This window comes from Aegilops tauschii, chromosome 3, assembly GCF_002575655.3.
Source record: "Aegilops tauschii subsp. strangulata cultivar AL8/78 chromosome 3, Aet v6.0, whole genome shotgun sequence".
Classification (NCBI taxonomy): domain Eukaryota; kingdom Viridiplantae; phylum Streptophyta; class Magnoliopsida; order Poales; family Poaceae; genus Aegilops; species Aegilops tauschii.
The window spans coordinates 489,039,584-489,183,762 of NC_053037.3; the positions used below are offsets into that span (position 1 = coordinate 489,039,584).

At 46.5% G+C, this 144,179-nt stretch overlaps 1 pseudogene; it reads right to left on the reverse strand.

Moving 5' to 3' along the window:
- Nucleotides 1-23,007: 23,007 nt before the first annotated feature.
- On the reverse strand, nucleotides 23,008-118,574 carry LOC109775902 (bZIP transcription factor ABI5 homolog; annotated as a pseudogene).
- Nucleotides 118,575-144,179: the final 25,605 nt, after the last annotated feature.

The following is a 144,179-nucleotide window of genomic DNA, read 5'->3' on the forward strand; positions in this document are numbered from 1 at the left end:
TGAGATGTTCCAGGAGTTGAAGTTAATATTTCAAGAAAATGCCCAGATTGAGAGATATGAAGTCTCCAATAAGTTCTACAGCTGCAAAATGGAGGAGAATAGTTCTGTCAGTGAACATATACTCAGAATATCTGGGTACCACAATCACTTGACTCTGTTGGGAGTTAATCTTCCGGTTGATAGTGTCATTGCAGAGTTCTTCAATAACCGCCACCAAGCTACAAAAGCTTCGTGATGAACTATAATATGCAAGGGATGGATAAGACAATTTCCGAGTTCTTCACAATGCTAAAGGCTGCGGAGGTAGAAATCAAGAAGGAGCATCAAGTGTTGATGGTCAACAAGACCACTAGTTTCAATAAGAAGGGCAAAGGGAAGAAGGGGAACTTCAAGAAGAACGGCAAGCAAGTTGCTGCTCAAGTGAAGAAGCCCAAGTCTGGACCTAAGCCTGAGACTGAGTGCTTCTACTGCAAAGGGACTGGTCACTGGAAGCGGAACTGCCCCAAGTATTTGGCGGATAAGAAGGATGGCAAAGTGAAAGGTATATTTGATATACATGTTATTGATGTGTACCTTACTAATGCTCGTAGTAGTGCCTGGGTATTTGATACTGGTTCTATTGCGCATATTTGCAACTCGAAACAGGGGCTACGGATTAAGCGAAGATTGGCTAAGGACGAGGTGACGATGCGCGTTGGAAATGGTTCCAAAGTCGATGTGATCGCCGTCGGCACGCTACCTCTACATCTACCTTCGGGATTAGTTTTAGACCTGAATAATTGTTATTTGGTGCCAGCGTTAAGCATGAACATTATATCTGGATCTTGTTTGATGTGAGACGGTTATTCATTTAAATCGGAGAATAATGGTTATTCTATTTATATGAGTAATATCTTTTATGGTCATGCACCCTTGATGAGTGGTCTATTTTTGTTGAATCTCGATATTAGTGATACACATATTCATAGTATTGAAGCCAAAAGATATAAGTTTAATAATGATAGTGCAACTTATTTGTGGCACTGCCGTTTAGGTCACATTGGTGTAAAGCATATGAAGAAACTCCATGTTGATGGGCTTTTGGAATCACTTGATGCTTGCGAGCATGCCTCATGGGCAAGATGACTAAGACTCCGTTCTCCGGAACAATGGAGCGAGCAACACACTTATTGGAAATAATACATACTGATATATGCGCATCGATGAGTGTTGATGCTCGCGGCGGGTATCGTTACTTTCTGACCTTCACAGATGATTTGAGCAGATATATGGGTATATCTACTTGATGAAACATGAGTCTGAAACATTTGAAAAGTTCAAAGAATTTCAGGGTGAAGTGGAAAATCATCGTAACAAGAAAATAAAGTTTCTATGATCTGATCGTGGAGGTGAATATTTGAGTTACAAGTTTGGTCTTCATTGGAAACTATGCGGAATAGTTTTACAACTCACGCCACCCGGAACACCACAGCGTAATGGTGTGTCCGAACGTCGTAATCGTACTTTATTAGATATGGTGCGATCTATGATGTCTCTTACTGATTTACCGCTATCGTTTTGGGGTTATGCTTTAGATACGGCTGCATTCACGTTAAATAGGGCACCATCTAAATTCGTTGAGACGACACCATATGAACTGTGGTTTGGCAATAAACCCAAGTTGTCGTTTCTTAAAGTTTGGGGTTGTGATGCTTATGTGAAAAAGCTTCAACCTGATAAGCTCGAACCCAAATCGGAGAAATGTGTCTTCATAGGATACCCAAAAGAGACTGTTGGGTACACCTTCTATCACAGATCCGATGGCAAGATATTCGTAGCTAAGAATGGATCCTTTCTAGAGAAGGAGTTTCTCTCGAAAGAAGTGAGTGGGAGGAAAGTAGAACTTGATGAGGTAATTGTACCTACTCCCTTATTGGAAAGCAGTTCATCACAGATATCAGTTCCAGTGATTCCTACACCAATTAGTGAGGAAGCAAATGATGATGATCATGAAACTTCTGATCAAGTTACTACCGAACCTCATAGGTCAACCAGAGTAAGATCCGCACCAGAGTGGTACGGTAATCCTGTTCTGGAAGTCATGTTACTTGATCATGACGAACCTACGAACTATGAGGAAGCGATGATGAGCCCAGACTCCGTGAAATGGCTTGAGGCCATGAAATCTGAGATGGGATCCATGTATGAGAACAAAGTATGGACTTTGGTTGACTTGCCCGATGATCGGCAAGCCATAGAGAATAAATGGATCTTCAAGAAGGACACTGACGCTGACGGTAATGTTACTGTCTACAAAGCTCGACTTGTTGCAAAAGGTTTTTGACAAGTTCAAGGAGTTGACTACGATGAGACCTTCTCGCTCGTAGCGATGCTTAAGTCCGTCCGAATCATGTTAGCAATTTCCGCATTTTATGATTATGAAATTTGGCAAATGGATGTCAAAACTGCATTCCTTAATGGATATCTCAAAGAAGAGTTGTACATGATGCAACCAGAAGGTTTTGTCGATCCAAAAGGTGCTAACAAAGTGCAAGCTCCAGCGATCCATTTATGGACTGGTGCAAGCCTCTCGGAGTTGGAATATACGCTTTGATAGTGTGACCAAAGCATTTGGTTTTATACAGACTTTTGGAGAAGCCTGTATTTACAAGAAAGTGAGTGGGAGCTCTGTAGCATTTCTGCTATTATTTGTGGATGACATATTGTTGATCGGAAATGATACGGAATTTCTGAATAGCATAAAAGGATACTTGAATAAGAATTTTTCAATGAAAGACCTCGGTGAAGCTGCTTATATATTGGGCATAGAGATCTATAGAGATAGATCAAGACGCTTAATTCACAAAGCACATACCTTGATAAAGTTTTGAAGAAGTTCAAAATGGATCAAGCAAAGAAAGGGTTCTTGCCTGTATTACAAGGTGTGAAGTTGAGTCAGACTCAATGCCCGACCACTGCAGAAGATAGAGAGAAAATGAAAGTCATTCCCTATGCGTCATCCATAGGTTCTATCATGTATGCAATGCTGTGTACCAGACCTGATGTGTGCCTTGCTATTAGTTTAGCAGGGAGGTACCAAAGTAATCCAGGAGTGGATCACTGGACAATGGTCAAGAACATCCTGAAATACCAGAAAAGGACTAAGGATATGTTTCTTGTTTATGGAGGTGACAAAGAGCTCGTCGTAAATGGTTACGTCGATGCAAGCTTTGACACTGATCCGGATGACTCTAAGTCACAAACCGGATACGTATTTATATTGAATGGTGGAGCTGTCAGTTGGTGCAGTTCTAAGCAGAGCGTCGTGGCGGGATCTACGTGTGAAGCGGAGTACATAGCTGCTTCGGAAGCAGCAAATGAAGGAGTCTGGATGAAGGAGTTCATATCTGATCTAGGTGTCATACCTAGTGCATCAAGTCCAATGAAAATCTTTTGTGACAATACTGGTGCAATTGCCTAGGCAAAGGAATCTAGATTTCACAAGAGAACCAAGCACATCAAGAGACGCTTCAATTCCATCCGCGATCAAGTCAAGGAGGGAGACATAGAGATTTGCAAGATACATACGAATCTGAATGCTGCAGACCCGTTGACTAAGCCTCTGTCACGAGCAAAACATGATCAGCTCCAAGACTCCATGGGTGTTAGAATCATTACTATGTAATCCAGATTATTGACTCTAGTGCAAGTGGGAGACTGAAGGAAATATGCCCTAGAGGCAATAAAAAGGTTGTTCTTTATATTTCCTTATATCATGATAAATGTTTATTATTCATGCTAGAATTGTATTAACCAGAAACTTAGTACAGGTGTGAATACATAGACAAACAGAGTGTCCCTGGTATGCCTCTACTAGACTAGCTCGTTAATTAAAGATGGTTAAGTTTCCTAGCCATGGACATGTGTTGTCATTTGATGAATGGGATCACATCATTAGAGAATGATGTGATGGACAAGACCCATCCGTTACCTTATCACTATGATCGTTTAGTTTATTGCTTGCTTTCTTTGTAACTTATACATGTTCCTATGACTATGAGATTATGCAACTCCCGAATACCGGAGGAACACTTAGTGTGCTATCAAACGTCACAATGTAACTGGGTGATTATAAAGATGCTCTACACGTGTCTCCGATGGTGTTTGTTGAGTTGGCATAGATCAAGATTAGGATTTGTCACTCCTATTGTCGGAGAGGTATCTCTGGGCCCTCTCGGTAATGCACATCACTATAAGCCTTGCAAGCAATGTGACTAATGAGTTAGTTGCAGGATGATGCATTACGGAATGAGTAGGGAGACTTGCCGGTAATGAGATTGAACTAGGTATGGTGATACCGACGATCGAATCTCGAGCAAGTAACATACTGATGACAAAGGGAACAACATATGTTGTTATGTGGTTTGACCGATAAAGATCTTCATAGAATATGTAGGAGCCAATATGAGCATCCAGGTTCCGCTATTGGTTATTGACCAGAGATGTGTCTCAGTCATGTCTACATAGTTCTCGAACCCGTAGGGTCCGCACGCTTAACGTTCGATGACGATTCGTATTATGAGTTTATGTGTTTTGATGTACCGAAGGTTGTTCGGAGTCCCGGATGAGATCATGGACATGACGAGGAGTCTCGAAATGGTCGAGACATAAAGATTAATATATTGGAAGGTTATATTCGGACACCGGAATGGTTCCGAAGTGTATCGGGTATTTTTCCGGAGTACCGGGAGGTTACCCGACCCCCCCCCTCGGGGGGGGGGGGGGGGGATTAATGGGCCACAATGGGCCTTAGTGGAGAAGAGAGAGGGCTGGCCAGAGGTGGCGCCCTCCCTTGCCCAGTTCGAATTGGACAAGGGAAAGGGGGCGCCCCCCTCCTTCCTTCTCTTCTCTCCTCTTTCACTTCTTCTCCTTCTTGGAGTAGGAAAGGGGGAAACCTACTCCTACTAGGAGTAGGATTCCTCCCCCCTTGGCGCGCCCCTTCTGGCTGGCCGGCCTCCTCCTCCCCTCCTTTATATACGGGGGAGGGGGCACCCCATAGACACACGAGTTGATCATTAGCCATGTGCGGTGCCCCCCTCCACAGTTTTCCACCTCGGTCATATTGTCGTAGTGCTTAGGCGAAGCCCTGCGTCGGTAACTTCATCATCACTGTCACCACGCCATCGTGCTGACGAAACTCTCCCTCGGCCTCAGCTGGATATAGAGTTCGAGGGACGTCACCGAGCTGAACGTGTGCAGATCGCGGAGGTGTTGTGCGTTCGGTACTTGATCGGTTGGATCGCGAAGACACTCGACTACATCAGCCGCGTTACTAAACGCTTACGCTTTCGGTCTACGAGGGTACGTGGACACACTCTTCCCGCTTGTTGCTATGCTTCTCCCTAGATAGATCTTGCGTGATCGTAGGAATTTTTTTGAAATACTGCGTTCCCCAACACAGACAACATAGAGAAGTACAAGATGGAGAAGAAGGCCAGAAAGCGAGCTGTCAATGAAGAAATGGGTCGGGCGTATGAGAACCTATACTAGAGATTAGGCTCGAAAGAAGGCGCAAGGGATATCCCATGGATGAGGTCACAAGGGATATACAAGGAGATATCCCATGGTGTATGCTCTTTGCGGATAATGTGGTGCTAGTTGATGATAGTTGGACGTGGGTCAATAGAAAGTTAGAGTTATGGAGACAAATCTTGGAATCGGAAGGTTTTAGGCTTAGTAAAAATAAAATCGAGTACATCAGGTGGGGTTTCAGTACTACTAGACGCGAGGAGGAGGTTAGCTTTGATGGGCATGTGGTGCCTCAAAAGGACATCTTTCAATATTTGGGGTCAATGGTGCAGAAGGACGGAGGTATCAATGAAGATGTGAACTATCGAATCAAAGCCGGATGGATGAAGTGGCGCCAAGTTTGTGACATTATCTATGACAAGAGAGTGCCACAAAAGCTAAAAGACAAGTTCTATAGGACGATGGTTCGACCCGCAATGTTGTATTGCGCTGGGTGTTGGCCGACTAATAGGCGACGTGTTCAACAATTAGGTGTGGTGGAGAAGGGCATGTTGAGATGGATGTGTGGCCACACGAGGAAGGATCGAGTCCAGAATGAGGATATATGAGATAAAGTTAGGGTAAAACCAATTGAAGAGAAGCTTGTCCAACATCGTCTAAGATGGTTTGGATATATTCAGCGCAGGCCTTCAGAAACTCGAGTGCATAGCAGACGACTAAAGCGTGCAGATAATGTTAAAAGAGGTCGGGGTAGACCGAATCTGGCATGGGAGGAATCCGTAAAGAGAGATCTGAAGGATTGGAATATCACCAACGAACTAGCCATGGACAGGAATGCATGGAAGCTTGCTATCCATGTGCCAGAACCATGAATTGATCACGAGATCTTATGAGTTTCACCTCTACTCTACCTCAACTTGTTTAGGACTAAAGTCTTTGCTTTTGAATGAAATGTTGGCATTTCATTGATTAAGTAATAAAGTCATACGAGGTCTTCCTGATACAATACGGAGCAGAGTGTGAAACATAAAGGGAAACGCTTTCTCTCATACGTCTGATGGGTTCTTTCCATCAGACTATTGCATCATTCGTTTGCCTTTCATCTAACGGTTGCATGTGTTATCCATCTCCAATTAATCCCATAAATCATGCGTTTGTCATTTATTGCTAGCCGAGACCATATATACACCGTACAATCAAAGTGAAACCGAGTACTCCATCTATTTGGCCGGAAACAGGCGCTCCTCTCTCTCTCTCTCTCTCTGGTCGGTTGCTTCGACTCCATCTCCTCATCGTTGTTGGCTGCATCGTCCTGCTTGGTCGTCTCGTCAGCCATTTCGTTGATCAACGGCCGGCAAGGAACGCGATGGAAAGCCGGCACCGTCTTCTTCCTCCACCAACCAACAGCTCCTGCAGCATCTCCAGCAGTTCACCCTCCCTTCCCTCCAACTTGACCTTCTCCCATTGACGACTACCTCCACGATGATGCTGAGTATTAAAGCAATATTGACACAGATAAGAAGCAAATAACATGCACATGTGCACATGTATTGGTCTACCGTTGAAGCAGGAGATGAAAGAAACATATTCTTTTTATTTTAGTTTTTGATGAATGCCGAAGCACAAAATGATGAATGACGAAGCTTCACTAAATTATGCACGAAGCAAAAAAATGGGATGTACCTGCATGCAAAAAACAAGGAAGCATATACATCACTTATCAAAGCATGATTCTTATATGGAGAACACAAATATAGGAAGAAAAGAAGCATGCGTGACTAGGAGTCAATTTGAAACATGGAAACTTATGTGATTATAGGAAGAAAAGAAGCATGCGTGATTATCGGAAGCATTGGTTGGAAGCATCCATGATCACATGATAACATGAAGTCCCCGCAAAAAAAAAAATGAAGTAAACATTATGCTTCCATGCATCAATCAGAATACTTCCGTGTGATATAAAAATTAAGTTGCCACATGTAAAGAAACACATCCTGAAAGATCACAGCTAATTGCTAGTAGAAGAATGTTTATTGTGCGATTGAATGAGGAAGCATCATGTGTATATGGACACATGCATGGACCTCATATATGGAAACAACACGAATAAACGGGGGCGTTTGATTTGGAAACTGTCAAGGATGTCGCACATGATTATAGGGATGGAAGCAACGTAAATCAAGGAAATTCGTTTTAGCAACTGCCAAAGGTGTGGCGCTGTTGGAGGGATGCATCTAACGCTCAAGAACGTTTGATCCAACGGCCATGCGTTGGTCTGATGGGAAGTTAGGGATCAGTAGTCTGATCCCTAGTGGTTCCCAAACATAAAATAAAGGACCATGCTAATTTCCTACCGTACTGAAGTTAAGCGACATATCCAAACGCATGCATGCGCACATGCAGATACTACTAGCTTCGGTGTTGTTTCCTTTACTATGTGACGTGTCCATCAGGTTTACTTAATTACATGCATGTGGAAAAAATAAAAGTGATGATGTTAGCAGATTCTTTTTTAAAACAAAAAATTAAAATGTTTTGTAGCTCAAACCGTCTGTCGGATTGAAAAACTGTTTTTACATAAAAGATTCGTCGCGACGAGACCTTCGAAACTAGATCCCATGTCGACATGTTCCAACGACATTTTTTTAGGGTCAAAAGTTACCAGGCATGTAGTACGTAAGTTATCACGTCTGCGACACTTAAGTTACCAAGTTGTTTTCATAGAAATTAGCGGACATGGAAAATGGTTTTTCAACCTTTCTTCCCATGTGCACATGCATGCATGCACTAGATGACAAAATGCTGGTGTCATCCTAGATTCTCCCTATTTTGAAACGTCAAAATGTTTTGTAGTTCAAATCATCGCTCTGATCAAAAATTGTTTTCACATAAAAGATTTGTCGCAACGAGATCTTTAAAACTAGATCCTATATTGGTATGTTCCAATGACTTTTTTCTCGGGTAAAAAGTTATTATGCATGTGCTATGCAAGTTATCATGCCAGTTGAGCATAAGTTATCATGTTGTTTATACAGAATATATCGAGACATAAAAAAATAGTTTCTTCGACCTCCTCCCCACATGCATATTCACGCATGCCCTAAGGGACGAAAGGTGCTAATCACATGGAAGATTCCATCCAAAACTCAAAAAACTGAAAATGTTTCATAACTCAAACCGTCGTTCCGATAAAAAAATTATTTTCACATAAAAGGATTTATTGCGACGAGACATTAGAAACTAGATCTCATATTGGTATGTTTCGACAACGCCAGGGCTAACTAAGTTATCAACTCTGTTGTGTGTATGTTATCATGATATTCAACACACAAGTTACTGAACTGTGTTTTTCAACAAGTCCGCCTCCTGGTCAAAAGTTATCACACCTGGACTAAGTAAGTTATCAACCCAATTGTGCATATATTACCATGTTATTTACACATGAGTTATCGGGATCAAAATTATCACCGCCTTTGTACGCAAGTTATCATCAGGTCCGCAGTTGCGTAATTTACCATATAATTCACACAAAAATGACCGGGCACATATTTCTTCAACTTTAATTTCCTGGGTCAAAAGTTATCAACGTGTTGCACATAAGTTATCAGGACTATGATTCATAAATTATCATACTATTCCCATAGAAGTTATCGGGGGTGTATAACTACAACCCCCACCCTCACCAAAGTTACTAGAGTGTTTGGACGTAAATTATCAGGTGTTGATGCGTAAATTACCATGCTCACACAGAACATACCAAGCTTGTGCTCATGCTGATATGTTTCGATGACTTTTTTTCAGGTAAAAATTACCATAGTTGTGCTATGTAAGTTATCACGTTTATAGTACTCCCTCCATTTTTATATACAAGGCCACAAACTCAAATTACAGGTACCAAGGTAAAATTTAATGCATACTTTACAAGCCAACTTTTCTTTTCGTTTATTGGAATCGTTAATACGCAACATGGATGCAAGAAAACTGAATGGAGGAAGTAGCTAGTGTTATTATGATTGCATGCATGCAAGTATTAAACAGGTTGTTAGTACAAGGAAATATCATTAATTCTTTCCTCGATTACTGTTGATGGCCTTGTATTGATGCAAAACGTATATTCCATAGTGGCCTTGTATAAGTAAATGAAGGGAGTACATTAAGTTATCATGATGTTTACCGAGAAAATTACCGGGACATACAAAATGGTTACTCCAACCGTCACGCCGAGACTTTTAATCTAGAAAAAGTTCAATGTCTTCTAAATAGAAAAAGGGAAATAAAATGTTCAAACAAGGGAAAGAAAATTTGGTTGAGAAAACATTTTCTCACGTCACAACCAATGTGGTAAAAAAATACCTAACTGATCATATAAGAAAGATCTGGATACTACTAACAACAACTAATTGTGGGTGAGTTGGTTAGGTTGTTGCACCGTATTCCAAGAGGTTGTGGCTTCGATCCTACTTCCCTCGCCTTTCTTTTTCTCCACACGGTAAAAAGTACGGGCCCAATCACCTGGTAAAAGGCAAGTGCATGGATCGCGGGATGACAGCGCCGGAAAATCAGCAAAACAGATCGACACCCATCTACCCAGGCGTGCGCATGGGCCCAGCAAAATAGATCGACACCCATCTACCCAGGCGTGCGCATCGGACGGCGATGAGATCGTGCGGATCTCTTGCAAAACTCCTGCCGCGGCTGATCTGGCTGTTGACTGGCGCGTCCACGCGGGCTTTGACCGCCACCTCACCACCGTACGCCCTGGGCCGCTCGATTCGGGGGAATGCGGTTTTTTTTTTGCAAAATCGCCGAATTTACGTTGTCCCCCCCGCCTGGTCAGACTGCGTGTCACCTGGCCCGCCGCACCTGGTCGGACCGAGCGCACCGCACTTGGTCGGGCCGACCGCACCGCACCTCTCCACACCCACCGTACCTCTCCCCTCTCCTCTCCCGTCTCGAACCCTAGTCGCCGTCGCCGCCGCCGTCGCCGCAGCCACCACCGCATGGATCTGCTGCCACCTCTCACCGCCGGCATGTCATCTGCGAGATCCCCCCGCTCCGCTCTGCGCTCTGGTCTGCGTGGCCGCTCTGTTGAGGTGCCATTGGTGGGATGCCCCGATTGCGCCGAACCTGTCAAGTGCTACCGCTCTAGCACCGATGAGCATGATGGCTGGGTTTTCTACAAGTGCACCCATGACAATGTAAGCTTCAGTCCTTCTCTGTTTGATTCATGAATCTGCTATGTTCAGTACCCATGCCATGCTCAGTAGCCATGATGGGTTAACTAGCTGTGATGTGCTTAGAAGTTAACAGGTTAACTGAATGTTCAGTTGCCGTGATGTGCTTAGACTGAATTTTAGTAGTTAACTGCCCTGGTTAACTGAATTTTAGACAGGTTCAGACACTCTGTATAGATAACTTTTCAGTCATTTAGTTAACTGAATGTTCAGTTAAGTGCCCTGGTTAACTGAACATCTAGACAGGTTCAGACACTGAAAGTTCAGACATTTCCACAACAAATACATAGAGTACTTGCGTGGTTAACTGAATTTTAGTAGTTAACTGAACTTTTTCATTCATTTTCACAGATTTTATTGCTTTGGTTGTAGGTCACCTGTGATTTCTAGCGCTGGGAGATGGAATATGTGCAGCGTCTGGTTGAAACTAGGGTTCTTGTTGGTAATGCTGCTGTAGATGCAATTGGTGCAGCTGAGGACAGTAGGGAAGAGCTTGAGAGGAAGAGGACTGAGTGGATGGCAGGAAGAAACTTAGCTAGAAGGGCCTTGGCTGGAAGAGGCATTGCAGGCAGGGTGAATTTTGACTGCCCTAGTGAGAAAAACCTTGCTACCAAGCAGAAAGTTGCTATGCTTCTTGGATTAGGTAGAGAGATCCTGCTAGTGCTAAAGCTTCTTATGGCTAGTTTTGTGGTGCTTTGTGTGATGTCTTTCATCTTCATTGTGAAGAAGTGAGATGTTGATAAATTAGTGGGTGCCTCAGCTGAATATGTATATATGGTTGTAATGGATATGATGTTATTTTGGCTTTATGGTTGTAATGGATATGTATCTATCAAGTAATATGAAGGCTTCAGTGTCAATGTTGAATCTTCCAATTCGTTGTCAATATTCAGTTAACTTTGTCTTTTCTGAGCTGAACTTAACTAAAAAATATTAGTTTACTATGTCTTCTCTGAGCTCTCTGAGCTGAACTTTGTCTTTGTCTTTTCTGAGCCTACATGTATTACAATATAGCCAAAATTTTATGTTTAAGATGTTGATAAATCATTATATGGAGAACAAATCATTTAACTGAACTTAACTAAAAAAAGATTCAGTTAAATGAGCTTGCATTGACTTAACTGAAAAAAGATATGGCCAAAATGTAACTGAACTTAGCTGAACCATGCACACTGGCACCCTACAACTTGCATTGTATGTTTGCCTTTGGTCCACAACCACCAGATCCACCTTTGCTTCCTCCCCAGCCACAAGTATCTCTCTTCTCTGTTCGTCCACCACTGGATCCATCACCACTCGTTCCCCTTCTTCTCTTCTTGCTCCAGCAACCATGGTGTCGTGGGATGATCTCCCTAGCTCTTCTGGAGACGACTCAGTTACCAGCATGGTTGATCATCTCCTCCTCATCTCCTACTAGGGTCATCTCCTCCTCATCTCCTACTAGGGTCATCTCCTTCTCATGTCCTACTAGGGTTACCAACAGCTAGGGTTTTCTTCATTCTGAATCCAATATGAATTTGTTTTAGGCTCTTGCCACAATCTTCTGTGAGGAATGGAGAGGCCTGGCCACAGATTTGCCTAGTTTTACATGTTAGCATGGAACTTTGTGTGAGAAGGTTGTGGCATTTGAATCAGTTGATACTGGCAGGAGGTTCCTAACCTGTGCCTAGAAGGTTAGTACAAATCCATTCACACTGTCAAGAGTTTAAAAATCTCAAATTTTAGTTATTTTTCAGTAGTCAATTTGTATGCCATTAAAGTGCTATGTGTTAAAGTGATATGTGTAGTTAACTGAATTTTTTGAGTAGTTAACTGAATTTCTTGATTAGTTAACTGAATTTATGTTTGTCTTAAATTCATAGGAAGTACCTAGCTGCAACTATGTGGAGTGGGTTGACCCTGAGTGGCCTGATGCTATGAAGATGATCCTAGCTAAGATATGGAGCATGTATGAAGAGGAGACAAAACAGAATCTGAGACAAAATGTTCTGAATGCTGAGGAAAACTTGAAGATTATGGAAGAGAAGAAGAAGTTGGAAAAAGAGCTTAGCAATTTCAAACTTTTTGCTAATATGGTGGCTGAGAAGGAGCAGGCAATTAGCCAATTAGGCAGCACACAAATTGCTATGGCTGATCTTATGGAAGATCTTGAGAAGAGGAAGATGAATGACAAAACAGTAACAAGCATTCATCAGGTATTCAGGGCTAAGGCAGAAAAAAGAGAGATCAAGTGATGCAGGAGAGGGACCAATGTTGGGGAACATAGTAATTTGAAAAAAAATTCTATGCACACGCAAGATCATGGTGATGCATATCAACGAGAGGGGAGAGTGTTGTCCACGTACCCTCGTAGACCGACAGCGGAAGCGTTATCACAACGCGGTTGATGTAGTCGTACGTCTTCACGATCCGACCGATCAAGTACCGAATGCACGGCACCTCCGAAGTTCTACACACGTTCAGCTCGATGACGTCCCTCGAACTCCGATCCAGCCGAGTGTTGAGGGAGAGTTTCGTCAGCACGACGGCGTGGTGACGATGATGATGTTCCACCGACGCAGGGCTTCGCCTAAGCTCCGCAACGGTATTATTGAGGTGTAATATGGTGGAGGGGGGCACCGCACACGGCTAAGAGATCTCAAGGATCAATTGTTGTGTCTCTGGGGTGCCCCCCTGCCCCCGTATATAAAGGAGCAAGGGGGAGGCAGCCGGCCAAGGGGAGAGGCGCGCCATAGGGGGGAGTCCTACTCCCACCAGGAGTAGGACTCCTCCTTTCCTTGTGGGAGTAGGAGAAGGGAAGGGGGAAGGAGAAAGAAGGAAGGGTGCGCCCCCCTTCCCTACTCCAATTCGGACCAGACCATGGGGAGGGGTGAGGCCACCTTTTGAGGCCATTCTCTCCTTTCCCGTATGGCCCATTAAGGCCCAATATGAATTCCCGTAACTCTCCGGTACTCCGAAAAATACCCGAATCACTCGGAACCTTTCCGAAATCCGAATATAGTCGTCCAATATATCGATTTTTACGTCTCGACCATTTCGAGACTCCTCGTCATATCCCCGATCTCATCCGGGACTCCGAACTCCTTTGGTACATCAAAACTCAATAAAACTGTCATCATAACGTTAAGCGTGCGGACCCTTTGGGTTCGAGAACTATGTAGACATGACCGAGACACCTCTCCGGTCAATAACCAATAGCGGGACCTGGATGCCCATATTGGCTCCCACATATTTTACGAAGATCTTCATCGGTCAGACCGCATAATAACATACGTTGTTCCCTTTGTCATCGGCATGTTACTTGCCCGAGATTCGATCGTCGGTATCTCGATACCTAGTTCAATCTCGTTACCGGCAAGTCTCTTTACTCGTTCTGTAATACATCATCCCGCAACTAACTCATTAGTCACAATGCTTGCAAGGCTTATAGTGATGTGCATTACCGAGTGGGCCCAGAGATACCTCTCCGACAATCGGAGTGACAAATCCTAATCTTGAAATATGCCAACCCAACAAGTACCTTTGGAGACACCTGTAGAGCACCTTTATAATCACCCAATTACGTTGTGACGTTTGGTAGCACACAAAGTGTTCCTCCGGTAAACGGGAGTTGCATAATCTCATAGTCATAGGAACATGTATAAGTCATGAAGAAAGCAATAGCAACATACTAAACGATCGGGTGCTAAGCTAACGGAATGGGTCAAGTCAATCACGTCATTCTCCTAATGAGGTGATCCCGTTAATCAAATGACAACTCATGTCTATGGCTAGGAAACATAACCATCTTTGATTAACGAGCTAGTCAAGTAGAGGCATACTAGTGACACTTTGTTTGTCTATGTATTCACACATGTATTATGTTTCTGGTTAATACAATTCTAGCATGAGTAATAAACATTTATCATGATATAAGGAAATATATAATACTTTATTATTGCCTCTAGGGCATATTTCCTTCAGTCTCCCACTTGCACTAGAGTCAATAATCTAGTTCACATCGCCATGTGATTTAACATCAATAATTGACATCACCATGTGATTAACACCCATAGTTTACATCTCTATGTGACCAACACTCAAAGGGTTTACTAGAGTTAATAATCTAGTTCACATCGCTATGTGATTAACACCCAAAGAGTACTAAGGTGTGATCATGTTTTGATTGTGAGATAATTTTAGTCAACGGGCCTGTCACATTCAGATCCGTAAGTATTTTGCAAATTTCTATGTCTACAATGCTCTGCACGGAGCTACTCTAGCTAATTGCTCCCACTTTCAATATGTATCTAGACCGAGACTTAGAGTCATCTAGATTTAGTGTCAAAACTTGCATCGACGTAACCCTTTACGACGAACCTTTTGTCACTTCCATAATCGAGAAACATATCCTTATTCCACTAAGGATGATTTTGACCGCTGTCCAGTGATCTACTCCTAGATCACTATTGTACTCCCTTGCCAAAATCAGTGTAGGGTATACAATAGATCTGGTACACAGCATGGCATACTTTATAGAACCTATGGCCAAGGCATAGGGAATGACTTTCATTCTCTTTCTATCTTCTGCCGTGGTCGGGCTTTGAGTCTTACTCAATTTCATACCTTGTAACACAGGCAAGAACTCTTTCTTTGACTGTTCCATTTTGAACTACTTCAAAATCTTGTTAAGGTATGTACTCATTGAAAAAACTTATCAAGCGTCTTGATCTATCTCTATAGATCTTGATGCTCAATATGTAAGCAGCTTCATCGAGGTCTTTCTTTGAAAACTCCTTTCAAACACTCCTTTATGCTTTGCAGAATAATTCTACAGTATTTCCGATCAACAATATGTCATTCACATATACTTATCAGAAATGCTGTAGTGCTCCCACTCACTTTCTTGTAAATACAGGCTTCACCGCAAGTCTGTATAAAACTATATCCTTTGATCAACTTATCAAAGCGTATATTCCTACTCCGAGATGCTTGCACCAGTCCATAGATGGATCGCTGGAGCTTGCATATTTTGTTAGCACCTTTAGGATTGACAAAACCTTCTGGTTGCATCATATACAACTCTTCTTTAATAAATCCATTAAGGAATGCAATTTTGTTTATCCATTTGCCATATTTCATAAAATGCGGCAATTGCTAACATGATTCAGACAGATTTAAGCATAGATACGAGTGAGAAACTCTCATCGTAGTCAACACCTTGAACTTGTCGAAAACCTTTTTGCGACAATTCTAGCTTTGTAGATAGTAACACTACTATCAGCGTCCGTCTTCCTCTTGAAGATCCATTTTAATCTCAATGGCTCGCCAATCATTGGGCAAGTCAATCAAAGTCCATACTTTGTTCTCATACATGGATCTCATCTCAGATTTCATGGCCTCAAGCCATTTTGCGGAATCTGGGCTCACCATCGCTTCTTCATGGTTCGTAGGTTCGTCATGGTCTAGTAACATAACCTCCAGAACAGGATTACCGTACCACTCTGGTGCGGATCTTACTCTGGTTGACCTATGAGGTTCAGTAATAACTTGATTTGAAGTTCCATGATCATCATCATTAACTTCCTCACTAATTGGTGTAGGAGTCACAGGAACAGATTTCTGTGATGAACTACTTTCCAATAAGGGAGCAGGTACAGTTACCTCATCAAGTTCTACTTTCCTCCCACTCACTTCTTTCGAGAGAAACTCCTTCTCTAGAAAGGATCCATTCCTAGCAACGAATGTCTTGCCTTCGGATCTGTGATAGAAGGTGTACCCAACTGTCTCCTTTGGGTATCCTATGAAGACACATTTCTCCGATTTGGGTTTGAGCTTATCAGGATGAAACTTTTTCACATGAGCATCGCAACCCCAAACTTTAAGAAACGACAACTTTGGTTTCTTGCCAAACCACAGTTCATAAGGCGTCGTCTCAACGGATTTTGATGGTGCCCTATTTAACGTGAATGTAGCTGTCTCTAATGCATAACCCCAAAACGATAGTGGTAAATTGGTAAGAGACATCATAGATTACACTATATCCAATAAAGTACGGTTATGATGTTCGGACACACCATTATGCTGTGGTGTTCCAGGTGGCGTGAGTAGTGAAACTATTTCACATTGTTTTAACTGAAGGCCAAACTCGTAACTAAAATACTCTTCTCCACGATCAAATCGTAGAAACTTTATTTTCTTGTTACGATGATTTTCGCTTCACTCTGAAATTATATGAACTTTTCAAATGTTTCAGACTTCTGTTTCATTAAGTAGATATACCCATATCTGCTCAAATCATATGTGAAGGTCAGAAAATAATGATACCTGCTACGAGCCTCAACATTCATTGGACCACATACATCTGTATGTATAATTTCCAACAAATCTGTTGCTCTCTCCATAGTTCCGGAGAACATCGTTTTAGTCATCTTGCCCATGAGGCACGGTTCGCAAGCATCAAGTGATTCATAATCAAGTGATTCCAAAATTCCATCAGTATGGAGTTTCTTCATGCGTTTTACACCAATATGACCTAAACGGGAGTGCCACAAATAAGTTGCACTATCATTATTAACTTTGCATCTTTTGGCTTCATTATTATGATTATGTGTATCACAACGATCGAGATCCAACAAACCATTTTCGTTGGTGTGTATGACCATAGAAGGTTTTTATTCATGTAAACAGAACAACAATTGTTCTCTAACTTAAATGAATAATCGTATTGCAATAAACATGATCAAATCATATTCATGCTCAACGCAAACACCAAATAACACTTATTTAGTTTCAACACTAATCCTGAAAGTATAGGGAGTGTGCGATGATGATCATATCAATCTTGGAACTACTTCCAACACACATCGTCACCTCGCCTTTTACTAGTCTCTGTTTATTCTGCAACTCTCGTTTCGAGTTACTACTCTTAGCAACTGAACCAGTATCAAATACCGAGGGGTTGCTATAAACACTAGTAAAGTACACATCAATAACATGTATATCCAATATACCTTTGTTCACTTTGCCATCCTTCTTATCCACCAAACAGTTGGGGTAGTTCCGCTTCCAGTTGACCAGTCCCTTTGCAGTAGAAGCACTTAGTCTCAGTCTTAGGTACAGACTTGGGCTTCTTCACTTGAGTAGCAACTTGCTTGCCGCTCTTTTTGAAGTTCCCCTTCTTCCCTTTGCCCTTTTCTTGAAATTAGTGGTCTCGTCAACCATCAACACTTGAAGTGGTCTCGTCAACCATCAACACTTGATGTTTTTCTTGATTTCTACCTTCGTCGATTTCAGCATCACGAAGAGCTCGGGAATTACTTTCGTCATCCCTTGCATACTATAGTTCATCACGAAGTTCTACTAACTTGGTGATGGTGACTAGAGAATTCTGTCAATCACTATTTTATCTGGAAGATAAACTCCCACTTGATTCAAGCAATTGTAGTACCCAGACAATCTGAGCACATGCTCACTAGTTGAGCGATTCTCCTCCATCTTTTAGCTATAGAACTTGTTGGAGACTTCATATCTCTCAACTCGGGTATTTGCTTGAAATATTAACTTCAACTCCTGGAACATCTCATATGGTCCATGACGTTCAAAACGTCTTTGAAGTCCCGATTCTAAGCCGTTAAGCATGGCGCACTAAACTATCAAGTAGTCATCATATTGAGCTAGCCAAACGTTCATAACGTCTGCATCTGCTCGTGCAATAGGTCTGTCACCTAGCGGTGCATCAAGGACATAATTTTTCTGTGCAGCAATGAGGATAATCCTCAGATCACGGATCCAATCCGCATCTTTGCTACTAACATCTTTCAACATAATTTTTCTCTAGGAACATATCAAAAATAAACACAGGGAAGCAACAACGCGAGCTATTGATCTATAACATAATTTGCAAAATACTATCAGGACTAAGTTCATGATAAATTTAAGTTGAATTAATCATATTACTTAAGAACTCCCACTTAGATAGACATCCCTCTAATCATCTAAGTGATTACGTGATCCAAATCAACTAAACCATGTCCGATCATCACGTGAGATGTAGTAGTTTCAATGGTGAACATCACTATGTTGATCATATCTACTATATGATTCACGCTCGACCTTTCGGTCTCTGTGTTCCGAGGCCATATCTATACATATGCTAGGCTCGTCAAGTTTAACCTGAGTATTCCGCGTGTGCAACTGTTTTGCACCCGTTGTATTTGAACGTAGAGCTTATCACACCCGATCATCACGTGGTGTCTCAGCACGAAGAACTTTTGCAACGGTGCATACTCAGGGAGAACACTTTTATCTTGAAATTTTAGTGAGAGATCATCTTATAATGCTACCGTCAATCAAAGCAAGATAAGATGCATAAAGGATTAACATCACATGCAATCAATATAAGTGATATGATATGGCCATCATCATCTTGTGCTTGTGATCTCCATCCCCGAAGCACCGTGCTCGTGATCTCCATCTCCGAAGCACCGTCATGATCACCATCGTCACCGGCACGACACCTTGATCTCCATTGTAGTATCGTTGTCGTCTCGCCAAATAATTGCTTTTACGACTATCGCTACCGCTTAGTGATAAAGTAAAACTATTACATGGTGATAGCATCTCATACAATAAAGCGACAACCATATGGCTCCTGCCAGTTGCCGATAACTCGGTTACAAAACATGATCATCTCATACAACAAATTATATCACATCATGTCTTGACCATATCACATCACAACATGCCCTGCAAAAACAAGTTAGACGTCCTCTACTTTGTTGTTGCAAGTTTTACGTGGCTGCTACGGGCTTAGCAAGAACCGTTCTTACCTACGCATCAAAACCACAACGATAGTTTGTCAAGTTGGTGCTGTTTTAACCTTCGCAAGGCCCGGGCGTAGCCACACTCGGTTCAACTAAAGTGAGAGAGACAGACACCCGCCAGTCACCTTTAAGCAACGAGTGCTCCGAACGGTGAAACCAGTCTCGCGTAAGCGTACGCGTAATGTCGGTCCGGGCCACTTCATCTCACAATACCGGTGAACCAAAGTATGACATGCTGGTAAGCAGTATGACTTATATCGCCCACAACTCACTTGTGTTCTACTCGTGCATAGCATCAACGCATAAAACGAGGCTCGGATGCCACTGTTGGGGAACGTAGTAATTTCAAAAAATTTCCTATGCACACGCAAGATCATGGTGATGCATAGCAACGAGAGGGGAGAGTGTTGTCCACGTACCCTCGTAGACCGACAGCGGAAGCGTTATCACAACGCGGTTGATGTAGTCGTACGTCTTCACGATCCGACCGATCAAGTACCGAACGCACGGCACCTCTGAAGTTCTACACACGTTCAGCTCGATGACGTCCCTCGAACTCCGATCCAGCCGAGTGTTGAGGGAGAGTTTCGTCAGCACGACGGCGTGGTGACGATGATGATGTTCCACCGACGCAGGGCTTCGCCTAAGCTCCGCAGCGGTATTATTGAGGTGTAATATGTTGGAGGGGGGCACCGCACACGGCTAAGAGATCTCAAGGATCAATTGTTGTGTCTCTGGGGTGCCCCCTGCCCCCGTATATAAAGGAGCAAGGGGGAAGCAGCCGGCCAAGGGGAGAGGCGCGCCATAGGGGGGAGTCCTACTCCCACCGGGAGTAGGACTCCTCCTTTCCTTGTGGGAGTAGGAGAAGGGAAGGGGGAAGGAGAAAGAAGGAAGGGTGCACCCCCCTTCCCTAGTCCAATTTGGACCAGACCATGGGGAGGGGTGCGGCCACCTTTTGAGGCCTTTCTCTCCTTTCCCGTATGGCCCATTAAGGCCCAATACGAATTCCCGTAACTCTCCGGTACTTCGAAAAATACCCGAATCACTCGGAACCTTTCCGAAGTCCGAATATAGTCGTCCAATATATCGATTTTTACATCTCGACCATTTAGAGACTCCTCGTCATATCGCGGATCTCATCCAGGACTCGGAAATCCTTCGGTACATCAAAACTCAATAAAACTGTCATCGTAACGTTAAGCGTGCGGACCCTTTGGGTTCGAGAACTATGTAGACATGACCGAGACACCTCTCCGGTCAATAACCAATAGCGGGACCTGGATGCCCATATTGGCTCCCACATATTCTACGAAGATCTTTATCGGTCAGACCGCATAACAACATACGTTGTTCCCTTTGTCATCGGTATGTTACTTGCCCGAGATTCGATCGTCGGTATCTCGATACCTAGTTCAATCTCGTTACCGGCAAGTCTCTTTACTCGTTCTGTAATACATCATCCCGCAACTAACTCATTAGTCACAATGCTTGCAAGGCTTATAGTGATGTGCATTACCGAGTGGGCCCAGAGATACCTCTCCGACAATCGGAGTGACAAATCCTAATCTTGAAATACGCCAACCCAACAAGTACCTTTGGAGACACCTGTAGAGCACCTTTATAATCACCCAGTTACGTTGTGACATTTGGTAGCACACAAAGTGTTCCTCCGGTAAACGGGAGTTGCATAATCTCATAGTCATAGGAACATGTATAAGTCATGAAGAAAGCAATAGCAACATACTAAACGATCGGGTGCTAAGCTAACGGAATGGGTCAAGTCAATCACCTTATTCTCCTAATGAGGTGATCCCGTTAATCAAATGACAACTCATGTCTATGGCTAGGAAACATAACCATCTTTGATTAACGAGCTAGTCAAGTAGAGGCATACTAGTGACACTTTGTTTGTCTATGTATTCACACATGTATTATGTTTCCGGTTAATACAATTCTAGCATGAATAATAAACATTTATCATGATATAAGAAAATATATAATACTTTATTATTGCCTCTAGGGCATATTTCCTTCAACCAAGTCATTGGAGAGAGGGATAAATTAAAGCAAGAGAAGAGTAAGCTTGAATACATGATTAGTGACTTGTTCAAACACAAAGAGGACACCAAGGAGAAGATAAGGAAGCTTAAGGGGATGCTTGATGATTTTGATTGAGTAGATGCTTAATGCTGAATGATTTAACTAATTTCATGATGTACTGATGTTGTACTAGATGCTTAATGAATTTGATTGAACTGATGTTGTCCTTGATGCTCAATTTCCAGTTTGATGGTTTTGGTATTCAAGTGAATTTGTTTATGCAGCAGCTAACCACCTTGGAGATGACTAACTAAATATTGAATGACATAGATAATAACTGCAAAATTCATTTAGTTGATGTTTATTTGGTGCTGACGAAAGAGAGAAATGTTTAACTGAAATTTGACAACATTCAGTTAAACATCAACACTCAGTTAGCTGACAACATTCAGCATACTAACAATAATAGCAACACTGACAACAACTGAAGATGACAGCAACAATGACAACAACAGTTGCTCAACATAATAACTGACAACTGAAGATGCATTTCATAGTACTTGTCCACAAATATAAAGTTCAGCAGTAGCATCTCTACTTATAACTTATATGCTGAAAATATAAAGTTCAACATAATAACATCACATTACCAAAAGAAGACTAGCAGACAGTAATAATTAACTTATGTGCTCACATTATACAAGCACACCTAACCAAACATCTCTACTTATAACTTATATGCTGAAAATAGTATACTTTCAGCATACCTAACTAACCACCTTCTTCACTTCTTCAGCCCACATTTCAGTTGTTGATCTTCTTCACGCGCTCTGACCGGCGAACCTCTGCAACCTCCTTCTTCTTCTTGTTCTCTGTTGCACCTTCTTCAGGCATCTTTCTCTTCTTCTTGTTCTCTGCCAGCTCTACATGTGCTTCAAGTGCCAAGACCACCTCCACCTCCTGCTTGACCATGACTGCAACCTCTGCAACCTCCTTCTTCTTCTTGTTCTCTGCCACCTCTGGAAGCAGGTCGACATCGATCGGGCGCTTCTTATCACCCTCCTTCGCGTCGAGGACTGGCGCCACCATCTGGACCTCCGGCTCCTCCGCCTCCTTCGGCTCCCCCGTCTCGTCGTCAGAGATGACAACCACCGATATGTCCGGCTCGCCAGTCGACCAAGACGAGTCCGCAGCGTAGCCAGAGTCATCGTCGGAGCCAGAGTCATACTCCGAGTCCGACGAGATGTAGTTGGAGACGTCATCGCGCCCAAGGAGATCGGGCTGGTAGTGGTCCCCGTAGGCCTGTTGACAGGCGCGGGGACGGCCAGGTCGATGTTGCGGACGCGCTCCGCTCGTGAGCCAACGCGCGACGGATCCGGCTGCCGCGGCGGGGTGGCGAACCGATACATCCACCATCGGGCTCACTTCCCTGGGTCGTTGGAGCACATCTCTTGGATCGCGAAGCGGAGGACGAGAGCAGGAGGGATACCTAAGTGGTCGGTGCTTGTCGTGAGGAGGCCACGCGCGTGGCGACGCAGCATGGCAATGCTCGGGAACCACTTCCCTATCTCCGTCAGGTCCGCGCGCATCGCCTTGTCGTCGCCGGTGAGGTCATCGATGACCCTTTGCCAGGCGGGGCTATTCTCCATGTCAGCGGCGGCGGTGTGGTGGTCGGTGGCGAGGGTTTTCTGGACTGAGCGAGGAGAAACCGAGGCGACGTGGGTGGACTGTGGCGAGTGGTGAGTGCAGAGCGGCGGGTGGGTGGGCTTAAAGACAGAGGAGGAGAAACCGAAACGGCATGCAGACAACGCAGCGCACGGTCGCCGTACATAATGTGCAACGAACGCTGGAACTGAGGCCCACCACGAAATAATAAGGGGTGTGCTAAGTAGCATTTGAACAGACTACTAGTACTATCCCACTGGCATTGCACGCATCTCTTCATACCACAGGCCTGGGTTCGGGCCCCAGGCCAACCATTTTTTGTTTTTTCAATCAAAAATTCATTAGTACTACACCTAGTTACATTCAGGCCAACCATTTTTTTGTCTTTTTTTCAATCAAAAATTAATTTTCATTACAGTTTGTGTACTACACCTGGGATGAGTACTAACTTGCATAAATTTCAGTCAAAACATTTAGTTGAGATGAGTACTAACTTGCATAAATGATTGTAACGCCCACGATTCGGCTATATCTCCCACGTGTCGAGGCACGACTTAGAGGCATAACCGCATTGTAGGTATTGTCGCAAGAAGGGTCATCTTCACACAATCCCATGTAATGAACAAAAATGGGATAAAGAGAGTTGGCTTACAATCGCCACTTCACACAATACATAAATTGATTCATACATCATCCAAAATCCACACATAGACCGACTACGGTCAAATCCAAATGAAAAGAAGATAACCCCAAATGCTAGATCCCCGATCGTCCCAACTGGGCTCCACTACTGATCAACAGGAAAAGAAACATAGTAACAACCAAGGTCCTCGTCGAACTCCCACCTGAGTTCGGTATCATCACCTGCACTGGTATCGTCGGCACCTGCAACTGTTTGGAAGTATCCGTGAGTCACGAGGACTCAACAATCTCACACCCGCGAGATCAAGACTATTTAAGCTTATAGGAAGGATGGGGTAATGAGGTGGAGCTGCAGCAAGCACTAGCATGTATGGTGGCTAACATACGCAAATAAGAGCGAGAAGAGGAGCAACGGAACGGTCGTCAACTAGTAATGATAAAGAAGTGATCCTGAACTCCTACTTACGTCAAACATAACCCAAAAGCCATGTTCTCTCCTCGGACTCCGCCGAAAAGAGACCATCACGGCTACACACACGGTTGATGCGTTTTAATTAAGTCGGGTGTCAAGTTCTCTACAACCGGATATTAACAAATTCCCATCTGCCACATAACCGCGGGCACGGCACTCGAAAGTTTATACCCTGCAGGGGGTGTCCCAACTTAGCCCATTATAAGCTCTCACGGTCAACGAAGGATATTCCTTCTCCCTGGAAGACCCGATCAGTCTCGGAATCCCGGTTTACAAGACATTTCGACAATGGTAAAACAAGACCAGCAAAACCACCCGCTGTGCCGACAAATCCCGATAGGAGCTGCACATATCTCGTTCTCAGGGCACACCGGATGAGCCAGACGTCGGGTTGGCATAGACCCTGGTTGCCCAGGGGGCGCCGGACATCGCTCGGTTTGGACCAGCCCTCGAAGGAGCACTGGCCCCGGGGGGGGGGTAAATAAAGATGACCCTTGAGTCTACAGAACCCAAGGGAAAAAGGCTTAGGTAGGCAAATGGTAAAACCAAGGTTGGGCCTTGCTGGAGGAGTTTTATTCAAAGAGAACTGTCAAGGGGGTCCCATAAATCACCCAACCGCGTAAGGAACGCAAAATCAAGGAACATAACACCGGTATGACGGAAACTAGGGCGGCAAGAGTGGAACAAAACACCAGGCATAAGGCCGAGCCTTCCACCCTTTACCAAGTATATAGATGCATTAATTAAAATAAGATATATTGTGTTATCCCAAAATATCCATGTTCCAACATGGAACCAACTTCAACTTCACCTGCAACTAACAACGCTATAAGAGGGGCTGAGCAAAAGCGGTAACATAGCCAAACAACGATTTGCTAGGAAGGTGGGTTAGAGGCTTGACATGGCAATATGGGAGGCATGATATAGCAAGTGGTAGGTAGCGCGACATAGCAATAGAGCGAACAACTAGCAAGCAAAGATAGAAGTGATTTCGAGGGTATGGTCATCTTCCCTGAGATCCCGCAAGGAAGAAGAACGAGTCCATGAAGAAGACAAACGGACGTAGTCGAACGAATCCTCACAACTCCAGAACGAAACCGAAGCTAACGAGAGAAGCAAACCGGAAAGAAGCAAACAACATGGTAAACAACCATCACAGAAACATGGCATGATGCACAAACAAGTATGATGCATGTCCGATTTAATGAGGCATGGCATGGCAAAGTGCATAAACAATACTACAAATTAAGTGGAGCTCAATATGCAATGAGTTGCATATTGACGAAACACCACATCAATTGTTTAGTTCTCTCGGTTATGTACCCAACAATATTAAATGTTGTTAAACATGGCAAGGGGTGAAGCATAAATAAACTATCTATTTAGGCAAGTTTAAATGAGGCCGGAAATAACAAGCAACAATTCCGGAAAATCCCCATATGTCATTTAGCTATTTAAAGCAAACAACAATTTTAAACGTTTTAAATGTTATTATCATGATGTGGATGATATATGCAAGTTTTATGCAATTTAATGAAAAATATTGACATGAGCATGTTATGAAGCATTTGTCACCGTGGTGGAAGAAAGGGTGCCACGGCGGTGAAACGGAAATGGTGCCACGGCAACATATCGGTTCCGGTAGCTCATGGAGATACCGGTGCAAAAAGGAAGCGTGGCGTGAGCGTGTCATGCAAGATGGTGGGGTGATCCCGGCAACCGGGTTCCCATGGGTCGACGGCATGGCAAACTAGGAGAAACGTGCAATGACAACTCGGAAACGGTGCAACCACGAGCATCTCATACAACACACATGCATTCGTTCACGGGCGTTGTCTCGTCATTATACCTTTGAAGCGTGTATTCGGGATGGATCGAGTTCGTAGTGGAAGTAGTGGTTCACAGGTCGGAGAGGAAGTAGTCGTTCATGTTCCGTAGATGCTCGGGGTCACGACAAGGAACTTGACGTCCACGGGGTCTTCGCGGGTCGATGGTAGTGGTACACGTTTCATAGTCGTTTGAGTCATCGGTAGAGGAACTTGGTGGTCCATGTAGTCGAACTTGGCGCATCCGAGGGGTAGTTGGTGAAATCACGTAGTCGTACACGGGTCATAGAGGTACTTGGCGTCCCTGAGTCGAGGTTAGTGGTTTCCTTGGCATTGTAGTCGCGCAGGGTGATGAGCGTCGGGGTACTTGATGGTCTCGAACTCCAAAGTGGTACAAGGAGAGATGCGCGGCCGTGGTCATCTTCGGACCTGGGGCTCCATGATGGCGCCGTGGTGGTCTTGCAGCAACAGCAGCAGCAAGCCGTCGGGAAGGAGATGGTTGCGGCAGAGGACGAAGCAGAGGAGCAGCAGTGCGAGGTCGGGCTTGCGGGAGGGTGGAGCGACGGGAACAACAGTTGACGAGGCGGAGGCGCTCGATCCTCGGGCACGAGCGGGAGACGGTTAGCTGCGGACGAAGACGGCTGCTGGAAGTCGAGGTTGTCGGAGGACTTGGTCGCCAGAGGCGGGGACGCGGGAAGGAGGTTCGATGACGACCGGTGCTGGGGGCTCCGGCGAACTCCGACCAAAACAGAGGGGACGAGCGGCGCGGGGCTCCTGCTGGGCGGGAGGACGATGGATGCGGGCGCAGGTACTCAAGGAGCTCCTCTCCTCGAGCGCTCGGGCGACGGGGACTTGGCGAGGAGGAGGCGCGGTCGCGTCCTGGTGCTGCAGAGGGAGGCGCGTGGGATCGAGAGGGGGAGAGTGAGATGGGGATCGGGACGAGCGAGGGAGATGGCGGCGCTGGAGGAAGGGATCGAGGGAAAGAGAGGGATCGAGGGACAGAGCTAGGGTTATCGGTGCGGCTGGGTTTCAGGAGGGTTGGTGGGCCTAGGAGGCCGACCCAGTAGAGAAGGAAGTGGCCAGAGGCCTGGCTGTTGGGCTCTCACTCTAAAGAAAATAAAAACAAAACCGAGATAAGAAAGAAAAGAAAAGGAGGTTAGGGGAAGAAGCAGGACACGTGGATAATTTTCCCGGGCTCACAAAATGTGCTTGACCCAAGAAAATAGAAGAGAGCGTGTGTGTGTGAAGATTGGATTTGAACTCGTTTTAATTAAATTCAAATGAGTTTGAATAAGAAGTGGGCATTTGAAAGGTCCAAAAAATACTGGGATTTTAGGAGGAGCATCAATAGATGGAGAACGAAATTATTGACAAGGTTTGGAGGCGAAACTTGAAGCAGAAGAGGCATGGAACTAAAATGCAAATGTGTTATGGTTAATTCCTAAAGGATGGAATATTTATCATAGCTCCCTAATAATATTGGGAGGGTAATTGTTATAAAGAGAAATCACCATGTGCGTTTCCCTCGATTTAAATGGATCGAAGATCCATACAATTTATTTAGATGAGTTTTTTAAAATTAATGATATGATGGCATGATGACATGATGAAATGCAAGAGATGGCATGACGAATGCACAAACAAAACAAATCACACGACAAAACTCGGAATAGCTGGAAGTCTTCTGGAGGATCGGTCTCGGGGCGTGATAGATTTTATTGTTCTTGATATTGATTGCAATCCGTCTTGTCCAATTATTCTTGGTAGACCATTTTTACGCACTACCGGTGTCGTGATTGATATGAAATAAGGCAATATTAAGTTCCAATTTCCTTTGAGGAAGGGTATGGAACACTTCCCTAGAACAATAATTAGGCCACCATATGAATGAATCATGAGGGCATGTTATGGATCTCGAAACAAAGATGACAAAACTTAGATCCTTGCTTTATGCCTAGCTAAGGGCATAAAACAATAGCGCTTGTTGGGAGGCAACCCAATGAATAAAATTTATTTTTGATTTTTTCTTTCTATTCTTGAGTGTTTGCAAAATAATTCTACTATTATGATTGTTTTTTGTGTTTTCTAATTAGTGTTTGTGCCAAGTAAAGCCTTTAGGATCTTCTTGGGTGATAGTTGTTTGATCTTGCTGAAAAACAGAAACTTTTGCCCTCACGAAAACAATTCTCATTTTTCAACAGAGCGTGATAAAATACCAATTCTTCTTGAAGAAGCCTAATATACAAATTTCTCAGGCCGTCCTATTTTTTCAGAATTTTTGGAGTTTCAGAAGTATTCGAAATATCCAGATTGCTACAGACTGTTCTGTTTTTGACAGATTCTGTTTTCTTTGCATTGTGTGCTTGTTTTGATGGCTCTATGGTTTTTCTTTGATGAGTTTTTGCCATAGAAAAGTTGGAATACAATAGATATAATGCAAGAACAAAATATGAATTGTTTTGCTACAATACTTACAGTAGTGATTTGCTTTCTTGTACTAACGGATCTCACGAAGGTTTTGTTGAGTTTTGTGTGATTGAAGTTTTCAAGTTTTGGGTTATCTTATGATGGATGAAGGAATAAGGTGTAAGAAGAGACTAAGCTTGGGGATTCCCCGGCATCCCAAGCTATTATCCAAAATACAGCAAGCAACTAAGCTTGGGGATGCCCCGAGTGGCATCCCCTCTTTCTTCTAGCGACCATCGGTATTTTACTCGAAGCTATATTTTTATTCGTCACATACTATCTGTTTTGCTTGGAGCGTCTTGTATGATAAGAGTCTTTGCTTGTTCTATTTTGTGTTTTAAGTCATGATTCCTTGCTGGACACACCTATTTGAGAGAGCCAAAATTATGCCATGACTTGCTAGAATTGCTCTCTATGCTTCACTTAAAATTTTATGAGCTATGGACTTGCTCTAGTGCTTCACTTATATCTTTTTGAGCACGGTGTGCTTTAGTATTTTTGAAGAAATTCTCTCTTGCTTCACTTTAATTTCTTTGAGAGTTAGTAAAATTTTCAAGAAATTCTCTCTTGCTTCACTTAAATTAATTTGAGAGAAAGAAACATTATGCTCATGATCTTCACTTATATTTGTTTGAGCTTATCAAAAGCAACATATGAAAATTAGTCCCAAAGTGATAGATATCCAAGAAGGATATAATAAAAACTTTCATGAAGATCATTGGACAAAATAAACTTGATTCTTAGTAATAGTTTTGAGATATGATGATGTGATATGTGAGTCATGTTGATGAGTAATTATGCTTTAGTAAGAATATTGGTGTTAAGGTTTGTGATTCCCTATGCAAGCACGAAAGTCAATAATTATGAAATGAAACTATATCCTACTTGTGGTACATTATTCGGTGTTAATTATGCTTAATGCTCGCTTATGAGATTATTTGTTTCTTGGTTGGTCGCTTCTCAATCTTTTGCTAGCCTTCTCTTTTGTGTGTTCGTACCGCTCGCGAAGCGGTGAGGGGCGGCTAATATTTTCCATGCTAGATGTGTTATTCTCACGATGAGTGTTTATTCACTTGTCATTGCACGAGAGTAAGGCAAAGGTATTAGGGATGCCCAGTCCCGAAATGAAAAATGAATTTAGTTTATGTTGTCAAATAATAAATTCCTTGGAAAGTGTTGGTATGGAGGGCAACCGTGGATACGGCTAGCCATGGAAAGTGAAAGTATGGTTGAAAAAGGAATAAACTTTAATTTCTATTTGGGAACCGCCTATGATATATTTAGCATGGAAAGTGTTGGGAACTCTAAGTCGTTTTCATTGGTGGGAAAGGCACACCTCCAAAAATGTTTTTACCTCTAAGTTTTTCGCTTTGAGCTCTGGAACCTCTACAAATCCCTACTTCCCTCCGCGAATGGCCTTTCTTTTACTTTTTGCAATTTTTATTTTGAATTTGAGTCTCCATCTTCTCTTATAAAGCACCAACTAGGAGGCACTATGATCGTACTTGAGCATTGAGTATAGTTAATATGCGAGTGTGTTTCATGAATGGATCAATGCTTGAGCATGATGGGCTAGGGATAGCTTATTTTAGCGTTGATATTTTGAAAGACATGGTTGCTTGTTGATATGCTTGAGTATTTACGTTGTCATGTCAAAACTAGACTATTGCTTTGAACAATATAAAAGTCCAAATGTCGATGCTATAAAGAAAAGAATATGAGATGACATGTTAGGCAGCATTCCACATCAAAAATTCGGTTTTTATCACTTACCTACTCGAGGACGAGCAGGAGTTAAGCTTGGGGATGCTGATACGTCTCCAATGTATCTATAATTTTTGATTGTTCCATGCTGTTACATTATCAATCTTGGATGTTTTATAATCATTTTATATCATTTTTTGGTACTAACCTATTGACATAGTGCCAAGTGCCAGTTGCTGTTTTCTGCATGTTTTTTACATCGCAGGAAATTAATTACAAACGGAGTCCAAATGCAACGAAACTTTACAGAGATTTTTTATGGACCAGAAGACATCCAATGGGCCAAGGCAGCACCTGGGGGTGCTCCGAGGGGAGCACAACCCACCATGGCGCACCAGGAGGCCCAAGCGTGCCCTGGTGGGTTGTGCCCACCTCGCGTGCCCCCGGACCGCCTCTTTGCTCTAGAAATACCCCAATATTCCAGAAACCCTAGGGGAGTCGACGAAAATCAATTCCAGCCGCCGTAGAGTCCAGAACCACTAGATCCAATCTAGACACCATCACGGAGGGGTTCACCACTTCCATTGGCGCCTCTCCGATGATGCGTGAATAGTTCTTTGTAGACTTTCGGGTCTGTAGTTTGTAGCTAGATGGTTTCCTCTCTCTCGTTTGATTCTCAATACAATGGTCTCTTGGAGATCCATAAGATGTAACTCTTTTTGCGATGTGTTTGTTGGGATTGGATGAACTTTGAGTTTATGATCAGATCTATCTTTTTATATCCATGAAAGTTATTTGAGTTTCTTTGATCTCTTATATGCATGATTGCTTATAGCCTTGTATTTCTTCTCCGATATTTGGGTTTTGTTTGGCCAACTTATTCCCCTACCTAAGCAAAAATTCTTCTTTTGGCTACTCTTACAAGATAGGCTCAACACTAAAGATCTGCTTACCAGGAAGAGCTTTCACATACAAACCACCAGATGTGTTCTCTGTGAAGATGAGCCAAATGAACATCTAATGCACCTCTTTTTCAGTTGTGATTTTAGTCAGAATTTCTGGATGAATATTGGTTTCCAATGGAACACAGATTATGACTTATTGGAGATGCTAATGGATGCTAGAAGGCAGAACACCACATCATGTTTCAGAGAATACCTCATTGCTGGATGTTGGAGTTTGTGGAAACATAGAAACAGTATCGTTTTTGACCACAAGGAAAGAAACATGGCATATTGCATCAATACTTTCAAGGAACACTTCAGTATCATCATCAAAAAAGCCAAGCCTAATCCGAAAGAAGGCATGCGGAGTTGGTTGGACTACTTGTAGTTTATTTTCTTTGTAACCTTGTAATGCTTGTACAGTGGTTGTAACATATCATCATTAATGAAAATCAGAGTTACAGTGGGGATCTTCCCCACTGTGTTTTGCTCAAAACAAACTTGATCTATTTATCTTGCAATGGGAAGAGGTGCTTTGTAGTGGGTTTGATCTTACGGTGCTTGATCACAGTGACAGAAGGGGAACCGACACATATGTATCGTTACTACTAAGGATAAAACGATGGGGGTCTATCTCTACATAGATAGATCTTGTCTACATCATGTCATCGTTCTTATTGCATTACTCTATTTCCCCATGAACTTAATACACTAGATGCATGCTGGATAGCGGTTGATGTGTGGAGTAATAGTAGTAGATGCAGGTAGGAGTCGGTCTACTAATCTTGGATGTGATGCCTATATAATGATCATTGCCTAGATATCGTCATGATTATTTGAAGTTCTATCAATTGCCCAACAGTAATTTGTTTACCCACCATTTGCTACTTTTCTCGAGAGAAGCCACTAGTGAAACCTATGGCCTGCGGGTCTCTTTCTCATATTATTTTGCGATCTACTCTTCCTTTGCTTTTATTTTCAGATCTATTAAACCAAAAATACTTTGCTGCATTTTATTCTTATTTATTTTATTTGGCATTCGATCTATAAACCTACTACAATTTTATTCACGTTCGTTTGCCTATCTTGGGGTGCCGCTACCCGAAAGGGATTGACAACCCCTTTTACACGTCCGGTTGCGAGTATTTGTTATTTGTGTGCAGGGGCTGTTTACGTTGTGTTGCTTGGTTCTCCTACTGGTTCGATAACCTTGATCTCATAACTGAGGAAAATACCTACCGCTGCTGTGCTGCATCATCCCTTCCTCTTTGAGGAAATACCGACGTAGCTTCAAACCACATCAACCCTTCGACGAAACTGTGTGCGATGCAATAATCGCGAACGGTGGTGTAAAAACCCATCAAAAAAGGTGCAATACTTTTGCGATGGAGGATGCATCAAACACGGTTCAGATTTTAGTTGCGTGTGCGATGCAGGGCATACAGTTCAGTTCAATTAACTGTTTGCGATGAGGAGAAACAAAAGAAACAGGCAGCCAGATGAAGGTGTGTGTGTGATATAGAACATACGGTTCACTCGGATGAACTGTTTGTGATTAGGAAACACAAAAGAAATGGTCAGCCAGATCAAGGTGTGTGCGATATACGGCATGTGGTTCACTCGGATGAACTGTTTGCTTTAAGCCAAGAGAACAGAAATGGTTCAATATAACAAGATGTGTGTGATACGCGGCAAACAGTCCTGCAATCAGAAATGTCTGCGAAGACCGATAATAACACAGACGGTTGCTGCTAATAAGATGTGTGTGTTGTGCGATGGGATTGCATACAGAATAACAATATATATATATATGTATATATATATACACACAGTTATAAGGACATGCATGGTTGCATAACCAAATTAAACATCCACTTACATAGGTGGCTACTACAACCATGGCATTTGCACACACCAAAGTAAACTATTACATGCATAATTACATAGGTGGCTACTACGCACATGACATTTGCACACACCAATAAAGTAAACTATATATTACATGCATGATTAACTAGCATAAACGATCATCTGATCATCATCTACTTCTTGTGACACTTGCTCTGCTGTGGCTCGATCTGGGCTCGTCGATTTGGGTACGAGGCACTTCCTCATGTCAACGATCCGCCTGTGCATCTCGTAGAATGTGTATACGCTCTTGGCCGCAAACCTGAGGTGAAGTTCTTCCAGTTGCCGCATCCAGGCCCTGTGCCAGGATACGGGACTTGTTCTCTAGGCATCCTGCTTCATCTTTTCGTAGTAGGGGTCAATGATGACCGAGGCGAGTTCAACCAGGGAGTCCTTCGTGCTGCCCCAGACCCTGTAGTGCTCATAGATTTCGACAAGGTTCTTGCAGGCCAAGCCCGTAACCCTGAGCGCGTTTACATCGTCGGTGGTTTCCACCGTGTCGAACTTGTAGTCGGTGCTGTTGACAAACCTGTTGAAACTGTCGCAAGGCTCTGTGGCCATGCAGTAGTGGTAGATGAGGACATGATTGCGCACGCACAACAGGGCGACGGCAACCTTCTGATCTATGCCGGGATGACCGACGGTGTACTGGAGGTCGATGCCGACCACCTTGTACTTGTCTCCAGCAAACAACTGCTCAACGCTGTTGATGTAGTCGTCCACCATGGTCGGGTCGATGGTGTACACCACCGAGAGATTCGTCTCCCTCGCATGGGTCTCCACTCTCTACTCGCCGAACTCCATTGGAGCGCCGCTAGACATCCCCTCTCTATGTGTCGTCGTGGGTGTGCTTGTTGTGTTGTGGGGCGCGATCGAAAGGTTGAAGAGACTAAGGTTATAATGTCCGCGGGAATTAAAGGGGAAGCCAAACGGCCAGGAATATCGGCAAGCCCTGATGGCAATTCTAATTTGCAGCACGTAACTCCATCGTGCCACATGTAACTGCATCGTGTGGCAATGCGCGTGGTGCAACCGCTGTTGGGGAACGTATCATGCAATTTCAAAAATTATCCTACGCTCACGCAAGATCTATCTAGGAGATGCATAGCAACGAGAGGGGGAGAGTGTGTCGATGTACCCTCGTAGACCGAAAGCGGAAGCGTTTGTTAATGCAGTTGATGTAGTCGAACTTCTTCTCGTTCCGACCAATCAAGCACCGAACGTACGACACCTTCGAGTTCTACACACGTTTAGCTCGATGACGTCCCTCGAACTCTTGATCCAGCAAAGTGTCGAGGGAGAGTTCCATCAGCACAACAGCGTGGTGATGGTGATGGTGAAGTAATCCGCCCAGGGCTTCGGCTAAGCACTACGTGAATATGACCGGAGGCGTAAACTGTGGAGGGGGGTGCCACACACGGCTAACAATGTTTGTTGTGTGTTCTAGGCGCCCCCTCCCCACATGTATATAGGTGGGAGGCAGAGGGGGACAACCATGGGGCACCCCAAGTAGGAGGAATCGTACTTGGGGGCCTCCTCCAATTCAGCCTCCCCCTTTCCTTATCTCCGGAGGGGGGAAGGAAACAGGGGAGAGGGGAAAGGAAGGGGAAATCCTATTCCCTCTATTTCCTTTCGTCCTCCCCTTTTCCTTTCTCCACTTAGGCCGGCCCATATGGGGGTGCACCAGCCCCTTAGGGGCTGGTCTGTCCCGCCCTTGGCCCAATAAGACCCATATCTTTGCCGGGGGGGGGGGGGGTGCCCGGAACCCCTTCTGGTGACCCGATACGTACCCAGTACCCCCAGAACACTTCCGGTGTCCGAATACTATCGTCCTATATATGAATCTTTACCTCTCGACCATTTCAAGACTCCTCGCCATGTCCGTTATCTCATCTGGGACTCCGAATAACATTTGGTCACCAAATCACATAACTCATACTCCCTCCATTCCAAATTACTCGTCGCAGAAATGGATGTATCTAGAACTAAAATACATCTAGATACATCCATTTCTGCGACGAGTAATTTAGAACGGAGGGAGTATAATATAAATCGTCATTGAACGGTAAGCGTGCGGACCCTACGGGTTCGAGAACTATGTAGACATGACCAAGACACCTCTCCGGTCAATAACCAATAGCGGAACCTAGATGCTCATATTGGTTCCTACATATTCTACGAAGATATTTATCGGTCAAACTGTAATGACATCATAAGTTATTCCCTTTGTCATCGGTATGTTATTTGCCCGAGATTCGATCGTCGGTATCCTCAAACCTAGTTCAATCTCGTTACCGGCAAGACTCTTTACTCGTTCCGTAATGCATCATCCCGTAACTAACTCATTAGTCACATTGCTTGCACGGCTTATAGTGATGTGCATTACCAAGAGGGCCCGGAGATACCTCTCCGATACACGGAGTGACAAATCGTAATCTTGATCTATGCCAACCCAACAAACACCTTCGGAGACACCTGTAGAGCATCTTTGTAATCACCCAGTTACGTTGTGACGTTCGATAGGACACAAGGTGTTCCTTTGGTATTCGGGAGTTGCATAATCTCATAGTCAGAGGAATATGTATAAGTCATGAAGAAAGCAATAGCAATAAAAATTAATGATCATTATGCTAAGCTAACAGATGGGTCTTGTCCATCACATCATTCTCCTAATGATGTGATCCTGTTCATCAAATGACAACACATGTCTATGGTCAGGAAACTTAACCATCTTTGATTAACGAGCTAGTCTAGTAGAGGCATACTAGGGACACTTTTTTGTCTATATATTCACACATGTATGAAGTTTCCGGTTAATACAATTCTAGCATGAATAATAAAAATTTATCATGAGATAAGGAAATATAAAACAACAACTTTATTATTGCCTCTAGGACATATTTCCTTCAACCGCATGCATATGGCCCCCCCGACGTGATCGTGCGCACGCCAAACCGCTGGCAGAGCGCGCGCGGAGGGACACGAGCAGAGCGCTCCGCGATCGCCTCAATGGCGAGCAACCATATATATATATATATATGTGTGTGTGTGTGTGTATAGCAGTTGAACACACAAGGAAAAGATGTCCACAAGCCGAGCACGCTGACGGACGCGAGCAGAGCGTGCCACCGTGCCTAACGGCGAGCACAGCGCGCTGCGGCCCCTAACGGCGAGCAGAGCTTGCCGAGGGACGCGAGCAGAGGCCGACACAGTGATACATGGCAAATAAGACAAACTGTGCGAGCGATGTCAGAGACATCAAGCATGAACCAGATTAGAGTTGCATGTGCGATACGTGGCATACAGTTGATCCATCCGAGGTGTTTGTGATGGAATAAGCCGTGTGTGTTGCGGGCAAACGCTTGCTGGTATATAACCTTAAATTTAACCAAAAAAGTATTAATGCATGTTACAAAAATTTTATAACTAGAAATAATGTTCAAATACGAATCCAACGATATAATTTGGCGACATGCATTCGTATTTTATTAGTTAAATCCTACTTACAAACCAGGACGGGGGTATAGGAGGTAATTAAATCGCAAACGTTTTTTTTTGTATTAACCGTATGTGTACGTGTCCTTTCGTCCTCCTCTCGCACGTCTTGTCACCCCGCTGCCACAGACGGCTTATAGCGCAAGCTTGCGCAGCGCGCGGGGGTGTTCTTTTGGCCAAACGGTGGCTCGAAGTGGCGCCAATAAATCGTTGGTGAGCCCGTTCCCGTGAAACCTCGCAGGTCCCTGCGCAAGCTTCCCGCCCGACTCGGTGAAATCCCCCAAAATCCCAATGCTTACCGGCCTGCTATATAAACCCTCGCGGTCGGCGAGTCCTGCGTCACATTTTCCCCTCCCTCCCTGTAGCTTATCTCGTCTGCTTCTCCCACAATCACCAATGGCACCGGTCCGTCGTCGTCGCTCAGCCACTCCACCGTCATCAGAGGACAGCTCCAGCGGGGAGGCTACACCGCGGCGGCGGCTTAGTCCCCGGCATAGTGTAGTGCGCGTGGCGTCCCTGTTGGGTGTGCACGGAACACCCACCACACGCTCCGCCGCCGGTTCCTGTCGGCAGCTGTTGTCGGCCGCCGTTGCCACCACACAACCGTCGAAAGCCAGGGCCATCGAGCGCTCCGCCGCCGCGGCCCAAAGGCGGGATGTGGCCGTCGTGGCCGCCACCCCACTACCTGCCATCACCCGCTCCATCACCGCGGCCCGAAGGCGGGAGGTGGCCGTCGTGGCCGCCACCCCATTGCCGGCCATCACCCGCTCCGCCACCGCGGCCCGAAGGAGGGAGGTGGCCGTCGTGGCCGCCACCCCATCATCGGCCGCCGTGGCTACCAGCCCACCGTCGACCGCCGGGATCACCACCTGTTCCGCCACCGCTGCCCGAAGGAGGGAGGCGGAGGTGGAGGCCGGCACGTGCGTCAGCAACCTTGTGCGCTACATCGAGTTCCTGCGGGAGGAGGAGGAGCGCCTTGTCGAGCACACAAAGAGCCTTACCGCAGTCGTGGCTGTAGCACACGCCAACGCAGAGGCGAGGAATCAGGAGATCTACGAGAAGTCCGGCCGCTTCAAGAGGGATCATCTAGAGCGCCAGTGGGCGTTCGAGCTGGTGAGCGCCGCTGAACGTGCATCAGCGGCATGCACCGTATTGCATTTGTCCAGCTCGTCGGTAGGCTCCTCCTCCTCCTCTGCCTCTTGCTGAGCACGCTCGGCAGAGGAGAGGCTGCCGGAAGTAGCACAAAGCCCCTCCGTAGTAGTAGTATTTAGGGGCTATTTTGTTCAGTTCATCTAACTATAGATGTGGTGGAACTGTGCAACGTACATCAAATTAGCTAGTATATATAGTTGAACTAGCTATTTGAGTACGTGGTTGGCAACAATTGGGGAAAAGTTTGGTCGGTTCAGCTGTCGATTTGAACTGTTTGTATAAATTAAGAACGTCTGCTTAATCTATTAATAAAATCTATGCTTAATTACTGAATTTTAGTTGCAAAAATTAGATAGTGCTAGTGATTTTTAGCTGCATATTTTGACAAATCACAGTGTTACAAGGATTGACAAATGTCAATGTTACTAGATCAACAAATGTCAATCTTTCCAGTTTGACAAATGGCAACATACGTAATATGACAGATGCAAATCTTACCAAATTGTTTGTACGTGGTTGCACATGCGTCATCCAAAACAACTGTTTGCGCTGAAGGGATGGACAAATCCCGCGCTGCGAATTTTCTCTCGACTTAAGGGGGAAGACCATAGCTCTCACTTTGCATACGGGTGTTCTCTCTAAATCGTTTGCGATCAAGAGCTGCAGAAATCCCGCTCGGCACATTTTCTCTTGGCTTCCTCGGGAAGCTGTCGGTTTGCATACGGCTATTCCAACTAAAACGTTTGCGATCAAGAGCTACACAAATCCTGCTAGGCACATTTTTCCTTGGCTTCCTGGGGAAGTTGTCGGTTTGCATACGGGTGTTCTAACTAAAACGTTTGTGATGAGTGTTTTATATTTAAAAACCATATTAAACCGCGGCTTGGGCGCCATTAATGGAGAGGATGCGAGCAAGGCGGGCGGCCATGGAAGTCAAAGGGCTCGCTTCCCGATGAGCATGCGCGACGTACAGCTCGCACACTTACCAGTGGGCCTCCGCATTGGAGTACAGCTCGCACGTCTCCCGTTTAGTCAAGCACTCAAGCACCTGTCCGCGCGGCACCTCCTAGCCATTAAAAGAGTGAGGAGTGGTGTCACGTGAATGGTTAACAGAACGCACACAATTTAAATTATACAAAACGTTTGAGATGTTAAAGTGGCAGCTATTTGTTTCAAAATGCCTTTGTTGCCTGTTATTCAAGTGCGCCTTCTCTCAAAATGGACACGAAAAATACCACAGCATGTCGGGTGCCATTCCATTATAGCATGCCAAGTTTCATGAATTTCAAACGAGTTTTGGATTTACTAGAATTTAAAAACAAACTATCTCAACGTTTTGCCGGCAATCAGCAGTGCCCTGGTGTTTGAAATTCCTTCCCATTTCTTGCATGGGACCTAAGCATGCACCGAAGGACACATATTTGATTTTTCAACCAATTTATATGCACTGGAGCATGTGCATGTAGTTCAACTTTGAATTATGCACATAAAATGCCTAGAAAACCCTGTTATTGTATAAAAATGTCCAAACGAACCCCGAAAAATTGCAAAATAAAACACAACACTCCTGTTGTTCTATGTTGACACTTGAAATTTTTTAAAAGCAATAAGAGGCAACAGATATCGTTTCGTCCCCAAAGGTGGCACGTTCCCTACCGAAACCATCACGCTTGTTGTGAGAAGCTTATATCCAAACCTGCCCCAAATGGGACAAAATTTTTACCACGGCATGTCGATGCCGCTCCATGATAGCATGCCAAGTTTCATGAATTTCAAACGAGTTTTGGATTTACTAGAATTTCAAAACCAAGCATCTTAATGTTTACGACCAGTGACGGTGGCAGGGTGTTTGAAATTCATTCCCATTTCTTGCATGGGACCTAAGCATGCACCGAAGGACATAAATATAATTTTTCAACCAATTTATATGCACTGGAGCATGTGCATGTAGTTCAAATTTGAATTATGACAATAAAATGCCTAGAAAACCCAGTTAAATTATAAAAATGTCCAAACGAACCCCGAAAAATTCCAAAACTAAACACAACACTCATGTTGTTCTATGTTGACACTAGAATATTTTGTAAGCAATTAGAGGCAACGGATATCGTTTCGTCCCCAAAGGTGTCACGTTCCCTACCGAAACCATCACGCTTGTTGTGAGAAGCTTATACCCAAACCTGCTCCAAATGGACAAAAATTGTACCATGACATGTTGATGCCACTCCATGATAGCATGCCAAGTTTCATGAATTTTAGACGAGTTTGGGATTTACTTGAATTTAAAAACCAGGTATCTCAATGTCTGCGGCCGAGTGACGGTGGCAGGTTGTTTGAAATTCATTCCAATTTCTTGAATGGGACATAAGCATGCACCCAAGGACACATATTTGATTTTTCAACCAATTTATATGCACTGGAGCATGTGCATGTAGTTCAAATTTGAATTATGCACATGAAATGCCTAGAAAACCCAATTAATGTATAAAAATGTCCAAACGAACCCCGAAAAATTCCAAAATTAAACACAACACTCCTGTTGTTCTATGTTGAGACTAGAAATTTTTTTCAACGCAATAAGAGGCAACGGATATCATTTCGTCCCCAAAGGTGTCAAGTTCCCTACCGAAACCATCACGCTTGTTGTGGGAAGCTCTGGTTTGTGAGAAGCTTATAGTCAAACCTGCCCGAATGGGAATTTTATTTACCACGGCATGTTGATGCTGCTTCATGATAGCATGCCAAGTTTCATGAATTTTAGACGAGTTTTGGATTTACTGAAATTTCAAAACCAAGTATCTCAATGTTTGCGGCCAAGTGACGGTGGCAGGGTGTTTGAAATTCATTCCCATTTCTTGCATGGGACCTAAGCATGCACTCAAGGACACACATTTGATTTTTCAACCAATTTATATGCACTGGAGCATGTGCATGTAGTTCAAATTTGAATTATGCACATAAAATGCCTAGAAAAACCCAGTTAATGTATAAAAATGTCCAAACGAACCTCGAAAAATTGCAAAATTAAACACAGCACTCCTGTTGTTCTATGTTGACACTAGAATTTTTTTCAAAAGCAATAAGAGGCGACGGATATCGTTTCATCCCCAAAGGTGCCACGTTCCCTACCGAAACCATCACGCTTGTTGTGAGAAAGTTTGGTTTGTGAGAAGCTTATACCCAAACTTGCCCCGAATGGGACAAAATTTTTACCACGTCATGTTGATGCCGCTCCATGATAGCATGCCAAGTTTCATGAATTTCAGACGAGTTTTGGATTTATTAGACATTAAAAACAAGGTATCTCAATGTTTGCGGCCGAGTGATGGTGGCAGGGTGTTTGAAATTCATTCCCATTTCTTGCATGGGACCTAAGCATGCACCCAAGGACACAGATTTGATTTTTCAACCAATTTATATGCACTGGAGCATGTGCATGTAGTTCGAATTTGAATTAGGCACATAAAATTCCTAGAAAACATAGTTAATGTATAAAAATGTCCAAACAAACCCCAAAAATTCCAGAATTAAACACAACACTCCTGTTGTTCTATGTTGACACTAGATTTTTTTTGAAAGCAATAAGAGGCAACGGATATCGTTTCATCCCCAAAGGTGTCGCGTTTCCTACCGAAACCATCACGCTTGTTGTGAGAAGCTTATACCCAAACCTGCCCGAAATGGGACAAATTTTTTACCACGGCATGTCGATGCCGCTCCATGATAGCATGCCAAGTTTCATGAATTTCATACGAGTTTTGGATTATCTAGAATTTAAAAACCAGGTCAATGTTTGCGGCCGAGTGACGGTGGCAGGGTGTTTGACATTCATTCCCATTTCTTGCATGAGACCTAAGCACGCAACCAAGGACACATATTTGATTTTTCAACTAACTTATATGCACTAGAGCATGTGCATGTTGTTCAAATTTGAATTATGCACATAAAATGCCTAGAAAACCCAGTTAATGTACAAAAATGTCCAAACTAATGTCGAAAAATTCCAAAATTAAACACAACACTCATGTGTTCTATATTGATACTAGAAATTTTTTGAAAGCAATAAGAGGCAACGAATATCGTTTCGTCCCCAAAGGTGTCACGTTCCCTACCGAAACCATCACGCTTGTTGTGAGAAGCTCTGGTTTGTGAGAAGCTAATACCCAAACCTGCCCCAAATGGGACACAAATTTTACCACATGATGTTGATGCCGCTCCATGATAGCATGCCAAGTTTCATGAATTTCAGACGAGTTTTGGATTTACTAGAATATAAAAACCAGGTATCTCAATGTTTGCGGACGAGTAACGGTGGCAGGGTGTTGACATTCATTCCCATTTCTTGCATGGGACCTAAGCATGCAGCCAAGGACATAGATTTGATTTTTCAACCCGTTTATATGCACTGGAGCATGTGCATGTAGTTCAAATTTGAATTATGCACCTGAAATGCCTACAAGACCAAGTTAATGTATAAAAACGTCCAAATGAACCCTGAATAATTCCAATTGTTTGAGGACACACCTATAGTTGCATGTTCACTACAGATAAAAGTTCTAGAAATTCAAACACCATCCATTGCAGTTGTGACCCCATTATGTAATTCAAATCAAGACGAAAAATCAAGTAGATCACACACAATTTATTATCACCAACCGTGTGAGATGCAGCACCAAAAATCTTGGAGCACCATCGGAGTATCAAACACACTAGCCCGCTCCTCAAATATCATTTCACTGTTCAATCATCGTCGGTGAAAGATGGGGACGTAGACCCGCGTCGTGAGGGCAACTTTGATGGCCCACTCTGGCGAGAGCGCGTCCGCAGCCGCCAGGCGCGTGCTAACAAGCTTTTGAGGGCGACCACAATCTGTGTCCGGGCGGCCAAGGCAGCCCAAACGGCCGTTGTTGCTTCTCAGGCAGCGGCAACAGCATCTGCCTTGCGGATAGCAACTGGCGAGAGCGGCACAACAGTTGTCCGTTTCGCAGCGGTGGCCTTAGCCCTGATGGAGGCCACCCACGACCATGTCGAGGCCGTCCATGCCCAGCTCGTGGCGGTCACCGCACAAATCGAACGAAGCTTCTTCGACAACGGTCGGCAACCCATGGCCGAAGAGTTGGCAATCGCCAAGAGCGTTCAAGCAGCCGTCCGTTCCTGCATGGCATACCTTGCCACGACGGAGCCCGCCAAAGCCCAGATCGCGGCCGCCCACGCCCAGCTCGTGGCGACCTATTCCAAAGATATGGCGGACGCGGATGGCGAGATGCTTGCCGAGTATGGTGTGATTGATGCCATGGAGCCCCTTCCCCAGGAGACCGTCGGGTGCGAGCTGGACATGGAGGCGGCGGCGGAGATCGACGAGCACCAACCGTACTAGTACTCTTTGTTTTGTTTAATCAAGAGCGCCGGTCTTTAATTTGTTAGAGGAATGTTTAGGTCAGCTAACTCTGTTTAATTGCTAAACTTGCTCGATTAAGAAAGTGCGGGTGTGCTGTAGTCTCCTTTGTGTACCCAAATTATGCAATGACGTGGATGACCCCCGTAACCAGGGAAATTCGAACCAAAAATTTTGACGTTCAAACTCAGCACACACGGGTTAAGCCATCTGAATCGTTTGTAATGTTCACATATCGTACAGAGTTCTAAATAAGTTACCGTGTCTGATGACACTTTGCGCGCCAGTTTTTTCGCTGAAGCGATTCCAAATTTTCGGCTTCCGCGGAAATATCTACCTCCCCGCCCCCTCCTCCTTACCAAAAGCCGTATTTCCCATGTTTACTCCTTCCTTTCCAAGTTGAAACTTTCACTCCTTGCTTGCAGCGCCACCTCCTCGCCGGCGACCCTCCTTCACGCTGCTCGGCCTCGCCTATCCAGGCAGGTAATCCACACCCGACCCCCATCCTCCTCCTTCCACACCCCACATGCCCCGACCGCCGGCGTGACACCTTCCACCCAAATCACCGACCCCTCCACCAAATAAGTGCAACCCTAAGCCATGGTGCGCGTAGTATAGTGAGGATCTCAAGGAGCATTTGGCAGCGGATAAGCAAATCGCGGCCGCACGTGCGGAGGAGGTCGCGATGGCTGCTATTCGTGCCAACCTCTAGATCTTGGAGGAGCACCTCGCTGTCGAGGCCACTGTCGACGCCTCGCGCGCCGACGCTGCAACGCGGTTGGATACTTTAAATGACAGTTCATGCCGTTTTCTCGAGGCCACCGTGGGTGCCTTCAATGAAGACTACGAGGTGTTTTCTCAGCGTGCACGTGCTTACCTCATCTCGAGAGCGAGCAGGTTGGTGCCTGGAGCGGCTTAGGCAACTTACCACTATGACGAGGGCACCCATGATGCGGAGGCCTCACCCTCTTCCATGTCCAAGGAGCCAATCGTCATTGATATCTCCGACAATGAGGAGTAGCTTGTCTTATTAGCTCACTATAAGGACCCATGTTCAGTTTGCTAGCTACTGCCTTTCCTTAACAAATTCTAGTGAATTGTGTTATCTACTTTTGCCATGCAATCTTCTGCTCTACTGTATATGTTCTATATGTCGTGCAATGTGGTGTTCAGTTAACTGTTTGGTTTAATTCTGCAAATGTGATGTTCAATTCTTCAGGGTGCAATTTTCCAAGTTGTCAAGCATGCTTGGTTTGGTTAACTATCTGATCTTCTAGAGTGTGTTATATTGTGCAATGTGGTGCTCAGTTAACATTTGGTTCATTTGTTGTGGTGTTTAGTTAACTGTTTGGTTCAATTCTGCAATGCGATGTTCAATTGTTGTGGGTGCATTCTGTTATTGTATACCATGTGGGAAACAAATCGAATTTGGCTGTACTAAATACATGAGAAACAAATACAATTGCTATATTTACAAGTTGTTAAGCATGCTTGGTTTGTTTAACTCTCTGATCTTCTATTAGGAGTATGTTATATTGTGCAATGTGGTGCTCAGTTAATGTTTGGTTCATTTGTTGTGGTGTTTAGTTAACTGCTTGGTTCAATTCTGTAATGCGATGTCCAATTGTCGTGGGTAGAATTTTGTATTGTTGTGCATGTGAGGAATAAATCGAATTTGGCTGATGCTAAACTACGACTGGCTGGTTGTGGTTCCTCCATAGGAATAGGTGTACGAACTGGTGGAGTTGGGGTTCGCCGTGGTAGTACTAGCGCTTTGGGCACTGGAGCTGCCTTACTAACTGCTCTTGTTTGGGAGCTCTGTGGTGGAGATGGTGTTGTGTCAAGAGGAACCGGGTTACTATCTGCTGGGGTTGGGGTTAGATTAGGTGAAGCTGGTTCTCTGTCCATCGCAGCAGGGGTACAATCTACGAGAGTCTGGGGTATGTGTGGTAGGGCTGGTTCCCGTGCATGTACAACCAGGGCGCTATCTCCACCAAGAGGTAGCACTGTTTTATTTGAAGACTGTGTTTTTACTCCTCTAGATACTGCCATCACCCGCTCCAATTCAAATGGCTGATAAACAGGAAACATAGTTGAATGTACAGACATTGTATGAAAGACAGATGCAATAGATAGTGTGGAAAAAAGAGGGCATGAAATAGTTGACATGTATATTGTTTAACTAAAAAGGATAGCATGACATAATTTCACATATATGATGTCTATCTAAACTGGATAGCATAGCATGACATATTCAAAGATATGATGACTAACTAAACAAGATGGCATGAGATAATTATATGATGTCCTTAGTAAACAGGTTCGCATGACATAATTCACATACATGTTATCTAAGTAATCAGGATCGCATGATTTAATTCACATATGTAATTTATATGCTACGCAGAGGGCATTCGCATATACGATGTCTGACCTGCATCCCCCTGAGCCGCCAGCCACCACCGGCTGAACCCTGGGCCGCCTCGCCGCCCCGAAACAACTCCCCACCGCCGGTCCGCCACCGCCCTGAAACAACTCCCCACCGCCGGTCCGCTGCCGCCTCACCGCCTCGAAACAGCTCCCCACCGCTGCTCCGGCCAGCCCTCTAGCCCCCCCGCCCGCGCATAGAGGTTTTTCTCCGGCGATCCCCACCCCACCGCCCCATCGCCGACGAACAGCACCCCACCCAAAACCCTAAGATAGATAGCGGGGTACCTCTCCGGTGAGCTCCCCTCCCCGCTACAGGTGGTTCTTCCTGAACTCCGGCGAGACCCCCCACCCCCTGAAAATTGACTGACCCAAAAGTCGATTCAGTCGACTGAAGTGTAGCTAAATTGGAGCAGAGCAGTAGCACGAGCGAGGGGGAGAGCAGAAGCAGCAGCAGCGCGAGCGAGCGAGAGCCGGAGCAGCAGCAGCGCGATCGGCTGAGCGACAGCCGGAGCAGCAGCAGCAGATCCGGCTGGTATGGCCGCCGCCGCCGAAGGGGCCTCGCACTGGGGAGAGCCGCCGTGGAGATGTCACCCTCAGCGTTGGCTTCGAGGTAGCCGCTCCATGGGGGTGCGGGATGGAGCACCGTCGGCGCCGGGAGGTCGAGTTAAGGAGAAGGTGTGATGCGATGAGTGTACAACCTCTTTGGTGGCGCCGAGTAGGCCTCGGCTTCATCTGAGGAGTCGGTGAGGATACTGCGGTTCCGGTGGAGCAGGTTAAATCAGTGCTGTGGGGATGGAGCAGTCGCGATAGACGAGGCGATCGTCAGAGCAGCTCCTTGGAGGTGTAGGACGGGGCGGCTGAACCGGCGGGACGACGGGATGGACGACGGATCCTCATCCGGGGAGGCGGATGAGGGACGTCGACATGTTGTGGTGAATGATGTCATCGGGGAAGAGGCTTCGGCTGGGCAGCGGTGAGGTGGCGGACGGAGGAGGGTGGGGTTTCACGACTGGAGCGGAGAGGTTATGGCGGCCAGATTTCGAATGGCAAAAAGGAGGCGATGGGACCATGACTTAGGGACGCGCTTGTCCAAAATGTAGGGTGTGTTACAAAAGTACCCCCACCGATTTGAACTAGCGGCCCTTTCGGCTCAGGGTTAGAAGGGGGATTTCGCGTGTCGGGATTTGGCAGCTGGAAGGAGTTTTCGCGTGCGTTGTAATTACGGGATAGCAAGGCGCGGGTTGTGAAGGCGCCAGTTTTGGGAGCACGATATCTGAATTTTCGGGATATAACAAGGCACGGGTTGAATTTAAGGGACAAGCCTAACGTGTACTATTGTACTTGTAGTACGTACCAAATCAATTCGCACTTCCCTCAATGAAAAAATGAAAAAATAAAACTATTCACACCACACAAAGAGAGAGTCTTGTCCCGCTTTACTATACAAATGCTATTCGAAGCTACTCCCTCCTTCCAGCTATATAGGGCCTAATGTGTTTTTCGAGGCTAAATTTGACCAACCAAATATTAGAGCAATAATATATGACATGCAACTTACACAAAGCACACCGTTAAATTCGTGTGTGAAAGGAGCGTTCAATGATATAATTTTCACATTGTGCATGTCATGTACTATTAATCTTGTCAATAGTCAAAGGCGGTCTTAAAAACGCATTAGGCCCTATATAGATGGAAGGAGGGAGTATGGATCCATGTTATGTCCAATTAAATTTTTTCGCTGGCTGTATGATGCATGTAACCTACTCATGCCAACGTTTTAGTGCATTCCAAATGTCTATACTACCACTACAATTCGAACTAAATTTGAATTCATTTCTCTATTTCAGTAAGAATCTACAATCATGATTATTGCCAACTTCAACCATCATTCGTGTATTACCTTAACAACACACCACATGATTACTATAGAGATAGATATGAACTATGTGTACTATATGAACTCTAATTCAATTTTTTGAATACACTTGATGTTGATTCCAAGTAATAGTACATTTGATGTAGTAACTAGATATTCATAATCTAAACCATGTTCCATACATACACTGTGTTTATCACACAACGTATAGTACCCTGCCCCCTACATTATGACAAGTATTTAGCCCTGAGCTGCAAAAGCCACACATTAGCCCAAATTATAATCAATGTTCTACATTATGATATCTTCTTAAAGTATCCGTACCCACTTTTTATAATGAATTATGATCTATGTTCGTCTTTAACACCTTCACGATCCTCTTCTCTTTGTAGCTAGCTAGCGCTAATTTTCTATCGTGCATGCACACGCCCGCCCCCTCTCACCCTCCCTCAGCGTCCCCTCCATCGTGCATGTTCGTTATTTCTCTTTAGGTCGTTCACCCGCGGTGTGTGTAGGCCCCCCGACTCCTTCTTTCCGGCACACACCGGTCGATATTCCACTCTAGCCAAGTGTGCCTACCACAAACACATACTTCCCCTCTTCTCTTCTCACCGTCCATGCCCCCTATGTCCAATACGGTTCCACACAGGTGCACACTCCCGCCTCATCGATCTCATACTCGCACACTCCTCCCCCCTCGACATAGTAGGCCTCTCGCACCACCTCCTAGCCGCACCTCTCTCCCCCTGTCTGTCTCTCCGGACCTTATTTGCTTCTAACACATGCATGCATGTATACGTACTAATCTCCCTACATATAGCTAGGTCGACTATAATTCTTTTTACCCACGCACCGATAGACTTACCTCACTAGTTATGTCTCTCCCTTTCTCAGACACGATAGTTGATTTTCCTATGTTGTTACATATGCTTACCACAACCATATCGTCTCCCCTCATAATCCTTGCATACCTCTCAACCCGTCTCTCACACACACGTGCATAGACAGACAGACATCCCCGCCCTCTCTTATTGATATTGCACTCGTACCCTCCGTTTGTCTAGCAGGCCTCTCCCACCATTTGTGAGACGCCACTCCACCACCAACCCTCCGACACTCTACCTTTGTCTTTCTCCCAACCTTATTCCTCTGCTACACATATCCATGGATGCCGATCGATCTCCCTCTATACATAGCTAGGTCTCTCTCCTTCTCCACACATATACTAGTCGATCTACCTCTCTATAGTTTGGTCTCTGCCCCCTCCCCCCCCCCACCGATAGTCGAACGTTGTAGGTAGGTATCCATGTCACAGAGAAAAATTGCACCTCTGCCCTCTCAAATTCCAGTAGGCCAGCCGCCATGTATCTTTGACGTGGGCAAACACAATTTCGATGACACTCTTTATCAATCGCGCAGCCACACACTTCATCCCTGTTTTCGATTCTATCGATATCTCACGCCGATGATCCCTCCACTCTCTTCTCGTGGATCGCTCCCTCTATATATGATATATCCATGACTCTGTTTCACACACATTGCATATGTTACGTTTTTTTGTTTGAGATATCATCGACACATTGCCTCGTTTCGCACAAACCATCTCTCTCACACCCACCCACGTACGTACCTGCACCTAAAGAAGAGGTGCACGCAGGACGCACGTACTCACGTCTCGTTCCCGGCCACACCCGCGCGGGTACACGGTGGAGTTCGTTTCTGTACGAAAGGCAGCCCACGTGATAATTTGATGTGTGTAGCGGTTGTTTACTCGAAGGAGGGTCGGGTACCACGCCTAGACGGAACAAAGTTCGACTTGACGCGTTAGTATTAAATAAATTTATATATTCCTCCTCAATGGCACGTAGTACAGAATATAAAACGATTGCCGTGGGGAAAATGGAAAAATCCGCTCCACTATATACAACGGAGCCTGCCTGTCGGGGGTTGTCTCTCGTCACACCATCTCACACAAGGCGGCGGCGGCCTCTCTCTCTCACCGCTGGTCAGTGATCCGGCCGCATCCCGTCCGCTGGCGGAAAGGGAGGATGTGCATCGTTTCTCCGTTCGACGGCGTTGAGGCAGCACATCTCGATCTGCGGTACCGTCGTTCTCTCTGACCAAGCTCCGGCGCGGTAGGGCCTTTGCCACTTGCTCGCTGCCGCAGTATGGGCAGATCCCATCTGCCGGCGCCCTCCTAGTAACATCCCGCCGACCCTCAGGTATAGCTTCCTCCGGCCTTGCTCCACTGCCCATCTTCCCACGTTGCTACATGTGGATCTTCTTTAGTTGTTTGCTTAAAACGTATCTCAGCCGGCGTACTTTCCATCTTGCAATCTCGTCCTCAAACCATTTTTGATAAACCAGCATGCTGCTATCTTTTCCTTATTACATTGAATATGCTTCTTTTTTGTCGGCGTATGTGTCTTCAACTCATGTTATTCGCTAGTAATTGTTTCCTTTCTACCTCTTTTTTGCAAACATGGCTATCCATTTCACCTCATTGCTATTGTGACCTTTTGGTGAACTGCACAAATCACTTTTTTTCTTAAGAGTGTTTTGTGCAGTTCCGCCAAAATGTCACACGGGCAACATTTTCACATTTCTGTGTGACTACAGAAAGGGAGATTGGTTTTGCTATCCTCCTCATCCAACTCCGTGCCTAATCTTCTCCAACGAGTAGTTAGTCATAAAGAGAGATCGCAGAGGTGATCGGCTTCTATTTGTGTGTGTTATGTTTCATCATCTAGTTCCACTATTATTGTAATCACACTGACTGGATATCTTTGCAAACAGGGATGGTCAGCTCGATTTTAGTGGAGCTGCACAAAATGATCGGATTGTGGTGTCCTCCGTACACCCGCTTTTTGGCTACAGCACTGGGTGAAACTAGCTGCCAAGCAATGAACACTATGCCCAGGAAATGGACCCATGCCTACGAATAGCATCAATCAATTATATATTTTTCTTTATTTGTACACCTTCTCACAACTTTGTCTTCAGTTGTGATGTGAATATTGGCAGTGATCTGCGAACCATTGGGATGCATTAGCAGCCATGGTAGTTTCATTTGTATTTGATGGAATGTTGTAACGAGATAATCTTGAGGCAAGAGGACACATGAATCCTAAGTTGAAACCTTTTTTTCCTGCGGGAACCAAAGTTGAGACCTTCATATCATCACAGTACAATTTCATTAAAATTATGCGTACATATAAACAAATCCTGAAGGATTGATAGCAATGCCAAAGAAAATTCAACTTTGTTTCGCCGACATGTGGGACATCCTTCATCCGGCTCCACCTGCCGTGCATCAATATTGAGTGCACAACTACAGGGAAAGATTCACCCTGGTCACTGCGCCGCATTAGTAATGACTAGTGAGCAGTCAAATCATAGAGCCCCACCTCCCCACAATAAGTTGCTCGGACGAAGCAACCGTCATTTCTCTGTTCCTTGAATTTGCTGGTACTCCCATATTCCCAGAGTAATAAGTTGCTCGGGCGAAGACACCATCACTTCACCTTTCCCACAGTAAGTACCTCCTTGGGCCCACTGAAAAATCACTTTTCTCTCTCCATCAAGTGCATTTATTGTCAATCTAACCCTGTCACCGAAACACCTCTTTGGCTATAGTTAGTTCAGGGTTAGTCATGAGTTAGTCTAACCTCTAGCTAAGTTAGAGTATCCAAACAGGAGCAGTATAGGACATGCAAGTTGCTCAAAGCATACAGTCAAAGTCGTACGTGAAAGGATCTTTTTTGTTTTTGAAAACGGAACATGAAAGGATCTTCGAATGATATAATTTTCAAATTATATAAAATCTTATCAATAATCAAAGGCATCCTCGAAGAATACATTAGGCCCTACTCCCTCCGTCTAGGTGTATAAGTCACCTTACGAAAACAAAATAATCCCAAAATACTTAGGCGCGGTGCATTAAGTCCCACCTCGTTTCTTGTTTCTTGACATATTCACCAATAAGAGATGTGGGGCGTGCATGTTTTCAATGACTTAGACTACCAAACACGACATGCAATGGTTAGTTCATTGCATGCAATGCTATTAATTAGCAAATAAATATTAATTTCTCTCGTTTTCCCCTCTTCCTTGGTCACGGTGCACAATCTAAGATGACTTATTCACTAGACGTAGGGAGTATATAAAATCTTACCAATAGTCAAAACCAAGTGTTACTACTACACCAAACAAGTTCAAAACGAGAAACTGGACCCACTCACGGCACGGCACACCTGTCTTGTTTGGTCCTTCGGTCAAAGCGCCTCCTCTTCTTGGCATAACAATAGAGTACAATAATTTTTTTAGAATGCTCTTGGCATGTCGCTAACATGTGATGAGTTAACCGACCTCAATAGATGGCAAAAATGCCAGCCCGCCGCACTTTGAGAGAGACGAGGAGCGAGAAGCGATATGGGCTGGTGGATTACTAGAGCAAGGTGTCGCACGGAGGCCAATAAATATGGTGATAGCATGGGTTGGCCACGTACAGTATGATGTAACTACACTCGGCTGTCGTGTTTCGTACTCTTCCGGTCTACTGTGGAGATGATTGGTTGATTTTATATCGATAAATAATATAAAATATTATGAGTGCACACGCTCCACCACGAGGTTCCTTGCTCCTTCTCGTTCATCGGGAATCTATGTTCTTCCACTCTTTTTTTAACATGAGCTTTGTTCATCCTTTTGCCAACACGCGGGGCATCTAGCATCAAGGCGCACGTGTCATGCAAGAAAATGGAGATAAGTAGTGCGTAAGTGAGTCATGCACTACGATGGCACCTAGTACTACGTAATATTTTTCCTCCTCGATGGCACGTGAATAGTGCACGTACTCAATGACGGAGCACGGGATGGTAGCCATGGACATGGTCGGCCCTTTTTGGAGAGAGTAATAAATATGTATTAAATTTGATGTGTCCCGTCAACTCGCAGAACGACGAGAAGCACACACTGAATGACGGAGCACGGGATGGGTAGCCTTGGACATGGTCAACCCTTTTTGGAGAATAATGCACTACTTTTGATGTGTCTGGTCTACTCACAAACGAGGAGAAGCTATGCTTACTAGTAGTACACTATTGACTGTAGTACCATCATCATTGTTCCACTTTCGAAAGAGGCGAAGAGCCAAGCGCATGGTCACCTACTCACAGTATAACCAGCCGTGTTTGCACTAATTTTTTAACGTAGTACCTGAGTGTATTGCTCCAGTGGTCATCACACATGAGCCAATCGGTTCGCACCCTTCCACACTCCATTTTGTCTTGCCTTCCTTCCTCCATCCTGCACGTTGACAAGTGGGCCCAATGCTCATGTATGCCAACGTTGTAGTTAATTATTTTGCAAGAGTCAGCTATCACACCCTTTCGATGCCACGTCAATGTACCCACTAGAAACAAGTTATACTTGTTCGGTTCAACCACCTCCCTAGGTGTTTGGAGAGGAATTGGCCAGCGCGAGGCGGTTCTATAGGTGGGCAGGCGGCAAAAAACAGGGGAAAACACGCGACCTAGCTAGATGAGGGAGGGAAGCTTCTCCATTCGCAGGGGACGTGGCATTGGCTAGTGGGCGGCAACATGCGAGTAGATCTACACTCTTCATCAGACAGAGGGAGTAAGTCATCTTTGGTTGTGCACCATGACCAAGAAGGAGGAAAAAACAAGAGAACTTAATGTTTATTTGCTAATTAATAGCATTGCATGCAATGAACTAACCACTACATGTCGTGCAGTGATAGACCTTCTTTCAAGTCAATTAGCATGTTTTCAAAAAATAAAAATTATTAAAAAGTAACACAATAGACCTTCGATTAACATGTGTTCAAAAAATACTCATATAATAGGTTGGCTCTTAGAATGGCTATTTGGTTGGCTTTAAGCATTTAATATTTGCATGAGCAAGGTACTCCCTCCGTCTAGGTGTATAAGTCACTTTATGAAAACTAAATAATCCCAAAACACTTAGGCGCGGTGCATTAACTCCCACCTTGTTTCTTGTTTCTTGATATATCAACCAATAAGAGATGTGGGCGTGCATGTTTTCAATGACTCGAGACTAGCAAACACAACATGCAGTGGTTAGTTCATTGCATGCAATGCTATTAATTAGCAAATAAACATTAAGTTCTCTTGTTTTTCCCTCCTTCTTGGTCACGGTGCACAACCAAAGATGACTTACTCCCTCTGTCCGGTGAAGAGTGTACATCTACTCGCATGTTGCCGTCCAATAGCCAATGCCATGTCCCCTGTGAATGTAGAAGCTTGCCTCCCTCGTCTGAGCTGGTTCGCGTGTTTTCCCTTGTTTTAAGCCGCCTGCCCACCTATAGAACCGCCTCGCGCTGGCCAATTCCTCTCCAAACACCTAGGGAGGCGGTTGAACCGAACAAGTCTAACTTGTTTCTAGTGGGTACATTGACGTGGCATCAATTCCTCCGTCCTAGTTTATTGGTCCCTGTCGGGGGAAATGACACCTATGGGATCACTGGGATCCCTTCTACGGTTGGCGGGCGCGGGGTTGTGCAAAGAGCGGGTCTAGGAGCCAGCACGAGGATCGTTTACCCAGGTTCGGGCCGCGAGGATGCGTAATACCCTAGTCCTGCTTTGGTGTATATTTGAGTGTTCTTGAGCTTTTGAACTAGCTACGGTGCGTGCGTTGTCCAAAAGATCCGAATCCCTCTCCAGTACGCCTTGGGCCTCCTTTTGTAGACAAAGGGCTGCCACAGTGGCACACAGGAGGTGGAAAGGTATACAGTGCACAAGCTTATCGCCTGTCATTACGGGACATCACACATTAAATGCGCTCCTTAGGTGTCCCCTTGCTTTACTGGGGACGGTAACGAGGCCCGTCCCGTCTGTCGCCGCTCCGTCTTGCTTCGACATGCATCTGGGCCGATGTGGCATGCATCGCCATGTAGGCTGGCAGACTGCTGAGTTGGTGTGGTGGTAGGGTCTTCACGAAGATCTGCATGCCACCACGCAGGTGCTTGTTGAGTTGGCCTAGAGGCTGCACTTCTCCACGCAGGTGCTCGCCTAGTTGTTGGGCTGGCAGTTGCATGGGAACGGCGGTGGAATCTTGGCAGATGTGGGCTTGGCTGCGGCCTCGCAGATGTCTTCGGCAAGAGCCTTGCCGTGGCATCGCGGTCGTCCCCGGCAAGGATCTTGCCGGGGGTCTTGTGGGTCTACTCGGCAATGATCTTGCCGAGGATCGTCGTCTTCTGGTTCTCCTCTGACCTTGTGTGCTTCTGATCTTCACAAAGATCTGCATGCCACCATGGAGGTGCCTTCCGAGCCTTGGTTCCAACGTGGTTGATGGTGTTGGAACCCTCGGGCTCAAGGGTGGCGGCTCTGCTGGTGTTGGGCAAGTTGCCCCGGCAAGGTTCTTGCCAGGGCTGTGGAGGCCGCCCCGGCAAGGGCCTTGCCGGGGGAGTTCACCTTGCCCCTCTGCTCTTTGTGTTTCTGTCTTGGCGTTGCTCTGGTTGTCTTGTGGCTTTGCTTCCTCTGCCCCTGCCTTACTGAGTGTGGCCGCGGGCGTGTCTCTGACTGCCCATGCATAAGTAAAGGGGTACAAAAAAGGGCCCCTACTTTTCTACACTGACAGGAGCCCCGGGCCTGGGTCACACATAAGCGCAACACGTTGTTGGGCTAGGCCCAGAACGGTGCGCGGGTAGGCGGGGCGGAGTTTTTTATTGCAGTAACTTCTCCGCTAGTTGCGCTTCCCCTCGACCCGTGTTGAATGCGCGACATGGGGGTCATGCGTGGGAAGGTTGCTGCCCTCATGCGTCACGTCGTAGTAAAGAGGCGGCCCGTGCCTTCCCCATAAAAAGAGAAAAACGCAGGGGCGCGGCTCATTTACTAAGTGGACTCGAGTCGTGGCTTCCAAGGCGCCTGTGCCCCACGATCACGGGGTGGAAAACGGTCGCCTCACTCGTCTCCTTGATTTCGGCTCGCTCGCCATGTGTCCCCCACGCCTTGAAGATGGTAGGCGGTGGATGCGGGGGGGCACGGGCCTTAAATGACGAGGCGGGGAACCGGGTCATCGCTGATTGGAGCAGCGGGTCGGTCCCGATTCCCTGCGCCCCTGGCGGCCGGATTGGTTAAGTGGGGCGGCCGAGCCCCGGCCCTGTCCCTTTATAAGAAGGGGAGGGGAATGGCACCCCCAACCTTTCATCACTCTTCTTCTCCCACATTGGCTCCTTTCTTTCTTCCGCTATGGCAAGAGGGCGCGCCGGCACTTCGACGGCGGCGACAAGTGTCTCTGCTCGACAGCGCGCCCCTCTTTCCCAAGAGCTCGTGGCGGCGGAGCCGGCCGTGAGAGAAAGGGGGAGGGTGGTGCTCGTGGAAGAGGAGGACGGGGTGGCGCACCGGCCTCGCCTCCGCCAGTGGCCCCTTCCCCAATGGAGGGCCACGTCGGAGACCAGCCCCGCGAGTTCTTCATCAGGCTGCACTGGCCAGTGCGTCGTCATCTTCGTGTCCCTACTCTGTTCGCTCGGGTGATGGAGCTCGACCCGCCACAGACTCTGAGGTTGCATATGAGGGGCTGCGGGAATGGTAGCACGTGGGTTGATGTCGACTTCCCCGCCCCTCACGTCATGTACCTTCGTCACGGATGGAAGACCTTCGCTCGTGCCCACCGCTTGTTGGAGGGGCTCGTTCTCTACTTCAAATTAATGGAGAACGACCTGCTCTCCGTCAAGGTCTTTGGGGACTTGGGAACTCGCCTAAAGTGCTGCGTGGAGAGCTCCTCCGATGATGAAGACTCCTCAAGCGAGAGTGACGAGAAGGAGAGCGAGAGTGACGGCGAGGGCGTCAGGCGGGAGGACGCCGACTCCGACTCCGACTAACCGCTCCGCCCTCCTCCCTCGGCCATGCACCCTGCCGAGGGTCTTCCTCGTCAAGCTCTCCATCGGCGCGTTCCTCGTCGCCTCCTTGTTGCCTTCACCTGCCGCACCTGGGAGGAAAAGGGCAAGAACGGGGACCACGGGGCACTTATCTTTTTTAGTTTTTAAGCTTGCAGGCACTTGTTAGATTTAAACCTTGTAATCCCCTTGCCCGTGTTTGCATTCTGTATGAACTGTACCTGTTTGGAACGTATTAATGAAAAAGGGTGCTTGTCGGGTTCTTTGTGCGTGAGCGAGGCCCATGCCAAGGAATGAATGCTTGTTATTTTTAAGATAAACACCGTCGCCCGGCAACAGGCCTTGCCGTCCCCTTACTTCATTCACGACCACACTCACGCTTTCGGTGGAGGTAGGGGCGAAGTAGGGTTAGGCCCTTCGTTTGCTTCCTTGTCACCGCAACTACAACCAAGTTCTGGCCCAGGGAATAATGCTTGGGCGCAGGAAAGGGGGAGCACGGTGGCCCAGGAATAAACGAGGCTTCATACGTCCCAATTCCATACGGAAATGCATAACGGGGGATAAAGGACTTATCTGATGTTGCAGCCTCCGGCAACCTTGGTTTGTCATGGTCGGATCTTTGGATCTACAGCCCCCGGCAACCTTGGCTTGCCGGGGCCGAGGCGCCGACCTGTTCTCTGTGGCACCCCGGCTCAGAACAACCGGTTTGCCCTGTATTACCAGCCCAGAGACCGTGTCTTCTGGCAACACACACCATCTTGGTACAGAAAACAACCGCTTTATTAATGCTAGCAGAACAAGGTTCATATTACAATAAGTGGCGAGGCCAAGCGGCACACACGGTGCAGCTGAACAATATGTACCTTATTTAGTGAACATAAAGGGGCCTCGATCATAACAACTACGCGGCAGCAGAACGACGTTGTAGCGGAACTCCATAGCACAGGGACACCGATGTGGACACGATCCAGACTCGGACAGCACTCCTTTCCAGCGAGACTTTCCTGAAAGCTGGCATGACACGCCAGGTCAGTACATTGAATGTACTTGCAAGCTCACAACAAACATAAACATAATGACAAAAAATATCATGATAATTAACCAATTGCTTTACTAATGCAAAATCATATCATACATGCAGTGATCATGATCTTGTGACATAAGTCCCTCGGACTTGCTTACCAAACGGTGACCGCTCTCGGATCACAAATGGAACAACCTCTTGGTCTTTGCTCGGGTTACCTCGTAACCAAACGGTGATCTATCTGAGATCACGAACTGACCAACAACTTGGTCTCCATCAACACAATGGTTTCGCAATCAACATCTCCTCAATAGTGCAAAGTTCATAGTTTAGTGTGCAAAATTAATTAAACGTTGACCCATGGTGTGACCTACTTTCGAGCGTGTCCGTAACCGTGGACTCGGCTATCGATAGATTTAATACACTCTGCAGAGGTAGCGCACTGTACCCACACCACGGAACCCATGGCCTCGCACTCCCATTCGGTTGGACCAACGGCGTTCTGACGAAACCCCTCCATTGCCATGACACTCTCCCGGCCACTCCGACTCACTCCCCACGGGGCTAGTCCTGGGTGGCCCCGTGTCTACCAAAGACACCAATGGCCACCGTCGTGGCAAAACATAAACAGTCCCAAACGGGGATGAGGTACCATAACAACAACAACGGGCACACAAGGTTATATCTTCTTGCCGGGCTAGGGTAACGCACGCCCATAACCTTCCCTCGTTGGAGGCACCGACCAGAGGCATGACAACGGACCGAATAAAGGCCTTCCCATAAAGGCGAATGTGGTTGCACTGGGAAATTTCGATTTAGTGGCACCATGACCCGATCAACGATATATTCAAGTTGAGTTATTATCAGGTTCAACTTAAGGTGAAAGTGACTGGTGTCATGATATGCCATGAAAATGCATCACTAACATATGCATCATATATCAACGGAAATAACTGGATCAACTGTATCAAACACTAAGCATGGACCTCAGTAACTCATAACACCTCTCTGGTTATGATTAATCATTACTTTTAACAGAATCTTTACTTAGCATATTTCATTTTTCTTATTCAAGAAAAATAACTCAGAATAATTCCTTATTTCCAAAACTATATTACTTCTTCATAACAAATATTACTTCTAATTACTTAACCAACTTAGTTAGCTTCAAACTTCTGTAAACTAAGCATATCAACTCAAACAAGCATCCAACAGAATATAAATATTTATTCTAGTGATTTAAATGCATGGATTAAATCATTACTTCAATTTAAAAAAAACACAAATATTTCAATGGCACCATGAAAATGTTGCTGTGGCTTGCCTTAGTGCAGATGAGGTTCACAATCCTCCTGGTGATCCTCAAGACAAGCTTCACTTTTTGAAAACATTTATAAACACGAAAAGAAAACACCCTTCTGACATTCACCAGAAAATCTAGACAGCAGAGAAAAATATCATTTTTGGTGAGCTGCTAGATCTTTTCATAAAGAACATAATGCAAAATTTCAATTCATTTGGACTTATGGTTAAAAAGTTTTGGCTGTTTGAAGCTCTCTGGATAAAATTGAATTTTGAATTTAAATAAACAGAACTGGGGGGTGACATCGAAGGCGTAAACCCCGCGGGCGGCGCCATTTGTACTGCTTCGGGCGCGGCCAGAGTGGCTGACAAGTGGGCCCCGCTAGTCAGGTGAGAGGGAGGGGGAGAGGAAAACAAAGGGCGGCGAGGCTCCGCCGAAGCACACGCCGGCGAGGAGGGCTCCTTGGCCTGAGCTAGAGGGATGGATCGAAAGAGGGGACAAAGGCGCACCTGGCCGTACCCGTAGGTTAGCTAGGGGCGGTCGGACGACGTCAGAAATGGCCTCTCCAGCGGCGATAGAAAGCAGAGGTCGCCGGAGTTGGAGATGACGGCGACCAGAGGCAGCACCAGGGGCTCCAACCGGGCGGAACGACACCACCGAGGCACAGCGGAGGACCTGGAAGGCTGGCCCGAGCCTGGAAGGGCTGGAGATGCGGAGACGACCCAAGGGGATCGCCGGCGAGCTCAAGCTCAGGGACGGCGGCCCGCGGCCTGCCCGGCTGGGCTACGGCTTCCTACTGGTTTGTGGAGGGTGTGTGAGGAGTGGATGATGCTCGAGGAGGCTGGGGAGGGTTGTATTTATAGCCGAGCGAGGTGAGGGGTTTGGGCTCCGCCGGAGGACACCTGGACACGGCGCCCGGCGACGAACGGCGTCACTGAGCGAGGGGGAAGGCGACCTAGCTCACACGGGCACTGTGGGCGAGCGGAGACGAGCACAGGAGTGAGGGGGTAGCGACGAACACAGTGCGTAGCGCACTATTGGGTTGGCCGGACCGCGCCCATGCTCGCTGCGGTGAGCTCCGGCGTTGGCGAGCGCCGGGAGGGAGTTAAGGGAGTCGGAACGATGATCGTGGTGAAGTTTGGCAAGGCGCGGCAGGCGGGAAGCGAGCACGCGATCAATAGAGGCTCGTGCGCATCGCAGAGCGCGTCGGCCGCATGCCAGCACGCCTGGACGAACGCGGTCACCGCGTGAACTATGACATCAGGCCGCGCTAATCCTAAACTTCATGTCTGGCGTGTAGTCCTTGGTGGTTTGAGTGGTTACAACACTTTGAGTTGAGCTCAGGCGTAGTAAGATGGATTTTAACTTCCTGGTAAGTTTCTGGACAGTAACTTTGAGAACTTACTAAGGTCAAAATACTAAGAGTTGGGAGCTGAGCTTTGGAGGTTAGCAATCATCTACGAGGGTAGTGATGCACAAGAAAATTCAGCCACATTTGAGCAAGTAAAATGGTAGTTGCTGTAGAAACTACCATTTCTGTCCAGAACAGAAAATATTTTCTGTAGCAAAAATATTCCAAAAAGTGATGTAATATTTTTTCTCAGGAAGGTGCTCTAGGGTTCAAAGAATATTTGGGAATTTTCTCAGATTTTTGTGGGCAAGAAAAGTTGGGGTTGCTTTGGACCACAATGGGCTAGTTAGGGTTTTAGAGGGAAAATGAATATTTTTCATTTAAGAAAAATTATTCATAATATTATTTTGAGATCGATCAGAGAAGAAATGATGGCTAGAGAGAGAAATAAGTCACTTGGGTGAAAGTCAAGGTGGTACCCAAGTGTTTAAGTCCATTTGAAGTGATTCAAAATTTCAAATTCAAAGTGTTTAAGTCCATCTGAAGTGATTCAAAATTTCAAATTCAAATCCAAACCAACTGAAAATCAGACAGAGAGAAAAGGGCAAAAACAAGGCTGTCACATTCTCCTTCCTCCAAACAGCTCAGCAGAAATGTCCATGCACCCTGCGAACCAAAAAAGGACGGGAAGGAACAGAGGGACGCACACTCGACCTCTATGCTAGGGGTTAGTCGCCGCTAAGCACTATCAACCCTAACCGAGGGAGAGACTCGACCTAGCATGCATGCTAAAACTTAGGGCGCCAACGCTTCATTTATTTATGCTTAGGGTCTGTGTCTGGCTTTGTACAAAGGGTTACATGCCTTGTCGGCAAGGCTTGTAAAAAAGGTGGCTTGCTGGGAGGCCCGGCAACCGCGCCTCACGGGTAAAACTTACGAAGATGTTCGATGTTCCACGAGTTGCTCACTTGGATACCATCTTCGGTCTCCAGGCGGACTATGCCAGGCCTGGTGACTCGTATTACCCGATAAGGGCCTTCCCACTTCAGCGTCAACTTGTTGGAATTCTTGGCCAACTGAACGCGCCGAAGAACAAGGTCGCCTTCCTCAAAGCTTCGGGGATGAACCTTGCGGCTATGGTAGCGGTGCAAGGCTTGCTGGTAGCGCGCTGCTCTCACAGCCGCCCGAAGACGATCTTCCTCAAGGAGCATTGCGTCATCTTGCCGCAATTGCTCTTGCTCAAGCTCATCATAAGCGAGCACTCGGGGTGACCCGTATGTGAGTTCCGTGGGGAGAACTGCTTCTGTCCCGTATACCAGGGCAAAGGGTGTCTGGCCAGTGGCTCGATTTGGCGTCGTTCAGATCGACCAAAGAACCGCCGGCAACTCATCAATCCAGTGCCTTCCGCACTTGTGCAGTCTGTCAAAAGTCTTTGTCCGGAGGCCTCGCAGTACTTCATCATTCGCCCTCTCTGCCTGGCCATTGCTCCATGGATGTGCAACAGAGGTGAAACAGACCTTGCTGCCGTGGTCTTGGATGTACTGCATGAAGGTGCGGCTTGTGAACTGCGTGCCGTTGTCGGTGATGACTCTGTTCGGCACACCAAAACGGCAAACTAACCCCTTGAAGAACTTCACGGCTGACTGTGCTGTCACCTTCCTCACTGCCTCCACTTCAGGCCACTTTGTGAACTTGTCGGTTGCAACGTACAAGTACTCAAAGCCCCTGACAGCACGGGGGAAGGGGCCCAGTATGTCGAGCCCCCAGACCAAAAATGGCCAGGAGAGAGGGATCGTTTGAAGGGCTTGAGCTGGTTGATGAAGCTTATTTGAATGGAACTGACACGCTTCACACTTGGTTACTAGTGCCGTTGCATCCTGGAGGGCAGTGGGCCAGAAGAAACCTTGCCGGAATGCTTTGCCGGCAAGGGCCCTCGACCCTATGTGGGAGCCACATAGGCCTCAGTGTATCTCTACCAACAGCTCCAGTCCTTACTCCCAAGGAATGCACTTCAATTTTACACTGTTCGGCCTCTTCCTGTACAGAACGTCGTCGACGAACTAGTACATGGCAGACCGACGGGCTACTTTCTCCGCTTCTTCCTGCTCCTCAGGAAGCTCCCCTGTTTGGAGGAATTGAATGGTATGCTGTGTCCATGCCAGAGCCTGGGGCTCGACGGCAAGGACCAAAGGCACATCTGCGGCCGCAAGGGCAGCTGCCTCTACGGTCAGGGCCTGAGGCCCCGTCGGAGATAGTTGCCCCTCGGCAAGCTTTGGGTACCCGGCAACCTCCTTGCCGGCGGCTCCTGGGAGCTCAGTGAGAAGGTACTTGCCGGGGCTTGTCCTCCTTCGCGTGTTCTGCCCCGCCAATGGCTCTACGGATAGTTGTATTAACTGAAGCACAAAGGTACCTGGTTCCATAGGCAACTTGAGGGTAGCGCGTTTTGACAGGTCGTCGGCAATGTTGTTCTCTGCGCGGGGAACATGTTCTGCCCGTAGGCCATCGAAACGTTCTTCCAACTTCCTTACTTCATTCACGTAGGCCTCCATCAACGGGCTCTGGTAATCCTTATTGACTTGCTTGACGACGAGCTGCGAATCACCTCTGATGATGAGCTTCTTGATTCTGAGGTCTGCCGCGATCCTGAGACCGGCCAGCAACCCCTCGTACTCCGCCATATTGTTTGTTGATTTTTCCCGCGGGAAGTGCATCTGGATTACGTACTTGAGGTGCTCTCCGGTGGGTGCAACGAGTAGCACGCCAGCACCAGCACCTTGGAGTGAGAAAACTCTGTCAAAGTACACAATCCACTCACTGCTTGTCTCCCTGCCGGGAAGGGCGGTCTCTTGGATCTCCTCGTCGGGCGTTGCGGTCCACTCTGCTATGAACTCTGCCAAAGCTCGGCTCTTGATAGTTGAAGTACTTTCAAACCTGAGGCCAAAGCTCGACAGCTCCAATGCCCACTCCACAATCCTCCCTGTCGCATCTCGGTTGTGTAAAATCCGTTGCAAAGGGAGGCGGGTGACGACGGTGATCTCGTGCGCTTGGAAATAGTGGCGCAGCTTTCTCGAGGCCATGAGAAGGCCGAAAAGCAACTTCTGCATTCCAGAAAATCTAGACCTAGCCCCCCTGCAAGAGGGAACTGACAAAATACACTGGATGCTGCACCATCTTCTTCTTCTTCTGTCCCACTTCAACCATCGGCTCGGGCTCTGCCTCGCCGGGGTCGGGCCTTGCCGGGGGTTCAGGTTCTGTCAGGGAAGACCACGGCCCGCCATCCGACGGCTCTGCTGCAACTGCTGCTTCTCCCTCAGGTTCCTTCTGGGCCACCAGTGCAGCACTGACCACTTGATTCGTTGCTGCTAAGTACAACAGCAATGGCTCTCGTGGCTTAGGCGCGACTAGTATTGGCGTGGAGGAGAGGTACCTCTTCAAATCTTGCAGCGCTGCCTCTGCCTCCGGAGTCCATTTCACTAGACCTGCCTTTTTCGAAACTTTGAAAAAGGGGAGGGCGCGCTCAGCAGATTTGGAGATGAACCTACTCAGGGCGGCAACGCAGCCGGCGAGCCTACGGACGTCTTTGACCCGTTTCGGCGCCTCAATCTGCTCGATCGCTTTGATCTTGTCGGGATTTGCTTCCATCTCGCGTTGAGACACAAAGAACCCGAGAAGTTTGCCGGAGGGGACCCCGAACACGCACTTCTCCGGGTTGAGCTTGAGGTTGATCTTGCGCAGGTTTGCGAATGTTTCTTCTAAATCTTGCACGAGCGTGGCCCTGTCCTTGGTTTTGACCACTTGTCATCCATATAAGCTTCCATATTTCTATGCAGCTGGGGCTCAAAACCAATCTGGACTGCTCGGACAAAACAGTACGTACCACATGGGGTGATTAACGCGGTCTTCTCTTCGTCTTCGTTCATCATGAAGATCTAGTGGTACCCTGAATAGGCGTCGAGGAATGACAGCAGGTCACACCCGACAGTGGAGTCTACAATTTGGTCGATGCGTGGCAGAGGGAAAGGATCCTTTGGGCATGCTTTATTGATTTTGTGTAGTCAATACACAGCCTCCACTTCCCGTTTGCCTTACGCACCACTACCGGATTGGCCAACCACGTGGGGTGGAGTACTCCTCTTACCAGGCCTGCCACCTCCAACTTCCTGATCTCTTCAATGATGAACTCTTGTCGCTCCAAAGCATGCTTCGTGACCTTCTGCTTGACGGGCCGCGCGTGAGGACAGATAGCAAGATGGTGCTCAATCACCTCCCTGGGAACTCCGGGGATGTCAGATGCTTGCCATGCAAATACATCGACATTCACCCGCAGGAAGGCGACAAGCGCGCTTTCCTATTTGCTGTCGAGGGTGGAGCTTATAGTGAAAGCCCCGCCCGTGCCGTCCTCCTTGACGGACACCTTCTTGGTTTCTGGTGGTGCAGCCCTGGACTTCTTGCTCTTGCCGGTGGAGCTCTCGGGCACATCCTCAATGGGAGCACAACACTCCGAAGAGGTGCGCTTGCCGGAGTGGGTGCAAGAGGTCTTGCCGGAAGGAGCCTTGCCGGCCTTCTTCCTCCCAGGGGCTTCAGAGGCAGGAGCGAGTGCCCTGGCGGCAGTTGCTGCAACTGCCTCTCGGTAAAGTTGGTCGGCGTAGATGAGTGCGTCTTTCTTGTCAGAGGGGATGGTGATGATGGTCAGCGGCCCCGGCATCTTCAACGTGTTGTAGGCGTAATGGGATGCCACCATGAACTTGGTCAGCGCCGGGCAGCCAAGGATCCCATTGTATGGCAAGGGGATCTCGGAGACATCGAAGACGATCTTTTCCGTCCTATAGTTCAGCTCGCCCCCAAATGTAACGGGCAGCGTGATTTTTCCCTTGGGCTGGCTCCTTCCCGGGTTGACCCCCTGAAACATGCCCGTTTCTTCAAGGTCTCCATCAGGAATCTACAGCTTCTTGATCACAGCGGGCGAGATCAAATTTAGACCGGCCCCACCATCAACCAGCACTTTTGTCACTTTGAGGTTGCGTATTGTTGGTGAAACCAACAACGGCAAACACCCGACCGTAGTTGTGCGGTCATGGTGATCCTCGATGTCAAAAATGATGGGCGTGCGGGACCACTTCAGTGGCTTTTGGGCATCGTACGACGGCTCCGCCGCAGTGACCTCACGCGCCCACTGCTTCAGCTGGCGGTGTGAGGTGTGCAACGAGGCGCCACCGTCGATGCACATAGCCTCTGTGGCCTTCTGGAACTCGTGCTCGCCGGACTCATCGTCCTCGTCGTGATCATCATCCTCCGCTTTCTTGTCGAGGCCCCGAGCGGGCCTCTCTTGTTGGTTATCTTTGCCGCGGTGACCTCCTTGGCCGCCACGCTTCTTGCCAGACCCCTCGGCACCATCTTGACCCTTCTCCTTGTCCCACCTCTCATATTCAGCCTTCTGCTTTTCTGCCAGCAGCTCAACTTGTTGGCAGTTTTGGAGGTCATGGCCCTTGGTGCGATGGATCTTGCAGTACTGCTTGCCAGAGCCTCTTGGCTTGCCGACGGCCGCCAGGGCCAAGCAGGCGGCACACCCGGCAACCTCCTTGTCGGGGTCGTCAGTCTTGGCCTTTTTGGCGGTGCCAAGCTCGCCGGATCCCTCAATGGCAAGCATAGTCCTGCCCTTGCGCTTCCTGTTGCGGTGCCGGCCCTTCTTTGTCGGGGCGGCGGTGTCTTCGTCTATGGAGTCGGTTTCCGCATGGACGTCCTCGCCGGGGTACTTCCTCCCCTCTTCGTCTCGACCACATCTATCGGCCAGAACTTAAAGTTCGGCCACATCTTTGACCTTGTTCATCGCCAACTCTTCACGCATCTTGCGGTTGCGCACATTCTGATGGAATGCGCTGATAACGGCGGCGGGATGAACATCTGGGTTGTTGTACTCCACCCGGCTGAACCTTTGTGTGTACTTGCGCAGGTTTTCACCTTCCTTCTGGGGGATGATATGCAAATCGCTTGCCTGGCCATGAGCTTGGTGGCCTCCAGTGAAGGTGCGAACAAACTCATGACACAAATCCAACCAAGAAGAAATGGAATCTACTGCCAAGTGCATCAACCATGACATAACGTTGGGTTTGAGTGCCAACGGGAAGTAATTGGCAAGCACCTGGTCATCGCGAGCTCCAACGGCTTGCATCGCGATGGTGTAGATGCTGAGGAACTCCGACGGGTGGGTCTTGCCATTGTACTTCTCGCCAACGTCGGGCTTGAAAATGCGGTGGGAGGGCCACTGGAACTGCCGCAGCTCTCGGGTAAAGGCGGGGCAACCCATCTCGTAGGGCAGGTCGCCGGGCCCCCCCAGCGCCGGGTGGTCCATAGTAGGCCCCGCGCGCCGATCTGATTGATGGCGCGTCTCCCGTCGTCGTTCGATGGTGGTTCGAGCGTCTTCCCGGGCCCGTTCCTGGAGGACTTGACGTTGGTCGTGGCGGGTTCGCGGGTCGGACGACGTTGTGGAAACATTGTCACCGACGTCGGGTCGACGGGTCGGTGGCTGTTGTCACGGCCGCGGGGGGAGGGGGAGAGTGTACCGTGGTCGCAGCGTCTCTGGTCCCCCCACCGCCGGCATGCACCGGCTCGTCAGGACGCCGGTGCGAGGGTCCCGTGGGGAGCGTCTCGTCTTTGTTGGCGAAGCTGACAAGGCTTCGGATGGTGGCTCTCAACTCGTCGAGCTTCTCCGCAGCAGGGGGAAAGTCGAGGAGCAGTTGCACGCGCGCCAGTGCTTCTGCTGGCGTAGGCGGCGGCGAGACCTGCGTAGACCGTGACGCGCGCCGACTCCTAACTAGGTAAGAAGGGGCTCTGTCGCGGTCGCACGCCGCTTGCACCAGCGTCTGAGCGCGCATGCCGGCCTGGTTCGTCCGGAGGCGGGGCCGTGCTGCCCACGGGGCTCCGGCATCGCGGTGTTGCTCATCGTGCGCGGCCTGGGAAGGGCGTGGCGCGGACGCCAGCTGGGGTGCCGTAGAGGCTGCTGCACCGCCCGTGGGCAGCACGGCCCCGCCCCTGGACCCAGCGGCGCGTAGCTCGTCGTCTCTGGTTCGGACGATGCCGCTTGCCTGGCTCTGGTCGCCAGAATGTCGTGGGTGCTCGCGGGCCACATCTCCGGCCCCATCCGTGGCCACCCGATCGCTCGCTTGCGCTGGTGCGGACGGGCCTGCTCCGGGCGATCCGATCACCATCATCCCCTTCTTCTTGGGGGGCCATGTCGATGAAGAACTGTTAAACTAACTGCTAGACCGGATTTTCACAACTGCGCCCCCTACCTGGCGCGCCAAAGATGTCGGGGGAAACGACACCTATGGGATCACTAGGATCCCTTCTACGGTTGGTGGGCGCGGGGTTGTGCAAAGAGCAGGTCTAGGAGTCAGCACGAGGGTCGTTTACCCAGGTTCGGGCCGCGAGGATGCGTAATACCCTAGTCCTGCTTTGGTGTATATTTGAGTGTTCTTGAGATTTTGTACTAGCTACGGTGCGTGCGTTGTCCAAAAGATCCAAATCCCTCTCCAGGACGCCTTGGGCCTCCTTTTATAGACAAAGGGGCTGCCACAATGGCACACATGAGGTGGAAAGGTATACGGTGCACAACCTTATCGCCTGTCATTACGGGACAGAACGCATTAAATGAGCTCCTTAGGTGTCCCCTTGCTTTATCGGGGACGGTAACGATGCCCGTCCCGTCCGTCGCCACTCCGTCTTGCTTCGACAGGCATCCGGGCCGACGAGGCATGCAGCGCCATGTAGGCTGGCAGACTGCTGAGTTGGTGTGGTGGTAGGGTCTTCACGAAGATCTGCATGCCACCATGCAGGTGCTTGCTGAGTTGGCCTAGAGGCCGCACGTCGCCATGCAGGTGGTCGCCTAGTTGTTGAGCTGGCAGTTGCATGGGAACGGCGGTGGAATCTTGGCAGATGTGGGCCTGGCTGCGGCTCCGCAGATCTCTTCGGCAAGACCCTTGCCGGGGCCCCGGCAAGGGTCTTGCCGTGGCATCGCGGTCGTCCCCGGCAAGGATCTTGCCAGGGGTCTTGTGGGTCTACTCGGCAAGGATCTTGCCGAGGATCGTCGTCTTCTGGTTCTCCTCAGACCTTGTGTGCTTCTGATCTACAAAGATCTGCATGCCACCATGGAGGTGCCTCCCGAGCCTTGGTTCCCATGTGGTTGATGGTGTTGGAACCCTTGGGCTCAAGGGTGGCGGCTCTGCTGGTCTTGGGCAAGTTGCCCCGGCAAGGTTCTTGCTGGGGCTGTGGAGGCCGCCCCAGCAAGGGCCTTGCCGGGGGAGCACCTTGCCCCTCTACTCTTTGTGTTTCTGTCTTGGCGTTGCTCTGGTTGTCTTGTGGCTTTGCTTCCTCTGCCCCTGCCTTACTAAGTGTGGCCGCGGGCGCGGCTCTGACTGCCCATGCACAAGTAAAGGGGTACAAAAAAGGGCCCCTACTTTTGTACACCGATAGTCCCCATTGTATATTGTGTCAAATTTTGACTATAGATTGAACTAACAAAACGTTCGTGCATGTTACCAAAAATTATATCATTGAAAACTATGTTGAAATACGAATCCAGCGATATAATTTTTGTTGAGATGCATTAACATTTTGTTAGCTAAATATTTGGTCAAAATTTGGCACGAACTACAAAGGTGACCTACAAACCAGGACGGAGGTAGGATGTGAGAGTGGAAGGTGGGCCCTGTATTGATGAAATAGCACATCTTTGTATCTTAGGTTGTGCACCGTGACCAAGGAGGAGGGGAAAACGAGAGAACTTAATGTTTATTTGCTATTTAACAGCATTGCATGCAATGAACTAACCACTGCATGTCGTGTTTGCTAGTTTCAAGTCATTAAAAGCATGCACACCCACATCTCTATTGGTTGATATGTCAAGAAACAAGAAACGAGGTAGAAGTTAATGCACCGCGCCTAAGTATTTTGGGATTATCTGGTTTTTGTAAGATGACACCTAGACGGAGGGAGTATTATACTTGAAGGCTACAAGGTTGGCTATAGATGACGTGGCAGTGTCATGTAGCCATCAGCTGGTTATACTATTAACCATGCTCTTATAATACTCCTATATTTAGGAACGGAGGGAGTAGTTGACATGCATGATACTACCTATAATACTCCCATTACAACCAGCTTGGTAGAATTAAAATACCTAATCTAAATGGTCGCTGCCCGATCTCTTTGTCCTCCTCCAGCATCCGGCAGAAGAAGAATCGAGCAAGACACCCGCTGTATTCGCCGGCGTCGCCTCGGCGGTGGCCTTCATGGGATACAATCGGCGGCGGCCTCCCGTGTTCTACTTTTCCTCGATGATGGCGGCGGGCAGGGACGTGCTGCCCGTCACCTCGTCCACATCCGCATAGCCGCATCACGTCGTCGACATCCGCGACGGCTTCTTTCTCTGCCTGCATGTCGCGGTTACGCGCGCGTCGACGGCGGACGGCGCAGTGGCAGACACTAGAGGCGCTGTACGACGCGGCGCCGTCGAGGGCAGCGACGATGCCCGTGCCGCCGTGCTCCTCGACAAGCCGGCGTAGAGCAAGTCGGCACTCTTCCTCGAGCTGTATTGGAGAGGCCAGCTGCGGAATCACGCGCTGGCTTAGTGCGGCAACTGCCTCGCCGACGGGCTAGGCGAGGTAGGTGGGGAAGCAAGCTGCCGGGCTCGGCGGGCCACCTAGACGGCTTTTATGCCGGAGAACTGCTCTTCCTGCTCATCGGATGCCACCGAAAGAGTTGACAAAATGGTGGAAGGAGGAGCTTGACCGGCGTCCTGCTCCTGATCAGACGTGTGTGGCCGGAGTTGGTTTCTCGCATTCCACGCGGGTTTCTATATCTATACTATCTTCTTCTCCTTCTATTCTTCTATTCTATATATAGTGTACCAATTTTAAGTAGGACTAAGAACATCAATCATAATCGTTGATCTTCTAGATCCAACGGCCAATATCAGTAGGACTCGCATGAACAGTACACTGCTGCTACCTCACTTGTGTTCTAGAACAATCATGTACCCTTTCTATAAAAAAGAAGCCCATAACTAGCTCGAATGGGCCGTGTTGCCACATGACCACCAGATGGTTTGATTGAGCCCAGTTGAGATGGTTTAGTAGGACAATGTGGATATTTCTCGAAAAAACGTAGAAAAAGTGAAGCAATGTGCAGTTCTTGTTAAATGAACGTACAGTTTTATGGCATGAATACTACATCCCGCTTTTACAATATTAAACTAATATCAACGTTTATACATCACTACAATTTCTTTTGCTTTGAATCTATTAGCACATATATTACTTCTTTTCTCTTTTACCAAAATCACTCTGTTATATTAAGACGTGCCTTGCACGTGTATACATACTAGTAAATGTAGGTTTTTGAATGCGGCGAGGAGGTGGGTACAGCTGGGAGTGCAGCGGGCGGCGCCCTGGGCCGGCACGCCGCTTCAAATGGTGGACACAGTGAGAGGTCGCGTCCGCCCTAACCCCCTCGACCGTGGACCTTGATGGTGTACGTCACCTTGTCTCCAGATTTGAGATGCCACGTGTACCGGATGAATGACTCCAAGCTCGACGACCGTGATGCAAGAGGTGCAAGCCGAGGAACACTGTTGGAGACACCCCCCCATAATTTTCCTCGTCATCATCTGAGTCCTAGAAGATCTCACCCACATCATCATTAGGCATGCACCCGCCTTCATAGACAACGTGCGCAGAAGGAGTAGAGGCGACTGGGGACGCACCACATCGTGGGCACTCTGTACGTGCTCGTGTGCGTGCAGCGTGCGTGCTTTTCCATCGGTTCTAGCTCTAAGGCCGAGGATACGGTCGTCTTTGTCTCCGGCTAGTCGTTGAGCAACGACGGCAAAGGGGTGCTGCAAGAGATGCATAGGCGCCGTTGTGTGCGAGCTTCGTCGTAGCACGACGAACCGGACGTCGCCGCAGATGGCGCACGCCTCCATGCAGCCGCGTGTGTGCGCATGCATGTGTTATTCATGTGCATTCTGCGGCCGAGTGTATGTGCACGCATGTGTTGTGTATGTGCGTTGTGTGGTCCATGCTGTGCACATTTGTGCATGAGTTGGATCGGCATGAGTTAGTGCGTCAGCGTGTGTACATGCGTGGTTGCATGCGTCCTGTACATGCGTGGCTTCTTGCGTGGTTATCAATACTTGCTCCGTCTCGGTTTATAAGACATGTGCGTCATTCTAGGTTGACAATTTAACTAGCTAAATATGTATCATATTGGATGAAAAATATATGTTTAGAAACTACATCCACTTAAGAATCTAATGATATACTTTTGGTGACATATAACTCACATTTAGTTAGTCAAATCGATGACCTAGAACTACGCACACGCCCTATAAACCGAGACGGGGAGTATAAACTAATAAAATATCTTCAACTTAGCATCCTGATGTATCGTCTCTAGTGGTTAGGGAAGAGTTCATGTTCTTTTATTTGTTTAGAGGTGGGCATGCGGCAAAAACAGGGGGGAAACGCGCAAGGTTCCTTGCAGACGCTCCACCACGACGTTCCTTGCTCCTTCTCAGTCCTCGGGAATCTATGTTCTCCCACTCTTTTTTTACGTGAGATTTGTTCATCCTTTTGCCAACACGCGAGACATCTAGCATCAAGGTGCACGTCTCATGCAAGAAAATGGAGATAATCAGATAAGTAGTGCGTAAGTGAGTCGTGCACTTCTATGGCACCTACTCCTACTACGCAATATTTTTTCTCCTCGATGGCACGTGAATAGTGCATGTACTCAACAACGGAGCACGAGATTGTAGCCATGACATGCTCAACCCTTTTTTGGAGAGAGTACGTACTAAATAACTTTGATGTGCCCGGTCAACTCGCAGAACGAGGAGAAGCTTGCTTACGATGCCTTCTCCCTCGCCAACGCGTGCGCGGTGGCTCGCAGCACGAGGAGAAACTTTGGCTTACAAGCGGTGGACGTGCAGCAGTTCATTTGGTGTCAGATTGCCAGAAGTACTACTGTAGTACCACCATTATTGTTTGACTTCTGGAAGAGGCGAAGAGCCAAGCGCAAGGCTAGCCATAGTGGAAGTAACATAAGTAGGAGTACCTCCTTTTTTTATTCTATAAACAACCACACACGAATATTGGACGGTAGCAGCACAGCAACTGAATCAAAAATCGAAACCTTCCTGCCCAGCGCCAGCTGAGCCCACCGCTCCACATTGATGGCAAGTCATGGCAACGCGACCTCTCATTTCTTCCGCCGTTGAAGCGGCACGCCGACCGAGGGCACCACCCGCTGCACGCCCGGCATTTCAGACTACACATACTTTGTGAGACAAAAGGTGGGGCCATTATTAATGCTATAGTATTATACTAAAGGGACTAACTATTGTAAGCAGGCTACATATTAGGTTGGTTCTAGATGATGTGTCAACTTCATATAGCCGGATGTTGGCTATACTATTAACCATGCTCTAAGTGTGGTGTGAGTCGGAAAATTTATTAAGTCATTAATTAATAATTAACAGACGCATTAGTTACTCAGCCGTTTTTGATTCTTTTGGATAGTGGGGCTATTATTGACTTGGACGTTGGGTTTGGGCCAAAGGCCTACTATTATAGTACTTGGTCTTACTCGCACGACCGACCTGACAGGCTCTACCCTAGCCGCCGCTGTATCATATGGTTTCGCACCATTCCAGATCTTAGCGCCGCCACGCAATTCTTCTCCATCCCCCCGTCCGACGTGCACCGCGAGAAGGGACAGCAGTCCTCTGAACCCCGCCTTTTGTGATCCTGTACGTGAGAGGGGCGATCAAGTTTTTGGGGAGCACACTCATGTGACTACTGCTAGCGATGACTTCCTCCACGACCGCCTTCTTCCCCGACCTCGGTAACCTCTTCATCAACGACATGAGTGACAACATCAACCACAGCGGTTCTGCTCCCGCTGTACAGTATGTGATTCTGTCCTCCTGGTTTAGTCCGCATCATTACTTTGATCTTTGCAATTGTTGTCATGATCTATTTACTGTTGTTTCGGATTACAAATCATAGTAAATTGCTCATATATTCAACAATCCAATCCAAAAACATGATTATAGGCAATTTACTCCGAGTGGTTTTGCTGCACTTTTGAAGCCGCCTACTTTTAAGGGGGTGCAATATAAAAGGTGGTGCACAAGTGCAATATATTGGTTTCAGATCATGTACTGCTATGACGCCACTAAGGGTAAGCCTGAGGGCGATCTTAATCCTACACAGCAGGATGCTTTTGAGAACATGGATACCCTCTTCAAAGCCGCCCTGCTGAGTGTTCTTGACGATTCCATTGTGGATTCATATATGTCGTTTGACAGCGGCAAAGACATGTGGGCTGCGCTCGAGGCCACGTTTGGGGCCTCGGGCGCTGGCAACGAGTTGTACGTCATGGAGCAATTTTGTGACTACAAGATGACTGATGAGCGCTCTGTTGTTCAGCAGACTCATGAGATACAGTCACTCGCTAAGGAACTTGAGTACTTCAAGTGTGTGTTGCTGGACAAATTTGTTGCTGGGACCATCATTGTCAAGCTTCCACCTTCGTGGAACGATTTTGCTACTTCTCTGAAAAACAAGAGACATGAGTTTTCCGTTTCGGATCTCATTAGCACTCTTCATTTTTGAAGAGAAGGCGAGAGCAAAAGACACACGTGCTTGGGTCGCTGAGGGAGCTTCTAGTGCCCACATGGTACACGAGAAGAACTTCTAGCCCAACCAGCCCCCAAACAACAAGAACAGATCTCAGGGGAAAGGCAAGTTTGATGCAAAGAACAAGCCATCATATTCTACCAACTTCAAGAAGAATTCTCATAATGGGAAGGGACACAAACCTCAATTTTGGTAGCACCGCACAAAACTTATATGGCTGCATCTACCTGCTATCAGCTAACCACATGGTGCTCCAGGTATTCCTACATTCGTAACTAGGTACAATCACCACCGCAAGATGAAATAAGCTTATTCATACGTTGACTTGCTGATTGGAGTGCGGAACGATCCTGTCATGTGTGTAGTAGCAAACAAGCAAGGTGGAAATCAACCAAGGACTTATAAAATTATATATAATCTTCCTCAGGCAGGTCAGTATCCCCTTCGTCCAGATGATCATGTTTTGTCATGCCGAGCTATTGATATGTGCTACTGTTTTGCAACACCGTTTAAGTATAGCTATTGTTTTCCTATCTCTTCAGATTCAGGACAATGAAGATGATTTCAGGGGAACTGCACAATATGGACTCATGTTGAGTCATCTCTATTGCCTCATGTGTTTGCTGCAAATGTGTCAGCAAAAATTGCAAGATGAGGCAGCTAGCTAGCTGTGGAGTGGCCAACATGCTCAAAGTGCTCGCAATATTGAGAAGAAACAAGCATGCCCAGGAAATTAATGCGTGCGCAGGGAGGCCCTTTACTCAGAGAAGCATCGACCGATTTTCTTTATTTCCACACCTTCTCATAGCTTTGTATTGGTTATAGTTTGGTGAATCATTGAGATGCATAAACATGCTAAACTTTTGTCCTTCTGAATGTTAGTATGCATACCGTATCTTCTGAAGATTAGTTTAATGTAAATGTTGACTAGCCTGTGAACCTTCACAATCTAGTAAGTATATTGTAGGCCTGTTATTTGACACCTCACTTTGGCGCGCTACGCGACTAGTGTGAGTGTCTGCATCCAGTACCGCATCCTCTAATTTGGTGGATGCCAAGTTGAAAAAGGTTACCGGTGAGTAGCCATAAGCTGGAGGTGTCTCTTTCTTTCTTTAGAATGGGCAATAAGCTGGAGAGTGTCTCGGGCTGCCTCTAGCACAAGGCCCTCCAGTATGAAACACGGGCAGCCGACTGGGCCGATTCAAAAGCCTATGCATCTTAAAGCCCATTTGTTTTTGTTTTTTGCGAGGAGAAGCTCATATTTCTTGAAGAGGGGTCGATCCCAGGAAAACCCTCCTTCCTCCTCGCTTCCACTTACGCTTTGTCTCGCCCCAATTCCCCCCGCTCCCCATCTTCCTCACTCTTCCAAAAAAACCCGCTCACCTTCTTCTTCACTAGTACAGAAAACGCCTGCTCCTCTTCTTCCACTCCTACAAAAAACCCCAGCCCTCCTTCTTCCCCACTCGCACTGCCACTAGGCTCGTCTGTGGCTACTCTGCTCAAACCCGTGAGCTCGGTGCGACGCCCACAAGGAAAATGGAGTCGGCTGGCCCCAGGGCCAAGAAGATGAGGCTCCCGCCAGCAGCGACGCCGGTTGTAGATCCCGCACCTGGCATCGCGGGGAGAAGCGGCGAGCCCCCCTCCCCCCCACCCGGATCTGAGGAACCGGTAGAATCTTCGGTGGGCCGCATCAGCGATCTCCCGGATGTCATCCTTGCGAAGATCATCTCGCTTCTCCCCACCAAGGATTGCTGCCGCACACAAGTCCTCTCAACTCAGTGGCGCCCTCAATGGCGCACCGCGCCCCTCAATCTCGACTGTCGTCAGATATCTGTCCTTCCTGAATTTGATCTTCTTAGAGCCATCGTCTCCTCTCACCAGAAGGGCCCCGTTCAACGCCTCTGCATCCCGACACACTACCTGTTGTCCATACCCAGCATGGTGGACGCTTAGCTGACATCCCCTGAATTCGGAAAACTCCAGCAGTTTCAGTTCTACCATTACCACAAAAGTTTCATACCACGAACATACCAAGAATTCGTTACCACAACACCGTTGTCCATCTTGCGGTTTTCCTCCTCTCTCCACACCGCCAACTTCGCCTGGTGCCATCTACCAGACGATCTGGTACAAATGCTTCGACTCCCACTGCTAAAAAAAACTTTCGCTTGTGGTGGTTTATCCGTCGGAGGCCTCACTGCACAGCTTCATCCACTCCAGTTGCCCTGCCCTGGAGCACTTGCTGATTGTTTTGAGAATAGAAATCCCTATCAGTTGTCTCCAAATAAAGTCACCTCACCTTAAAAGCATTGGAATTTGTTTTGAAGGACAGCAGCTCATCATCGAAGATGCCCCTTCACTTGAAAGGTTGCTCCTTGATAATTGTTATAAACCTTCGCAAATAACTGTCGTCTTTGCGCCCAAACTGAAGACCTTGGGTGTAATTGGTGATCCGTTTAATGATCACAAGAAGCTGGTGTTTGGCTCCTCACTTTTTCAGGTACCGTATATTATCATCTACACATTTGTAATCATAAGCTGCATTTTTCATTTGTGCACATAAGTTTTATATCATCTTGGAGTACACTTTGGGTAATAATATTATGTTATATGCTCAATGAAGAGTTCGTCCATGGATAGCCTATCAATGCTGCTAGATTCTGTCAAGATCTTATATATCGGAATGTATAGTTATGATCTGAACATAATTATTGGCTTGCTGCGATGCTTTCGGTCTCTGGAGAATTTATATATGGAGGTGATGATTTAATGCACATTGAAAGACTGTATATATTGTACTAGAATTAACCGTTCAGCTGTTGCTCTTTCGACATACTCTTTTTTCAGACCTTAACTTTTTAATCTTCATGACTACTTTGGTACTGCAAGCACATGGACAAAAATGTATAACCAATCAGTGGCGTAATAAGCACCGGGATTTTCTCAGTTCTCATGACATTCATTTGAGAACAATAACGATGGAAGGATATGCATCCAACTAGGCAAACAGAAGCTTTGCCACATTCTTCCTGTTGAATTCGAAGTTACTATTGTCCCTGAGGCTTAAGTTTTACCGCAAGAGATTTCTCACGAACGGACACGTTGAAGAGCAAAAAAAGAAGTTTCAGGTGGACAAATGGGCTTCTAAACGTGCTCGGCTTCTATTTACCACAAGTTGTAGTCATCGTGCAATAATTTTTTATGCACACGATGTTGATTTTATGGATCAGACCGATCCATTTGTTTGTGACTGGGAAAAAGAGTGGTGGGTTAAATGTTACTTTCATGTTCAATCTGGGTTTTGTCTAAAAATTTGATGAACAATTAATCCTTGGGATTTTTGTACCATTTGTAAGCTTGAGTTGCATGTTGTTGCCCTCGTACTCCCCTCCACCTTCCACTACACTGCCGCATCTTCCACGGTTGCTGTTCCTTCCCGTCCGAGGCCTCGCCGTCGTTCTCTGTCTTGGTTCGCTCGCTGTGCCCGCCTCCGTCTGGCGTTGTCAACATGGTCAACAACCAAGAGGAATCAGGAGATGACTGTACGTGGAGAGGCTGACAGTAGGGACCCACCAGGGTCATTGCATTACGCAAGCAGGTGCCTCGTTATTACAAGACAAAAAATACTTCCTCCTAATTCCTCACTGCTAGAAAATCACTTAAATGTCTTAAAAGGTCAAATGACCCCTGAAATTTTCCAAAATTTGACATGACAGTTGTATTAGTACTACAAAATTTCTCGTTCATTTAAAACACCATCCGTTGCCACTTTACTCCAAATTCGTCTTTCACAGCTAATAAAAAATATGTACAACATCACACACAATTGTTTTCTAGGAACCGTTTGCGATGAAAATATCTGGGTCTATTTAAGTCTCCCTCCTTAAGCTTCGCCGGCTTGTCTGCTCCAGTGCCGGCAACCCCTGAATCCACGAATCCCAATCCCCATTCCCGCACCCCCTTCTTTTTTTGTGACACCGTGGAAATGCTTCGTGAAGGCCCGTACCATGGCCAACACCCCCCCGAGCACCGCCGCCTGCGCCAAGAGCGCGGCCGCCTACGCCGAGAGTGCCACCGCATTCGCATTGAGCGTGGCCGCTTCCACCGAGAGGGCGTCTGCGGCAGCCGCCAGGGCAGCCGCGGCAGCCGAGACGGCTGCAGCTGCTGTTGCGACGGCGGCTGCAAACGCCGAGAGCGCTCGAGCTGCCGTCCGTGCCGCCGATGTCGCCCTGGCCCGGGTCGAAGCCATCCACGCCAAGATTGAGGATGCTCACGCCAAGATATTCCAGGCCACCTCGGACTCCAACATGCAACCCACGTCTAAGAAGGCGGCGGTGGCCATGGAGCACCTGCTTCCTCATGAGGTCGCCGAGCGGGAGCTGGAGATGCAGGAGGCGGCGCAGATCGAGGAGCGCCGAGGGGAGGAGTTGCGCGTGGCCGAGGTCGAGGTAGAGAAGAATCTGTCCGTCGAGGAACCGGCGGTGGAGTACCAATGCGAGCTCTGGCGCAGCCACTACTATGAGTACTACAACCTTGAGGGCGGCGCCGAGGATGAGGGCGAGGACGCGGTCGACTTCAGCAAGGGGGACGCGGAGTCCACCAACGGCGGCATGTCGCCAGGATGAATCATCGACGTCTCATCTCACACCGGCGATGCATAGGCCGACGCGGCGACAGATTGGTTAAAATTACACAACGAGCAGATAACACCAGGGACCCAGCAGCTCGCCCACTTGTTTTTTTAGTTTCAGAGTGGAGCTCAACTGCGCGTTGTGCGGGGGCAGTGGCCCGTCTAGCCCACGCTTACGCTTTTATTTAAGCACATGACGAGCCTAGTTGATATCTTTTTTCTTTCTGAAAATGGCTAGCCCAGTTCTTTTTTTTGGAGAACACCAAAACTGAGGCCTACTTGCTTTTCTCAGCCCAGCTGGGCAGAAAATCTTTCAAGACGAGGAGGGAGGGATGTAAGGTAGTAAGAAATGGGCTTCCTCGGAAAATGGGCTATAAGTTGTAAGAAATGGGCTGTAAATTTTTAAACCAAAGTCAACCGGCAATTACATTAAAATATCATTTTTTCTGGATTCTCTATTCTCTACTCTTATGAAAAGCAAAGCCAACTGGCAATTACATTAAAAGATCGTCTTTTCTCCCACAAGATAAACTACTCATGCAAATGCATCTTCATGTTCCGTGCAACGCACGGGCATCTTGCTAGTTAAGATTTTAAATTTCATTCATTTTTCTTGCGGAGAATTGGTTTTTGAATTTTATTTTGATATAATTTTTTAAAAATTATTTTTAACGCGACTCGAAATTTCGTGACTAAAAGAGTTCAGACCCCACCAAAATATGAAAAATTTCGTTGAATTTTTTAGCAGTGCCTAGAATATATGGTCTGTAATGCTAATAAAAAGAATATGGGCTTCAAATATCCTTAAGAATTAGAAAATGGGCTGTAAATTATTGAAAATAATGGCTAATGGGCTGTATGTTGTTTTCCACAGATTTGGAGGCTGACTTCTAGGCCTACTAGGTTGATGATGACGTTGTCCTAATCTTTTTGACGCGTACGCAAGGCTTTGTCAACTTAGTCAACACAGAGCAGTGACTGTTAGATGTCCATTCAACGGCCGCCGTGCTTCTTTAATCTCTGATCTTCCTGCTCCAGCCGCCCAAACCAGCGCCGGTGGGACTGCTCGCACCCTCCTCCCGTGGCTGGCTGTGCTGCCGCCAGGCCATCCCTCTACCCACCCGCACATCCTGTTATTTTCCGGCGACGTTAGCCTCACCTCGCAGCCGACCAGTCAGTGCCCGTACACCCCTCAGCGTGGGCGTCCGCTACGGTGGCTTCGCCGGCTTCGGGTCATTCCCTTCCTGGGCCTCGCCCTCGTCCACCGACTTTGTGCTCTAGGCACAGCGAGGTCAACATGGTCAACAAACAACAGGCATCGGAAGAGGCTGACAGTAGTGGTCCCCACGACTGCAGGATGGTCCAAACGCGATACTACGATCAGAGACCCTTCGACGAAACTGTGTGTGATGCCATAATCGCAAACAGTGGTGTAAAAAACCCGTCAAAAATGGTGCAAAACATTTGTGATGACAGATGCATCAAACACGGTTCAGATTTTAGTTGCGTGTGCGATGCAGGGCATATGGTTCAGCTCAATTAACTGTTTGGGATGAGGAGGAACAAAAGAAACGGGCAGCCAGATGAAGGCGTGTGCGATATACAGCATACGGTTCACTGGGATGAACTGTGTATGATTAGGCAACACAATGGAAACGGTTCAACTGAACAAGATGTGTGTGATACGCGGCAAACACGTCCGTCATCTGAAATGTGTGCGAAGACCAATAATAACACAGACGATTGTTGCTAATAAGTCATGTGAATTGCTCTGTTTACAGTAGAATAATATGTATATATATATATAACTGAAATAAACATCCAATTACATAAGTGACTATACAGATCATTCGCACACACCTCAATAAACAATTGAATGCATTCTAAAGTAGGAGAAACGATCGTCTAGTCATCTACTTCTTGTGACGCTCCCGCCACTGCTATGTGGCTCGATCCCTCGCCTTTGTCAGGAAGAAGACACTTCCTCATGTCAACGATCCGCGCGTACATCTCGTAGCTTGTGTACGCGTCCATGGCCGCGTACTTGACATGTTGTTCATCCAGTCTCTTATGCCACACACTGTGCCAGGCGTTCTTGTCCTTATTGCTCTCATTCTTCATCTTCGTGTAGTAGGGGTCGATGATGGCCGAGCGAGGTCAACCAGGGAGTTCAGTTTGTTTTTGTCGCTGCCCCAGACCTTGTAGTGGTGCTGGATGTTGACAAGATTCGGGCATTTCAAGTCCGAAACCTTGAGCGCTTTTAGATCGTTGGTGGTGTCCACCGTAGTGAAACTGTAGTCGGCGCTGTTGATAAACCTGGAGAAATGCTCGCAAGGCCTTGTGGCAAGGTGGAAGTGGTAGACGAGGACGTCATGTCGCACGCACAACTGGGCGATGGCAACCTTCTGATCGTGCCCGGCACGACCGATGGTGTACTCGAGGTCGAAGCCGACCACTCGGTACTTGTCCTCAGCAAGGAACTCCTCCATAGTTTGGATGGAGCTCTACGTGATGTGTGGTGAACTGCCCGCCATTGTCGTCGTCGGCCGCCGGGAGCGCCATTAGAGCCACGGGGAGCGCCATTGGAACCGCCGGATGTCCTCTTTGTATGTGTCCTTGTGGGTGTGCTTATTGTGTCGTGTGAGACAAGAGATGAAGGTAAATGGCTGCAGGAATAAAAGGGGGCCGGGCGGCGTGGATTCTCGGCGTGTCCGCATGGCAGTTTTTGCAGCGGGTAACTGCATCATCACGCCGCGCCCGGCGCAACCGCTTGCACATGAACGTGCGTGATCGTGCGCCGGCCCCATACACTGGCAGCGCGCGTGGATGGACGGGGGCAGAGCACCTGGAGGGATGCGAGAGTAGAGCGCGCATGCCAGGATGCGAGCAGAGCGCGCCGCGGCCGCCTGAACCACAAGGAACCACACGCATAGAGCAGTTGAACACGCAGGAAATGGTCGCCTACAAGCCGGCCGACAGTTGCGCCTCTGCGTAGAGAGCGGCCGTGTGGTACCACCTCCGTCTAGTCTATAGTCTCCTTTATATTCCATGCCATACTTTGCCCTCAAATTTAACCAACAAAATGTTAATGCATGTTTTAAAAATTATATAATTGGAAACTATGTTCCAATACAAATCCAACTATATAATCTTTGGCGACATGCATTCGTATTTCATTAGTTAAATCATACTTATAAACCAGGACGGTGGTATGGTAGGTAATTAAATCGCAAACGTTTTTTTATTAACCGTATGTGTACGTGGCCTTTCGTCCTCCTCTCGCACGTCTTGTCACCCCGCTGCCGCAGACGGCTTACGGCGCAAGCTTGCGTAGCGCACGGGGGCGTTCTTTTTGCCAAACGGTGGCGCCAGTGAATCATCGGTGAGCCCGTTCCCGCGCAACCTCGCAGGTTCCCGCGCAAGCTTCCCACCTGACTCGGTGAAATCCCCCAAAATGCCAATGTTTACCGGCCTACTATAAAAACCCTCACGACCATCGAGTCCTGCGTCGCATTTTCCCCTCCATCCCTGTAGCTTATCTCGTCTGCTTCTCCCACAATCGCCAATTTCACCGGTCCTTCGTCGTCACTCAGCCACTCTGCCGTCATCAGAGGACAGCTCCAGCTGGGAGGCTACACCGCGGCGGCGGCGCAGTCCCCGGCGTAGTGTAGTGCGCGTGGCGTCCCTGTTGGGTGTGCGCGAAACACCCACCACACGCTCCACCGCCGGTGCCCGTCAGCAGCTGTTTCCGGACGCCGTTGCCGCCACACCATCGTCGAAAGCTAGGGCCATCACCCGCTCCGCCGCTGCGGCCCGAAGGCGGGAGGTGGCCGTCGTGGCCGCCACCCCACTGCCGGCCACTGTGGCCATCACCCGCTCCGCCACCGCGGCCCGAAGGCGGGAGGTGGTGGTCGTGGCCGCCACCCCGTCGTCGGCCACCGTGGCCGCCAGCCCACCGTCGACCACCGGGGCCATCACCCGCTCCGCCACCACCGCCCAAAGGCGGGAGGCAAAGGTGGATGCCCGCACGTGCGTCAGCGACCTTGCACGCTACACCGAGTTCCTGCGGGAGGAGGAGGAGCGCCTCGTCGAGCACGCAAAGAGCCTTACCGCCGCCATGGCCGCGGCACACGTTGCGTCAGAGGCGAGGAATCCGGAGATCTACGAGGAGAACCACCGCTTCGAGAGGGTTTGTCTGGAGCGGCAGAGGGTGTTCGAGGTGAGCGTCGCTGAAGCTGCATTAGCGGCAGGCACCGCATTGCGGTTGCCCAGCTCGTCGGTAGGCTCCTCCTCCTCCGCCTCTTACTGAGCGCGCTCGGCAGAGGAGAGGCAGCCGGAAGTAGTACAAAGCCTCTCCGCAGTAGTAGTAGTATTTAGGGGCTATTTTGTTCAGTTCATCTGACTATAGATGTGGTGGAACTGTACAACGTACTTAAAATTAGCTAGTATATATAGTTGAACTAGCTATTTCAGTACGTGGTTGGCAACAATTGGCGAAAAGTTTGGTCGGTTCAGCTGTCGAGTTGAACTGTTTGTATAAATTAAGAATGACTGATTAATCTATGAATGAAATCTATGCTTAATTACTGAATTTTAGTTGCAAAAATTAGATACTGCTAGTGATTTTTAGCTTCATATTTTGAAAAATCACGGTGTTACAGGGATTAACAAATCTTATCAAATTGTTTGTACGTGGCTGCACGCGGGTCATCCAAAACAACCGTTTGCGTTGAAGGGATGCACAAATCCTGCGCTGCTCTCACTTTGCATACGGGTGTTCTATCTAAAACGTTTGCGATCAAGAGCTGCAGAAATCCTGCTCGGCACATTTTCTCTTGGCTTCCTGGGGAAGCTGTCGGTTTGCATACGGGTGTTCTAACTACAACGTTTGCGATCAGTGTTTTATATTTAAAAAGTGAATTATACTGCGGCTTGGGAACCATTAATGGAGAGGATGCGAGCAAGGCGGGCGTCCATGGAAGTCAAAGGGCTCGCTTCCAGTGAGCCTACGCAGCGTACAACTCACACGCTTACCGGTGAGCCTGCGCACTCGAGGACAGCTTGCACGCCTCTCAGTCTGCCTGCGCACCGGACGGTGCTCGCACGCCTCCCGTTCAGTCAAGGTCAAGCAACTGTCCACACGGCACCTCCTACAACCATTAAAACAAAGACACGTGGCGTCACGTGAATGGTTAACAGAATTTTGGATTTACTATAATTTAAAAACCAGGCATCTCAATGTTTTGCCGGCAATCAACGGTGCCCTGGTGTTTGAAATTCATTCCCATTTCTTGCATGGGACCTAAGCATGCACCCAAGGTTACAGGTTTCGTTTTTCAACCAATTTATATGCACTGGAGCATGTGCATGTAGTTCAAATTTGAATTATACACATAAATGCATTGAAAACTAGTTAATGCATAAAAATGTCCAAACGAACCCCGAAAAATCACAAAAAATCACACAACACTCATGTTGTTCTATGTTGACACGAGAAAAAAAATTGAAAGCAATAAGAGGCAATGGATATTGTTTCGTCCCCAAAGGTGGGACGTTCCTTACCGAAAACCATCATGCTTGTTGTGAGAAGCTCCGTTTGTGAGAAGCATATACCCACACCTGCCCCAAATGGGAAAAATTTGTACCACGACATGTTGATGCCACTCCATGATAGCATCCCAAGTTTCATGAATTTTAGACGAGTTTTTTATTTACTAGAATTTAAAAACCATGCATCTCAATGTTTTGCCGGCAACCAACGGTGCCCTGGTGTTTAAAATTCATTCCCATTTCTTGCATGGGACCTAAGCATGCACCCAAGGACACATATTTGATTTTTTGACCAATTTATATGCACTGGAGCATGTGCTTGTAGTTCAAATTTGAATTATGCATGTAAATGCATTGAAACTCAGTTAATGCATAAAAATGTCCAAACGAACCCCGAAAAATCACAAAAATTCACACAACACTCCTGTTGTTCTATGTTGACATGAGAAAAAAAATTTGAAAGCAATAAGAGGCAATGGATATCGTTTCGTCCCCAAAGGTGGGACGTTCCTTACCGAAAACCATCATGCTTGTTGTGAGAAGCTCCGTTTGTGAGAAGCATATACCCAAACCTGCCCCAAAATGGGAAAAAATATGTACCACGGCATGTTGATGCCGCTCCATGATAGCATGCCAAGTTTCATGAATTTTAGACGAGTTTTTGATTTACTAGAATTTAAAAACCATGCATCTCAATGTTTTGCCGGCAATCAACGGTGCCCTGGTGTTTGAAATTCATTCCCATTTCTTGCATGGGACCTAAGCATGCACCCAAGGTCACAGGTTTCGTTTTTCAACCAATTTATATGCACTGGAGCATGTGCATGTAGTTCAAATTTGAATTATGCATGTAAATGCATTGAAACCTCAGTTAATGCATAAAAATGTCCAAACGAACCCCGAAAAATCAAAAAAATTCACACAACACTCCTGCTGTTCTATGTTGACATGAGAAAAAAATTGAAAGCAATAAGAGGCAATGGATATCGTTTCGTCCCCAAAGGTGGGACGTCCCTACCAAAAACCATCATGGTTGTTGTGAGAAGCTCCGGTTTGTGAGAAGCATATACCCAAACCTGCCCCAAATGGGACAAAATTTGTACCACGACATGTTGATGCCGCTCCATGATAGCATGCCAAGTTTCATAAATTACAGATGAGTTTTTGATTTACTAGAATTTAAAAACCAAGCATCTCAATGTTTTTCCGGCAATCAACAGTGCCTTGGTGTTTGAAATTCATTCCCATTTCTTGCATGGGACCTAAGCATGCACCCAAGGAGACAGAATTGATTTTTCGACCAATTTATATGCACTGGAGCATGTGCATGTAGTTCAAATTTGAATTATGCACATAAATGCATTGAAAACTAGGTTAATGCATAAAAATGTCCAAACGAACCCCGAAAAATCACAAAAATTCACACAACACTCCTGTTGTTCTATGTTGACACGAGAAAAAATTTGAAAGCAATAAGAGGCAATGGATATCGTTTCGTCCCCAAAGGTGGGACATTCCCTACCAAAAACCATCATGCTTGTTGTAAGAAGCTCCGGTTTTTGAGAAGCATATACCCAAACCTGCCCCAAATGGGACAAAATTTGTACCACGACATGTTGATGTCACTCCATGATAGCATGCCAAGTTTCATGAATTTCTGACGATTTTTGGATTTACTAGAATTTAAAAACCAGGCATCTCAATGTTTTGCTGGCAATCAACAGTTCCCTGGTGTTTGAAATTCATTCCCATTTCTTGCATGGGACCTAAGCATGCACCCAAGGACACATATTTGATTTTTCGACCAATTAATATGCACTGGCATGTGCATGTAGTTCAAATTTGAATTATGCACATAAGTGCATTGAAAACCCAGTTAATGCATAAAAATGTCCAAACGAACCCCGGAAAATCACAAAAATTCACACAACACTCCTGTTGTTCTATGTTGACACGAGAAAATAATTTGAAGGCAATAAGAGGCAACGGATATCATTTCGTCCCCAAAGGTGGGACGTTCCCTACCGAAAACCATCATGCTTATTGTGAGAAGCTCTGGTTTGTGAGAAGCATATACCCAAACCTGCCCCAAATGGGACAAAAATTTTACCACGTCATGTTGATCCCGCTCCATGATAGCATGCCAAGTTTCATGAATTTCAGACGAGTTTTTGATTTACTAGAATTTGAAAACCAGGCATCTCAATGTTTTGCCGGCAATCAATGGTGCCTTGGTGTTTGAAATTCATTCCCATTTCTTGCATGGGACCTAAGCATGCACCCAAGGACACATATTTGATTTTTCAACCAATTTATATGCACTGGAGCACGTGCATGTAGTTCAAATTTGAATTATGCACATAAATGCATTGAAAAGTCAGTTAATGCATAAAAATGTCCAAACGAACCCCGAAAAATCATGGAAACTCACACAACACTCCTGTTGTTCTATGTTGACACGAGAAAAAATTTGAAAGCAATAAGAGGCAATGGATATCGTTTCGTCCGCAAAGGTGGGACGTTCCCTACCGAAAACCATCATGCTTGTTGTGAGAAGCTCTGGTTTGTGAGAAGCATATACCCAAACCTACTAAAATTTGTACCACGGCATGTTGATGCCGCTCCATGATAGCATGCCAAGTTTCATGAATTTCAGACGAGTCTTTGATTTACTAGAATTTAAAAACCAGGCATCTCAATGTTTTGTCGGCAATCAACGGTGCCCTGGTGTTTGAAATTCATTCCCATTTCTTGCATGGGACCTATAAGCATGCACCCAAGGACACAGATTTGATTTTATAACCAATTTATATGCACTGGAGCATGTGCATGTAGTTCAAATTTGAATTATTCACCTGAAATGGCTAGAAAACCAATTTAATGTATAAAATGTTCAAACGAACCTTGAATAATTCCAATTCTTTTACGACACACAGATAGTTGCATGTTCACTCCAGATAAAAGGTCTAGCAATTCAAACACCGTCCGTTGCCGTTGTGACCCCATTATGTAATTCAAATCAAGATGAAAAATCAAGTACATCGCACACAGTTTATTATCAGCAACCGTGTGAGATGCAGCACAAAATATCCTGGAGCACCATCGGCGTATAGTACGCCTATGGCTTACGCGAGAAGGTGCGTCGGCTATAGTCCACAGCCGGCGTCTCAAGCACACCAGCTCGCTCCCCAAATATCATTTCACTATTCAATCGTCGCCGGTGAAAGATGGGCCTGTGGACCCTCGTCGTGAGGGCAAGTTCGGTGGCCCACTCCGGCGAGAGTGCGGCCATAGCCGCCATGCGTGTGCTAACAAGGTGCATGAGCGCGGCCGCAATCTGCGACCGGGCGGCAAAGGCAGCCAAAACAGCCGCTGTTGCTTCTCAGGTGGCGGCAACAACATCTGCCTCGGGGATAGCAACTGGCGAGAGCGGCACAGCAGCTGTCCATTCCGCAGCGGCGGCCTTAGCCCTAATGGAGGCCGCCCATGACCATTTCGAGGCCGCCCACACCCAGCTCCTGGCGGTCACCCCACAAATCAAACGAAGCTTCTCCGATAACGGTCGGCAACCCATTTCGAGCAGCGGTCCATTCCTTCGCCGCATACCTTGCAACGACGGAGCCCGTCCAAGCCCAGATCGCGTCCGCCCATGCCCAGCTCGTGGCGGCCTTTTCCAAAGAGATGGCAGACGCGGATGGCGAGATGCTTGCCGAGTATGGTGTGATGGATGCCATGGAGCCCCTTCCCCAGGAGACCGTCGGGCGCGAGCTGGAGATGGAGGCCGCGGCGGAGATCGACGAGCACCAGCCGTAGTAGTACTCTTTGTTTTGTTTAATTAAGAGCGCTGATCTTTAATTTGTTAGAGTAATGTTTAGGTCAGTTAGCTCTGTTTAATTGCTGAACTTGCTCGATTAAGAAGTGTGGGTGTGCTGTAGTCTCCTTTGTGTACCCAAATTATGCAATGACGTGGATGACAACTGTAACCATGGAAATTCAAACCATAACTTTTGACGTTCAAACTCATCACACACGGGTTAAGCTATCTGAATCGTTTGTGCACAATTCTGAATAAGGGACCATGTCTGATGACACTTTGCGCGCCAGTTTTTTCATAGAAGCGATTCCAAATTTTCGGCTTCCGCGGAAATATCTACCTCCCCGCCCCTTCCCCTTACCAAAAGACACATTTCCCCTCTTTCCGCCTTCCTTTCCAAGTTGAAACCTTCACTCCTTGCTTGCAGCGCCGCCTCCTCGTCGGCGACCCTCCTTCACGGTGCTCGGCATCCTCTATCCAGGCAGGCAATCCACACCCGACCCCCATCCTCCTCTTCCTTCCACATCCCACATGCCTCGACCGCCGGCGCGAGCGTTACACCTTCCACCCAAATCACCGACCCCTCCACCAAATAAGCGCCAGCCTAAGCCATGGTGCACGCAGTATAGCCAGGATCTCAAGGAGCATTTGGCAGCGGAGAAGCAAATCGCGGCCGCACGCGCGGATGAGGTCATGATGCCTGCCATTCATGCCGACCCCCAGATCTCGATTTACCCGTTGCGTGTGCTGCTCCTGCCTTTCCTTCACAAATTCTATTGAATTGTGCTATCTAATTTTACCATGCAATCTGTTGCTCTAGTGTATATGTTCTATATGTCATGCAATGTGGTGCTCACTTATTAACTTTTTTGTTAATTAGTTGTCCTCTTCAATTAACTGTTTGCTTCAATTCTGCAAATGTGATGTTCAATTCTTCATGCTGCAATTTTGTATTGTCTTCCATGTGAGAAATAAATCAAATTTATCTTTACAAAATTGTGGGTGCATTCTGTTATTGTATACCATGTGAGGAATAAATTGAATTTGGCTGTAGTAAATACATGAGAAACAAATACAATTGCTACAATTAGTTGTAGTTAACTGTTTGGTTAACTGTCTGATCTTCTATTAGGAGTATGTTATATTGTGAATGTGGTGCTCAGTTAATGTTTGGTTCATTTGTTGTGATGTTTAGTTAACTGCTTGGTTCAATTCTGCAATGCAATGTCCAATTGTCGTGGGTAGAATTTTGTATTGTTGTGCATGTGAGGAATCAATTGAATTTGGCTGCACTTAATACATGAGAAACATATACAAGTGCTATATTTCCTAGTTCTTAATCATGCTTGGTTTGGATAAATGGGTTTTCCGTGTGGCTTGAATTAATCTGATGAATCTGCAATGTGCTTATTTTTCATCAACATATTTTACTGATAGCATGCGAACCCTTACTTAACCTGATGACTAACTACCTTATATGTATTGCAAGGAAACAATGGGAAGCACTGAGGTTTACAATCGAGGTTAGCACGTGCATGGTCCGTTGTCTAATAGCACATTATTGTGCAATTGCAGGAACCATTCTAATATTTAGGTTTTTAACAATTTGGTCTTGCACATGTAGGTCCTGCTGTCAGAGGTTTTAACCCACTGTTCGACCCTTTTTGCATATGGGGAAATGAGTTGTCCATGAATATCAATCAAATCAAGAAACTCAGAAAGATTGTTAGGATAAAGAAATTAGCGACAAAAAACAACAAGATCTTTGTCTGCACAATGAAGAAGACATCAGTTCACTACAAGATGGTACTAACTATTATACCTTGCCTTTTTTTATTCCTTTGCCCCATTTCCAATATAGAGAAGATATTTATGCACATCCTTGCTTTCAGGCCTTTCCAAAGCAGTTCACTGATGATTACCTCTCAAACCACCTCTATGGTTGGAGGCGAGGAAGGTTTTTATACAACACCCACGGTTCAATATTGAAGTGTTCCTAAAGAGGACGAAGGACGGATGGTCAATCATCCACAGGCACTGGCCTAAAGTTGCATAGATCTTCAACATGAATGAAGGCTCAATATTCGCCTTCCGCTTCAGCAGTTTTCCAGATGAGATGCATCTATCTATATACCGTCTATGATGCTAATTTTCAAAGGTTCTGCATGTTGCATGTGGAACTTGCTGGTGGTCCAGTTGTGTAATGGGGTAGCTGAGTGCTGAAGCTATATCATGTTGTACTCTGATGTATTTCAATTATGAAATTCTGCTTCCTTAATATGGAAATGAAATATATTGTGTGCTTAATATGAAATGTCAATTAGATTAATAAATGGATTATGAATAATTGGATAATTAGCCTGCTAATGGCAAATTAGCCTGCTAATTGGGTTTTGCTATTGTAAACGGTTGTTGAAAAAATACCGTGGGCGATGACCTCAGGCAACGCACACAGTTTCCAGGAATAAACCGTGTTGGATCAATGAACAATCACACACGACTTTCTCTTGAAAACTGTTTGCGTTAGGCCACCTTGTGCAAACGTTTACCACATAAAAAATTGTGTGTGATGGACAGCCTTTGCCGCACAGTTTCTTCTACGGACCGTGTGTGATACATTCAATAATGCAAACGATTTAACGGGAAAATATGTGCGTGATGTACCTGTGAACGGAAACGTTTTCCTCGGAGTGACTGTGTGGGATGTGCATACGAACGAAAACGTTTAGTGGGGATTGACTGCGTGGGATGTACTTGCGACCGGAAAAAATTTCGCCGTATAATTGTAGTTTTTTAGCTCTACTGTACGTATTTCCATATTTGAGCGCTCGCCGGTCGCGCACGACCTCGTTTTGCCGAACGTGTGTGCCAGGAAGGTATATCCCCGACGGTTTCTGGGTTGTGTGGGAAGGACCCCCTTATCGCCCACACTTACTTGGCGATGGTTCCAAATGCCATCGCGGAAAGGGGTTAAAAACCGTTTGTTTAGGACTGATGCGCACCAGTGCCACACAAGGAAATGCCTCCTTATTACGCGCAAAATAATGATTCCTCCACCTGACAGCTGGGACCCACCGGAAGGGCCTCTGTATTTCTTGAAAAAAATGTTCCCCCCGCTGTCAGCTCAGACCCACCAGCTATATCTTCGCACACAAGGAAGTGCCTCCTTATTATGCACAAAAAAATGAATACCCCCTGCTAGCTGGGACACACCATTATGGGAGGCTGACTTGTGGGCCTACTAAGATGACGAGGACGGAGGTCTTTGTCAACTTAGTCAATATGAACGATTCTAGCTCCAATGACCGTACGATGTCCATCCATCGGTCGTAGTGCTTCTTCAACCTCTGGTCTTCTTGCTCCAACCGCCCAAACCAGCGTCGGCCGTGCCGCCAGCTCCTGCCTCCCGTATCCGGCTATGCTACCACTGCTGGCCATGCCATCCCTCTATACTCACCCACACCTCCTGTTATTCTCCGGCGATGGCAGCCTCACACCACAGCCGAAGCAGTCAATCCACATACTCCCCACCGTGTGGGCATCCACTGCCGCGTCTTTCCCGGCTCTGCGTCATCCCCTTCCTGGACCTCGACGTCGTCCACCGCCCTGTTGCTCTCGGTGTGGCGTGGTCAATGTGGTCAACGAACGACATCGATCGGAAGAGTACTGTGCGTGGAGAGGTTGGAAGCTGGGTTCACGACCGCAGCAAGGAAGTGCCTCCTTATTACACGGAAAATAATGATTCCTCCACCTAACAGCAGGGACCCACCGGACGGGCCATCGTATTTCATGAAAAAAAGTTCCCCCTGACTGCTGGGACCCACCAGCTACATCTTCGCACGCAAGGAAGTGCATCCATATTACGGGCAAAAAAATGATTCGCCCCCCTAACTGCTGGGACCCACCAGCTACATCTTCGCACGCAAGGAAGTGCCTGACAGTCGGGACCCACCCGGTCGAAGCGTACGTAGCGTTGTCATTCTGGTCGCGAACGTGTACGTACATACTGGTCGATGTAGAGGCGCGCACGGGTCATAGTAGAGGCGCACACGTAGCATGTACACGTACGTACAGCGGCCAGGGTGCAAGAAAGTAAATACGGCCATGTACGTACATACGGGCAGGGTCTCGAACGCCTACTCGCGCATACGTACGGCCAGGGCTCATGTACATTGTTGTGGCTGGGTCGGAACGGAGAAACTGCGTTGTCGTCATGTTCATGGGGAGGCAACAGAATGCGTCGTGTTCATCGGGAGGCAATAGAACGCGTGGTGTTCATCGGGAGCCAACCGGCTTGGACGGAACAGCCGATGGAAACGAGGCCTCGCGTACTGCAGAACAGAGGAAACGGCCTTGTGTTCGACGGGCCACGGTGGAAACGGGATCCTGTTCATCGGGAGGGGTCTGGCGTACCGCAAAACGGAGGAAACGGACCTTCTACGGTCGAAATGGGGTCCTGTTGATCGGGAGGGGTGTGGCGTACCGCAAAACAGAGGAAACGGACTTGTGTTGGAGCGCTACGGTCGAAACGGGGGTCCTATTCATCGGGAGGGGTGTGGCGTACCGCAAAACGGGACTCCACGGGATACTGTTCATCTCCACCGTCGACCTCCTCCAGCCTCCACCTTCGACTGTTCATCCACGGGTTCCTGTTCATCCAGCCTCCACCGGCTACTGTTCAACCAGCCCTCTCCAGGGGGTCCTGTTCAACCACCCCTCCACGGTCTACTGTTCATCCAACCCTCCACCGGCTGCTGTTCAACCAGCCCTCCACCGGCTCCTGTTCATCCAGCCCTCCACGGGGTCCTGTTCATCCAGCCCTCCACGGGGTCCTGTTCATCCACCGGCTCGATCGATCGAGGTCTTGTTCATCTAGCAGTAACGGCCTCTACTACCACGGGGTCCTGTTCATCCAACCCCCCACCGGGAACTATTCATCCAAACCCCCCAACAATGCTCACTGTTCATCCAGAGGCAGCATCGATCGGCTTCAGTTAGCAGCAGTAGCGAAGGAATCACTCGGCTTCAGTTAAGTCGATCGATCGCTCGGGTTCAGTAACGCTTAGCCTGCAGTGCAATCGCTCGGGTTCAGTTAGAGCCCAATGCCTCGCTCGGGTTCAGTTAGAGCGCAACGCCTCGCACACACGCGCGTACGTACGATAGAAACACGCATCGCTCGGCCCCGACCACCCACCGTAACCGGGAACTCCCCCGATATTTTCCTCGCCCTCGCTTCTACCATGGTTTTCTCCGTCATGGACGGCCCAAAGAATGTCATGCAACTGCGTCTTCGGCCCTCCCAGGACGAAAAACCCATTTTCTGTCATGATTTTTTGTCATAGAAGTAGGAGTCCACCACATCTATGATGATACCGGGTTTTGTCAAAATTATCGTAATAGAAGTGTCATAAGCATGACAAAAAAATTTGTTCGGCCCAAAATGTCATGGATGTGTCTTTTTTTTGTAGTGTATGGTTGTCTCTTTATTGTATGAAATGCAAACGCCATGTAACTGCTTTAGTTTATCACTATGCGTTAGCGATAGTTGTAGAAGCAATAGTTGGCGAGACGACCATGACGCTACGATGGAAATCAAGGTGTCAAGCCGGTGTCGATGGAGATCATGACGATGCTTTGGAGATGGAGATCAAAAGCACAAGATGATGATGGCCATATCATGTCACATATTTTGATTGCATGTGATGTTTATCTTATTTACATCTTATTTTGCTTAGAACGATGTTAGCATTATAAGATGATCCCTTCACTAAATTTCAAGGTAAAAGTTTTCTCCCTGAGTATGCACCGTTTTGGTTTGATGCGTAGGTAAGAACGGTTCTTGCTAGAAGCCTGTAGTAGCCACGTAAAACTTGCAACAACAAAGTAGAGGACGTCTAACATGTTTTTGCAGGGCATGTTGTGATGTGATATGGTCAAGACATGATGTGATATACGTTATTGTATGAGATGATCATGTTTCGTAAAAGTTATCGGCAACCGGTAGGAGCCTTATGGTTGTCTCTTTATTGTATGAAATGCAAACGCCATGTAATTGCTTTACTTTATCACTATGCAGTAGCGATAGTTGTAGAAGCAATAGTTGGCGAGACGACCACGACGCAACGATGGAGATCAAGGTGTCGAGCCAGTGACGATGGAGATCATGATGATGCTTTGGAGATGGAGATCAAAAGCACAAGATGATGATGGCCATATCATATCACATATTTTGATTGCATGTGATGTTTATCTTTTATGCATCTTATTTAGCTTAGTACGGCGGTAGAACTATAAGATGATCCCTTAACTAAATTTCAAGGTAAAAGTGTTCTCCCTAAGTATGCACCGTTGCTACAGTTCGTCGTGTTGAGACACCACGTGATGATCGGTGTGACAGACACTACATTCACCTATAACGGGTGCAAGATAGTTTTGCACATGCGGAATACTTGGGTTAAACTTGACGAGCCTAGCATGTACAGATATGACCTCGGAACGCTGGAGACTGAAAGGTTGAACGTGAATCATATTGTAGATATAATCAACATAGAGATGTTCACCATTGATGACTATTCCATCTCATGTGATGATCGGACATGGATTAGTTGATTTGGATCACGTATCATTTAGATGACTTGAGGGATGTCTATCTAAGCGGGAGTTCTTAAGTAATTTGATTAATTGAACTTAATTTATCACGAACTTAGTCCTGATATGTAACACCCCAAAATTTTGACCTTGTTTCATTAATTAAAATTTTGCCAGGAAATTAAAAATTTTGTTTTCTGGATTTATCTTTGATTTCAGAAACCCCTCTTCTCTTTAATATTGTGGGTTTTTACCTCAAGTGGAAACATTCCAAAAAAATTGTTGGATTTGTATGCTCCCTCAATGAAACAAATCTTTATCAGGGGATTTATTTGCAAAAATTGTTTTTCATGAGCTCTATTCTTGTAAAATGATCTTTCAAAAAATTTTGGAGCCTCTTTTGCACTGCAACCTTTTGATAAATGCATTTTAAATTTTCATCAAAATTTGGGGATGTCATGTGAGGTTTCCACATCACTTTTATGCAAAAATATCTTTTGGTTATTGGAGATTTTGAGCTCTACATAATTTTTGCAAATCTGGTCCAGTAGGTATTTTTTGCACTACAACCTATTTAAATATTCTTCTAAAAATTCTTCCAAGTGTTTGGAGATGTCAGTAGATGCTCATAATTCAACTTCATGCAAAAACCCAGTGATGTTCTATGAAAAATTTGAGTGAATCAACCTCTTTTTCATTCTGGTCCAGTTTGGTGATTTGTACTGCAACCCTATTTTTATTTTGCTCTAGTGCCCATGAGCTTTTTCCTACTTATAGTCCTCCCTACCAAACCCTTAAGTCCAGGAGATTGGACCCATTGTAGTATTTTTAGTGCATGCAATGATAGCCTTTAGTTTCTGCCCAAAACTGGTTTTCTCAAAAACTTGCACTAACAAATTTCTGTTTTTGCCAAGCTAACCTTACCACCTTCTTTAGCTCCTAAAGAGACTAGGATCTGGAGATTTTGGCCACCCCAAGAGTTGCCTAGATGCCCATGGCATTCTGTCGAACACCCTGTGTGCAGGAACAGTTTTGGCATGTTTTCTAGTTTGCATTGTGAGCTTGAGCCCCTGACCCATCCAGCATGTCCACTAACCTCCTAGCTATCCCTAACCCTGGCCTGTTAACTACCAGCATCACCCTAGCCCTCTAGCACGCGCTGGCTTTTCGTCAAACACCTGTTGTACGTGCTCTGGGCGCGGCCGGAGCGCGCGTTTTGCACGTGCGTGCGCTCGGGTCGCCGCGTCGCACCCCTGGCCCTTGCTCGCCTGCAGAGCCACGCCCAGCCCTCGCCCACTCACCAGAACCCTCCAAGCCTCCCTGGTGCCCTACAGCACCGCCGTCAGGGCTCCCTTGGCGGCACGCCGGAGTCGGCAGCGGGCTCTGCCGTGGTCGGCGCCGCCCAAGCCACCCGCGCGCGCCAGCTGCCCCTTGGGAACAGCCCGAGCCTATCCACAAGCCCGTCGGCACGCGCTCGTCGCCGCCACGTAGTCCTGCAGCTACAGAACAGTAGTCGCCGGCGATCCTATCCACGGCCGCCGCGGGACCGACCTCGAGCGCCTATATAAGGGGACCCCGAGCTCAACCTAGCACTCAGGCAACCTCATTCTAACCCCCTAGTGCCCCCATCACCCAGCAATCGATGTCGGGAAGCTTTCTTCCCCGTCTCCGGCCAGTTCGGTCGCCGCCTCAATCCAGTGCAGTGCGTCGCAACCGGACCCTCCCCCGCCCATCCAACGCCACCAACCGTCTCCCCATAGTCTTGCGGAGCTGCCTAGCGCCTCAGCCTCGACCAAGGACCACCATAGACCGAAGCCCCCTTTGCTCCCGAACCACCGTCCGCCGCGAAGCTCGCCGCCGGTGACTTCCTCCGTCCCCACCTGCCTGGCACCCACCGGGAGGACCGCCCTAGACTGGCGGATCCATCCCTGCCCTCGGGGCCCCGTGGGGAGCTGCCGTTCGTCGACGGTGATCGCCGGAGTCCCGCCACCGTTCGGGCAGAGGGAGAGGAGGGAGGAAAGACCAGTCAAACCTGACCAGTGGGCCCCCTGGACCCACTGTCAATGACCCGCGCGCCCGTCCACTCTGGTTAAGTGAAAGCGCAAAAGTCCCGAGTACGTCTCCTCTGCTTCGAAAGCGTATTTTCCCCCGAAACGTTTTCTTTTCTGGTTTTATTTAAAAACAGAACTTTGACTGGCTATATCTTTTAAAATAAAACTCCAAATGAGTTGATTCTTTTTCCTACCTCTCTCAAATTTCATCTAGTTTATTTTAAGATTTATTTCAAAAATATTTGGGACAACTTTTTGAACTGTTTTTGAAATATGTGTTATTTGAATATTTCTCAAAATAGGATTTTGGAGAAAAAGGCAACCTTCAAAAAAGTGCACCCCCACATGCATACACTTGAAGGCAAGCATTCTGAACCCTGGCATAATATTTTTGGATGTTGTTGATACGGTTACAACATCACCTTGACTTGGAACATACGCTATTTTATGTTACGATAAAATCATACGCATGAGTGCATAGTGGAAATTTCTTTGCTGTTATAAATGGATATGCTGGTGATAGTGATCATCCTCGTAAGCTTCTCATGCATATCGGAAGGAAGTCGGGAAAGTCGCGGTCTTGGGTAGACGCGAGCTTGTCCCTAGTTCCTCGTTGAGACGAGTATGTCCGGTATGACATGGTGAGGCTTGATGAGTGGTGAGCTTACCTGTTAGCGGAAATATTTTTGTTATGATAATCATGCAGAGAATACTTGAACCTCCTGAGTCGGCCGTAGATCGAGTCTTGTTCCAGTAACCCCCATACTTGCCTCGTACTACCACTTGTCCCTGCCATAGGTAGGGTACGGTTCAGTAAGTTGTCAACCCCTTTCTAGCACACACCGTACAGAGAGGCCGTGATGAGGGTCCCATGGCCATGGATTAAAGCCAGTCATCCGGTCAGGGGGCATGGGTGTTTCGGTTGTAGCCGAAGGGGTAGCTCCCCTAGTTTGCGCGCGGTATAAATTTTGTGATCCCATGCTACGTCGAGATTGTAGCCTCCCCACTTAGAGTTTCGCTTGACAGGTGTCGTGGGTGATTCCAAACACCGGTAAGTTAAGCTGGTGTGTGCAGGTCAGGCGTGTTTTCAATTAAAAGACCGTAGACGGAATTAGTCCAGATGGACTAAAGAAATCCGTTACCCATGGGTAAACAGTACACCCTCTGCGGAGATTATACATCTATTCGAATAGCCGTGTCCATGGTTAAGGACTACAGTCTGGGATGGGTCAAGTGTCAGTCTTAGTGTCGGTCTTCGGAGGAAAAACTGTTAAACCAGAACTTGGATCATGACTTGTGACTTGTGACGATTATGATTACTATTATTATGGACTAACCTTTTACATTATTTGAATTATTGAGTATCCCTAGGACGGTTCTACCTCCTGGATACCCACTGCAACTATTCTATTATAAGCCCTTTATGTGGTGTCGCATAGACGCCCGACTGTGGCATGCCTGCTATTTTCTCTATATTATAAGCCCTTTATGCGGTGTCGCTCAGACGCCCGACTGCGGCATGCTTATTATTTAATTATCCTTTATAAGCCCTTTATGCGGTGTCGCTCAGACGCCCGACTGCGGCATGCTGATTATTTAATTATCCTTTATAAGCCCTTTATGCGGTGTCGCTCAGACGCCCGACTACGGCATACTTGTTATTTAATTATTCTTTATAAGCCCTTTATGTGGTGTCGCTCAGACGCCCGACTGCGGCATTGTTAATTTATTTGCACCCTTTTTGAGGAGTCATTTCAGACACTCGATCACTGCATTCTATTTCTATATTGCATATTCATATTTTACCCGCATGCGTACATCATGGATCTCGTATATTTCGTGACAGACGTTAAGATCATAGAATACTTCAGAGCATGTTTTGATATATTATACCCGTGTTCTTGATGTTTGCGAGTACATTCAAACGTACTCACTGGCTTGTCCCTGGCTATTGTCTTGGCCAGATTTCTTGCGTGGAGAAGAGCGTTATGACGACAGCCCCGGAACCTGCGCAGTGTTGACAGCAGCCTCGCGAAGATAGGAGTTATCCTGGTCAGCTGTTCTTGTGGGAAATGGAGTCCCATAGACGCAGATGAACCACAAACCGCTTCCGCCATCAACCACTAGAAACCAAGTGTTGTACTCATAGGCCACAATGGTCTTGTACTACATATTTTGTACGTTGCTTGGAATTTCTGTATCAAGTTGGTGCCTCATCAGCTAACAGTAATCCTGGGGCTGGTGAGCGCAAGCGCCATTTTCTGGAAAATTTATATCCCGAAAATCGGGTCCTGACATGATAGTATTTGCATATCTATGTTGTAGATCAATGGCCCGTGCTACCGTTCCCCTAAATTTAATGCGTTCCTAGAGAAAGCTAAGTTGAAAGACGATGGTAGCAACTACACGGACTAGGTCTGTAACTTGAGGATTATCCTCATTGCTTCACAGAAAAATTATGTCCTTGATGCACCGCTAGGCGCGCCACCCCCTCCAGCAACTGTGGACGTTGTGAACGCGTGGCAGTCGCGTGTTGATGACTACTCGATAGTTCAGTGTGCCATGCTTTACGGCTTAGAACCGGGACTTCAAAGACGTTTTGAACGTCATGGAGCATATGAGATGTTCCAGGAGTTGAAGTTAATATTTCAAGAAAATGCCCGAGTTGAGAGATATGAAGTCTCCAACAAGTTCTGTAGCTGCAAGATGGAGGAGAACAATTCTGTCAGTGAACACATACTCAAAATGTCTGGGTAACATAATCACTTGACTCAGCTGGGAGTTAATCTTCTAGATGATAGTGTTATTGACAGAGTTCTTCAATCACTGCCACCAAGCTACAAAGGCTTCGTGTTGAACTATAATATGCAAGGGATGGAAGAGAAAATTCCTGAGCTCTTCGCAATGCCCAAAGCTGCGGAAGTAGAAATCAAGAAGGAGAATCAAGTGTTGATGGTTAACAAGACTACTAGTTTGAAGAAAAGGGGCAAGGGAAAGAAAGGGAACTTCAAGAAGAATGGCAAGCAAGTTACCACTCCCGGGAAGAAGCCCAAAGAAGGACCCAAGCCTGAAATTGAGTGCTTCGACTGCAAAGGGACTGGTCACTGGAAGCGGAACTACCCCAAGTATTTGGTGGATAGGAAGGATGGCAAAGTGATAAAAGGTATATTTGTACTAATGCTCGTAGTAGCGCCTGGGTATTTGATACTGGTTCGGTTGCTCATATTTGTAACTCGAAACAGGAGCTACGGATTAAACGAAGATTGGCTAAGGACGAGGTGACAATGCGCGTCGAAAATGGTTCCAAGGTCGATGTGATCGCCGTCAGCATGCTACCTCTACATCTAACTTCGGGATTAGTTTTAGACCTGAATAATTGTTATTTGGTGCCAGTGTTGAGCATGAACATTATATCTAGATCTTGTTTAGTGCGAAATGGTTATTCATTTAAATTAGAGAATAATGGTTGTTCTATTTATATGAGTAATATCTTTTATGGTCATGCACCCTTGAAGAGTGGTATATTTTTGTTGAATCTCGATTGTGGTGATACACATATTCATAATATTGATGCCAAAATATGCAAAGTTGATAATGATAGTGCAACATATTTGTGGCACTGCCATTTAGGACATATTGGTGTAAAGCGCATGAAGAACTCCATGCAGATGGGCTTTTGGATCACTTGATTATGAATTATTTGATACTTGCGAACCATGCCTCATGGGCAAGATGACTAAAACTCCGTTCTCTGAAACAATGGAGCGACCCAATGACATATTGGAAATAATACATACCGATGTATGTGGTCCAATGATTGTTGAGGCACGCGGTGGGTATCGTTATTTGCTGACCTTCATAGATGATTTGAGCAGATATGGGTATATCTAGTTAATGAAACAAAAGTCTGAAACATTTGAAAAGTTCAAAGAATTTTAGAGTGAAGTAGGGAATCATCGTAACAAGAAAATAAAATTTCTACGATCTAATCGCGGAGGCGAATGTTTGAGTTACGAGTTTGGCCTTCATTTAAAACAATGTGGAATAGCTTCACAACTCACGCCACCTGGAACACCACAGCGTAATGGTGTGTCCGAACATCGTAACCATACTTTATTAAATATGTTGCGATCTATGATGTCTCTTACCGATTTACCACTGTCATTTTTGGGTTATGCATTAGACACAGCTGCATTCACGTTAAATAGTGCACCATCTAAATCCGTTGAGATGACACCGTATGAACTGTGGTTTGGCAAGAAACCTAAGTTGTCGTTCCTTAAAGTTTGGGGTTGCGACACTTATGTCAAAAGGCTTCAGCCTGATAAGCTCGAACCCAAATCGGAGAAGTGCATCTTCATAGGATACCCTAAGGAAACAATTGGGTACACCTTCTAGCATAGATCCGAAGGCAAGATCTTTGTTGCCAAGAATGGGACATTTCTAGAGAATGAGTTTCTCCCGAAGGAAGTGAGTGGGAGGAAAGTAGAACTTGATGAGGTAATTGTACCTTCTCTCAATTTAGAAAGTAGCACCACCGATAAATCCGTTCCCGTGATGCCTACACCAACTAGATAGGAAGCTAATGATGATGATCATGAAACTTCACATCAAGTTACTAGACCATGACGAACCAGAGTGGTACAGTAATCCTGTTCTGGAAGTCATGTTACTAGACCACGACGAACCTATGAACTATGAAGAAGCTATGATGAGCCCAGATTCCGATAAATGGCTTGAGGCCATGTAATCTGAGATAGGATCCATGTATGAGAACATAGTGTGGACTTTGGCGGACTTGCTCGATGATTTGCGAGCCATAGAAAATAAATGAATCTTCAAGAAGAAGGCTGACACTGATGGTAATGTTACTGTCTACAAAGCTCGACTTGTCGTGAAAGGTTTTTGACAAGTTCAAGGAGTTGACTATGAGGAGACTTTCTCACCAGTAGTGATGCTTAAGCCTGTCCGAATCCTGTTAGCAATTGCCGCATTTGATGATTATGAGATCTGGCAAATTGATGTCAAAACTGCATTCCTTAACGGATTTCTTAAAGAAGGGTTGCATATGATGCAACCAGAAGGTTTTGTCAATCCTAAAGGTACTAATAAAGTGTGCAAACCCCAGCGATCCATCTATGGACTGGTGCAAGCATCTCGGAGTTGGAATATACACTTTGATGAGGTGATCAAAGCATATGGTTTTATACAGACTTATGATGAAGCCTGTATTTACAAGAAAAGTGAGTGGGAGCTCTGTAGCATTTTTGATATTATATGTGGATGACATATTACTGATTGGAAATGATATAGAATTCCTGGATAGCATAAAAGGATACTTGAATAAGTATTTTCAATGAAAGATCTCAGTGAAGCCACTTACATATTGGGCATCAAGATCTATAGAGATAGATCAAGACGCTTGATAAGATTTTTAGTGAATACATACCTTGACAAGATTTTGAAGGAGTTCAAAATGGATCAGTCAAAGAAGGAGTTGTAGCCTGTAATGCAAGGTGTGATGTTGTGTAAGACTCAAAACCCGACCACGGCAGAATATGGAGAGAGAATGAATGTCATTCCCTATGCATCAGCCATAGGTTCTATAAAGTATGACATGTTGTGTACCAAACCTGTTGTAACGCCCGGATAATCATGCTACAGTAATCTCACGCTAATCTTGCCACGTCACCTCTGTTACTGTTGCTAACCTCGCAGCATTTCGAAACGGAGTCAAATTCAAATTTAAAATTAAATCAAACGATAAAAGTTTTCAAACATCAAAACAAAAATGTTCGGTGGGTGCCAAATAATACACTGGTAATTATTGTGGAGAAAACTCCTTTTTAGAAAATGCCTAAGTATTTCAAAATGGATTAAAAGGTGAAAGAAAATAAATAAAAGAAAAGGCAAAACAAAAAAAACAAAAAAGGAAACAACCCCCCCCCCCCCCCCGATTGGGTCTCGGCCCAGCTGGCCACTGGGCAAGCCAGGCCGGCCCAGCCGGCCCACCCCCCTGCTGCCCTGGCCTATTAGGCCACAGCCCGACCAAACCCTAACCCTTCCCCACTCGATCCCACACTCCCCCCCACGTCGTTCCCCTCATCCAGATCGGGGCTCGCGCGCGCGTCGGACCACCGCCGCCGCCGCCCAGGTCGCCCGTCGCTGGCCTGGACCCCGCCGCTCGTCGGACCCGCCCCGACGCCGTGCTCGTCGCCTCCCCGACCCCGCCGCCACCGCCGCCCGGATCACCCGTCGCCTCCCCCGCGCCAGGTCGCCGCCTCGCCGTCGTCCTCCCCTGCGTCGTCCTCACCCCGCACCTGGACGTTGCCGCCTCGTCGGAGCCCTCCCCGCCGGCCTGCTTCCGCGTCGCACGTCGTCCCCGCCACCACGCCAACGCCCCTCGCCGAGGCCACCTCACCGCCGGACCCCGCCGCCCGTCTTCGTCCTCCGCCTCGACCGCGCCTCCTCGCCGGACTCCTCCGTCCTTGCACCGCTGTCCTCGCCCAAGACATGGCGGGATCTCGTGCCTCCCCGACGCCCCCACGACGCCGCCCCGTGCTGGGCTTCCTCCTCGGGCCGCCGCACGCCGCCACCGACTCCGGCCACCCCGAGCCTCCCTCGAGCCTGCTGCCATGCCCTACGGCTCCACTCTGAGCTCCGCCGCGAAATCCCTCTCCCCCCGTGCTCGATTCCGCCGCCTAGCCCTCATCCCGTTGAGCACCGAGCTTCGGCCGCCGCCATGGGCGACGAGCACCACGCTCCCGAACCCCTCTCTGCTTGTACGCGCTCCCGCGCGCTGGCCGCGCCCAGCGCCTCACCCCGCTGAGGCCTCTCCGCCGCGCCCTGGCGCCGCACCGCCGTGGCCTCACCGCTGTCGCCTCCGGCGACCGGCCTCGCCGTGCCCTCCTGTCGCCGGTGCCCCTCTGGTGGCCACGGGCCTGCGTGCCCGCACCCGCGCCCAAAACCACTATGGCCCCCTGGGGCCTATGACACATGGGCCCCGCCCCCTAAAACGTTTTAAAAAAAGGAAAAGGAATTAAATAAATAAATAACTAATAAAAATAATTAATAAAAATAAATAAATAAATAATAAAAATAATTCATAAAAATACATAATAATAATAATAATAAATAAATTAATAAAAAGGTAATTAATAAAATTATTAATTAGTTAATTAATTAATTAAGTTAATTAATCCTAATTAAATTAATCTAATTAATTAGATAGTTAATTAAACAGTAATTCTTTAGCTAAACCCTAATTAAGCTAAGAAGTGTATGACATGCGGGACCCACCCGTAGTTGACCCAGTCAAATGCACAGTTGACTGCTGACGTCAGTATGATGTCATGCTGACGTCATATTTTACTGTTCTGGATAATGTTGAATAAATTAATTAAATAAATCCTAAAATGATTTAAATCTTTAAAAATTAATATAAAATAATCCGTAGCTCGAATGGAAAAACTTTGTATATGAAAGTTGCTCAGAACGACGACACGAATCCGAATACGTAGTCCGTTTGTCAGCCACACGTCCCTAGCATAGTGAACCTGCAACATTTCACCTCCGGTTCATCTGTCCGAAAACGTGAAACACCGGGGATATTTTCCCGGATGTTTCCCCCCTTCGCCAGTATCGCTTACTACCGCGTTAGGGCATACCTAGCACCGCGTTTTGCCTCCTTATGTTTTGTGATGCTTTGTTTGCTCCGTATTTACTGTTTCTTCCCCCTCCTTCTCCGGTAGACTACGAGACCGACGCTGCTGCTACCCAGTTCGACTACGGAGTTGACGACCCCTCCTACTTGCCAGAGCAACCAGGCAAGCCCCCCTTGATCACCAGATATCGCCTATTCTTCTCTTTACTGCTTGCATTAGAGTAGTGTAGCATGTTACTGCTTTCCAATATCCTATCCTGATGCATAGCCTATCCTTACTACTACTGTTGTTACCCTTACCTGCTATCCTACTGCTTAGTATAGGATGCTAGTGTTCCATCAGTGGCCCTACACTCTTGTCCATCTGCCATGCTATACTCCTGGGCCGTGATCACTTCGGGAGGTGATCACGGGTATATACTATATACATTATATACATGACACATGTGGTGACTAAAGTCGGGTCGGCTCGTTGAGTACCCGCAAGTGATTCTGATGAGTGGGCTGAAAGGACAGGTGGCTCCACCTCGGTAGAGGTGGGCCTGGGTTCCTGACGGCCCCCGACTGTTGCTTTGTGGCGGAGCGACAGGGCAGGTTGAGACCACCCAGGAGAGAGGTCGGCCTGGCCCTGGTCGGCGTTCGCGGTTACTTAACACGCTTAACGAGATCTTGGTATTTGATCTGAGTCTGGCCATTTGGTCTATACGCACTAGCCATCTACGCGGGAGTAGTTATGGGTATCCCGACGTCATGGTATCAGCCGAAGCCTTCGTGACGTCAGCGACTGAGTGGCGCGCGCCGTGTTGGACCGCTTTGACGTAACCGTTGTGCTTAGGTGGGGCTGCGACGCGTTGATCTTACGAGGCCGGGCATGACCCAGAAAAGTGTGTCCGGCCAAATGGGATCGAGCGTGTTGGGTTATGTGGTGCACCCCTGCAGGGAAGTTTATCTATTCGAATAGCCGTGTCCCTCGGTAAAAGGACGACCCGGAGTTGTACCTTGACCTTATGACAACTAGAACTAGATACTGAATAAAATACACCCTTCCAAGTGCCAGATACAAACCCGGTGATCGCTCTCTAACAGGGCGACGAGGAGGGGATCGCCGGGTAGGATTATGCTATGCGATGCTACTTGGAGGACTTCAATCTACTCTCTTCTACATGCTGCAAGATGGAGATGACCAGAAGCGTAGTCTTCGACAGGACTAGCTATCCCCCTTTTATTCTGGCATTCTGCAGTTCAGTCCACAGATATGCCCCTTTACACATATACCCATGCATATGTAGTATAGCTCCTTGCTTGCAAGTACTTTGGATGAGTACTCACGGTTGCTTCTCCCCCTCTTTTCCCCCTTTTCCTTTCTATCTGGTTGTCGCAACCAGATGTTGGAGTCCAGGAGCCAGACGCCACCGTCGACGAAGACACCTACGACGCTGGAGGTGCCTACTACTACGTGCAGGCCGCTGACGACGACCAGGAGTAGTTAGGAGGATCCCAGGCAGGAGGCCTGCACCTCGTTCGATCTGTATCCCAGTTTGTGCTAGCCTTCTTAAGGCAAACTTGTTTAACTTATGTCTGTACTCAGATATTGTTGCTTCCGCTGACTCGTCTGTGATCGAGCACTTGTATTCGAGCCCTCGAGGCCCCTGGCTTGTATTATGATGCTTGTATGACTTATTTATGTTGTAGAGTTGTGTTGTGATATCTTCCCGTGAGTCACTGACCTTGATCATACACATTTGCCTGCATGATTAGTGTACGGTCAAATCGGGGGCGTCACAAGTTGGTATCAGAGCCAACTGCCTGTAGGAATCCCCCTTTCCAACTCCTTGGCCGAAGTCGAGTCTAGACATTGCAAAAACTTTGACTAACATGGCTCTGTGTCTTACGGGCCCACGTCGCCATTGGGTGGTATTAGGATCTTTTACTCCTTGTCTATACTCTGGGACTCTGATCTCTCTTCTATTCGGGTTAAGTGAATTTTACTAAATCTAACATTAGGATCTCATTATCACTTTCACCCAGAGAGCCCCTTATTACTGATGATCGTTTGCTGCACGTGAAGACCCTGAAGATACTCTCCGCTGATAACCCGAGAACTTGTGTTCATTGCTTTTGCAATTCCCTTTCATCGATAAACTCCTATGAATAACCACGTATACTCGCCATTCATACAATGTTTCCCAGTTGATCTTGTTATTACAAGATACCCCGATATTATCTCTGTTGTTCCGAGAATCATTGAGCTTACTGCCTTGCTGTTCTTTGTCACCTGAATACCCCTACGGATAATTCTCGCACTTACCGAGTATCCCCTCATCCCCAGTGGATTCAAGTATATCACAAAAGTGTTCAGAATGACATTCGATCTTCCGAAAATCCTCAGGAGCCTATTGCTCTTGAAATTCTTGCTTACTAGCATTATGATTAATCCCATAAGTCTCGAAATCTTATTGGCACCCCTTGTCATTATCTTTTTGAGTCCATTGATTCAATATGTTGCGAATGCTCGCAATCCTCAATCAGATCCTAGAATTCATCCTTCCGGCTCAGACATCATTTTTAACATGATGCTGGATCTTGACCTATCAAATTGCCATCGATTGTACCCCTAAGCCTACTCAACTTATCCATCCTTGATCAGAGCGTTGCTTCTGACCCCCTGATTTGGAAATCTTAATTCTTTTGCATTTGAACCTTGAGTTAGTCAGTTGTTTCTATAATCAGATCTCCTTGCATTCTTCTTCCTCTGGTTGAGTACCGATGCTCACATCAGATCCCTTGTGGACCATCGGTTCCTTTGTTGGATTTTATTCGACAGTGTCCTTCCTATTGAAGAACCTTGTGAGCCTTTCCATGGATATATAGTGCCTTTGGTAAATTGTATCATCTGTTTTGTGAACCATGCTCTACTTTCGAGCTTGTATTATTTACTCCAAAGTTTCTGGTATATGTTTCCACGATGCCCCGATGGGTTGAACCTATGCCTTCCATAATATGTGTGAACTCGAAAGTTTTCATGAGTCATACTCTTCTGGTATTTTTCCAGATAACATTCCAACCCTACTACTTCTTTGAAAAATGAGAAGTAAATGAAAGGTTATGCGTTGATCAAGTGGGAGTCGACCTTGAACCCTGTGTTCATGCCCATGGACACGATGTAGATCTTATCATTAAAAGCTTCTCTTAAATTAATTATTACCTTGGTATAAGTTCATCTTATATCCGGGATCTGGCCTTTTGCAATCGTGGTTCCGACCATGTTCTCCTTTAAATACCATTTCTTGGACAAGTTAAATCACTTGTCTTCTGCAGGTCAATACGCCTGCCCAACCTCTATTATGATCTACCTTTGAGTATTACCCCTGGTATCTCGGGGATATCTTACCAGTGCACTACATCTTATAGACGTTGATGAAGTACTACCTTACCTTGTCTTTGTCACTTCATGGGCTCTGGGTTGTTTGTCAACCGAGAACACCGAATAGTGAATCAAGTCCGCACTCCGATTCAATAACTCTAGGTAATTTTCGTTGCTTACGAGTTTAATAATCATTAAGTCATTCCTAGCCTGATCGGCTATATCATTAGCGTGCTAAATTTTAACTGTGCTACCTGGTCCTTAACCCCGGAGCACAACTTTCGATGATGAGCTAAGCTTACGCCGATCTTCCTCTCATACCATTTCACCTTGAACAACAAGCTTGATTTCAAGCGTGTGTCCTACCCATGGTTCCAATAACCGTCTGCTTCATCATTCCTTTGACTTGATGTCGTCGCTGATTGATTACATCTTCATGAAATCTCTCGACAAATGTGTCGTGATCATCATCAACCTTATGCGCTCTTCCAGGATATCGATTGAGTTCATGATGAGAAATACCATCCTTGCCCTCGATGATCTGTGTTATCATCGACCACTTTATTGCCTTCCCACCAACACAAGCTTGTTCGTGTTTGGTGTTATACCTTGAGTTCCTTGCTATCCAGCATTTGTTCTTCTTTACCTTGGAGTATTACCATCTTTTATGTCAAGTATGTCGTAAGAATTTCACCACCTCGCATGACATCTTGGTACAGTGATACTTCTCCCCATCACCATTCTTTCTTGGTCTCCGTGTTGTTTCTAAAAGGAATACCAACAAATGGTCTGTGATGTGTAAATTCTAAACTTCTAGCAACCCTATTGCTTTGAAGTCATTGGTCTATAGTTTCCTTCTACGTCTATGGCTTAATGAATCATGATTCGAACATTGATTGTGCTACCTAGCCCATATTTCGGGTGCACATTTCAACCAATGTTTAACTGTGTATGTTTTCCTCGAGCATACATCATTAAGTCATTCAATCTAGCTAATGTTATCTCCTTGTTCACATAGTGGTGGAAATCCATCTTTTGGAAATCTCAATGGATTGTCGCTGAGTCAAGCAGTCACCTCCTCACCTCTCCTTGATTTAATTATGAACCCTTGTTCGGAACTCGCTTCCATAGTTCATCTCCCGAGAATCTTCGATGTCGTTTCGACAATTTGTGTTGCACCTTTTCTTCTCAGGGATCCTGAGTCTGAGTTATCCTGACATCAATCAGATCTGAATCTCGGTCAGATATGATGGTTGGAACATATTTCCAAGAGTTATAACATTGGCCTATTTATGACCCGGTAAGGTGATGTCATGCCTAACACACCTGGCGGGAGGACCTATTGTTATAAGTTTTACTTTTTAGCAAGGTTAGCTATTCTTCCATGAGGAAATTGTAAGACTTACTCTATAAGTTGTTCCTGATGGATCCTTTTTGTTTCCAAAGTCTAATCTTCACCTGTTGACCATGTCAATGCTATCTCGAAGCATGTCTATGGTACACTGATTTTAAACAGGAACATTTGAAGCCCAAAGCTAATTGTTTCTTGCTCAATTATCCACACACCGTTGTATGGGTAATGTCATAAAATTTCTCTCCCGTACCTAAAGAGTTTTCTAGATTATATCACGTCATGGATATCATGCTCTGCTTGTCCTTGGGAAGGATATACCCTTGAAATATGTGTTTAAACACATTTTCCTTTCCATTCTTCTGTTTAATCTAATAATCATATTTTCCTTTCCATTGTTTGGTTTAACCTTTCTGGTGATCTATATGATCTAAGCAGTAATATTCTCCTGCTTATGTAAACACCTCGGTGTACAACTCTGTCAGTAAGACCCTGTTATTATTGTTGGTGACATTTCGGTAACCACCGATGGACGAGAACTTTGCCTAATGGTCCGCCTCGTTTCAACGAGCAGGAAAATGGTTCTCTTCGTCCCTCGCCCTTGGTACCGATGATGTTGCTGACATATAACTGACAGGCTACCCTCTGACATGCCTTGCTATCATGATCGTGCAAGATGTCACCGCCCTTCCTACTTTTAACCCACATGGTGGGCCCATAACCCACAGTTCCCCAGGATCGAAACCCGACTCTCCTGTGCACCCCCTGTTCCCAAATTTATTCATCGCGCGTGGCCTCGTATGTAATTCACGGACCATCGTCCTACTGATCTATACTGGCATCCGACATAATACTTATTCCGATTGCTTTGAACCCCTTTCACACTTTGTTTCAGGCTTCGAACGATTGCCTACCCGTTTGAAACTTCTCATGGTACTTTCTTACTTGCTCTCGGCTTTTCTTAATGTTTAGTTCGAGAGATACTTTCCGCCACCTTCCCCGATGATATTGACCAGATAGTAAACCCTGCAGAAGTCCGTTCTTCCAGAATACCCCCTTACTCTGTCGTAAGTACGATGGAGTTCTCGAAGAAAGGACGACAACTTTATCATGATGACCTGAAACAGCAGAATGAAGACATCAATGTATTGGACCAGCCTCTTCGAGAAGAGCAAGCCAGGATGAGAAGACCCGCTAGATTCGTTACCAAACCTTCCCCCCTGACTCCCCTCTTAAATCTCGGGACGAGATTTCTTGTAGTGGAGCAGATTTGTAACGCCCGGATAATCATGCTACAGTAATCTCACGCTAATCTTGCCACGTCACCTCCGTTACTGTTGCTAACCTCGCAGCATTTCGAAATGGAGTCAAATTCAAATTTAAAATTAAATCAAACGATAAAAGTTTTCAAACATCAAAACAAAAATGTTCGGTGGGTGCCAAATAATACACTGGTAATTATTGTGGAGAAAACTCCTTTTTAGAAAATGCCTAAGTATTTCAAAATGGATTAAAAGGTGAAAGAAAATAAATAAAAGAAAATGCAAAACAAAAAAACAAAAAAAGGAAACAACCCCCCCCCCCCCGGTTGGGTCTCGGCCCAGCTGGCCACTGGGCAAGCCAGGCCGGCCCAGCCGGCCCACCCCCTGCAACCCCTGGCCTATTAGGCCACCGCCCGACCAAACCCTAACCCTTCCCCACTCGATCCCACACTCCCCCCACGTAGTTCCCCTCCTCCAGATCGGGGCTCGCGCGCGCGCCCCGGACCACCGCCGCCGCCGCCCGGGTTGCCCGTCACTGGCCTGGACCACACCGCTCGTCGGACCCGCCCCGACGCCGTGCTCGTCGCCTCCCCGACCCCACCGCCACCGCCGCCCGGATCACCCGTCGCCTCCCCCGCACCAGGTCGCCGCCTCGCCGTCGTCCTCCCCTGCGTCGTCCTCACCCCGCACCTGGACGCTGCCGCCTCGTCGGACGCCCTCCCCGCCGGCCTGCTTCCGCGTCGCACGTCGTCCCCGCCAGCACGCCAGCGCCCCTCGCCGAGGCCACCTCACCGCCGGACCCCGCCGCCCGTCTTCGTCCTCCGCCTCGACCGCGCCTCCTCGCCGGACTCCTCCGTCCTTGCGCCGCTGTCCTCACCAGAGAGATGGCGGGATCTCGCGCCTCCCCGACGCCCCCACGACGCCGCCCCGTGCTGGGCTTCCTCCTCGGGCCGCCGCACGCCGCCACCGACTCCGGCCACCCCGAGCCTCCCTCGAGCCTGCTGCCATGCCCTACGGCTCCACTGTGAGCTCCGCCGCGAAATCCCTCTCCCCCCCCGTGCTCGATTCCGCTGCCTAGCCCTCATCCCGTTGAGCACCGAGCTTCGGCCGCCGCCATGGGCGACGAGCACCATGCTCCCGAACCCCCATCTGCTTGTACGCGCTCCCGCGCGCTGGCCGCGCCCAGCGCCTCACCCCGCTGAGGCCTCTCCGCCGCGCCCTGGCGCCGCACCGCCGTGGCCTCACCGCTGTCGCCTCCGGCAACCCGCCTCGCCGTGCCCTCCTTTTTGATGACATCGTTAAGCATGAACATTATATCTGGATCCTTTTTTATGCGAGATGGTTATTCAATTAAATCAAAGAATAATGGTTGTTCTATTTATATGAGTAATATCTTTTATGGTCATGCACCCTTGATGAGTGGTCTATTTTTATGGAATCTCGATAGTAGTGATACACATATTCATAGTGTTGAAGCCAAAAGATATAAGTTTAATAATGATAGTGCAACTTATTTGTGGTACTGCCGTTTAGGTCATATTGGTGTAAAGCGCATGAAGAAACTCCATGCTGACGGGCTTTTGGAATCACTTGATTATGAATCACTTGATGCTTGCGAACCATGCCTCATGGGCAAGATGACTAAGACTCCGTTCTCCGGAACAATGGAGCGAGCTACAGACTTGTTGGAAATAATACATACTGATGTATCCGGTCCAATGAGTGTTGAGGCTCGCGGTGGGTATCGTTATTTTCTAACCTTCACGGATGATTTGAGAAGATATGGGTATATCTACTTGATGAAACATAAGTCTGGAACATTTGAAAAGTTCAAAGAATTTCAGAGTGAAGTGGAAAATCATCGTAACAAGAAAATAAAGTTTCTATGATCTAATCGTGGAGGTGAATATTTGAGTTACGGGTTTGTTCTTCATTTGAAACAATGTGGAATAGTTTCGCAACGCACGCCACCCGGAACACCACAGCGTAATGGTGTGTCCGAACGACGTAACTGCACTTTATTAGATATGGTGCGATCTATGATGTCTCTTACTAATTTACCGCTATCGTTTTGGGGTTATGCTTTAGAGACGGCTGCATTCACGTTAAATAGGGCACCATCTAAATCCGTTGAGATGACACCATATGAACTGTGGTTTGGCAAGAAACCCAAGTTATCGTTTCTTAAAGTTTGGGGCTTCGATGCTTATGTGAAAAAGCTTCAACCTGATAAGCTCGAACCCAAATCAGAGAAATGTGTCTTCATAGGATACCCAAAGGAAACTGTAGGGTACAACTTCTATCACAGATCCGAAGGCAAGATTTTCGCTGCTAAGAATGGATCCTTTCTAGAGAAGGAGTTTCTCTCGAAAGAAGTGAGTGGGAGGAAAGTACAACTTGATGAGGTAATTGTACCTGTTCCCTGATTGGAAAGTAGTTCATCACAGAAATCAGTTCCAGTGATTCCTACACCAATTAGTGAGGAAGCTAATGATGATGATCATGAAGCTTTGATCAAGTTACTACCGAACCTCGTAGGTCAACCAGAGTAAGATCTGCACCAGAGTGGTAAGGCAATCCGGTTCTGGACGTCATGTTACTTGACCATGACGAACCTACAAACTGTGAGGAAGCGATGATGAGCCCAGATTCCGCGAAATGGCTTGAGGCCATGAAATCTGAGATGGGATCCATGTATGAGAACAAAGTGTGGACTTTGGTTGACATTCCCGATGATCGGCAAGCCATAGAGAATAAATGGATCTTCAAGAAGAAGACTGACGCTGATGGTAATGTTACTGTCTACAAAGCTCGACTTGTTTCGAAAGGTTTTCGACAAGTTCAAGGAGTTGACTACGATGAGACTTTCTCACCCGTAGCGATGCTTAAGTCTGTCCGAATCATGTTAGCAATTGCCGCATTTTATGATTATGAAATTTGGCAAATGGATGTCAAAACTGCATTCCTGAATGGATTTCTGGAAGAAGAGTTGTATATGATGCAACCAGATGGTTTTGTCGATCCAAAGGGTGCTAAAAAAGTGTGCAAGCTCCAGCGATCCATTTATGGACTGGTGCAAGCCTCTCGGAGTTGGAATAAACGTTTTGATAGTGTGATCAAAGCATATGGTTTTATACAGACTTTTGGAGAAGTCTGTATTTACAAGAAAGTGAGTGGGAGCTCTGTAGCATTTCTAATATTATATGTGGATGACATATTGCTGATTGGAAATGATATAGAATTTCTGGATAGCTTAAAAGGATACTTGAATAAGAGTTTTTCTATGAAAGACCTTGGTGAAGCTGCTTACATATTGGGCATCAAGATCTATAGAGATAGATCAAGACGCTTGATTGGACTTCCACAAAGCACATACCTTGATAAGATTTTCAAGAAGTCCAAAATGGATCAGTCAAAGAAAGGGTTCTTGCTTGTATTACAAGGTGTGAAGTTGAGTGAGACTCAATGCCCGACCACTTCAGAAGATAGAGAGAAAATGAAAGTAATTCCCTATGCCTCAGCCATAGGTTCTATCATGTATGCAATGTTGTGTACCAGACCTGGTGTGTGCCTTGCTATAAGTATAGTAGGGAGGTACCAAAGTAATCCAGGAGTGGATCACTGGACAGCGGTCAAGAACATCCTGAAATACCTGAAATGGACTAAGGATATGTTTCTCCTTTATGGAGGTGACAAAGAGCTCGTTGTAAACGGTTATGTCGATGGAAGCTTTGACACTGATCCGGATGACTCTAAGTCACAAACTGGATACGTATTTATATTGAATGGTGGAGCTGTCAGTTTGTGCAGTTCTAAACAAAGCATCATGGTGAGATCTACGTGTGAAGCGGAGTACATAGCTGCTTCGAAAGCAGCAAATGAAGGAGTCTGGATGAAGGAGTTCGTATCCGATCTAGGTGTCATACCTAGTGCATCGGGTCCAATGAAAATCTTTTCTGACAATACTGGTGCAATTGCCTTGGCAAAGGAATCCAGATTTCACAAGAAGACCAAGTACATAAAGAGACGCTTTAATTCCATCCGTCATCAAGTGTCGGAAGGGGACATAGAAATTTGCAAGATACATACGGATCTGAATGTTGCAGACCCATTGACTAAGCCTCTCTCACGGGCAAAACATGATCAACACCAAGACTCCATGGGTGTTAGAATTATTACTATGTAATCTAGATTATTGACTCTAGTGAAAGTGGGAGACTGAAGGAAATGTGCCCTAGAGGCAATAATAAAGTTGTCATTTACATTTCCTTGTATCATGATAAATGTTTATTATTCATGCTAGAATTGTATTAACCGGAAACTTAGTACGTGTGTGAATACATAGACAAACAGAGTGTCCCTAGTATGCCTCTACTTGACTAGCTTGTTTATCAAAGATGGTTGTGTTTCCTAGCCATAGACATGTGTTGTCATTTGATGAACGGGATCACATCATTGGAGAATGATGTGATGGACAAGATCCATCCGTTAGCTTAGCACTATGATCGTTTAGTTTGTTGCTATTGCTTTCATCATGACTTATACATGTTCCTCCGACTACGAGATTATGCAACTCCTGAATACCGGAGGAACACTTAGTGTGCTATCAAACGTCACAACGTAACTGGGTGATTATAAAGATGCTCTACAGGTGTCTCCGATGGTGTTTGTTGAGTTGGCATAGATCGAGATTAGGATTTGTCACTCCGATTGTCAGAGAGGTATCTTTGGTCCCTCTCGGTAATGCACATCACAGTAAGCTTTGCAAGGAATGTGACTAATAAGTTAGTTGCAGGGTGATGCCTTACAGACCGAGTAAAGAGACTTGCTGGTAACGGGATTGAACTAGGTATAGTGATACCGATGATCGAATCTCGGGCAAGTAACATACCGATGACAAAGGGAACAACGTATGTTGTTATGCGGTTTGACCGATAAAGATCTTTGTAGAATATGTGGGAGCCAATATGAGCATCCAGGTTCCACTATTGGTTATTGACGGGAGATGAGTCTCGGTCATGTCTACATAGTTCTCGAACCCGTAGGGTCCGCACGCTTAACGTTCGATGACGATCGGTATTATGAGTTTATGTGTTTTGATGTACCAAAGGTTGTTCGGAGTCCCGGATGTAATCACAGACATGACGAGGAGTCTCTAAATGGTCGAGACATAAAGATTTATATATTGGAAGGTTATGTTTGGACACCGGAAAGGTTTCGGATTAGTTCGGGCATTTTTCCGGAGTACCGGGGGGTTACCGGAAGCCCCGGGGGGTCAATGGGCCTTCATGGGCCCTAGTGGAAGAGAGGAGGAGGCGGCCAAGTGGAGGCGCATGCCCCCCAAGTCCAATCCGAATTTGGGGGGGGGGGCTTTCCTTCTCCCCCTCTTCCTCTTTCCTTCCCCTCCTAGTTGGACTAGGAAAGGGGGGAACCTACTCCTAGTAGGAGTAGGAATTCCCCCTTGGGGCGCGCCCCTTGAGGCCGGCCAGGCCCCTCCTCCACTCCTTTATATATGGGGGAGGTGGGCACCCCATAGACACACAAGTTGATTTCTTAGCCGTGTGTGGTGCCCCCCTCCACAGATTTCCACCTCGGTCATATTGTCTTAGTGCTTAGGCGAAGCCCTGCGTCGGTAACTTCATCATCACCATCACCACGCCGTCGTTCTGACGAAACTCTCCCTCGGCCTCAGCTGGATCTAGAGTTTGAGGGACGTCACCGAGATGAACGTGTGCAGATTGCGGAGGTGCCGTGCGTTCGGTACTCTATCGGTTGGATCGCGAAGACGTTCGACTACATCAACCGCGTTACTTAACGCTTCGCTTTCGGTCTAGGAGGGTACGTGGACACACTCTCCCCGCTCATTGCTATGCTTCTCCTAGATAGATCGTGCGTGATCGTAGGTTTTTTTTGAAATACTACGTTCCCCAACAATCATCACCCATAAATAGTAAAAAAAATGCAAGTTCACTTGCTTGACTAGATAAACACAGACATTTGCGTCCTTCTGGGTTTTAGGTACTACTAGTAAATTGATATATGACCCCCCTTCAAAAAGAAAATGTAACTATTGTCAACACCACAATTGTCGTTGTAGTTGCATCAAACACACAAAACGACAAGAATGCAGTTGCTCCTCATCCTCCTACCAGCACAACAACAAAAGCTAAACGGCGTGTCACCATTCTCTAGAAGTAGATGTCGCAATGCGGCAACAAGTCACCACCCTTCTTGGCGTTGACATTCTCCTTGAACCATTCCATTATCTTCAACACTAGGTGTAAAAAATCATGACCATAGGGTGTTACCATCAACACACACCCATTCACTATTTTAAGACTTGGCAATTGGGTTGTTGCAAGCAATTGGCAAATGATGGTAAGTGTAGGAGGTTGTTTTTTCTTAGAAAAGGAGGATCACTCCTGGCCTCCAATGCACACGACCATAAGATTATGAGGGTTGATGATCGCCGTCATGGTTGGCCAACTAGGGAGAACAACTAAAGCCCAGCCGGAGCCACAAGCAGCGAGCCGCGATGGAGAGGAAAGGGGATCGACTACCCAAGCATTGTGATGGATGACCACTGTCAAGTCTAACAGAAACCCGTGTGACTAATGGCTTGAATTGCTACAAACCCACTGGATTTAAAAACTATTTGAATAGCCCCAATTTCATCGACGCGACAAAGTGTGCCTACATGACTAAATTCAACTCATGTGTCATCTCCACTACTCGAGAAGATAGCAAAGGCAAAAACTCTCACACAATCCTCCAATATAGACCACACACATAGCATCGCATCATAGCATCACTTTTTCTGAATTTTTTCGGGTTCAAACTTTGATAAATGTTCTCAATGCTTGCAAATTTTATGAAGAAATATCATTTTTGGAAGTCGTGGTAAAAAAACAAAATTGACACTCCAGAAATGCTATTGTCAAAAGCATTTTGGAGTGTTGTTTTTTTGCCATGACTTTCATGAATGTTATTTCGGGGTGACCTTTGCAAGCAGCAAAACATTTGTCAAAGTTTACACCCAAATTTTTTTGGAGTTATTGAAGTTTTTAATTTACTGTTCATTCCGAGTCAATTGAGCTCGGAAGTAGAAGCGGACTTTCGGAGTACATTTCAACATATTGCTAATTTTCTTTTGTTCCATTTATTTAAAGTTTCTCACAAACCCATAATCACCTATAAACAGTAACAACAACACAAGTTCACTTGCTTGACCAGATAAACACTGATATTTCGGTCATTATGGGTTTTAGGTACCACTAGTAAAATTAATATATTGTCACGCTTTGAAAAGAAAAGGTAACTACTATCAACACCACAATCGTTGCTGCAGTTGCATCAAACACACCAGACAACTAGATTCAAGTCCTCCTCCTCCTCCTCCTGCCAGCAAGGCTATGGAAGTTGAATGGCGGGTCACCGTTGCAGAAATGGCATTACATAAAGCCAAAAAATTTGGCAGCAAAGTAAGTACTTGCTTCCTAGCACGCGGTCGTGTCGCTGACTCACGGTTCTTGATCATGCGGTAGTGGCGGTGCTCGATGCTCCTCTCACAGGACCGATCCTCCGGAGCGCCGCACTTTCGGGCGCGGCTGTTCTCCATAATCGCTCTGTCGCCCATGTGGTTCATCATGTCAGCCTGCGTCATGGCGCTCCTCCCGTCAGATGACCGGGGCTCACGATAGCCACCCCACCTTGAGGATGTTGTGCCGGCAGCACCACGGCCATCCCTGCGTACCTGTTGGGGACGAACCCCATGCCATCACCCATCACCTGGAACATGCCGTTGTCCTGTGCCATCAGGTACATCATTGGGCCAGGCTGCTGCCCTTGCTGCGCGTGGTTCATCTTTCCATGGACCATGCCAGCCGGCACAAGCAGCGGCTGGCCGCCGGCGCCAGATCCCCAGACCACGCCGACCTTGACAAGGAACAACTCCAGCGTCATCTCGCCTAGCGTCCCTTGCCGGTCGTTGGCCGCAACCGAACCACCATTTCCCACCGGCCACTAGACAAGAGGCTGTGGTGAGGGTCGTGCGACCTGAGGCTGGGGATGCACCGGCCAGGGCTCCCATTTGATCTCAGCCCACACCTCCTCCACCGTATTCTAGCACAACGGCGGAGGCAAGGAGAACAACTCTTGCCATGCTAGGTTGCTTCCTCCCGCATCTCTGCCACCTCTGCCTCCACCAGCACCCACCACAGGAGCCACCTCAATGCCCACAAAGCAACCGCCGGTCGCGACTTGGAACTCCTCGACATTTAATATGTTGGTCATGACCTCGTCCATGTTCATGGACCCAAAATTGAGCCCCGCCTCGCACACCGAGTTTTACAACACATCCAGCGTCAGTGCGAATATCGAAGACTGCCGTGCCACCGTAACCGTCTACTCGTCACATTCAAGAACGCTCAGGTGTGAGGTGACTTCCTCCTCGGAGAACTTCACGTCCTTGCTCATCTTCGACGCCATCCTACTATCTCACCACTATGGTCTTTCTTAGTATATGCTACGTACCCTCTTGCTTGTGGTGTGTGGTTCAGTCTTGTGCACCGCGCCACCTATTTATAGCCTGTCGGATGCAAGAGATAAGCATCAATTAACACATTAGATAGCTATTAAATCCACATGATTGATGAAAAATGTGAGCTATAGATAGATCGGTTCAGTAGTAGATAGTTCATCTCGTACTGGATAGATAGGGTACTGCAAAAGCGGGCCATAAGTAGGGAGATTAACAACATGGGCCGTTAAGACAAGACTATATGATTTTGTAGGGATAAAGAGGACGATGTCTCCCACCTCTCTCCTCTCCACCCCTGGCGACTACGATGGCGATTCTAGGGTTTAGCCCTACGATCTCCTCCTGGCGAACCCAATGGATGGCCTCCTCCATTGGGACTTTTCCCCCGGCCTTAAGGTCGAGGCACAGGTGCGTGCACGGTTTGGATCTACGGTCCACTTCGTCCCCAACTCCGGCTCCAAGGAATTCTTCCTTGAAGTTTCCTTCTCCTCGACCTCTTTTCCCCTTTCGGTGGATTCGGTTGGTTTGGCTCTTCAGTCTTGTATTGGAGGGCTTGGTGCGGGTTTCAATGTCGTTCGCTTGGGTGATCGTCATTTCCGGTTCTCTGTGGCATCAAATCGAGTGGGACATTTTATCTTTGGGCTACGGGACCGTATTTGGCCGGACTTTATTTGTCATTTTCATTTGCATCGTGGTATGGACAAGCGCCCCAGGTTTCAATCATGGCATACGGATTCTGAGTTGACAGGTTTGGCTTCTTCACCTGGCCCAGCGATCAAATCTAAATGGTTATCATCTCAATATAATATGCCGATGGATCCTGCGTCTATTCCAGTGTTTCAGAACTTGGGTTTGATCCCGCCGCCGACGGTCTTGCATTCCGGCGAGCCCCCGACTGTGCTCTCTTTTGGTAGTTTTCAGGCTCCGGTTTCTCCAGTTGTTTTTCGGATTGGATCCATATCCGTACCTATTTCCTCCGATATTCCGGCCAAGTTGCCCTGTTTTCGAGGTGAGTTGTTTGATCGGGGTTTATGGGAGTCCATTCCGGATGATACTCTTTATTCCATATTGGATGGATGGCAGGCTGGTTATGATAATGACAGTGTCAAGAAAATGGTACAAATCTCTTCAATTCCCACCAAGGATTATATATACAGGCGGCTTAAGCATTGCTCTATATGTGATCGGCTTGGTCATGTTGCCGAATGTTGCAATGGGTATTTTTATCAGCCTTGTGGGGATGTTTCTGTGCATGGCTTCTGTGTTTCTACACGTAATAATCCCAATTACCATATGCCATGCAAGATGGGCCCGGACCCTCTAGGCCATCCATGCAATGCATGCTCTGCAGTTGACCACATGACTAGCCTTTGTCCTGGGCTTCGTCGCTGCACGTTATGCCACCGTCTGGGTCATGCGGCCCGTAAGCCCAGTCTTTGCAATACTTTACCTCATTTGGTTTGGGCACCAAAAAATTTACCAGAAACAAAATCTGAGAGGATCCTGCCTCGGGGTGAGCTGGGGGCGTCTGTGTTTGGTAATTCTATGGTTGTTGGTATGGTCCGTGTTGCGAGGGATACGCGGGCCCGTTGGATTTGGAAACAGAAACAGAAAATCCCACGCTCCTCGGAAGTGGCCACCGCTCAACGCTTGATGATACGCCTCCCTGGTCAGGGTGTAGTCACTTCAGCCTGCCAAAAACCCCAATCGAGTCAGCCGGCGTCCTCGAGCTCACCACCCCAACCTTCATTGCCCCCGCTCCCACCGATTTCTTGCTGCCCGTCTTCGGCGATTCCTCTTTCGGCGGATTCCACACCTCCGACAACTCCAGCTATGGCGAACTTTCCAGTGCGCCCGTTCGCCTTCGCCCCGGTTGGATCGACCTTCGACCGTGGCCCTGCTCATCGTGTCCAGCGCCATGTCATGGTGGTCGATGATCCGCCCCTCAACCATGACAGGTATGCCATTGTTACAGTCCATCCTCCAGTCCCTGATCATCAAAAGGAGCTTTGGTTGGCCGAGGTCTGTCGCATCATTACTTGGGATCTAGAGTATGATTTGGTGGATGATTTTATTTACCCGTTAGGAATTGGCTGTGTGGTCTTTGCGGATATGGAGAGTCGGGATGCTGCAATTCGGGAGGGACCTTATGCTCTGTCTGAGGATTCTACTTTTTCTTTAGTACCTCATGATGAAGGTCTCAATATGCGCATGCCTGCTTTTGAATATGAGGTTTGGGTTATGTTTCTAGCTTTCCCTATGGATTACCAAACTGAGCACTATATTCATAAGGCCGTTTCTAATTTTGGAAAGCTCCTTGTGTGGCCTCGTCCGGGTTTTAACAAAGCTAGAGTTCTGGTTAAGTGTCATATCAAAGATGTGGCTGAAGTGCCACACAGTCTGTTGGTCACCAGGGTTGGTTTGCTGCCAGGGCTTGCTCGATCCTGGTCTGTACCAGTGTATGTTCTGAATGGCAGGAATACTATTCCCAGTTTAGTTGGAAATGAAGATGCTCCTCCGCTTCTGAATGCATCACCCCACCCTTATGAGCTTCCCTACTACACCCTCATGCAGCAAGCTAGAATTGATGAGATGGCTGCCCAAGAGGCTCTGAATGAAGCGGCATGGAATGCCCTAGAACCGGCCCAGGTGCAATTTCAGGATAATGGTTGGCCTATGTGGCCTGTGGTTCCTCCGCCATATGCAGGGTTCAGTTTCAGAACGTTCTTCCAGTATGATGGACCGTCTCTGATGGATGGTGTGGATCCTGAAAACAATGTCCAGGACAATCTGTCGGATGTTTGGTCTTCTGACTTAGAGTTTCAAGCGGTGGAAGCATTGGCGGATGGTTTTGTGCTTGGGAATCCTACTGCACGACTTGCGTTCGTCAGAGCTGGAGGAAATTCAGCTAGTTTCTTTGTGGCTGTCGATCATGATTTGCTGCTCTGGATGGGAGGGATGCTCAAACGTATATATACGCCAGCCCTAACCTTTCAGACATCTGAGGCTGTTATGTTTCCCCTTAATCCTTTCAAGTTTATACAGAACCAGTTGAATGTTGCTGTGTCTACCTGGCTGGAAGGCATAGACCCAGAGCGTGATATTATGACAGCGGTGTTCAGTTCAATCTTTCAGATGGGGGCTGCCATCATCCCATCGTCTTGGCCGCAGGAGGCCGCTGAATGCAGGTTTTCAGCGTTTGACACTGCTTGGGGGAGGGCGGCTCGCTCTCCTGGTCTTAAAGAGATTTCACGACTTGCCCCCCAAGATGCAGAGTTACATCCAGGGACCTTGTCTGTTCAAGAGACGGCTCTTCAGGTGATTGCTTCTACTTCTCTTTATAATGCCTCCCAGTCCCGCAATGTGCTTGTGCCTCTCGACACAACCACTGTCAGAAGAAGTACTCGTTCTACTAAGTATGATGGTTTCAAGATCAACCACGTATCTGACATCAAACGTTCTAAGTCACGGGTGAAACCACGCGAAACTTCTTTCATCACAGCTGTTTCTTTGGCTGCTGCCCCCGTGCAGGTTCGGTCTGATGATTGTCCCCCTCCTATGACGATTGAAGATCTTCAACAGATGGGCAAACGCTGCGGGATTGCGCAGGATGCTCTTTCTCCCGAGAAGCTGCTGGATGATCAGCGCTCGTCCACGGGAGCTGGAGACTGAACTCTTGCTGGTTCATGAATAAGTCGTGGAATGTTTTGTCGTGGAACATCAGGGGCATCAACTCCGATGCTAAAACTTTGGCTCTCAGGAATGCTATCGATACTAGTGGTTGCTCTGTGATATGTATCCAGGAAACAAAGCGTGAATCTTTTGATCTGGCGTTTATTAAAACTTTCTGCCCTAAGCGGTTTGATAAATTTGTGTTTGCCCCATCTGTGGGTGCCTCTGGTGGTCTTATTATTATCTGGAATAGCTCCGTGTTTGTGGGCACACCTTGGTACGTTGATTCATTTGCTGTGGGTGTCTCTTTTGTTGCTACACAGTCCAATGACTCGTGGAAATTGGTCAATGTCTACGGTCCATGTTCTGGTCAACGTCGGGTGGATTTTACTAATTGGTTATTTGACCTACATATACCTGATGATGAGAACTGGTTGATCCTTGGTGATTTCAATTTTATTCGTTCCACGAATAACAGAAACAAACCTGGGGGTGACGCTGCGGACATGTTGCTTTTTAATGAAATCATTAGAGCGCAGTCTCTGATGGAGTTACCTGTGAAGGGCCGAACATATACTTGGAGTAATATGCAAGATGACCCCTTACTGGAACAGCTTGACTGGTTGTTTTCGTCCTCTTGCTGGACCACCTCGTTCCCAAACACAATGGTCTTGCCATTAGGAAAACCGGTGTCTGACCATATTCCCTGTGTGGTTACAATTGAGTCCTCTATCCCCAAGTCCAAACTCTTCCGTTTTGAGAATTTTTGGATTAACCACTCTGGGTTTATGGAGGTGGTTGCCGCCTCCTGGTCCAAGGCATGCCATGCCCCGAACGCTGCCGCCCGAATTTGTAAAAAACTGAAAACTCTGAGGTATGATCTCAAGAGATGGAGCAGGGATATCTCAAAGCTGAAAATCATAATTCAAAACAGTAATGAATCTTTAGCTACGATGGATAATCTCGAGGACAAAAGACCTCTATTTATCCAGGAATCAAACTTCCGGAAAATTTTGAAATCTCACTTGCAGACACTGTTACAGTTTCAGAATGAATACTGGAGGAAAAGATGCACGATCAGATACTTCAGATTTGCGGATGAAAATACAAAACTGTTTCAATCCCTGGCCACGGAGAGATACAGACATAACTCTATCGCCATGCTTCGTGATGGCGATGTGGAAATACATGACCATGTTGGCAAGGAAGGGGTGTTGTTCAAAACCTATAAGGAACGTTTGGGTTCTTCTAAACCCACTCACATGCTTTTTGATCTTTCCAGAATCATCCGTCGGATTGAAGGACTGGAGCACTTGTCGGCACCTTTTTCCAATGAAGAGATTGACACTGTTATTAAGGAAATGCCGAGTGATCGGGCTCCGGGCCCTGATGGTTTTAATGGTTGCTTCCTTAAGAGCTGCTGGCAGATCATCAAGTCGGACTTCTATGAGTTGTGCCATGCTTTTCATGCCGGAGGGCTAGATATAACCAGTATTAGTGAGGGGTATATCACCTTGATCCCAAAGAACTCTTCTCCAGAAACTGCAAATGACTATAGACCAATTACTTTACTGAATTGTTGTCTGAAAATCATCACTAAGATCTTGGCAAATCGGCTACAGAAAGTCATCCTCAAGATCATACATAAAAATCAGTACGGTTTCCTCAGAGGGAGGACAATCCAAGATTGCTTAGCGTGGTCGTTTGAATACATCCATCAATGCCATACCTCAGCGAGGGAAAACATCCTCCTCAAACTAGACTTTGCCAAGGCATTCGAGACTATTGAGCACGCCCCCATGATGGCAATTATGAAACACATGGGTTTTGATGACAAATGGCTTGGATGGATGAATACGATCTTTGGCTCGGGGGTTTCTTCTGTGCTCCTTAATGGAGTCCCTGGTCGAAAATTCAACTGTAAGTGTGGAGTGCGCCAGGGGGACCCTCTCTCACCGTTGATCTTTGTCCTGGCGGCTGATCTCCTCCAAGCAGCAGTTAACGATGCTTTCACTCGAGGACTGCTTGACCTTCCTCTCCCTCGTGATAGGGCGGGTGACTTCCCGGTTGTCCAATACGCTGACGACACGATTTTAGTTATGCAGGCATGTCCCGTGCAGGCTGCTCGTATGAAAGCTATCCTAGAAGATTATGCTACTTCCATTGGGCTGAAGATCAATTTTCAGAAATCAACTCTCATACCCATTAACATTGATCACCGACGTGCTTGTGAACTGGCTGGGGTTTTTGGTTGCTCTGTTGGTTCCATGCCCTTCACATACCTCGGCTTGCCAATGGGCACGACGAGGCCCAGTGTCCTTGATCTTATGCCGCTGGTCCATGCAGTTGAGCGGAAGACATCCACTGCGCTGTCACTGATGTCATCCGGGGCTAAACTGACTTTGGTCAATTCAGTTGTGACTTCGATGCTGATATATGCAATGTGCACAATCAAACTGCATCCAAAGGTGATTGAACATCTGGACAAGCTGCGTAGATATTGCCTCTGGGCTAAAAACTCTGATGACGGGGTCAAAAATAACTCTCTTGCGGCCTGGGAACTTGTCTGCCGCCCAAAACGCTGCGGAGGTCTTGGTGTTATTGATATTAAAACACAGAATGTAGCCCTCCTGCTAAAATATCTATTCAAATTCCATAATCATGAAGATGTTCCCTGGGTGGAGCTTGTGGGATGCCTACTACAGAAACAACATACCGCATGCATCTGAGGCAGTGGGCTCTTTCTGGTGGAAAGATGTGATGCAACTCAGTGGGATCTTCCGAGGGATCACTAAAGTCACCCCAGGGGATGGCTCTAGTGCTCTGTTCTGGAAAGATGTTTGGTTTGATAATACTCAGGATTCCCCAATAATGGATATATACCCACGAGCCTTTTCATTTTGCTTGAATGAGGACGACTCCATTGCTAAGGTTCTTACTGCAACTGACCCAGCCACGATTTTTAGTCTACCTCTTTCGACCCAGGCGAGAGAGAAGATCAAAGAGATCCAGGAGGGGTTGCCGCAAAATCGACTGGCCGCCGATAGCCGTGATGTCTGGGAATGCATACTCGGGCGTTTTTCGTCCAAAAATTTCTATAACCACTGCTACAAACAGGTTGTGGTAGATGAGGCGTTTGGATGGCTCTGGAAAGCTAAAAGCCCAATCAAATTCAAGATGTTTGGGTGGCTACTCCTAGTTGATCGTCTGAATACCAGGAATATGCTCAAACGCAGACATTTTGTTGTCGTGGGGGGCAACTATGCATGCATGTTCTGTCAAAACCCTCCAGAGGAAACGGTGGAACATCTGTTCTTCAATTGCCCCTTTAGTCAGCGCTGTTGGGATGTAGTTGGAATGACATGGCCGATAGATGACAATAGACTGGCTCTTCTGCATGGAGGTAGGGATAATTGGAGACAACCTCTCTTCATGGATATCTTTCTCTTGGCTGCTTGGAGTCTTTGGATGGAGAGAAATAATCAACACTTTAGAGGGATTCAGCACTCCTATGGAGCATGGCTAGCTAGATTCAAGCATCTCTTGGAACTGCTAACACATAACTGCCGAGAGGAACTTCATCCTTTCCTGTCTGTTTACATTGTAAATTTGGGTCGCTAGGACCGTGGAAAGCTAGCATGGCCGGGGGGCCACAAAAACCCCTTGTAACACATATGTAATTGTTCCTTTGTGAGTAATACAAAGTCAGTGGGAGCCTCTCCCACTGTCGATCTTCCTCAAAAAAAACATGGGCCGTTAACAGGCCAATAGTAAGGTCGGGCTCGAATTTTTGCCCCGGTGACATGGACCGATAAGAGGCCAAAAGTCAGCTGAGACTGTATATGGTCCAACTTTGTTGTGGGCCTTTAGCAGCCCGAAAGGTACACCGGGCTGGTATTGGACCATGAAGAGCATGGGCCGTCAAGAGGCCAAACCTCATGTCCGACTGCAAATGTACCAACTCCTGTATGAGCCATTAATGGGCTGAAAGATGCACCAGGTTGGAAATTGGCCCACCACTTGAATGGTTCGCTAAAAGGCCGAAAGACGTACATCCTGAAAATTCGCCCATCCCTGGAATGGGCTGTTAATAGGCCGAAATTACCTCAGGCCGCTATTGAGCCCAAATATATAGCGGTCTGCTAAAGGGCTTGAACTGACGATGGGCTGCATTTGTGCCAAATAGTTAAAGAGCCATTAAGGGGCCGAATTGGCACAACTCCTATGGGTCGTGTCCCTAAATCGGCCAGACACAAGTAGGCTCAAAATGGGCTAGTCTGCTAATTTTCACTAGGCCGACCTTTTTCACCTAAATGGGCCACTGTTGGGCCGTGCCACGTGTTGACGTATCATAGGCGCCTCCCTTCCATTGAATGGATGACATCTGTCCCAATGCTTAGTCGACACGTGGTTCCTCTAGCCAATGGGAATTTTACACATGGAAAATTCCCATTGGCCTGGGCTGTTCGCGGGTTATCTGATCCAAACGGAACCTGATAGCTTAACAGCGACCCGTTACGGTGGATGCCACGTGTCGGTTACCCTTGACGAAAACACTTCCATGACGCGCCATTTATCGTCATGGAAGTGGACACTTCCATGATGATAATTTGAGTATTGTCATGGAACACTTCTATGACAGCACATGTATGACTATCTTCATTATGTCACAAAATCGTCTCGGATGTACATGCATGACAGAAAACGTGACCTACTGTGACAAACACGTATCATCACAGAAGTGTTTTTTTCGTAGTAATGTTTCATGTTGTGGTTAGATTTATCTTAATTCTTTCGTAGTTGCGGATGCTTGCGAGAGGGGTTAATCATAAGAGGGTTGTTTGTTCAAGTAAGAACAACACCCTAGCACCGGTCCACCCACATATCAAATTATCAAAGTAGCAAACACGAATCAACTAAACATGATGAATGTGACTGGACGACAATTCCCATGTGTCCTCGAGAGCACCTTGTTTTATATAAGAGAACTTTTTGGCTTGTCCTTTGATATAAAAAGGATTGGGCCACCTTGTTGCAACTTGGTAGCCATTATTACTTGTTACGAATCAACTTGCTACAAAACTATTTGTCGCTGCTACTTTCAGTACTTGCAGAGAATACCTTGGTGAAAACCACTTGTCATTTCCTTCTGCTCCTCATTGGTTTCGGCACTCTTACTTATCAAAAGGACTACGATTAATCCCTACTTGTGGGTCATCGGTGTGGGGCGTGTGATCCCATCTGGATGAGGTGAAGGGTGAACTGACAAAAAATCAGTGTGCATGATTTGTGGGCTATGCGCACATGATGCAAGGCTTTTTTGCTCAATGTCTACATGTCTAGGATAACTAATTATTTGGCCACTGTTTCAAAAACCTACACAATTAGAAATTTTTGTGAGCTTATCATAGTATCAGATACACTTATGATTCTTGTAAACCCACACATACACATTCAACTTTTTCCCGCTCAAGAACTTTAGAAATAAGAGGGGGTGTATCATGTAATAGTTGCGTGCGGTGTGCAACAAGAGCACATGTGTGAAAGGGGTAGACGTTGATGATTGCCGTCATGGTTGGGAAACCAAGGAGCACCACTAAAGGCTAGCCGAACCCTCAAGCAGCGAGTCGGGATGGAGGAGCAAGGGGATCAACAACCCAAGCATTGCGATGGATGACCACCGTCAAGTCTCACAGGATACCGCATGACCATTGATTTGACTAGCTCAAATTTCACTAGATTTAAAAACTATTTGAATAGCTCAAATTTCACCGACGTGGCAAAGTGCGCCTACATGACTAAACTCAACTTCTGTGTCATCTCCACTTCCTCAAAAGAGATCAAAGGCGAGGTCTCCCACAGAGACATATCAAATGGACCACACACATAACATCATATCGTGTTAAAGCACTCCTGCACATAAACATATTGATAATTTGTTTTGTCCCATTGGATCTAAAGTTTATAACAAACCCATCATCACCAACAAACCCATCATCACCTATAAACCCATAGCTGACATTTGGGTACTTATGGGTTTCAGGTACTGCTAGTAAATTACTATACCAACCCGCTCTAAAAAGAGCAGGTAACTCTACTATCAACACCACAATTGTCGCTAAAATTGCATCAACACACAAAACAACCAGAATGCAAGTCCTGCTCATCCTCTTGCCAACACGGCTATAGAAGCTGAATGACGGGTCACCATTCACCAGATGCAGCTGCCGCAGCGCCATAGTAGGGGTGCCACCCTTCTTGGCATTAACGTTCTCCTTGGATTGTTCCATCATGTTCTCCACTAGTTGTAACATAAAAATCATGACCACGGGGTGTTACCATCTGCATGAACACATTAACTATTTTAAGGCTGGGCAATTAGGTTGTTGCAAGCAATTGGCAAATGATGGTAAGTGTATGATAGTTTTTTGCTTAGGAAAGGAGGATCACCCCTGGTCTCCAATGCACACAACATTAAGAGGGTTGATGATGACCGTTATGGTTGGCCAAACAGGGAGCGCAACCGAAGGCAGGCTGGGTCCTCAAGCAGCGGGCCGTGATGGAGGGGAAACTGGATTAACGACCCAAGCAATGGGTGACTGCCATTAAGCGTGACCATTGATTTGAATAGCTCAAATTTCCCAAGATTGAAAAACTATTTAAATGGCTCAAATTTCACTAACGCGGCGAACTGCGCCTACTTGACTAAACTTAACCCGTGTGACATCTCCACTTCTCCAGAAAAAGAGCCAAGGCAAAGAATCTCACACACACATCCAAAATGGACCACACACATAGCATCGCATCATATTAAAGCATGAGTACACATCAACATATTGCTAATTTTCTTTTGTTCAGTTTGTCTGAAGTTGACAAACCCATCATAACCTATAAACAGTAATAACAACAAAAGTTCACTTTGCTTGACCAGATAAACACTGACATTTGAATCATTATGGGTTTTAGGTACTACTAGTAAATTATTACACCATCCCGCTTCGAAAATAAAAGGTAACTGTTATCAACACGCCAATTGTCGGTGCAGTTGCATCGAACACTCAAAACAGCCAGAATGCAAGTCCCCTCATCCTCCTGCCAAGATGGCTATGGAAGCTGAATGGTGCGTCATTGTTCACAAGATGCAGCTACCACAGCACCGCGATAGGGCACCACCCTTCTTTGCGTTGACATTCTCCTTGGACAATTCCATCATCTTCTCCAACAGCTATAGAAAAATCATGACCACAGGGTGTTACCATCATCACGCTCACATTAACTGTTTTAAGACTTGGCAACTAGGTTGTTGCAATAAATTGGCAAATTATGGTAAGTGTAGGAGTTTTTTTTCTTAAAGAAGTAGGATCACCCCTGGGCTCCGATGCACACAACCATAAGAGTATGAGCGTTGATGATCGCTGTCATATTGGCCAACCAAGGAGCACAACTGAAGGCTAGCCGGGCACTCAAGCAGCAAGTCATGATGGAGGAGAAAGTGGATCGACTACACAAGCATTATGATGGGTGGCCACCAATAAATCTCAAGGGATCCTGCATGACCACTCATTTTAATGGCTCAAATTTCACTAGATTTAAAAACTATTTGAATGGCTAAAATTTCACCAAAGTGGCAAAGTGTGCCTACGTGACTAAACTCAACTCGTGTGTCATCTCCACTTCTTTAGAAGAGAGGAAAGGAGAAGACTCCCACACACATATCCGAAATGGACCACACACATAGCATCGCGTCATATTAAAGCTGGAGTACACATCAACATATTGCTAATTTCGTTTTGTAACATTTGTTTGAAGTTTCTAACAAACCCATCATAACCTATTAATAGTAATGACAACACGAGTTCATTAGCTATAACAAAATCACGACGACATGGAATATTCCATCATCTTGTCCCCTGGCTATAACAAAATCACGACGACATGGTGTTACCTTCTGCACACTTACATTAACTATTTTAAGACTTGGCAATTAGGTTGTTGCAAGTAACTGGAAAATAATGGTAAGCGTAAAAGGGTTTTTTCTGAAAAAAGGATGCTCACCCTGGCCTCCGATAAACATAGCCATACGAGTACAAGGGTTGATGATCGCGGTCATGGTTGGAAAACGAGGGAGCCCAACAAAAGGCTAGCCAGACCTTCAAGCAGCGAGCCACGATGGAGGGGAAAGGGGATCGACTACCCAAGCATTGCAATGGGTGACCATCATCTAGTCTCACGGGATCCCGCATAACCATTAATTTGAATACCTCAAATTTCACCAGATTTAAAAGCTATTTGATAGCTCAAATTTCTCCGGTGTGGCAAAGTGTGCCTACGTGACTAAGCTCAACTCGTGTATCATCTCCACTTCTTCAGAAGAGAGCAAAGGTGAAGACTCCCAAGCACACATCTGAAATGGAATACACACATAGCATCGCATCATATTAAAATGTGAGTACACATCAACATATTTCTAATTTTCTTTTATTCCGTTTGTCTGAAGTTTCTAACAAACCCATGATCACCTATAAACAATAACAACAACTCAAGTAGACTTGCTTGACTAGATAAACACTAACATTTGGGTCCTTACGGGTTTTAGGTACTACTAGTAAATTACTATACCATTCCGGTCCAAAAAGAAAATCTAACTACTATCAACGAAAGGTTCATGGGATATATTTATTTCAAGTCATTTATGTCCAATGTCTAAGTTGTTAACATGAAGTAGCTGCAAATGACCAAGAAAATGCAAAAGTGCAGAGGGTGTGAGTAAAAAATCAGCAAAATCATGGGGCGTGAAAGGAAAGTTTGGCTGTGGAGCTTGTCCCTACAGTGTTAAGTAAAAAAACTTGCCACAACCATGGAAATATGTAAATCCACATGAACAACAAAGTTGTCATTAAAGTAATGTGTATCCACACTTCAATACAAGAATAAGCGCCACCCCTTTGCAACGGGGTGCCACGAGATAAATTTATGATATGCACACATGGGAGAATGTAAAAAAATACCATTTAAGGACACTACAAAAAATTTCATAGATATTGTGTGACCAAAAAAATCAGGAATAAGTTGCTAGGCATGCATATGTAGAGAATGACCTTGTGTTTCATGGCAAAAATTTACCACAAAAAAGTGAAATGTGTGGCACAGGTAACACGAAATCCTTGTGGACAACAAAAGTTGTCATATATGATGTGTAGTCATAAAATCGGGAGCAAATAAAAATTGTTGGGGTGTACCAAGGAGATTGCCATGGAATCTATGTAAAATAGGACACACATAAGAGAACAAGAAATTAATTTAATGTCACAAATAGTTGCCAAACACATGTGAATAAAGCATGCAGATGAAGTAATCGTGTGCATAGACTAATTACCGTCGGTGTTGGGCTATATGGATGAGAATCTGCGTCCTTTTTTTACATCACTTATTGCCCCGTGGGACGATTTTACTAGGAAAGTGTAGCGACCAGACCTCAAATGGTCTGTGCTGCTGTGCACCAGTGTCATCCCTGGATCAGTAATGCTGACACGCACAGTACAAATGGAGGATTTATAACAGAGTAGCAATCACACACTTATTACATCGAATATCTCCAAAGAGAATAAGTATGATAAATATGGCTTAAGGCCATCTAAAAACGATAACAGCGGAAGACTTGGAAGATAAGTGAGTCCATCAACTCCAGTGGCATCACTGAGTATAAGACCACGACCTAAGGCACCTTACTCGTCGTCTGAAGAGTCTGCAACATGAAACGTTGCAGCCCGAAAATGGGTCAGCACATAGAATATGCTGGCAAAGTAACACATAGAGAATAATGAACAATAATAAATGCTATACTACATGCATATATGGCTGGTGGAAAGCTCTATGGTTACAGTTTTGCGAAAAGCCAATTTTTCCCTACTGCAAAGGAATAAATTTTATTTAACTATCATGGTGGTTGTGAAACATTGAGATGGTTGATAGCATCTCAATCCCAATTAAGAATCATCAATAACCCAGCAAAATTAATTAAAAGTAACATGGTGATGAGATTCACATGATAATCCAAGTACTAGATACTCAAGTTGTCCATAACCGGGGACACGGCTAACCATGATTAGTTTGTACACTCTGCAGAGGTTTGCGCACTTTTCCCCACAAGACTCGATCGCCTCCGCTTGATTCTTGCACTGCATAATGTTTGAGAAACGGATGACCGAGACACAGTCTTTCATAAGTGTTTGCACCTTACGTATGGGTAGACAGTTACACCTACTTTCCCCTACATCTGCTAGTCTACCACTGTAAGAGTTCACACAACTTAGTCAACTATGCTAGAGCCCATAATAGCTTGTGGCTGCACACGGAAGTTTCTAGCATGAATAATCTTATGATCCCTTTGAACCTGGGTGGCGGTCCAAAAGAAAAACAGGCAATCCTGGAATACCCAGGTACCTCAATCCACCCAGATGTGAGTTTTAGTTGCCCCTTAAGTAAACCATTAATTATCAATCTCACATCTGTCATGAATATCTCTCAAACCCAATCCACGTCTACAAGCATAGCATGGCAATATAATAGAAAACGTAGAAGTAACTCCCAAGGGTTTGATAATAAACATGGCAATAGGTTCTACCTCAACTACTTCCCAATACCCACAATTTAATTAGACCCTAATCATGCAATGTTTGAGGAGAATAGATCTAATTCAATAAAACTGGTATGGAACGTATGATCAAAGTGTTACTTGCCTTGCTGATGATCCGCAAAACCTAGCGATTCGAAGTAACAAGCGGCACACTCCGGGTACTCTATCGCAAACGAACAAGCAAACAATCAGTACTCAACTAATGCACAAGTAAAACTCGAGTGAAAGATCCAACCAGAAAGTTCAACTTAAGAACTCCGGTATGCAAAAAGAATCAACTCGAACGAAGCAACGAAAGTCAAACGGCGAAAGGAACAAGCTTCGTTTACTAATCTAGATCTAGGTCAAATTTTACAGAAGCAAAAACTTGTTTGAGTAGGTTAAATGGAAAGAGAATTTCGAGATGAAACTCTAGGCGCTTGAATCGCCTGATTCCGATAAACGAGCGAAAAGTTAAACAGAAACGAAGATTCGATCAGAAATCGAATCTGAGAAAATCGCGGAAAAATCCGACGAAAAGAAAAACGGACGAACGGTTAAAGAACGGACGTTCGTTAACAGAGAAAATCCGACGAACGTGTTCGCTAAAACGAACGTGTCGGTGAACGCTCGCAAAATAACAAAACCAAAAAAAAACCGATCTAGGGTTTTTTTTAAAACGAACGGTTTTTTTAAAACAAAAACCGGCAACCGAACGGCGGCGACGTACCTCGTCGGGGGCGGGGCTCCGGCGGGGCTTGGTTGCTCCGGCGAGGGCGGCGGGGTGCGGGGGCTTCGGGGGTGCTCGGGGGTGGCGAGGGGCAGCGAGGGGGCGGCGAACGGCGAGCGGCGGCGGGGCTCAGGCTTCGTCTCCGGCGGCGGCGGGGCGGGGCAAGTGCGGGCGGCGGCGGGGTGAGAGAAGAGGGGGTGGCGGCTATAAATAGAAGGGGGGGCGGTGGCTTGGAGGAGGGGCAGGCAGCGGGGTCCCGTGCTCGCCATGGACTCCGGGCGGCGGCGGCGCTCGTGCTGGGGAAGGAGACGGCGCGGGCGGCTGGGCCTCGGCTGGGCTTCGGCCCGGTCGGGCGGCGCGCAGTTTTTCTTTTTTAAATACGTTCCGCGGAAAAAATTCATAGAAAAATAAGTAAAAGTCCAAAAAAGATAAAATAAATTTTCCCCGTCTAGTTAGAAAATCTAAAATAGGGTGAACATTTTTTTAACACAAAATAAATTTTTTGAAAACATGCAATATTTTTAATGCAATTAAAATTGCAAATAAATTCCAATAAATGATTTTAACACTTTTCCTCCAATATTTCAATTGTTTTGGAGAAGTCATATTTTCTCCTCTCGTTTATTTTTTAAAATGAAATATTTTTCCGGAGAGAAAAATAATTAAAACAAAAATCCTCGTTTTATTATTTGATGGAAATCAAATATGAAAATTCGAGAAAATCCCCAACTCTCTCCGAGGGTCCTTGAGTTGCTTAGGATTATCGAGGATTTGTCAAAATGCAATAAAATATGATATGCAATGATGTTCTATGTATAACATACCAAATTGAAAATTTGGGATGTTACAAACCTACCCCCCCTTAAGATGAATCTCGCCCTCGAGATTCGGGTTGGCTAGAAAACAGGTGGGAGTGGTCCTTCCGTAGATCTTCCTCTCGCTCCCAGGTGGCTTCATCTTCCATGTGGTGACTCCGCTGGACTTTGCAAAACTTGATAACCTTACTGCGGGTAACTCGGCTGGCATACTCAAGAATCTTAACTGGTTTCTCCTCATAGGTCAAATCACTTTCCAGTTGAATCGCTTCCAGCGGCACAGTATCTCTCAGTGGTATCTCAGCCATCTCTGTGTGGCACTTCTTCAACTGGGAGACGTGAAATACATCATGAACTCCAGACAATCCTTCGGGCAATTCCAGCTTGTAAGCAACCTCTCCCATACGTTCCAAAACTATGTATGGTCCGATAAAACGGGGCGCTAACTTTCCCTTGACTCCAAAGCGCTTCACTCCTCGAAGTGGTGATACTCGAAGATAAACTCGGTCTCCGACTTCGTGAACTGTCTCCTTTCGTTTAGAATCAGCATAACTCTTCTGCCTGGACTGGGCTACCTTGAGCCTATCGCGAATCAATCTCACTTTCTGTTCAGACTCCTTGATCAAATCTGGTCCAAACAACTGACGGTCTCCAACTTCGTCCCATAACAACGGTGTTCTACACCTCCTTCCGTACAAAGCTTCGAAAGGGGCCATCTTCAAACTGGTTTGATAACTGTTGTTATAAGAAAACTCCGCATAGGGCAGGTTGTCGTCCCAACTAGATCCATAGTCTAGTGCACAAGCTCTCAACATGTCCTCCAAAATCTGGTTGACTCTCTCGGTCTGTCCATCTGTTTGTGGGTGAAAGGCTGTACTAAATTCTAGCCTGGTTCCCAATGTTTCATGTAGCTGCTTCCAAAACTTCGAGGTAAATTGGGTTCCTCTGTCTGATACAATTGTCCTCGGAACTCCATGCAAACATACGATCCTGGTCATGTATATCTTCGCCAACTTAGCACTGGTGTACGTGGTCTTTACTGGAATGAAATGTGCCACTTTCGTCAAACGGTCGACTACAACCCATATGGAGTCATAGCCTGAACGAGTCCTGGGTAATCCTGTGATAAAAATCCATGCCTATTTTATCCCACTTCCATTCGGGTATCGGCAATGGTTGTAGCAATCCTGCTAGCTTCTGATGCTCTGCCTTCACTCTCTGACATACATCACAAACTGCTACATATTCTGCAATATCCTTCTTCATTCCGGTCCACCAGAAAGTATTCTTCAGATACAAATACATCTTGGTATTCCCTGGGTGAATCGAGTACGGTGCATCATGGGCTTCTTGCAAAATCAACTTCCTGATCTCCAGATCATTTGGCACGTATACGCGGTCCTCAAACCATAAGGTATCGTGCTCATCCTCACGAAATCCCTTGGCTTTTCCTTTGCTCATCTTCTCCTTTATCTCTTCAATCTCCTTGTCTGTCTTCTGAGCTTCTCTGATCTTTTCCATCAAGGTAGACTGAATTTCCAGTGTCGCTAAATAGCCTCTTGGGACTATCTCCAAACATAGCTCGCGAAGGTCCTCGGCTAACTCCTGAGGTAACTCTCCTGTCATGAGGGTGTTGACATGACTCTTGCGGCTCAACGCGTCTGCTACTACGTTAGCCTTCCCTGGGTGATAATGCAATCTCATATCATAATCCTTAATGAGCTCCAACCATCTCCTCTGTCTGAGATTTAACTCCTTCTGCGTGAAAATATACTTCAAACTCTTGTGATCCGTATACACCTCACAATGGTTTCCGATGAGAAAATGTCTCCATGTCTTTAATGCATGCACCACGGCTGCTAACTCCAAATCATGCGTAGCATAATTCTTCTCATGGGGTTTAAGTTGTCGTGAAGCATATGACACAACTCTTCCTTCCTGCATAAGCACTGCTCCAAGTCCTCGACGAGAAGCGTCGCAATAAACTTCATAGTCCTTGCGTTGATCTGGCAGAATCAACACTGGTGATGTAACCAATCGTTTCTTCAACTCTTGGAAACTAGCTTCACATTCCTCAGTCCAATTGAATTTGGTGTCCTTCTTCATTAGCTCAGTCATGGGCTTAGCAATCTTCGAGAAATTCTCGATGAATCTCCGGTGGTATCCTGCAAGTCCAAGAAAACTCCGGATTTCTCCAACTGTCGTGGGTGATTCCCAACCTGTCACTGTATCAACCTTGGCAGGGTCTACTGCTATTCCTTCTCCAGAAATAACATGTCCAAGGAATCCAACTTCCTTCAGCCAAAATTCACACTTGCTGAACTTGGCGTATAACTAATGTCCTCTGAGCTTCTCAAGTACCAATCGCAAATGCTCCTCATGCTCTTCCTCATTCTTGGAAAAGACTAAAATATCGTCAATGAACACCACGACGAACTTATCCAAAAACTCCATAAACACCTTGTTCATCAGGTTCATGAAATAGGCAGGTGCGTTAGTCAGACCAAATGACATAACGGTGTACTCATACAATCCATATCTGGTGGTAAAAGCCGTCTTGGGTATATCCTGCTCTCGAATCTTTAACTGATGGTATCCTGATCGTAGATCGATCTTGGAAAATACTTTAGCTCCTTGTAGGCGGTCAAACAAATCATTGATCATCAGCAGTGGGTACTTGTTTTTGATGGTTACTTCATTCAATCCACGGTAATCAACAACCATCCTCAGCGATCCATCTTTCTTTTCCACTAGAAGTACTGGTGATCCCCAAGGTGACGAACTTGGGCGAATATAGCCTTTATCCAGTAACTCCTTGATCTGCTTCTTAATCTCCTCCAAGTCCTTTGCGGGCATCCTGTACGGTCTCTTAGATATTGGCCCTGTGCCTGGCAAAAGTTCAATCAAGAACTCAATGTCTCTATCCGGTGGCATGCCTGGCAACTCTTCTGGAAATACATCCGGATAATCCTTCACCACTGGTACTTCCTCCTGCACAACTCCTGATAAGGAATTCACTTGAGTCCTCTTCGGCATATGCCTGGATACATACTAAATCCTTTTTCCTTCTGGGGTGGTAAGCAAAATCGTCTTGCTGGCACAGTCGATGTTTCCTCCATACAACGATAGCCAATCCATTCCCAAAATCACATCCAAACCTTGCGACTCCAAAACTATGAGGTCTGAGGGGAAAACAAGCCTACCAATGGCCAATGGTATCTGAAAACATCCTTGGCTTGCCATATACTCTGCTCCTGGCGAGGTTACTAACATAGGTGTTTTGAGAACTTTGGTGGGCAACTTAAACTTATTCACAAATCCCCTTATATGTATGAATGCGATGCACCAGTATCGAAAAGAACGGTTGCAGTAAATGACTTAACCAAAAACTTACCTATTACTGCATCAGGCTGAGCTTCAACCTCCTCCACGCTCACGTGGTTCACATGTCCTTTGTTGAACGGGTTCAGCTTCTTCCCAGAGCTTCCATTGCCATTTCCATTTTGGGCTTCAGGACATTCATTGGCATAATGTCCAGTCTTCTGGCACTTAAAGCAAGTGACTTGGCTCAGGTCCCTCTTGGCTGGGGTAGATGGGTTGGTGCGGTTCTGTCCGTTGCTTCCTCCATGCCCATTACCATTCTTAGAGCCATTATGGTTGTGCGAACTACCTCCTCCATGGGTATGCTGAAACTGTCCTCCCGGTTTCGGGGCAAATCATGGCTTCTGCTGAGCTCCAGAATTATACTTCCCTTGTCCATACTTCCTCTTACGATTTTCAATCTGATGTTGCTTCCCTTCAATCATGAGAGCTCTATCTACCAACTCCTGGTAGTTGTTGAAGGTTGCTACCATCAACTGCATACTCAGTTCATCATTCAGCCCTTCCAAAAATTTCTCCTGCTTGGCAGCATCTGTAGCAACGTCATCTGGTGCATAACATGCTAACTTACTGAAATCCTCCACATACTGGCCTACGGTGCGTCCTCCTTGGCGTAGGTTGCGAAACTCGCGCTTCTTCATAGCCATAGCTCCTGCTGAAACATGAGCTGTACGGAAAGCTTGCTGAAACTGGTCCCATGTGACAGTGTCAATAGGGTGCGTGGCTGTATAATTCTCCCACCATGATGCTGCGGGTCCATCAAGCTGATGTGCAGCAAAACGCACTCTTTCCACACCTGTGCATCCTGCAGTGGTCAACTCCCTTCCAACTTTGCGGAGCCAATCATCTGCAACAATCGGCTCGGTGCTACTGGAAAACACCGGCGGGTTTAGCCTTAAGAAACGGGCTAAGTGATCAACAGGTGGTGGTGGCGGTGGGTTGTTGTTGTTGTTGCCTTGGTTCTGCACTAACACTTGCATCAGGGCATTCTGTTGCTGAATCAACTGGGTGATCTCCGGTGGGAAAACAAACCCGGTGTCGCGTCTCGGAGGCATCTGATGGGTTAGAAAAGATGAGAGTTAAGAATAGAATGAGGTTTAGAGGGAAAACACTACCCATATGCTCATGAGACAAATACAATCAATATCACTCAATCAATTCAAACAAGGCATAACAATCGATCTAACTAGCGTTACAAAAGTGCTTGAACTATACTATTAAATGGGGAAAAACTACTACTGATATGGTGGTCTACTAGAAATTCTGATCAGTTGAAGACTCCATGATGTCCGCTCCAGCTTCATCAACAAAGTCATCTTCACTTGGTTCCGAGTCGGTGTCGTCGATGATGATGTAGTTATCCGGACAAGTGCATTCGTCATCCTTTGCTTTTGGCACTGGATTTCCCATGAATACTCCAATCTTCTTCTCCAGGTCGTCATTCTTCCCTACTAGTGCGATGATTTCCTCCATATAATCCTCGCGGGTAGCCTTGAGTTCTTCTTCCAGCTCCTAGGTCTTGGTTAATGCCTTCTTTAGTTCTTCCTTGTTCGTGCACATCTGGTTCTCCTGGCGACGAATATGTTGGTTTTGCTCCTGGATGAAAGCTGCAATTGATCCATCCTTCTTGGTTCTGATCATCTCCCATTGCGCGTCTCGGCGTCCACAAATCTGATAAATTGTATCCTTAAGCTCCTGGAGGTAGACTTCTCCAATGCGTCCCATAGCGATGTGAGCGGCCATGCTCTTCCCTAAACTCCAGGTTGGTGCTTCAAAAACCAATCTTATGGGTTCAGTAACTGGCACAAACGTCCTTCCTGGAATGTGAACTTGAATCTTCCAGCTCTCCTCTTCGGGTAATGTGGCGTTGTAGGTTCCGGTGATGCTTGGTATTCCTATGTTCAAATACTTTGTGACTTCCTTCAAGTGTCGACCAAAAGGCGTGTCTTCATCTGGTTGCATGAACTTGCTCCTTGCATCCGCCATTCCTAAAAGAGTAGAAAAAGGAGAGGGGTCAGAAATGAGAAGAGAGAAGCTTCCTAGGGCTTAAGCTTAGTGGTCGTGTCCTACAGTCAGCGTGTGCTCTGATACCACCTTTGTAGCGACCAGACCTCAAATGGTCTGTGCTGCTATGCACCAGTGTCATCCCTGGATCGGTAATGCTGACACGCACAGTACAAATGGAGGATTTATAACAGAGTAGCAATCACACACTTATTACATCGAATATCTCCAAAGAGAATAAGTATGATAAATTTGGCTTAAGGCCATCTAAAAACGATAACAGCGGAAGACTTGGAAGATAAGTGAGTCCATCAACTCCAGCAGCATCACTGAGTATAAGACCACGACCTAAGGCACCTTACTCGTCGTCTGAAGAGTCTGCAACATGAAACGTTGCAGCCCGAAAATGGGTCAGCACATAGACTATGCTGGCAAAGTAACACATAGAGAATAATGAACAATAATAAATGCTATACTACATGCATATATGGCTGGTGGAAAGCTCTATGGTTACAGTTTTGCGAAAAGCCAATTTTTCCCTACTGGAAAGGAATAAATTTTATTTAACTATCATGGTGGTTGTGAAACATTGAGATGGTTGACGGCATCTCAATCCCAATTAAGAATCATCAATAATCCAGCAAAATTAATTAAAAGTAACATGGTGATGAGATTCACATGATAATCCAAGTACTAGATACTCAAGTTGTCAATAACCGGGGACACGGCTAACCATGATTAGTTTGTACACTCTGCAGAGGTTTGCGCACTTTTCCCCACAAGACTCAATCGCCTCCGCTTGATTCTCGCACTGCATGATGTTTGAGAAATGGATGACCGAGACACAGTCTTTCAGAAGTGTTTGCACCTTATGTATGGGTAGACAGTTACACCTACTTTCCCCTACATCTGCTAGTCTACCACTGTAAGAGTTCACACAACTTAGTCAACTATGCTAGAGCCCATAATAGCTTGTGGCTGCACACGGAAGTTTCTAGCATGAATAATCTTATGATCCCTTTGAACCTGGGTGGCGGTCCAAAAGAAAAACAGGCAATCCTGGAATACCCAGGTACCTCAATCCACCCAGATGTGAGTTTTAGTTGCCACCTTAAGTAAACCATTAATTATCAATCTCACATCTGTCATGAATATCTCTCAAACCCAATCCACGTCTACAAGCATAGCATGGCAATAATAGCAAACGTAGAAGTAACTCCCAAGGGTTTGATAATAAACAGGGCAATAGGTTCTACCTCAACTACTTCCCAATACCCACAATTTAATTAGACCCTAATCATGCAATGTTTGAGGAGAATAGATCTAATGCAATAAAACTGGGTATGGAAGGTATGATCAAAGTGTTACTTGCCTTGCTGATGATCCGCAAAACCTAGCGATTCGAAGTAACAAGCGGCAGACTCTGGGTACTCTATCGCAAACAAACAAGCAAACAATCAGTACTCAACTAATGCACAGGTAAAACTTGAGTGAAAGATCCAACCAGAAAGTTCAACTTAAGAACTCCGGTATGCAAAAAGAATCAACTCGAACGAAGCAACGAAAGTCAAACGGCGAAAGAAACTAGCTTCGTTTACTAATCTGTATCTAGGTAAAATTTTACAGAAGCAAAAACTTGTTTGAGTAGGTTAAACGGAAAGAGAATTTCGAGACGAAACTCTAGGCGCTTGAATCGCCTGATTCTGATAAACGAGCGAAAAGTTAAACAGAAACGAAGATTCGATCAGAAATCGAATCTGAGAAAATCGCGAAAAAATCCGACGAAAAGAAAAACGGACGAACGGTTAAAGAACGGACGTTCGTTAACAGAGAAAATCCGACGAACGCGTTCGCTAAAACGAACGTGTCGGTGAACGCTCGCAAAATAACAAAACCGGAAAAAAGCGATCTAGGATTTTTTTTAAACGAACGGTTTTTTTTAACAAAAACCGGCAACCGAACGGCGGCGAGGTACCTCGTCGGGGGCGGGGCTCGGCTGCTCCGGCGAGGGCGGCGGGGTGCGGGGGCTTCGGGGGTGCTCGGGGGCGGCGAGGGGCGGGGAGGGGGCGGCGAACGGCGAGCGGCGGCGGGGCTCGGGCTTCGGCTCCGGCGGCGGCGGGGCGGGGCAAGTGCGGGCGGCGGCGGGGTGAGAGAAGAGGGGGGCGGCGGCTATAAATAGAAGGGGGGCGGTGGCTTGGAGGAGGGGCAGGCGGCGGGGTCCCGTGCTCGCCATGGACTCCGGGCGGCGGCGGCGCTCGTGCTGGGGAAGGAGACGGCGCGGGCGGCTGGGCCTCGGCTGGGCTTCGGCCAGGTCGGGCGGCGCGCAGTTTTTTTTTTAAATACGTTCCGCGGAAAAATATTCGTAGAAAAATAAATAAAAGTCCAAAAAAGATAAAATAAATTTTTCCCGTCTAGTTAGAAAATCTAAAATAGGGTGAACATTTGTTTAACACAAAATAAATTTTTTGCAAACATGCAATATTTTTAATGCAAATAAAATCCAAATAAATTCCAATAAATGATTTTAACACTTTTCCTCCAATATTTCAATTGTTTTGGAGAAGTCATATTTTCTCCTCTCGTTTATTTTTTAAAATGAAATATTTTTCCGGAGAGAAAAATAATTAAAACCAAAATCCTCGTTTTATTATTTGATGGAAATCAAATATGAAAATTCGAGAAAATCCCCAACTCTCTCCGAGGGTCCTTGAGTTGCTTAGGATTATCGAGGATTTGTCAAAATGCAATAAAATATGATATGCAATGATGTTCTATGTATAACATACCAAATTGAAAATTTGGGATGTTATAGAAAGATTCATGTGAGGGTGGTACCATCAGCACACTCACATTAACTATTTTAAGACTTGCCAATTAGGTTGTTGCAAGCAATTGGCAAATGATGATAAGTGTAGAAGGTTTTTATCTAAGAAAAGGAGGATCGCCCTGGCCTCTGATACGCACAGCCAAAAGAGTACGATGGTTGATGATCACGGTCATGGTTGGCAAACCAGGGAGCCCAACGGCTAGCCGGACCCGCAAGCAGCAAGCCATGGCGGAGGAGAAAGGGCATCGACTACCCAATCATTGCAATGGGTGATCATCGTCTAGTCTCACGGGATCCCGCATAACCACTGATTTGAATACCTCAAATTTCACCGGATCTAAACAATTTGATAGCTCAAATTTCACCGATGCGGCAAAGTGCACCTAAGTGACTAAACTCATCTCGAGTGTCATCTCCACTTCTTCAAAAGAGAGCAAAGGTGAAGACTCCCACACACACATCCGAAATGGACCACACACATAGCATCACATCATATTAAAATGCGAGTACACATCAACATATTACTAATATTCTTTTATTCCATTTGTCTGAAGTTTTTGACAAACCCATAATCACCTGTAAACAATAATAACAACTCAAGTTGACTTGCTTGACCAGATAAACATTGACGTTTGGGTCCTTACGTGTTTTAGGTACTACTAGTAAATTACTATACCATCCAGCTCTGAACAGAAATGGTAGCTACTATCAACACTACAATTGTCTTTGCGGTTGCATCAAACACACAAAACGGCGAGAATGCTAGTCCTCCTCATCCTCCTGCTAGCATAACTATGCTAACTACTATCAACACCACAATTTTCGCTGCAGTTGCACCCTTCTTGGCGTTGGGTTTCTCATTGGACTGTTCCATCATCTTCTCCACCAGATGTAAAAAAATATCACGACCACAGGATGTTACCATCAACACGCACACATTAACTGTTTTTAGATTTTGCGAAGAGGTTGTTGCAAGCAATTCCCAAATGATGGTAAGTGTAGGATATTTTTTCTTAGAAATGGATGATCGTCGTCATGCCCTCCAATGCACACACCCATATGAGTATGAGGGTGGATGATCGTCGTCATGGTTGGTGATAACCCACAAGTATAGGGGATCGCAACAGTTTCTGAGGGTAGAGTATTCAACCCAAATTTATTGATTCGACACAAGGGGAGCCAAAGAATATTCTCAAGTATTAGCAGTTGAGTTGTCAATTCAACCACACCTGGATAACTTAATATCTACAGCAAAGTATTTAGTAGCAAAGTAGTATGGAAGTAATGGTAACGATAGCAAAAGTAATATTTTTGGGTTTTGTAGTGATTGTAATAGTAGCAACGGAAAAGTAAATAAGCGAAGAACAATATGTGAAAAGCTCGTAGGCATTGTATCAGTGATGGAAAATTATGCTGGATGCGGTTCATCATGTAACAGTCATAACATAGGGTGACACAGAACTAGCTCCAATACATCAATGTAATGTAGGCATGTATTCCGAATATAGT